General features: G+C 38.5%; 3 protein-coding genes and 3 long non-coding RNA genes across 18 annotated transcripts in view; 1 reads left to right on the top strand and 5 right to left on the bottom strand.

Annotated features, from left to right (window-relative positions):
• The window catches only part of LOC138748603 (kinesin-like protein KIF21A), a 114,418-nt gene extending 101,294 nt beyond the window's left edge, over positions 1-13,124 (bottom strand). For 3 of the 4 annotated variants that reach the window (XM_069909073.1, XM_069909075.1, XM_069909074.1), the window contains exon 1: positions 12,677-13,121. In XM_069909073.1, the coding sequence (XP_069765174.1) occupies positions 12,677-12,723 (47 nt within the window). In that variant the 5' untranslated portion in view covers positions 12,724-13,121. Of the gene's footprint in view, positions 1-12,676 lie in introns of all 4 variants that reach the window. The other variant, XM_069909076.1, reaches the window with a different exon arrangement.
• Positions 13,125-13,254: 130 nt separating this feature from the next.
• On the top strand, positions 13,255-51,569 carry LOC138748533 (uncharacterized). 5 transcript variants are annotated; one of them, XR_011348113.1, is made up of 4 exons: positions 14,879-14,957; positions 15,016-15,369; positions 35,679-35,804; positions 51,363-51,569. It is a non-coding gene; the product is annotated as an uncharacterized lncRNA (long non-coding RNA). The 5 variants fall into 5 exon arrangements; XR_011348112.1 differs by lacking the exons at positions 35,679-35,804; positions 51,363-51,569 and adding exons at positions 17,050-17,128; positions 23,346-27,211; XR_011348114.1 differs by lacking the exons at positions 14,879-14,957; positions 35,679-35,804; positions 51,363-51,569 and adding exons at positions 13,255-13,346; positions 17,050-17,329.
• LOC138748532 (ATP-binding cassette sub-family D member 2) lies at positions 17,011-59,659 on the bottom strand. Of its 6 annotated transcripts, none has more exons than XM_069908893.1 (10): positions 58,588-59,656; positions 48,822-49,002; positions 45,253-45,377; positions 43,135-43,303; positions 41,533-41,627; positions 38,166-38,311; positions 27,215-27,360; positions 24,900-24,984; positions 21,896-22,021; positions 17,011-19,845 (listed from the first exon to the last, which is right to left on the bottom strand). In XM_069908893.1, exons 1-10 carry the CDS (start codon positions 59,479-59,481, stop codon positions 19,635-19,637), a joined length of 2,178 nt encoding a protein of 725 aa, XP_069764994.1. In that variant the 5' UTR covers positions 59,482-59,656; the 3' UTR covers positions 17,011-19,634. The 6 variants fall into 6 exon arrangements, 3 of the variants coding, with proteins under 3 accessions (XP_069764994.1, XP_069764995.1, XP_069764996.1); XR_011348108.1 differs by lacking the exon at positions 17,011-19,845 and adding an exon at positions 22,660-22,816 and having other exon boundaries at positions 21,937-22,021; positions 58,588-59,658; XR_011348110.1 differs by lacking the exons at positions 17,011-19,845; positions 27,215-27,360 and adding an exon at positions 22,660-22,816 and having other exon boundaries at positions 21,937-22,021; positions 58,588-59,659.
• Positions 59,660-67,896: 8,237 nt separating this feature from the next.
• Positions 67,897-125,414, bottom strand: LOC138748013 (mucin-2-like). Its single transcript, XM_069907713.1, has 52 exons — positions 125,411-125,414; positions 124,963-125,016; positions 123,685-123,741; positions 123,237-123,284; positions 121,898-121,945; positions 121,095-121,163; positions 119,819-119,875; positions 119,374-119,418; positions 118,035-118,082; positions 117,247-117,300; positions 115,970-116,026; positions 115,522-115,569; positions 114,179-114,226; positions 113,376-113,444; positions 112,100-112,156; positions 111,655-111,699; positions 110,316-110,363; positions 109,513-109,581; positions 108,236-108,292; positions 107,788-107,835; positions 106,445-106,492; positions 105,642-105,710; positions 104,366-104,422; positions 103,921-103,965; positions 102,582-102,629; positions 101,779-101,847; positions 100,502-100,558; positions 100,054-100,101; positions 98,711-98,758; positions 97,908-97,976; positions 96,630-96,686; positions 96,182-96,229; positions 94,839-94,886; positions 94,036-94,104; positions 92,760-92,816; positions 92,312-92,359; positions 90,972-91,019; positions 90,169-90,237; positions 88,566-88,613; positions 87,285-87,646; positions 85,899-86,070; positions 85,557-85,789; positions 81,375-81,558; positions 80,716-80,926; positions 76,837-77,015; positions 75,833-75,902; positions 75,617-75,723; positions 75,445-75,476; positions 73,481-73,591; positions 71,922-71,973; positions 70,075-70,180; positions 67,897-68,478 (listed from the first exon to the last, which is right to left on the bottom strand). The coding sequence occupies exons 1-52, from the start codon at positions 125,412-125,414 to the stop codon at positions 68,319-68,321; spliced, it is 4,059 nt and encodes a 1,352-aa protein (XP_069763814.1). The 3' UTR covers positions 67,897-68,318.
• A 4,192-nt stretch (positions 125,415-129,606) lies between these two features.
• On the bottom strand, positions 129,607-131,453 carry LOC138748615 (uncharacterized). Its single transcript, XR_011348189.1, has 3 exons — positions 131,397-131,453; positions 130,949-130,996; positions 129,607-129,654 (listed from the first exon to the last, which is right to left on the bottom strand). It is a non-coding gene; the product is annotated as an uncharacterized lncRNA (long non-coding RNA).
• Positions 131,454-133,460: 2,007 nt separating this feature from the next.
• On the bottom strand, positions 133,461-135,305 carry LOC138748664 (uncharacterized). Its single transcript, XR_011348211.1, has 3 exons — positions 135,249-135,305; positions 134,801-134,848; positions 133,461-133,508 (listed from the first exon to the last, which is right to left on the bottom strand). It is a non-coding gene; the product is annotated as an uncharacterized lncRNA (long non-coding RNA).
• Between the last annotated feature and the right edge of the window lie 261 nt (positions 135,306-135,566).

Below are 135,566 nucleotides of genomic sequence, written 5' to 3'. Positions count from 1 at the left end.
TCTGTTGCTTTTAAAACAATAATCCATTACTCCACAGCATGTCCAATTAACACCTACTCGTTATGTCTCTATAAGCATTCTTCAAAGTTTTTGCAAAGGCACTCGGAGCCTGAACTGTCTGGCTTGAGTAGAACTCTGGCATTTTAAATAAGATCTGTTTTGTCAAGTGTTTGTGTCCTACACTACTCCCACAATCTATCTCTTCAAAAACATATCTATATACAATTTAAAAAAATTGATATAATACATCACAATACATAACAAAGAACAATGGATCCTTGATACACACCACTAGTCACAGGCCTCCAGTCAAATAAACACTCATCCACTAACATTCTCTGGCTTCTTCCATAAATAAAGGCCAACATCAAATCCAGTTTATTACATAACCATGAAAATAGAGTGACAACCTTCCTGACTAACCTCCCATGTGGGACCTTGTCAAAGGACTCATGAAAGTCCATGTGGACATCATCCACAACCTTTTCTTCATCAACCTTCTTGATAACCTATTTGAAAAACTCGTTAAGATTTGTTTAACACAACGCGCCATGCACAAAGCCATGTTGACTGTCCCTAATCAGTATTGACTATCCAAATACTTGAAAGGATATTAGTCCCCCTCCAGTCAGATGCAGATCATCCTACCTGTATCGGTCCCAATTTCCCTGGAAGACAGCCTAATGATCTAGAAATCTGAAACCTTCTCTCTTGCACTATCTCTTTAGCAATATGTTAAGCTGCATTATCCTCCTACTTATACCCTCACTAGCACATTGCATGGGTCTCAATCCTGAAGTCACAACCTTTAAGGTCCTGATCTTCCATTTCATACCCAAGTCCTTGAACTCTTTTTGCAAAATCTCATCACCATTCCTACCCACATCATGGATCCCTACATGGACCACAACATCTGGCTGCTCACCCTAGCTCTTGAGAATGCTGTGAACTCAATTTCCCAAATGATCTGGAGTTCATCCAACTCCAGTTCCAATTCCTTCACATTTTGTAAGGAGTTGGATGCACTTCTCACAGACGATCGTCAGATATTCTGTTGGTTTACCAAACTATCCACATTCTGCAAGAAGAACATGTCTCTGCCCAAGATACCATTCCCACTATGAAATTGAGAAAAAAAGTTTAAAAAAAAATCTGTCCTTCCCTGTGCTTCCTTACTAGATTTTTATTCCTCAACATGGTTGTCCTTACCTGAGCTCAGCTCACCAATGCCTCTCGAGCCAAAACCACAAAATCCCACTCTTGCACTGGCTAATCCCACAGAGTTCGCTCCACTTAAGATCCCTTCTTATTGGCAACAGCAAATGAGCCAATGGAGAAATTTAAACAAGCACCTAACTTTCCTGATGATTTTTCAATGGTCATTCCAAGCTCCACTCTCGCAGCTCTCAATGAGAAACAAACAAGTCCCTACCTTTACTGGTGTTTTTCAAATGATCCTCTTGTCATTCATTCCAAGTCCCACTCCCCCAGTTCCCATCGATAAACAAAAAAAAGAGGCAACCACTACTTTATTCAAAGATGATAAAAATTAATATATTTGAAATACTTGGTACTCACGTAGCAATTGTAGATACAAAAATTGAGTTAACTTTTCAGATTTGATGAAAGATCATTAACCCAGCAGGTGAATTTTGTTTTTTTCTGCTTCAAATGCTGCCAAATCTGCAGTGTTTTCAAGATCTTCCATTTTATTTCAGATTTCTAGCATCTCAAGGATCCAATAAGCTTTAAAAAGCACATCCTCAACCAATTCTGCCATTTCCAATGAACTTATGCACATCACAAGTAGAGGAACAGGTTAGCAAGTTTGTAGATGGTATGAAGATTGGAAATGTTCTCGATAGCATTGAAGGTTGCCGTAGGTTATAACAGGATATAGACAGGATGCAGAGTAAGGTGGAAAGTAGCAAATGGAGTTCAAACCAGTTAAGTGTCAGGTGATGCATATGATGAAACTTGAAGGCTGTTTACATGGTTAATGGTAGACTTAACAGTATGAAGAACAGAGTGACCTTGAGATCCAAATCCATAGATCTTTCAAAGTTGCCACCCAGGTTGATACGATAATTAAGAAGGCCTGTGGTATGATGGATTTCATTAGTCGGGGAATTGAGTTCAGGAGTCACAAGGTAATGATGCAGCTCTATAAATCTCTGATAAGACCACACTTAGAATATTGTGTTCAGTTCTTGTCACCTCATTACAGGAAGGAAGTAGAAACTGTAGAAAGAGTGCAGAGGAGATGTACTGGGATGTTGCCTGAATTGGAAAATGGGACTTATCGGGCAAGGTTAAGAGAACTAGGGCTTTTCTATTTGAAGCGAAGAAAGATGAGAGGTGATTAAATGGAGGTCTATAAGATTATGAGAGACATAGATAAGGTAAATAGCACACATTTTTCCCAGGGCAGGAGTAGCAAACACCAGAGGACGCAGTACAAAGTGATCGGAGAAAAGTTTAGAAGAGACATCAAGATTTTCTGTTTACTTGTTTGTTTATTTATACACAGGGAGTTATAGGTGCCTGGAATGCATTACCAGGGGCGGTGGTAGTGGAGGCTGAAGCAATAGGGGCATTTCAGAGACTCTTAAGGTGCTTTTACACAGAGATTCCACTAGATTGGCATGTCAATCACCAATGTTTAAAGCCAGGTCGGGTCGGAGAATTCACACAGAACAAAGAAAACCCAGTTCAGTGACTTTACATAGGGAACCAGAATCCTGGTGCAAGAGGCGGCGGGACCTGCAACATTACAGTGTTGGGTCAGCCTTTTACACTGGAGCCAATGCGAAATGAATCGACTCTGATATGGCCTACTTTGGTGGTTAAGTACTGAGATGAAATTGAACCCCCCCCCATACCGTGTTTGCCGCATTCACACAGGTAAGTGAATCAGTAAAAAAAAAGGTGGTTAATTACCATCTTTCATCTAAACATCTTTCATCTAAACATAAAGATAAAAAATGAAATATGGGAAAAGCTATGCTCCGGAACTATGAGAAATACAATAAACACGAGGTTACGCATGATACAATATAATTGGTTACACAGGCTATATATCACGCCCCAAAAGTTAAATAAATGGGACTCAACAGTATCAGACAGATGTTTTTGCTGTAAGAAGAAAAGAACAACAGTAGATGCAATTTGGGCATGTGAGAAAGTGGAAAAGTTTTGGGAAGATCTAAATCAGGTATTAAATAAAATCACAAAAAGCAATATACCAAAAAATCCAGAGATCTTTCTTCTAAATAATATAAGAAGTAAAGAACTTGGCCTCGATTTGGATGGAGCACAAAAAAGATTTATTATGATAGCCTCAGCTGTAGCAAAAAAATGTATACTGTCAACCTGGAAATCAGAAGAGAGCCTGAGAGTACAGCAATGGTACATAGAAATGAATAAATGTATTCCATTGGAAAAAATAACATATAATTTAAAAAATAAAGTCACATTATTCAAACAAATTTGGGATCTGTACATGGAACACAACAGAGAGGGCTTGCCTCGGACCTCCACCCCCTAAAATGATAGAATGAGAAGAAGACGAAATGAACTGACCCAGTGTGTAACAGTAAATGACACAATTTTCTTGTTTATTTTCATTGTGTGATGACGTTGTTTAATGGGTTTATTGTATTGTATATGTTGAACGTTTAATGGGTTTGGAGGGGGGTGGGAAGGAGGGAGGGAAGGGAGGGGGGGAAAAGGGGAGAAAATGCCACTGTGTATATTCAAGAGGGAAATGTTTGTGTGTATTTTGGTTAATATGGTTCATAGTGTGAAAAATAAAAAATAAGGCAGGTATTTAGATGAAAGAAAAATAGAGGATTATGAGATAGGAAGGGTTTAATTTTTTCTGGGTATGTGTATACAAGTTGGTGCAAAACTGGCCGACGGGCCTGTACTGTGCTGTAATGCATTATGCTCTATCTCTGCAATGGCTATTCTGGTACCATAAAAAGAATTGTCCCCTCATATTTTTCATCCTTCACCGTTCTCAGCATTCAATTACATCTCCTGCCTATTCTGCCATTAAGCTTGTATATACAAGAAAACTCTTCACAGATTACTTGTGTGAATTGCATATATAGACAACATGCCCAATATATCAAAGCTCAAATCAATGATACATAATGAGAAAAGCAGTTGGTCCAGTTCCAACTTTGAGGGAACTTTCAGTTCCAGAAATCCTGTTTCAATATGGTCCTTCACAGTTTTGTAAACGGCTTGCATGTTTTCTTGTGACCTCGCCCACTTTTTCCAGGTGCTCTAGTTTCCTCTCACATCGCAAATTCATTCAAGTAATTAGCCAATGAAAATTGCTCTTACTGTGTTGGTGGGTTATAGAATGGGGAGGGGTGTTAGAAATCTGGGGAGAATTAAACTTTGATATGAGTACATTGGCATCAAAATGATTGGTGCAGACTAAGTCGACTGAAAGATCAATTTCCATGCTCTATGGCTCAATAGTACACTTCCTTCCAGTCTGAAAGGTAATCCTTCACTTTTACCTGTTACAGTACTTAGCTCATCTTTCCAATAATGCTGTTACTGTCCTTTTTATTGAAAAGGAGATTACGTGGCAATGCATCAAAACCCCCTGCAATCTGAATACATCTAACTGACCTTGGGTTTTTTTTTCAATACTTTAAAATAAAACCACTTAGCAAACATAATACAATATTTAAAACTTAATCCAAAAACTTGTGGTATTTTATGGAAAAGGAAAAAAAAGTAAAGAAACACAAAAGAAAGAAAAAAACTATTATTCCTCCCACCCTCTACAAACTAAAAAAAAAGAGAAAACGAGGGACAAGAAAATCACAACAGGAGTAATTCACTTTTTGATACATTTAAATATATAAATATTTATGGAGACCTATAAGAGAAAGGACATGTTCAAGATTAATTTAAATTTTAATACAAGTTTGTAAATATGGGATCCATATTTTACAAAATGTATATTTATCTCTTAAATTATAAGTAATTTTCTGACGTGGAATACAACTCTGAACTTCTGTATGGCATCCATCCATTCCCAAATCAACATCTGACTTTCAAATGATCGCAATATATTTTCTAGCTATTGTCAAGACAATTTAAACAAATTTTACTTGATACACATTCAGTTTTAATTTAGGTTCTAATATCTCCCAGCAAAAATACCATTGGATCCCATGGAAATCTTACTCCAGTTATTCGTTCTTATAAATTACCCACTTCACACAATTGTGAACACTGCCAAGTTGAATGCAACAGACCGACCTTGGTTGAATCAAACTGAAACCAAGTTACTTAAATAAAAAATTCCTTCAGCAAACACGTTCGGTTCTCTAATCAATCCATTTTTGCTCAATTAGCTATGAATCAACCTAATGAATATCAAAACCAGATTTATCCTTTCTCAAGGAGACCATACTGCAGCCTCACTAATACACTCTATTTGCAGCAAAACCTCCTTTCTCCCAAATTCAATCTCTCAAGCAATGAGGCCAACCTTCTACTTGCCTTCTTGATTATCTGTTATGCAGGCAAACAACCTTCTTGCAATTCATGGACCAGCACTTCCAAACCCTTCAATGTGATAGTATACAGGAATCTTTTACCATTTATATAATCAGATCTATTTTTCAATTGTTCCATTAAAATTCAAAAATATGAAAAGCAATTCCTCTTTCCAAATGCACCTCACTCCTTAGCATTGAATCTTAGATCTAATGCTCTTCTGAAGAAGAAATCTCTAGCCCTTCAACCCAGTTCCACCATTAATTGACTAGTTTACCTCCAAATCCTAACAAGCCAGATGTCTTGTCACACATGGAACAGCTTAATAACTCTTATTCTTGCATACTGGACAGATTTTTTTTTTTGCTGTTGTTACTTTCAAAGCCTCTCTGCAACTAGCAATATTGCATTCAAATACAATATCCAAATCTTTTGGTTCAACTGCTCTGCTGCCAAATACCTTACTGTCTGCTACAATAAACTTGCTCATTGCCAAGTGGCTGATTCAGAGGCACACCAAGACTGCTGATCAATGCACAGCCCTGGAACAGGATACCTGGTGCTCAAATAAGCTATTAGCAACAGGCAGCAAGGAGGTGGTGCAATATCTTCTCTGGTCACTGTGTATGTTTTAAGAGAATGACTGGCAACATTAGCCTGGAGACCATGCTGTGATCCAAATGCTTTGTTGGTCACGTAGGAAATGAGGATGAGACAGAACAGAACAGAATTGATCTGCACACAATAATTTCTAACATCATTAGCTTTTTTTAAAATACAAGATGACCAACTTGTATTAACAATATAAATTAAAAACAATTAATTAGGCACCAAATATTTTTAAAATCATTAACAAGATGCTGATTACATCCAAATATTCAAACTGTTGAAGAAGCTCCAGAAAAGAGGAGGACTTTAAAATTTTAGCACAAATCATCATAATTGGAAAAAAAAATTCCGAGTTTGTCTGCATGGAAATTAGGACAATGATAAACTGTAGATTTTATGACTGCAGATAAAACTTTAAAAACTGCACCTGCAGAGGATTAGTTGGCCAAATGACTCAACCAAAGCCTGGTGACCCATAATAAAAATGCAAAATGCTAGAAATAATCAATAAATAAAAAGCATTTGCAAAAAGAATAATTATATTTTAGGAGAAAAAGTCCATTAGAACTGGGGAAACAAAGGAAATATCACTGATAGGGCAGGACCTTTGGTATTCTGCAGTTATGAAGACATATGGATGATGGATTAATGCAAGAAACAATGAAGACTGGAGCAAAAGCTGAAAAATGCATGTCAGAGCTATTAGCATTGTGCATCCACATCAGATAGCATCAATGAGGAAAAGATGAGTTAGGGTTACAGGTGGTTATCTCCAGATGAATTGTCCACTTATGGTAAAAGTTAAATGACAGGTGGGCAGGGAGATCATGAGGTGGCAAAAACAATGCAGGAGGCCACAGACAAAAAAGCCAAAGTTGCCTTCAATTCTGCCAATTACCATTAACTTCATTAAAGATACAAAAAAAATGCTACCTTGTTCTTGTATATAGTGCATAGGAAATAGAAAATTCCAGATTCACAATTCATCTACAGATATTTTATTGAAAGGGAGAACCAAGAATGAGGCAGCTTAGCTCAAGGTTTTCTGGGTGCTTCGAAAAGATCAGTTCTTTTATTCTTCAAAATTCCACGGTTTAGACTTGATCTTTCTCCACAAGATACACTTGTGCCTCACCCGAAAGGCCATCACTGGAAAAACTGTGCATCAATGTGCAACAAAACAAAATGGATGGACTATAATTAATTTTTCATTCTTTTGCTGCGCTTTAGTTGATTTCAGATTTTTGTGCCTCTGGTCTTTCAAATTCTGGAGTTGAAATACATAGAACATTGCAGCACGGTACTTGCCCTTCGGCCTATGATGTTATGCTGACCTATATATACCTTTAAAAAAAAACTAAACCCTCCCTACCTCGTAATCATCTATTTTTCTTCCATTCTCGTGCCTAAGAGTCTCTTAAATGCCCCTACTTTTCTCGACTCCACTACCACCCTGGATATGCATTCCAAGCCCCCACAACTCACTGTAAAAACTTACCCCTGATATCTCCCCTAAACCTTCATCCCTTCAATTTATAAACTTGTCCTCTGGTGTTTGCTTCTCCTGCCTTGGGAAAAAGGTGCTAGTTGTCTACTTTATCTATGCCTCTCATAATCCTGAAGCCCTCTATTAAGTCTCCTCTCATCCTTCTTCACTCCAAAGAGAAAAACCCTTTCTCTGCTAACCTTACCTCACAAGACATATTTTCCAATCCAGGCAACATCCTGGTAAATCTTTTCTGCACCCTCTCCATAGCTTCTAGAACATTCCAGTAAGGAGATGACCAGAATTAAACACAATATTCTAAATGTGGTCTCATCAGAGATTTATAAAGATTTACCCCACAATCCCCAAAATCAATATCTGACTAATTAAGCCCAGCATATAATTGGGCCTGCACAAAATGTTGTGTCCCTTCATTTCCTAAATATCTCAAGCACAAAGTACCTTGTGGTGAAATTTTCCATTTGAAAATTACACACAAGATATCTAACATCACAGCATAAATTTACTATTTCATCTATGATAACAGATTTGAAATGCAGTTTTCCATATTATCACAACTTTCCTTAATCCATATTTTCATGTAGTATTTTAAAATGCTGTGGAAGAATCATCAAAAAACTTTTGCCTATTGCTATATTGAAGAGCAAGGTTAAATTCAGGAATCTGAGCATTGTTTCCTGTAGGCTTTAGTCATCAATAACCCATTCAAACTAATTTTCAGCTGACATTACTGTAATTGTGTTCTGCTCAAATAAACAATATTGAAGTATCGTTTTATTTTTTATGTTGGCTTGTATACCCTTCCAGATCTTTACACAAAAAGATATCTGTTTCACTGCAGAACTAGTTAGTGATTTGCAATGATGGAGTAAATAGTGTGCATTGTATTTTATTCCAGGAAAGTTATTTCCATAAATATTTGGAGTTTTGTGGTAAATGTCAAGTGTACAGTAAATTAAAGGATACTCTTTGATTTTCCATGCAGCACATCTTCATTCAGTTGTCAACTGAAAATTTTTCATGATTTATGGTGGAAATATTTTTTTTAAATTTAAAGTTTAGACATATGGCATTGTAACCAGCCCATGAGCCCCTCAATTAATCAACAGCCTCTGTACGTTTTTAAGGATGAGAGGAAACCGGAGCACCCGGAATAAACTCAGCGGACACGTGGAGAACATACAAACTCCTTACAGATAATGCTAGATTTGAGCCTGGGTCGCTGGCCCTGGAATAGTGTGGCATTCTCTACACTGACCATGCTATAATTATGAAGTTTATCTTTGGCATCATCTATTCATAATTGTAACTGAGATTTTTAAAAATTTGTTTATTCTTAATATATCAAATGATACTGAAGTAAAAATGATGCTCTAACCTCTCAGCAAGCTTAGCCATGTGTGTTTAGAGAGCAACCATTTTTTGTTTTGCAGCCTGGTATTTGAATTTGTGTTCAACAACCATATCCAAAATATTCTGATTTTGTGTCAAATCAGTAATTCTGAAATCCTTTCAGAATTCTACTTTACCAAAGTCTGGTTTGTAATTAAAGAGAACAATGTTTGGATCTTTTATTTCACTCCAGTTCTTCCCAAACAGTGGGTTAATTTCTTACCAAAGAAACAGGAAAATAGTAAAGCCCTTAGTCCCTTATCTGCTTTTCGCTGATGTTTTGGTTGATGTTTGACTGAACTCCACATGGCTATCTTTTTTTATTCAATATCCTTGGTTAATAATTTAGCCAGCATTAACCTTGTTTCAATAGTACCACGAGCTTCTAAAATCCAAATTTTACTTTGTGGGTTTCATTTTAATTTTCACTTGTCACTATTCCAGGATTCCCTGCCTGTGGGCAAGTTTCTTGCTCTCCCATTTGTGCTTAACTTTATTAACTCTCAATCTAAAATGCTGATCAGACTCCTGACTTGATCATTTTAAATTTACACATACAACACGGTAACAGGCCATTTCAGCTCACAAATTCAAGCTGCCCAATTTACACCCCTGGTACATTTTTGAACAGTGAGAGGAAACTGGACCCCCCGGAGAAGACATGAGAGAACGTACAAATTTCTTACAGACAGCGCGGGATTTGAACCCAGATCCAGTCCCAATCGCTGGCACTGTAAAGGCATTGCGCTAACCATTGCACCAACCATGCTGCCCTTTTGTTAAATTCGCAACTTGAGGCTGGGAAGGTTTATATGGATAAACTTGGGCAGAAAGAGGTACAACCAAAAGTAAAATCTGAATATACAAGTATATTTAGACAATAGGTGCTGGAATGGATGGGCCAATTGGCCCTTCAAGCCAGCACCGCCATTTATCGGCTCATGGCTGATCTTTCCCTTTCAATAAACAATCCCTGCCTTATCCCCATAACTCTTAACTCCCCTGCCCACAAGAGTCTTATCCAACTCTCTCTTAAATCTATCCAATGAATCGACCCCCTACTACCCTCTATGGCAATCTATTCCACAGACCCACAACTCTCTGGATAAAAAATTCTCCTCATTTCTGTCTTAAATGGCCTTCCCTGTATTCTTAAATTATGCCCTCAAGTCCTAGTCTCACCCATCACTGGGAACATGTGCTCTGATTTCACCCTGGAATGCCCTTTGATAATCCCAAGTACCTCAATCATGTCTCCCCTCATCCTTCTAAACTCCATCGCATATAGTCCAAGTCTTTCTAACCTATCCACATATGACAATCCTGCCATCCCGGGAACTAACCTTGTTAGACTAATGAGGGTAGTAATATATAGGTAGGCTTAACATGGAGGGCCGCAAGACCTGTACTATGCTGTATGTTCAAGGGCAGAATTGGAGAACCACAGACGTCAGGAAGACTAACATGAGTAAGTGAACACAGAGGTGACAGACAAGTGTGCCCTCATACAAAGTAGGACAAATGCAGCAGAATTTTGGAATATGCTTTATTTAAGGAAGAGCAAGGCTGGGACATGATCATGCTGGAATTGTCACATGTAAAAGACAGCAAAAGTGTGTCAATAGTTTTCTTCAAGACAATCTGAGGCTTGAGCAAAGGTGGATTAGGCAAAGACTGCATTTATAAAGGTAGAGATATCTAATTGCAATGATATAACTAATGGGTCTCCTGAAAATTATTATTATTTTTTGTTTATGTTGAAATCAACCACAAACAATTTGCAATTCCATAGGGAATTTTTCAAATTGCATCGACATTGATGAAAAATGAACGGCAGATAAGGCAAACCCATTTAACACACAAACATAGATCTCAAAGTAAATACATTAGTTACCAGGGCATTCAGCTCATTGTGGCTGTGAAAATGAAAGGAGGTACCAAGTCTAACTCCACAATCCAAAACTCGTGCTGTGGGACTCGGCTCTTAAAGCTGTCCATCACTAAAAGCAAATTGTGCCAGAATGGTGACAATACACAACTCATAATATGGTTTCATTGCAGGTGTATTAATCCTCATCCAAACACAATCTTCAAACGAAGTTACAAGGCAGAGGTCAAGGGAGAGGTGGTATTTTCAGCTGGAGAACAGAATGTGTGTGGGATTCAAATACAATGGCTTCAGTCATACCAATATTTAGTAACAGAATTTTGTACACATCCAAGGCTGTGAAGTATTGGCACAAGCCAATGTAGATTATGCAAGATCTAGATGTCACCAGACATAGTCAATAGTGTCTTCGCATGATGTCACAAATTAGCAATATCTTATTTTCTCTGCAAAAAAAAAATGTATGGAAACCACATCCAATTTTTACTGTGGGGATGTTTGGTGCATAATTAGTCAAGGGATTTGTCAGCAGTGGAGAGGGTGTCAACATCTCTGAAGATCTATCCTGGAGCCATCATGTCGATGCAATCACATGGAAGGCTCGCCAGCTGCTACATTTTGTTCGGAGTTTGAGGAGATTTGGTACGTCAAAGACTCAGTAAATTTCTACAGGTGTACTGCGGAGAGCATTGTGACTGGTCCCGTCACTGTCTGGTATGGAAATGCCAATGCACAGGACAGGAAAAGGCTACACAGGATTGTAAGCTCAGTCAGCACCATCATGGGCATCCAGTCTTCACTCCATTAAGAGGTGATCTGCATCTCCATCAAGGACCTTCACCCTCCCCCTCTTAAAATACGACCAGAGGCGAGAAAAACTAAGAGGCATTCAAAGTGTTGTTGCCCTCCCTGAGAATGGGAGACTTCCGCCAGGCATGTCCTTTTCTCACTGCTAACTGCAGGAAGGAGGTGCAGGAGCCTGAAGACGAACATCCAACGGTACAGAAACAGTTTCCTTCCCTCCAACATCAGATTTCTGAATGGACAATGAACTGACAGACATGACCTCACTTTTTTCTCTCCTCTTTTTGCACTAATTGTTTATTTTTAAATAATGTACTTGCAGAACCTTTATTTATTGCAATTTTGAACCTGTAATGCTGCTACAAAGCAACAAATTTAGTGACAAAGGTTCATGCTAATAAACCTGATTCTGAGATAAACATTACAACCGACAACACACTTACAACATGAAGATGTAGCATATGTGAAATCATAGCTTTTGAAATGAAGGACAGTTCGTTTTAAGGCAAGAAGCATTTACATACAAGGTTATTCAGCTTACTGTGTCTACATCCAAAACAAAAACTACCGAAGGTCACCTCGGCGTCCAATGCTGGGTATTAACTGGTACACATTCAAGGACTGTTTAAACGGAGTGGGGATTTCTGCTCTTCCCATCTTTGATACAGTGAGCTCTAACACCTTGCAATCGACCTGATGCATTTCTTTTCTCATCTCCTCCCCAGCCAATCTACCAATGACTTGAAATCAAAGCATCTTCGCTTCCTTCCCCCACCCCCACCCATTTATTCCATGTCCTTCACATTTTATACCCTCGTCTATTTTAAAACCCCCCGATCCAGCAGAGGGTTTAAAATGGACACTGGCTGCACAGATGAGACGCATCTGAACGGTAAACAACAGCAAGGATCGAATTCAGTTCAGGTGACCTGTCCGCCGGGCCCTACCTTACAGCCACCCGCACGGAGCAGTCATCCTGACCAGGCGCCGCCATTGCACCGACTCGGTTCCAGAACAAGCCTCTCCTCCTGCAACCAGGGGCGAGGAGAAGTCGGCGCCACTCAAAGCCCTGTCTTCCTCCCTGCGGATGGGAAGCGCGGCCGGGAACCCATGCGATCACGACCCCGACCGGGTTCCAGCCGAGCGCAGCGCTGTGGGAGGAGACGTCCTTCCCATCCCGGGAGTCCGGTTCGCCCACCCGGCGCCGTTCACACTGGCTCCCCTACCACTCGGCGCCGTTCACAATGACTCTCTCCCCCCCGCCCAACGACCACCCCGTGACAACAGCCTGGCTTTCGATCCGCAATGCGCCGGCGAAGCTGAGGCGCGTTGTCGGGGCGGGGAAGCGGCGGACCGGCCGACTCGGTACCTCCCCCCGCCGCCGCCGATTGGCTCAGCCCCTGCCCGGTCAGGGGATGGTGACATGATCGGCTACTCCCTCCCAAGCTACGGGAGGAAAAACACAACCGCATATCAATTAAAAAAAAATATTTGAACCGTCTTTTTATCTTCGACCTGAAGAGAATGGGAGGAACTGAAAGTTCCAGCGTCATCTTAATGGACAGCGGGTTCAGCCAATCAGAAAGCGGGTCGCTCCGTGACTGGGACACCTGGCAGGTGGGGCGATCGCACGGCAGGCTGGGACCTTCGCGGGCCATGGGTCCTGGGAGGTGACCGAAGGGACAGCTCGAGGCCATGGGTCCTGGGAGGTGACCGAAGGGACAGCTCGAGGCCATGGGTCCTGGGAGGTGACCGAAGGGACAGCTCGAGGCCATGGGTCCTGGGGGGTGACCGAAGGGACAGCTCGAGGCCATGGGTCCTGGGGGGTGACCGAAGGGACAGCTCGAGGCCATGGGTCCTGGGGGGTGACCGAAGGGACAGCTCGAGGCCATGGGTCCTGGGGGGTGACCGAAGGGACAGCTCGAGGCCATGGGTCCTGGGAGGTGACCGAAGGGACAGCTCGAGGCCATGGGTCCTGGGAGGTGACCGAAGGGACAGCTCGAGGCCATGGGTCCTGGGAGGTGACCGAAGGGACAGCTCGAGGCCATGGGTCCTGGGGGGTGACCGAAGGGACAGCTCGAGGCCATGGGTCCTGGGGGGTGACCGAAGGGACAGCTCGAGGCCATGGGTCCTGGGGGGTGACCGAAGGGACAGCTCGAGGCCATGGGTCCTGGGGGGTGACCGAAGGGACAGCTCGAGGCCATGGGTCCTGGGGGGTGACCGAAGGGACAGCTCGAGGCCATGGGTCCTGGGGGGTGACCGAAGGGACAGCTCGAGGCCATGGGTCCTGGGGGGTGACCGAAGGGACAGCTCGAGGCCATGGGTCCTGGGAGGTGACCGAAGGGACAGCTCGAGGCCATGGGTCCTGGGGGGTGACCGAAGGGACAGCTCGAGGCCATGGGTCCTGGGGGGTGACCGAAGGGACAGCTCGAGGCCATGGGTCCTGGGGGGTGACCGAAGGGACAGCTCGAGGCCATGGGTCCTGGGGGGTGACCGAAGGGACAGCTCGAGGCCATGGGTCCTGGGGGGTGACCGAAGGGACAGCTCGAGGCCATGGGTCCTGGGGGGTGACCGAAGGGACAGCTCGAGGCCATGGGTCCTGGGAGGTGACCGAAGGGACAGCTCGAGGCCATGGGTCCTGGGAGGTGACCGAAGGGACAGCTCGAGGCCTTGGGTCCTGGGAGGTGACCGAAGGGACAGCTCGAGGCCATGGGTCCTGGGAGGTGACCGAAGGGACAGCTCGAGGTCATGGGTCCTGGAGGTGACCGAAGGGACAGCTCGAGGCCATGGGTCCTGGGAGGTGACCGAAGGGACAGCTCGAGGCCATGGGTCCTGGGAGGTGACCGAAGGGACAGCTCGAGGCCATGGGTCCTGGGAGGTGACCGAAGGGACAGCTCGAGGCCATGGGTCCTGGGAGGTGACCGAAGGGACAGCTCGAGGCCATGGGTCCTGGGAGGTGACCGAAGGGACAGCTCGAGGCCATGGGTCCTGGGGGGTGACCGAAGGGACAGCTCGAGGCCATGGGTCCTGGGGGGTGACCGAAGGGACAGCTCGAGGCCATGGGTCCTGGAGGTGACCGAAGGGACAGCTCGAGGCCATGGGTCCTGGGAGGTGACCGAAGGGACAGCTCGAGGCCTTGGGTCCTGGGAGGTGACCGAAGGGACAGCTCGAGGCCATGGGTCCTGGGAGGTGACCGAAGGGACAGCTCGAGGCCATGGGTCCTGGGAGGTGACCGAAGGAACAGCTCGAGGCCCTCCAACTCACGAGGCAATGTTTCTTTGCCCAGATGCAATCCCGGTCCTCCATGCAATGTAATGTTTCTATGCAACGAAGACGGGAAAACGGGATTTCGTTGGACAATCCGATGACCAACGCAGAGCACAAAGCTGAAGAAACTCAGCAGGCCCAGTCGTGCCCTTTATTTAGCAGCAAAGGTCAACATTAATTCGGAGGCGAGAGCCTTTCATCAAGTTTTTGCTTCAATCCAAGTCACAGGGACATCGAGACGCGAATGCGCTGCAAGTTGTGGATGGGGCCACGCGTTGACCTGGTTGTTAATGAGTGGATTTAATCTGAAGTGAAATAACAGAGAACAACTGAAAAAGAGGGTTGTCTTTGCAGACCTTAAGCGCTGAATGAGGTATGGAAAAAATATATGGTGGGCTCAATGCAGGTTGAGCACAGAAATGATCTTAAACGACTTGTCATAAACCGTATTTTGAGATTGGAGGGATATGGACAAGGACGTACTGCCATGGTCAGTATTTGAACCAACTTGGATCTCAGATGCAGACGTTACAAAATGTGTCAGTGATCATAAACACCACCACCAGATAAACTAGGAAAATGACCACAGAAGTGGCAAATTAGAAGTGGAGAATTTTGAGATATTGGCACAAGGTTATCATACACTATTGACTTAATACCATAATTCTAGCCCTTCTGAGGAACAGAGAGCTTGGGTTGATAGTTGTAGACTTTTTTTAAAGGTAGTTTAGTAATACATTAGCACACAAAGACGTGAAACTTCTTTCATGGTTTAAGTTAATCATATACAGCACAGAACAGGTCAGTTTCACCCAAATCCCCATCGTCCTTGTCCCACTGACCAACACCTGGTCCAATCCTTCCCCCAGTGCACGGTATAAGAATGACCAAGTCATCAGGTGGAGCATGACAACATTATACGCACGCAAGCGAATATACATAACAAAGGAAACATTAAAATACTAAAACATCTTGAGAAACAAAATTCACAGATGCTGAAATCTTGAACAAATGTAGAATTGCTGGAGGAACTCGGGTAACATCCATCAGTACAAATGGTCAGTCAACATTTCAGGTCTACCCATTATTATCAGGTTGTGCTCAATTCTTTTCAGACTCTCCAGCTCTGCTGTGGCACTGTTTAACCCTATTTTAGCAAGGAAGATTTATTGAGGGTACAGTCTAAGGACTGTGAGAATCTTATTCACTCAAAGTTGTGAACTTACTGGACAGCAGACATTCCTCAAAAGGTGCATCTCAGAACCAATGAAAAATGAAATATCCAAGATTATGAATGAAGAATTATGTAATAACTGAAATACAAACCCAATATGAATGTCCACAGCTCAAGTTCAATGCAGACTTTCATGTTGCACCACAATGCCACCTCTATCTGCTTGGTCTTTAAATATATATATATATATTGACCAACAAGTCATTACCTTAAGAGAATGGTTGTCCAAAGCACAACTGAGAGTTCACATTGAAGAGGGCAAATCAAAAAACATTTTTTAAAATCCAACATTTTACAATGTTCAACATAAAAAGTGAGGAATACATTGGACAAAGGTAGAAGCTAAACTTCCTTTGAACAGCTTTTCATCACCTAAAAACCTTTTAAGATTACTCTAAAGCTTAGTTGAATTCTCCGCTGGAGTACCTTGCAAAATTATGTTTAAAAGTACATTGTTTAAATGACATTGTTTGAAGTTCAGTGGATGGAATTCTAAATCCAGAATTAGTTGTCTTTTGTATCTTATCAAATATGGCACCATTGGCAAGGCAGGATTAAAACAAAAGCAACAATGTCATTTAAACACAGTAGCTGGTCACCAGTGCATGATGCTCTCTACAAATTAGCCATTTTCCTCTACATTATAACAACTTCAAAAATACATCATCAATGGAAATCATTTCACCATAAATAAATTCAAGTAATTTCTTTGCCTTTACTATAATCAGAATCGGTCTTTTAGTAGCAAAAACTATATAATTGAAAGTTTGACAATTCTGAGATTTTTTAATGTTTATAATCAATAAAATTGTTTTCCAGAATACAACACGATGCATTTACATAAAGATTAAGTGAACCACAACTGAAATGCAAAATAGAATTTCACATTCATTTTGAGGTAATTTTACATTCATTTCAGAAACTTCACCTTACTCCCACAATGTTAAGATTGTTCAAAAAATTTTCAAGTCAAGCACTGTTCAAATTATTTGATTCAGACGATACAAAAATCAAAGTATTTTAGATATTACACAATTTGGCCATACTTATTGCTTTGGTTTGTAAAGAGTGGGACATTAAAATGCTCTTTGACACTGTATTCGTGTATGTTTATCCAATTTCCTTCTCAGCTCTGACATTTCAAAGATATTAACAAACCCCTTCAGGAGGAGAATACACAGAACATATTTGATTAACAATGTATGTTTCATTTTATTTTCATTCAAGGCTGACTACACTGGAAAACAGATTTGCTTTGATAAAGCATTTCTAAAGATTTTTTTAAATCATCAATTGGGGAAAAAAAGTAAGATTTTGAGCCAAATACGATAAATTTGCAAATTGCTAAGAAGTTGTACTAGAAATAACAACTCAAAGAAAAGTAACATGCAAATCTGCAATTTACTGTAAATATGCCAAAGTCTTAATATAAAATTTTATTTATTTTTAATTACAAATCTTTCAAAACTCAAATGAAACAGCCGCACACATTCTCACGCTTGCTCTTTTATCTGTCGCATCCTGGTCCAGCCTTATGAATATTGTCGTTGGAGCTACAATATTGAACATTTTCACAGAAATGCATTTTAATTTAAGTCTACATGCATCATGCAAAAGACATTTTATAACATGAAGCTGAGGTTCAGTAGTTTGGACTGATTAGGAGATGCTTTTTAAAAACCAGTATTTAGTGGCATGCAAGCACATGCAGCTTAACAACTTCTCGTGAAAGACAATAGTCTCAAGAATACAAACAATCCATTAAAAAAAATACACAAAATTGTAAGGAATGATCACAGGCTCACTTCTATTTTAATATGATTAATAAAAAATTGTCTTCAAATTCAACAAGTTTGTTAAATCTGAAAAGGTAACAAGGAGAATACTCATGAGGCACAAGCAGCTATTTAGTTTGCATGTTCAAATGCTGGCTTCAGTTATCATTTGAGCTCCAATGTTCCTCATTGCAAAAATTCTATATATTCTCTCTGTTTCTGTATCAGTAAAGAGAGAAGTGCATGGATACAGGGCCTGCTCTGCATCACATTCTCAGATGACCAATTAACATTTCAAAAATCCACAGACTAAAACCTCCAGATGGGAAAGAAGCAAATAGAACATTTTTAAAAACCTACTGCTTTATAATTTAAAATGGCAAGCTATACAAAACTTGGCACCTCAGTGCAAAGTTAAAGAATGCCAAGTACATGGAGCAAAAAGTTCCTTCACGAAGAGCCAAGCCTGTGCATGAATGAGTTCTAATAAATTGATAAAAAACTTTGAAAAAGAAAGTGATCTCTGAAATAAAAATAGAAAATGCTGGAGTAAATGCAGAGAGTTAAATAGTGAATATTTCAGGTCAACAACCTTTCACTTGCTCTGATGGAAAAAAGTTGATCTGAACTATTAACTATTTCTCTTTACAAATGCTGTCCAACCTGCTGAGGATTTAAACTTATTTCTGTTTTTATCTCAAATTTCCAACAGTTTTTGCATTAAAAATTGACCTTTTTTAAAAGTCACTATTAAACTATTCAGTGGTTAAATTTTAGATGTAATTAATGTAACAGACAATCCATTAATTGAAATAAAATGTGCATATTTTGTTACTGCGCACTCTGGTGGTTATTTAAAATTAAAAAAACTATCAAGCTCAAAATGTTACATACAGGACATTGTTGATCTTCTCCAGCATTTTGTTTTTTTTACTTCATTCATGGTGTCTACAGAATTTTGCGACTTACTCTAGAAAACTATGCCAAGTTATTCTTACCTTACCAACAAATCACAAGCATAAATTTACAACATGGATCTAAAGCAAATCCAGATGTTGTCCTTGTTAAGTGTCTTCCTCAGGGAGTAACAGTTTAAAGTGTAAGCACGACTGGTATGCTAAATCTTGCAGAGATCCACTCATATTGCACAAAAACTAAATCGTACATTGATACAAGAACCCATCTCCCTTTCCTCCAAAGATCCCTGGAGCAGAATAAAATGCTGTGTGTGCTTACAGCAAAGTAACTTCCTGGACAGAGTGGTTAAGAAAGATAATGGGTGTATCAGATGACACCTGATGTTAACACAAAATAAGGCTCAAACATTAAATTGAGAAAAGCACTCAACTGCATTACAGAATGTGAACCCTTCCCTAGAACATGTACATTTTTGCTTCCTCCTAACACCTATATATTTTTTTAAAATCAGTGCTGTCAAATTTATTACCAAAGCTAATAATTTAATAATGTAAACTTCCAAAAAAGTCAACAGATTATTCAAAAGGAATGAAGAGATTATACATTCGAAAGTTGAAACTTATTTTACTCAAAGGATTGGGTTTTTTTTGTTTGCATCATGCAACTACTTTTCACCTCTTGTCAAATTGTTCATATTCATTGGCTGTGTCATCATTCTTTATTTTTCGTGCTTCTGAGCACAGAATCTTCTCCCAAAATCTTGCACAGTTCATTCAATCGTTGTTGCATTTGAGGGACTCCAGCCAGTTGAGACTCAAGTCGCTGCTTTTCTTCAGCCAATGAGAGTCGAGTGGCAGTATCCAATTGTTCAAATCGCCAACCACCTTCCCCATCAAACTGCAATAGGTGCGTGTGGTACTTCCTGCAAAAATAAATCAATTTCATCGTGCATAATTTCCTTCCATGTGTGGCAAATGCACGTCTCAAATTACATTGTTGTTGCTTTTTTATGATGTGTTAATTTCGGGAACGTTCACCTGTTTTTCACCAAGCTTCAGCAATTCTGAAACTGCGACTTGCAAAAACAAAAGCATTCTGTAAAAAATCTGATCAACTGTTATGGAAGAAATAGATATTTTTGAAAAAATGTAATAGATCATGGTCAGATGACTGCAGCAAGCAAATAAAAATGTATCAAGATCAGACAATAGAAATCTGAAACAAAAGCAGAAAACGCACAAACATTCAGCAGGCCACGTCAAGAAACAATCACAGCTTTGGGGTCAACAACTCTTCATCACAACTCAAAGTGAGAAATCCAACATTGAGATACTGGAGAACTTGATAACATCCTTTCCTACTCTAATAATGGGTTCTGACCCAAATTGTTTACTGACTTTTGACTCGAAGATGCTTCCTGATCCACTGAATTCATCCAGCATCTCACTTTTTGCTCAAAATTCCAGCATCTGCAATTTTCATTTCTATTTATTTTAAATTGTATTTGGACATGCAGACCAGTAACAGGCCATTTCAGCTCACAAGTCCATGCCACCCAATTTACACCCAATTAACCTATACCCCGCTATGTTTTGAATGGTGGGAGGAAACCAGAGCCCCCAAAGAAAACTCACATGGACTTGAGGAACATACAAACTCCTTACAGACAGCATGGGATTTGAATCCCAGTCCAGTCCTGATTGCTGGACTTCTCTCAAGAGAGATACAAGGTTGTATTCAGTATGTGAGAAAGAGCAAAATGATGAGTAAAAATTGGGAATGTCTGCAGTCAGTCAAAGTGCCTTGGTCACCAGCACATTGTTTCTTGGTCTGTGTAATGAGTTGCTAATGCTAAGATGGAGGATCCTGTCCAGCATGCTATATTTTTTATAACTAGGCTAAGAAAAAGAGTCAACATGATACAAAAATAGAAAATTGAAACATCTGGAAACCAGGCAAGACAGGCAACAGAAGTAGTAAAATAGATGATGTATGGATTGACAAATTCACAGAATAGAATCTCTTGGAATAACTACTGCAGTGGATTCAGATTTCTTTATAATCTATATAACTTCTTTGGATATGGGGACAAAAGGAGTGATATTGAGACGTTATCCAAATTACTGATTATGACGAACCTTGAGGAAAATGCAAAAAAAATTAGAATTAAAGAATGTGATCAATTCTTTTGAAAAGTCAAATTCTAGTTTCCTCTTCATAGCTACAGTATCATCCATAATCTACAAACTAAATAAACACAAAAGCTGCACATGCTGGAATCTTGAGCGGATAAAGAATTGCTAGAGGGACTCAGCATGTGGGTTAAGGTGGAAATGGTTAGTCAATTTTTCAGATCAGGATCCTTTGTCAAGCTTGAGGGAAGGGGGCAAAATTTTATATTCAAAGGGGGTGGAAAGGTGCTAGGGGAAGGGCTGTAGAGTCTGGTGCAGTCTGTTGAACAAAAAGCAAGATGTTGCAACTGTGGCAAGATTTGAACACGTGATGTATGGAGCGGAAATATTTATTTTTCAGTTAATTTAAAGATAGACACCAAAAGAAAGGTTGATTTAAAAAAACAGTACAAGGTTGATTTTTAAAAAAAATTAAACAGTATTCCCTTTTAGTTAATTCAATAGATTTCAAATGACTATTTCTAACTTTGGCTGCAAATCAATGACAGCACATAGCTGCATTTCTCTACCAGAGGTTTTTGGACACAAATATAGAACAACGTTCATAAAAATGCAAGGAACAAAGTATGACTTGCAAGATAATATTCCGCTGTAGCTCAGAATCTGATATTTATCCGGGGCTGAAAGGATGAACCAATATATCAGATGAATTTAATTCCCTTCTTGTGTGTATAATAGTTGAAAAACTGGAATTCAAAATTCAGCTGATCAATTTTGCAGCAATAGCATAATTTGCAACTTGCATGTAACTGGAGTATTTGTAAAATGGTCTTTACTCACCACAGAGATGGCCTATGAGTGATAGAAAGCAATGAAATCCCTGCATCCTTTGCAGTCTGAAATATCTTGCCCTCAACGTCAATACTCACAGCACTTGTGCATTCATCTAGCAATGCATATTTTGGTCTAAATAAAATTAAATACATTTAGTAAATTATAACATCGCTGGTATATTTGCAAAAAATATTTGTTTTCTGGTAATTTTTTAACATATCGTTTTCATAAAATGAATTTAATGAGATCAAAACCATAAACCATTGAAGTCAAAGTGAAGCAAGAAAGAGAGATGAGGTTGTAAATAATTCATTTGCCACATGTTAATTAACAAACATTTTTCATAACTATTCACTAACATTTTTTCACAATCCTTTATCTGGACATCCAAAATCCAGCAAGTGGGGTGGGAGACCGGCGGCGGGGGCAGGCAGGAGACGGCAGAGCGAGTCGGGCGTCGGGGTTGGGGGGGGGAAGAGACCGGCAGCGCGACTGGAAGGGAGTGGGGGTGGATACGGCAGCACAATTTGGGTGGTCTTAAATCTGGCTTTCTGAAATTCGGAACACACTGTCCCCCAACGGTTCCGGATAAAGGATTGTGGACCTATAATAGTACTATTTTCATTCTTATATGAAACAGATGTTTATTTAATTCTGAAATAATCAGATTATCTGTCCTACTTATCCAAGAGAAAGCTCGACTTCCACTTGATAAAACATTTCCAGTTTACCCATTAAACAAAAGGCCTAAATGGTACTTAGGCACAGACCTAAATGGTACTTAGTCGCATCCTTGTTCCCTCCCAACATCCGTCATCGAACCCAGCAAGCTCTTTTCTATCTTATTTTAGGAATTTGTCACTTTTCATCTCTTTATAATTTCATTGTTCTCTGTTCCCCATCTTTTATTTGCTCCATCTAGTTAAGCTAAAAACAAAAATATGGTCATCATCCATTCGCCATCAAGTTGTTCAACATCCACAATCTAAGCAACTTACTGAGCCTCAGAAATGTCACATTTGCATTAAAAAAGAGAAATAGCTAGACAATCTGATGTTGACTTTGTGTTCTGTATTTTGGTAGCTAGATTCTTGGATCATTCTTTCTATGTACTATAAATCAACCACATAAAAGCATAATCTTACTTGGCAGATCTGAGGAAAATGAAATGCTAGCCACCAATATGAAATATTGTAGATGTACAATGGCAAACTTGGTTTCCCACTTTTACATTACATAAAAACGTCAGTTCAATTGTTTAATCAAACTAATGTAGCTAAAATAATTATCAAATAAAATCAACACTTGGATGTGATGAAAGGCAAAGACCGTGTGTAAAGAAATCAAGCTCTTAAGGCAGATCTCCTGAAATTATTGCCCCACAATGTGGATCAGCAAGGCTTTGCATGCAATTTCATCAAAACACAGAAAATAAACTATGTGGTTTATATTTCAGATGGAGCATAAAAGAACACCACCAAATCCCAGCCAACCTATTTTAGAAATAAAGTTGACAGCCAGCAGGGCATTGGCCCTCTGGCCTTTGAAGCAAGCAAGAGAACATCAGGCATTTTCACCCATGAGGAGAGCTTGCAATGAAACAAGAAAAGGTCTTCTCACTATTTGTGCAAAACAAAATCCTTTCTCTCCTTTCATTGGCATGGATGTCCATACTGGTTGAATTACAATACAACATTTAAAATGCAAGTGCAGTTTTGAAAATGCAAACGGAATGCTTTTTAAAACAAAATCTATTCTGTCTTTTAAATGCATAGTGCGACCTCTGCTGGTGTACAATAGCCAATGTGCAAGTTGTTTACCATTAAAATTCAGATATCTTATCACAGTTCGCCCCCAAAATTCTGTTTAGAATCCGTGGCCCTGTTCCCTCATCCCTACACAGTATTTACAGTGATAAAGATATCAGATTTTAATCTTCTTACTCCAAGGGGTCTCTTGGCTGTACTTAAAGGTGGTCCTTACAATGACTTTATTTGTTTTCCAAAGTATAATTTATTGGGAATATTAAGTTGACTATTTAATACGATAAAAATTGTAATTTTTAATTTAATATGCTATTACTACCCAATCTTCTATTATGGACAGAATAATAGGGTTGATTAGACCCACCAAACACCTGTCAAGCGACCAAACAAAAATTGACCTGATAGATTGACCAGTTCTCTAAATTATAACTATTCACACCTCATCTGAAATGCCTGTATATCCCAGCCATTCTTTACCTCCTAAAGCTATTACTTGTATCAACAATGTCCTCATTGACCCAGTCACTTGCTCTTCAAGGAGGGCAATCACCTTTTATGATGGAAATACTTTCCCATCTCCACTCATTGTGAAAACTTTTATTGAGTCAGCAGGATTGAAAATTTTACAATTCACACCACCAGATAATAATTGTAGCATGGTAAAACACTTCTCATGCAGACTTTTTGTGAGAGGTATTTAGTCCATTCATTTGCACAGCTCTTTTCGAATCACCATGCACTTATTTCCCCTTCAAGAATCCTATCCAATTCTCTTTTAAAAATGACAAATGAATGCATAACTATGACCCTTCAGAGTAAATCCAGATCATGACTCCTTCCTATCTTTAAAAAGACAGTTTGCTCACATTACCTAGACTTTCACCAATCACTTTATAAATCTGTTGTCTCATTCTCAACCCATCTGCTAAAGGGAATAATTTCTATTGTTTCACTCTTTCTTGACCATTCATAATTTTTAACATCCAATCAATTATAAATCTCTCTTTAATAAAAGCATTTTCAGCTTTGCCAGTATATTCACTTAACTGAAATCTCCATTCCCAAGTACCAATCTATTATATTTTTGCTGCACTTTTCACACATTTCCTACAGTGTGGAAAGCAATACATACAATACCAGTGTTGTCCTTATCTCATGTGTAACCAGATGAAGTGACCAGAAGTAAGCAACCATGTTCTTTTGACCAATCTGCCAATAACTTCAACATCTTACAGCCCACTCACTTGTGATAAAACATTCGTGCCATCCCCATCCTTTGTTTCTCACCCCCAGATAAGACATCCTTCCAATCAGTAAAGGCATCCCATCCTGCAGCAAAAGGAAAATACAAGGTGCACTGTAATTACTTTAACGAAATAATCAAAATCCTGTCAAATTGAACAGAGTACTTCATGTTTTTAAAAATTTTAATTTCTTTTGTTAATATTGAACACTCAAATATATTGGACCAATAAAAAGAACTGCATGCCGATTTTCCTTCCCCAAGAATTAGAAATTAATTCTATTTTCTTCAGTTGAAATGTGATTACCTGTACAACCATTTCCTATGCTTCAATTAAAAATGTTACTCTGCACAAATCAAATTTGCATCCCAAATTCAATTTCCTCATCAAGGATGCAATGGATGGCATTATCTGTGCAGTGCTTCTTTTGGAATATGGTGTGGATCCTAAATCACATCATTCTGAGGGTAAACTACTGATCGGAAGCTCTCAGGATAACATCTTCCTCACATATCATCAAACTGGACATCTGTTAGATGGGGCAATGTTACATTCTTGCTCCACCAAATCTATCCAGCCCGCACCTCTCAAAAATCATCTGTTTCTCCGGTCTAACCCTCTCATTTGATTGCTGTACATCCTGTAAAGCTGGCTTTCAGAATTCCTGATGGCATGGGCACAACTGAACCTATTAACTGGTTCCAATTGACTGAAATAGTTGTTGGCACCCTATACAAAATATTCTTGTGTCTGAAATCCATGACATCTGCCCCAGCATGGATGACGATCTTTCAAGACTTCAGCTCTGGGAATTTGTTCTTCCACTTATCTCAGCACAAACTTCAGCAGATTTAACCATTCTATAATTTTCTAACATCTCTCCTTCATTGCCACCTGAGCAATAATGCCCTTACATTTCTATCTGCAAAGTCAACTGCATTGGTTTCTCTTCTTTCTCCTGTACTGTAACTTCAAGAGTCCCCAAATTTTCTACTTCTGAGCAACCCATTAAACCTTTGTCATGTTCTACACTAACGTGTTCATACTCAGCTATTTCTGAAATGCCTCTCGAGACTACACCACTCCGTTCAGCTGGCTTTGAATATTAAATATATGGATGGAAACCATTATCTTGGAATCCCAGGAAACTGAATGTAATGGTCACCTCATTTTTTTCTTTAACAGAGATGAAATTAATTGCAAGGACAAAGGTACATGACTAAAACTGCCAATTTCCCTATCAGTAACATGATCCATCTCTGCCTGTCTCAGCTCAATTACTGTAGGAACTCTTATCCACGTATTCATTACTTAAGTTTCTGTTGGCTGGCTGGCCTGTAACCTACATAAAATTGTTCACATTCAGAGCATTACCTTTCATACTTCCTCCAAACAGAGTTCATTCATTATTACATTTAAATTTTTACTGATCAACAAGAATTGTCTCTCTGACTACCACAATTTTGAATTCATCATCCTTGCTTTTAAGTCCCTTCCTATCTTTGGATAGGACATTATATTACAATTTCCCAAAATTCCTACTCCTCAATGTCCAACATACTTCAAGCCGCAGGAGCCTATTAGACCTCCTTGCTCTTCCAATTTTAATCAGTTATATTTTCCTAACTTTTAATCACTTCTTAATGGTCTTGTCTTATTTTCACCTGTGACAGTCTTAAGGGAAGGAATTCCTTCTTCTTAAAAATTTCATGCCTCTCTTTTCTCCTTGATGCTTCTTTACCCTTACTTTTTGATGGTCTTTGGTCACTATTCTGATGTGCTTTTCTGTGACTCGATATCAATTTTTTGTTTGTTAATACTCCTGTTAAGTACTTTGTGCTTAATGGGAGTATTCATTCCTCCAGAAACAAAATAAAGTCATTGTCTATGCTCTGAAAGCAAAGACTTGAAATGCACACCTTTACACAATTTTTTTTAAATATATACTTCATTTAATGCAGATTTGTGCAGTGTCGTTTTAACTGGCACAGAATTGTGTAACTTCAGAATAAAATGATGATTTTGATACATTGTCCCACAAAGTTAAAAGAAAATCACCACCTTTCAGCTTGCTTACTAATATTGGTTTGTTATATTAACAGTACAAAATAAGCGCATATGGTGATAAATCATAAATTAACATTAATGGCCAATGGATTGTGGAGGTGAATTATAAAGCGTTAATACGGCATACAAAAGATTAAATGATCAAATACAAACTTGGAAGTAAACTGCAAGGATGGATTTTAACATTCGAAATATCTTATAGAAATGCTCTCATTTAAAATAAAGCATTTTTGGAATCAAACTCATACCTCCCTCTCTTTGCACTATGTGATTCAAGTGAACAATATCTAGAATGTGCTTCAGATCCAGATCTGTATATCCTTTCTCATGCACGTCCTCCACAGAATCCGGATAGATAACCTGATCTCTTAGAGTTCCAACAGACATGTAAGGCCTGTGAACCCAGATAAAAGTAAACTGTTAACCTCCTTTTTTTAAAAAAAAGTGGATGAACGTGCAAAAAAAAAAATCGATGATGTACCATTTACACAAAAATAACATGTTTGAAAAAAAATTTGGATCGGAGCAGATTTAGAAAGGAAATATCCTAGTCACCAAGGTGCACATCTAATTTATTCCAAATCACAATCTGATTCTTTTAGTTAAAAAAAAATAATTGATAATTCCCATGTGAATGTTATTATATTGAAAGACACAACTCATATTGCCTTTATTACTTAAAAGAGCTGTCAAATATTCTGATGAATATCCACACACCAAAATAGCTGATATTTTAGTTAGCCTCATTTTGCCCATTGCCTGACCATCTTTTAAGTTTTTTTTTCTAAAAAATCTTGGAGCAGAACAATGAAGAAAGCAGTAAATCCCTACAAAAATAAAGGTCTCTGACTGTGCCCTTATTTAGCCATGAACACTTTTATAAACTGGTACATTTGCCCATCATTTGATCTCTAACTTAAGTCCCAGAATTGATTAAAATTCCACACAAACCTCATATTCTGCTCCAAAAATCTCTCAGTAATTGAGAGGTTTGGACCAAATTTTTTTTAAACCTGTTTTATGAAATGATTACATCCAGCTGCAAGCTAATAGAATGCTGTGCATCAATACTGATAACTAAATGCAATCTGAAACACCAGTTTTATCCATCCATTTCAAAATCCAATTTCGAGACCATTTAAATTTATTAAAATTAATTAAAGATCTTGTAGTTGGGGATCATCTAAGAAAGCATGATCAGAGTATGAATGAATTTCTCATGAAGATGGAGGATGCAATAGCACAATCTAACAGCAACATATAATGCCTAAACAAGGGAAACAACAAAGGGATGAGGGAGGAGTTAAATCGCGTTGACTGGGGAATATGGACAATATGGTGGGACAGTTGAGAAACATTGGAAACTTTCAGAGATTTTTTCAGTGTTCAACAAAACTATATTCAAATTAAAAACAAGGATAGTAAGGGTAGTGAGAGCCAGCATAAAAGGTGGCATCAAATTGAAAGGTCATGCATTCAAAGTTGCCAAAAGAGGTGGGAAACTAGAAGAATGAGAAAATTTAAAAAAAAAACAACAAAGGACATTTGAATAGAAATTGTTCCATCAGGTGGGCACAGTATAGATTCAGGAAGGGTAGGTCATATTTGACAATATTACTGGAGTTCCTGCATGGCATAACAAGAACAGTGGATAGATGGGAACAGGTGGTTGCCGCATATCTGGATTTCCAGAAGGAGTTTGAACAGGTAGGTCTGCACAAAATATTCATCCGTAAGATATGGATGCATGAGGAGAGTATTATTAGAGGAAAAAGTTAGGTTAAATAATAGAAACTAGAGTTGGGACAAATGGGTGTTCCTCTGGTTGATAATCAATGGTGAACAGAGTACCACAGAGATCAGTGCTCAGCCTGCAACTGTTCTAATATACATTAATAATTTGGACTAAGGGACAGGGTATGGTGTATCTAAGTTTGCCACTAAGTAGAGTGGAAAGCAAATTGTGCAGGGGATATTGAGTGGAGAGAGAGAGAGAGATTGACTGAGAAGTACAATGTTGGTAATTGTGAGATCACCCAGTTGGGCAGAAAAAAATAGATCAGATTATTATTTAAATGATAAAGATTGCAGCATGCTTTTGTGTTGAGAGTCTTGGGAGTGCTTGTGCATGAATCACAAAAAGATCATTCACACATGCACAGGTATTCAAAGCAACAAATGGAATGAGGGCAGGGAGGTTTGGCTGAAATTGTGCAGGATACTACGGAGGCAGCACCTAGGGTACTGCATGCACTTCTGGACACCTTACTTGAGAAATTATATATTGGTTCTCGAGGCAATGAAGAGAAGGTTCACCAGGTTGATTTCAGAGATGAGGGAGATAGCCCATGAGGAGACATTGAATTGCCTCGGACTATAGTTACTGGAATTCAGAAGAATGAGAAGTGATCTTACAGTGCAGTGGTTCCCAAATATTTTCAGGCTGCCACCCCCTTAGCCTCCAGGCCACATCCCAAGCGCCCTCCTCCCCCCTTTTAACAGCACTGGGTGGGGGGGGGGGTGTTGTGGCAGTGCTGAGCAGGGGGGGGAGGGTTTCATGGTGGCATCGAGCAGTGGAGGGTTCACAGTGGCGGCAGCAGTGCTGGGGGGGGGGATGGTGTGGTGGCAGCAGCACTGAGTGAGGGAGGGAAGTGACGCCCATACAACATGTCAGCTACCGAGACCAGCTCTCGCAAGAACGACTTGTCGCCGTTTATTTTGTTCACTTCTGCCACCCTGAGTCTGGCCAGAAAATTACAGCACTGGCTTCTTCATTCAACTTTGCAGCAGACTGAATAATAACAAGATTGAAGGTGCAGAATATTCCCTTTTTCCTCACCGCCCCCTTAATAACAAAGGATGGAATTCTGCTGGGAACTCTGTGTGTGACTTGTGCAGTTGGGTCGAGCTGTACTGACAAAGAGAGAATGGAACGTTCTGAACGGAGCATTCAGAATAACAGTTGGAGAGGCAGTCGAAGTGGTATGAAAGACACATGCCTCATAATGAAGGGTTAAAAACCACAATTTGAGAACCAAGGGAAGTCATCTAAGGAGTCCTTGAAAAAGGATACATAAGCTTATGGCAACTCAGCACATCATTTCTCTCTCCAATGTTCAATACAATGTCCTTTTGTTATTCAGTTGGGGTTAATGAATTTGGACATTGTGCTTTGGGGTTGAATTCTGTGGACTGTGTTTTCAAACTGACTTGACTGACCTGGGGATTTTTCCCTTTTTGAATATTGGGCAGTCTGTAATGCTCATTTTTTAAAAAATATACACTGTTTATGAAGATATATTTGTAAATTTGTTACAGTTACTTATAGTGGGGTTAATTGGGTCAAGACGTAATATTGTAATGGTCATTAATAAATTTAGAGTTAAAATTTAGCCCTTTTGAATTGCTGCTGGTTTGAGAAGTAACAATAGACCGTAAATGATGAAAGGGATAATGCGAGACACCGGGGTACAGTACTGGTGGGGATGGGTCAGCCCCTGTGTAACACCAGGGTACAGTACTGGTGGGGATAGATCAGCCCCTGTGTAACACCAGGGTACAGTACTGGTGGGGATGGGTCAGCCCCTGTGTAACACCAGGGTACAGTACTGGTGGGGATGGGTCAGCCCCTGTGTAACACCAGGGTACAGTACTGGTGGGGATGGGTCAGCCCCTGTGTAACACCAGGGTACAGTACTGGTGGGGATGGGTCAGCCCCTGTGTAACACCGGGGTACGGTACTGGTGGGGATGGGTCAGCCCCTGTGTAACACCGGGGTACAGTACTGGTGGGGATGGGTCAGACCCCGTGTAACACCGGGGTACGGTACTGGTGGGGATGGGTCAGCCCCCATGTAACACCGGGGTACGGTACTGGTGGGGATGGGTCAGCCCCTGTGTAACACCGGGGTACAGTACTGGTGGGGATGGGTCAGCCCCTGTGTAACACCAGGGTACGGTACTGGTGGGGATGGGTCAGCCCCTCTGTAACACCGGGGTACAGTACTGGTGGGGATGGGTCAGCCCCTCTGTAACACCGGGGTACAGTACTGGTGGGGATGGGTAAACCCAGCGAAATTCCACCTGCATTGAATTCGCCCATCGTTATTGAATGAAGATCTACCGGGACCAATGCCTGAAGAGGGCGCACAAAATCAGTGAACCAGTGCGGACTCGAAAGGCCAACATGGCCTGTTTCCGCTCCGTAAATGGTTATATGGTTAAGACAGTGGATTCTACTGGTAGGTGCAACGAGAAATTGAGGATGTGGCCTCAAAATTCAAGGGAATATATTAAGAACAGAGACCAAGGGGAATTACTTTTCCCAGAGAGTAACAAATCTGTGAATTTTTCTGCCCAAGGAAGCAGGAGAGGCTGTTACCTTCGTAAATACATTTAAGACACAATTAGGCAGATTTTTGCAAGCAGAATTAAGGGAGATGGGAAAAAGGCTGGTAGGTGGAACTGAATCCACAGCCAAATAATCTTACTAAACAGTGGACAAACTCAACAGACCAGATTGGCTTATTCCTGCTTCTATTTTCTATGTTCTTATAAAATAACATAAATGCATAATTGATACAAGAACAAATCAGAACACACCAGACCACTTTCCTAAGTCTAATCCACCATTCAATGTAATCATGGAAGATCTGATCTGGATTCAATTTTATTTTTAACTGCCATATCTTTCGCCATGGATATTCCAACAGACTAAAACTCTCTGACTAACTTTTCCAGGCCATGACAAGTTATGATAAAACAAGAACCTCTGCACAAGTTTGAGAGCCCTCCAAACCAGTGCCAAGATACTGTACAATATTTTTTCACTTCCTAATGTTTTCTTCCATTCCATTTCTGATGGCATTGTAGTCTCAGTACAAGACCATTAATTATTTCACACTGAACTAATCAATTAGGCACAGTGAACCAGTGCAATATTAAAGAACAATTGAAAATTATTGGATGCCTTCTGCTTGTAATGAATACTTTCAAAGTTTGGCAATGACAATTAGTATATGGAATGAAATGCCTCAAGTTCCAGTACAGCAGATTATTTAATTGATCTTCTTCAGACAAGATGCAGCTGAACTGTTTGTGTGCATGACTGACTCATGTCCCTCTTAAAAACAGAACATTTGTGTCAATTCCTTTACACATGAACACAGAGCAGATTGAAAATTACTGCTGGTATCTCAATTCCTGCCTTGAAAGGAGACAGATTCACAAGTTTAGGGCCACTCCAATTTACCTGCAACAAATAAAGCAATGCAGGCATCAATTTCAGCTACAATTTTATCAACAGTGCCAATCTCTGTGAAGAGTCTCAGTTTTATTTGGCATCACACTTGCAAAAGTTGGATGTACACACTTCCTTTGGATACTAATTCAAGGAAATTAGTTGCACAGAACTAATTCAATGGCTTATGATTCAGATGCGTTTAAATAAAATTCTGATAATTTTAGATGTTACCTATTTCAGTGTTATTTTAAAAGCAGATTTTATCTTTTTCTTTGAAGCATTTTATAATGGAGGATGTGGTTATTCATAATTAAAATCCAGATTACACTTAATTATTATAAGTATACATTTCATTTAACTGATGTTGCCAAAGCCACACTCACCATTTATTTGTGAAGAAATACAAGCTAGAAAAATACAAATCTGGAAAACACAATATTGGTGGAGTACTTGCAGGGAACTTAGAGGGATTTCCTTTCAACAATAATGAAGATTGCAAGAATGGAAGTTGAGCTTGAGCTTCTAAATATTTTACTTTAAAATTTGCATTTATATAGATCTTTTACCATAGCCCAATTTTGAAAAATTTTGCATTAATTTTAAGAGAAACATTAGAGGGTGTTTCTTCACTCAGAGAGTGGGGGCTGAATGGAATAATCTTCCGGAGGAAATAGTTGAGGCAGAGTCAACTGGATATATACAGGTATAAGAGGGAGTTAGAGGGTTATGGGTGGAGAATAGGCGGGGGGTGTTTTTGCAAGCAGAATTAAGGGAGATGGGAAAAAGGCTGGTAGGTGGAACTGAATCCACAGCCAAATAATCTTACTAAACAGTGGACAAACTCAACAGACCAGATTGGCTTATTCCTGCTTCTACTTTCTAGGGTGTTCAATGGAGTTGTCTGAGTAAACTGGCGTGGACTTGTAGGGCCAAGATGGCCTGTTTCCATGCCATAAACTGTTATATGGTTATATGTTATAATGAAGAGATATAATGAAAAATTCCCAATACAATTGGTGAAGGGGGGGGGGGGGTGTGAGATTCATGTTAACTGAGGAGGATGGGGGGGAGGAAGAAAAGAGCATATGAGACAGAGACACATTAACGAGGAGGTAAAGGTGACCTGCTGAAATAGTATTCATGCCAATACCATTGCGAGAAGCAAGGTGTCAGCGGATGAATTGGGTAGATTTGGGTAATATTAAAAAGGTCATCTAATCTTATCTGTGATTATAAGGGTCAAATAAGACTCTGAGATTGCAAACAGACTGCTTAAACCTCAAAGTTACAGGGAAGATGACGTTTAAAGGAAAGGTCTCTATGCACCATCTCTTACATCCTCCATAATGTCACAATGGACTGTATAATCAATGAATTCATATGAAGTGCAGTCAGTTTAACTTCAAGAACATGACTAGCATGTCATAACCATCATCACTGAAAACAATAGTTTTCCACTATAATAACCAAAGTATAAGAAAGCTCTCAGATCCAAGTCCAAGGGCAATACATCTAAATCTTCCTACAGAAATGTTCTCACATTCAAAGAAGATTGATATGTACGTTTGGCCAAATAGTTACAAGTCCAACTGCTTTGAGTAAATGTCATGTGTGCTACTGCTTCATTTATAAAATATAACGAACCAGATTCAGATAAGGACGATTTCACGGAAAGTTCTTACGATTGGAAGACTTTTACTGCAGCTAAATAAATAATTAGTAAAAATATAAACCAAAGCAGAAAACAATGTCATTTTCAAATATAATTTCAATGTTGAATACTTTGGAGCTTAAAGTCACAAAGCTTGTTCTCAAGAAAATCCTCAGATTAGCAGAAAAATGAAATATTAGTCAATAGAGGTGACAAAGAAAAATAATTGCTGTGGTTGTTTCAGTTTTTTTTGTAAAGTCTTTTTTGGGGGCTTTGCAAAGAGCAAGAACAACAAAGTTAAAATAACCCTCCATAGAATCCTGGTTGGGCCATGTGGTACTCTACACCTCGACCTGGATTCCACAACTTTGTCAAGATACATTAGTTCTTCAGAAGGTGTCAGAGAGATTAAACAAAATTAATTCTAGCGATGTTCGACTTTAGATACATGCATAGGCTGGGGAAATTGGGGCAAATCTCCTTGGACCAGAGGTTGGTGGGGATTCCACACACATTTGAATTTGTGAAGGGTGCAGACAGGGTGTCAAAGTTGATCAAATAGTCCCAACAGTGTAGGGGACAACAACTGTGGAACAGAAAAGGAAAGCACTGGGAGAAGAAACAAAAGAAATTAAGATTTTTTTTTGTGCTGTACATGGTTAATATCTGGAGTACACTTCCAGGAGGCAAAGACAATTGATATTTAAGAGGAGCTGGGTAAGTTTCAGAAATAAAAAATTGCAGAGTTGTGAGGAGGGTGGGTACAAGATAGTTGGACTGCTCTTAAATGATTCAATGGGCTATCATTCTTTTTTGTGCAATCATTTACTTTCCACACATTTCATTCAAATATTTCTGACCTTGAAATTTGTTGTTGAAATTCAACTGAAAGGTCTCGTCAGAAATCTGTGAAGGTTAATGTCCAAAATTATGGCTGGACTGCAGCAATGTAATAGACCAAATTAAACTACTCTCCCCACATCCTTACTAATCTTGCCAAAACATTTGGTTCCATTTGTCCAAGGTTTCCTGATCATGGATTCAGGCAGCAGAGCAAGAAATGGCCTCAGCTCTTTATAGGATTCAATTAGTGTTACACTGACATCACCTGACAAGAAAGGCAAGGGAAAGGGTATCACTACCCTTTTCACACTGGCTAACCAGTAAATTGGCTGTTTGATGAACCTGTTAAAAGAAGCCATTTTTGCTGTTCACACTGGACCACTGTTAACTGGTTCTCTGCATCCTTTCACACTCACCACTAGCTATCCCAGGGAGAGGAGTGCCTATCCTCACTAATTGGTCCCAGAATACCCCCTGTCCCTTTCACACTCACCACCAGCTATCCCGGGGAGAGGAGTGCCTATCCTCACTAATTGGTCCCAGAATACCCCCTGTCCCTTTCACACTCACCACCAGCTATCCCGGGGAGAGGTGTGCCTATCCTCACTAATTGGTCCCAGGATACCCCCTGTCCCTTTCACACTGGGTGAACTGGCATGCAGATATCAGATCACCCCAGGACTGATACACCTTACCTAGGCAATCCATCATCAGGGTGATCTGATGTCTGCATGCCAATGCACAAACGTTCACATTGGCACATTAATCAGGTATATTGGCAGTTAATAATTGAGATAAAGTGCCAGTGTGAATGTTGTCACATTTTGAGAGGTTTTTGGAGAAAGTGAGGCATTTCTGATATGTAAACATTTAAAATTATTAAATAATATTAAAAAGACTCAAAAACAGCAAAGTAAAAAACATATTTTCCTATTCATGAATTCCCCCTTCAAATGCACCAACATTTGTTATTTTAGATTTGAGCTGTCATGCAAGCTCCACTGACCTGCAAGAAGCTGATTACTGCCCGTACCCTTTCAAGCATTCAGCCACGACCAGCTCAGATTCAACCCACGTAAAGAGGTGCACCTAAATTCTTAAAGGTAGGAATACGTCCAGTTAAGTTGCGACTTGACTAAAATATTTCTGTTGATAAAAAGCCCCTGGGGCAGCACAATAAAGGTACCTGACTCGGAAGAGTTTTGAAAAAAGGAATGCAATGTAGTATATAACCAGAGATCAGCAATGACAAGATAGTTGCGGGAAATTCATAAGTAACTTCTTTATCTAAAGAATAGTGAGGATTTTAAACCTCTGCTATAGTGAGTGGTTGAGGCAGAAGGGAATGAAGGGTTATGCTGAAAGATTTAAACAACAAAACATGACAACAGACTTGAACAGAGCACAAAGTGGGTGGGTTGGATGGTCTATTTCAGTGCCATCTATCCTAATCTAATTCTAGGTAATTCAGAAAAACTGCCATAATATTTATTTAGATCAAATGAAAACCAACTAAAAAAAAATGTGAAAGATGTTTTGGGCAAGTATTAACACTTTTCAAACTATTGTGAAATTGCAAAGTGACAATCAATTCTTCCATCCTTAACTAAAGGCATCAAACCAGCACGTACCATTTATTTCAGTGCAATATCAATGACTGATTTTTCTTAAAATGGAAAGCACATTATTTTCCCAACAACTGTGCAGAAAATGCTCATTAGTGAAGCATTGTTATATAAACTGATCCCGTCCTAACATTAAGGGTCCAGCTTTTAAAGGACATTTGCTCATTAAGGCACAGCACTGCTGGTCGTTATTTTTGTAGGTTCTAAGCCAAATGGCAAGAATTTAAGATCAATTTTGAGAAAAGTAAACTGGTAGGTTCACAGATACAAAATGTGGAAAACAAGGTGTGTGGACATATCTACTTTGAAATGTGGTTGTAAAGGGAGGAGATTGAGAAGTCAGCGCTAGAAGCAAGCCCCAAAGATTGTCAAGACTTGGAAGAATGGCTGTTCCCAGTGAACTTCAATGCAGTGGACCACATTACCCTTGTACAAGCTGAGGACAATGGACCAAGGTATGAAAAGTGACCTTTCTTTTTAGAGCAAACAAAACTCTGGAGGGATTCAGCAGATTAGGCACCACTCATAGACTGAAATGGTCATTGTTTTGATTATTCTTGATAAAGGGTCCTGACACAACACTAAGTGGTGACACCACTTAGTGGTGTCATATGAATGCTACATGACCCACTGAATTTCTCCTACTTCTCTTTGTTCACTTTTCATTCCCACATCTATAGTTCTTGTTTCTTTAACTTGCCTCAGTGCACAGCATGTTCAGTTTCACCATTTTTGTGAAACAAAAGCTGCAGATGCTTAAGCAGCAAAAGGGAGAAATGTGGGTAGAAATGGTCAGTCAACATTTCGAGTTGAAATTCTTTATTGGCTCAAAAAAATTGAGTGACCATTTCTACCCTTTAACACTGTCTGACCTGCTTGGTTCGTTGCTTCAGCAATTTTTTTGTCTGGTCAACATTTAAGTGTTCATTTACTTTCATCACTACCTGCCCAGACTGATTTTCCACTACATTGATTCTAGCCTGGAAGACAAGGTGCAGGATGAGAGCAAAGTCTCTTGCAACACACACACACAAATATGCTTAAACATACTGTGACTGAGGGAACCTATGAGAGATATCATGAGGCAAGATCCTTCAACTTCTTGAAAGATCTTTAAAACAGGTCAGCATTCACTCATGGAGTCAGGAAATGCCTCTCCCATAGAGCAGTTGCAAGCATCAGACCATTCAAATTCTAGGTGCATCAGAAAGCTGTCAAATCCCATGAGAGCTCTGCAGGATTTTATGTAGAACCAGACCAATGTTATCCAGGAACAGACAACTCTCAACTTATCCACTGGCCTGGAGTTGGAGGCAGAGAATGGAGCTGGTATTAGTTACTTGATGTCAAAGATAAAGGCCAAGAAACTCTTGTTCTCTATGAGGATGGCAGCAATTGCATTCACACCACTGATTTCCCAACAATCTCTCTGTATCTGGCTCAGAGAGCTGCATCTCATGCCAAGATAACACAACCCCACCTATGTCATTCAGTTTTGGTTAATAGATGGGAGGGGAGGGAGGGTGCTGTAGAGGTGCACTCATGACAGAAAATGTGCTCCACACACTGATCACCCTGCTTAATGCATAATGCCTATGGAAGTCAAACTTGTTGTAGCATGCACTGGATGAGCAGCTTTGCTGCATTCGCCCACTGCAAACATAAAAACACCAATATACACCCGATTAGTGCTGTGTGAAACAACTTCCAACTCATTCATTTGTGAGCAGAAATACTCAGTATGAAAACTGTACAACAAATTGCTGAAATTCACAGGGGAAGAAGAGACCGGACATGTGATATAAAGGGAAAAAGTTTTCATGAAATTGAAGCACTCACCTCTGTGGAATATAGAACATGTGCTGTGGTGGAGGCTTATATAATACCCCTCCATATACTGGCCATAGACCACTCAATATCCTGAATAAAGAACTTTTTCCACATCCATTTGGTCCAGTAATAAGAAGATGCATGCCTTCATCAACCTCGAAAATAAAATTATAGCAAATTATTGATTTTACAAATCTACTTTTATATACCATATTTGATGGCATACAAGACCCACGGGCATATAAGACTCTCCCCCCCCCCCCCGCCCCCCCCACCACTATTTCAGCGGGGAATATTAAGGATTTTTTTTAGTGCATTTACAAATTAGCATTTAAAACTTGGACACAACATGGAACTAGGACAACAGGTAGTACTGCTGTAATTTACAAGAAAAATCAAAAGCAGCTTAGCTATAGCAGAAAACATTTTATAAAAACAAACTGCTGTTGATGGGCCCACTGTCCTGCTCTTTCCCGGTGGCCCAATGTCAGTTCCTGCACTGGTCCCACTGCCCCGTTCTCTCCGGGGGCAGTGGGAGCAGTGCAGGGGCTGACAGGGAGCCGCCAGGAGAGTCTCCCAACAGCCCGCCAACAATCCCCAAATATAGATGGTGGTGATGCAAATAGTGTTACTCACCATTATCACCCTAATTTCAATTTCGCATTCGAAATCCGAGGGATATTTTTGAGCCATTTTTTGGGGAAAAAAATGGATCTTATATGCCGTCAAAAGTGCTAATTGTGTATAATCCACTGAAATTAGTTTTATTTTACATCAGCATCTTTCTGCATCACAGTTGATGAATAAATTATTCAACATACACAAAGCTTTTGTTTATGATGAATATAGTTGAAAATATAACTGACAGTGAAACCAGATAATCTAGCTTCAGATTGTACAAGTTCTGTTTGTTTCTGCACAAACTGGTTCCCTTCCATCCAGAAATTAGAACATTTTATCAATGACCTAAAGTACAGGATGACTGTTTCAGATATCACCAAATTGAGTTGTCAGAGATTAAGAAAAACGTGAAGAGACAGAAAGCAAATACAATTACCCCCAGTAATGTTCCATATGCCATTAAGGTTATTAAGGCTTTAATTATATAAATGGAAAGAGAGCCAAGGAAATAAACCACAATATAGCAAAATTAGAAACTAAATTGAAATGAAATTGACAGTAGACTGGAATCAATACTTGAAAGAAAAACAGATTCATTGATGCAGCTGAGTGGATGATTGCTCTTTAACTAGAACTTTGTGGTCGATTTGCTATGAATTAGCTGAGAAATTTAGGACTAAGTTTTGTTGTCAATCCAAGAGATACACATCAACCATTCAAAATTTGTCAATATATAAACACTGTAGGTGTTCTTCACTTTTAAACACACAATGTTTATTTGTATGGCAGGCATAAAAAATATACATTTATATCTGAGTAACACAAGTTTGAATTATTAAATAGCAACAAATTAATGAAAAGACAAACTTCCTTCTGAATTTAATAACCTTGCCCCTTCACAAAAGGATTATCAGTGCAAGCCAATTGTCAAGATTCCTTACGGAACTATTCTATACATTACCTTAAGCTATGCAGCAAGGCTAGGGCACTGATTAGCGAACCACTACAGCACCAGTAACCCAGGTTCAAATCCAGGAGCTTGTATGTTTTCCCTGTATCTGCCTGAGTTTCCTCTGGGTGCTCGGTTTCCTCCCACCTTTCAAAAAAAAATTTATGGGGCTTGTAGGTTAATTAGGGTATTTGTGTGGCATGGGCTGGAATGGCCTGTTAATATGCTGTATGTTTATATTTTTTTAAAAATCAAACATGCCTTATTTCTCAAAAGACAAAATTCAAACCTGAAGCACTAAAAAAAATGAAGTGCTGCAGTATCCAGCATCTCATATTGCATCTGTGGATGCAAAGGAAGATTCATTCAACATTTTGGTCACTTTATTCTTTGCTTCAGATTCTTGTGTAATAAATTCTGTAATCTTTAAGACTTGTTAACCATCTCTTTAATTAGAGAGCAACAGTCACTCTCTACTGAAAATTTGACCATAAAAATAAACAGATATTGGAAAAAAAATGTTGGCTGGTTCACAAGACCAAGCACAATTCACTCCCTGCTGTTTCTCACAAACCTCCATAGTATTGTTGATGCAAGAAATAATAATGGATGGGTTATATCAGTTAAATGCAGACTTTGGAATAAATATTACTGGTTCTCCCAGGATAGGAAAAACATCCTGATCAAACACAGCAAGAGTAAAAGCAGAGTAAAATTCTCACTGATCTCCTGGTGGCTCTACCACCAAATCTCTTGACAATTCCATTCAACTATGACAATTGGAAACTAATCTTCATTTTACAGTTTATTTTATAATCTTTCATACAATTTTTAACAATGTATTTTCCATTAATTCTCTCATTACCTTCACAGGAACTTGGTACTTTATTTTGTTATTCTCTGCTTAATCCCATGTCAGTATTACCTCATATTATCCAAAGTGACACAAAATGTTCCATCACTTCCCCCTTCACAAATCCCACAAATTTGATGGGTTAATAAAGTATTCTTCTTTATCTCAGAGCTTACAGTTTAGTTTTAAAGAACAATCGTCAGTTCTGCTCAATTTGGGGGAATTTAAATAGTTATAAAGTATCATCAGTTTTGTTGTAGAGAATGATATGCTTTACTATACCATAGATTCACCTTAACTACTGCAAGGCGAAATGGACACATTCTTGACTAATGAGATTCTTCCCCCCATTAAAACTGAAAGAGGGAAGTATTGCAATGGCTGATCATATAAAAATCGCAATAGTCATCTGGTACCAGCCATTAAAAAAAATATGCAAGTAAAATTGATCCAGTAAGACTACTCTTTCTCTTTATTAAATTATGTTCACTATCACATTTTGTATCCTGCTAAATAACACTTAGATCAATCCTTCATTAATGATTAAGTTTAGATCCCTGTACAAAAATCAAGTGCTTGGACGACAAAGAAATAATGACACAATTAAAATGAAAAAAAAACACACACTGAATGTACTTTTTTCTCACTCTGGTGAAACATTTACAAAACCGCACTTTCATTTTCAAGATAAGACAGCTCTTGTAAATTTTAATTGTATATCCTGTCAGGAAAATCTGATAAAATGCAAAAAGATTCATATATTTTGCAATGATAGCAAAATAATAATTCCAACAGAGAATTTAAATATATGCAAAAATTAATGAATTGCTCAAAGGTCAATATTAATCAAAAGCATTATACAGAAGCACTCATGAGAAATAACTAGTATTTTAAGATGAAGTTATCAGAGTTTAACAATACATTATAAACTTATTTCAGGATTTAATGGATACCTTAAAATTTAGGCTGGAAACAACAACATCTCCATTAGGTGTAATAATAGGAACGTTTTCACATACAATTCCCACTTCAACATCAATCACATGACCTGAGAGATAAAACAATCAATTAATAAAAATGACCATCTAACAGAAATATTAGGACTACTTAAAACAACCCAAGTTTTCTGTTCAAACTTTAAAAGTCAAAATTATCAAATTCCCTTCGAAAACAGAAACCATTAAAAAACTTCATCACTGATCATTGCAATTAACGGATATACATCGTCTTTATTTACCGTATTTAGCTTTCATTACTTTTAAAAAACAAAGCCTTCATTTTTAGCCACATCCAAAATATACCATTAAATTCTACACCCAACTCCCTGGAAATAACACTAATTGTGTGACAAAAGTTCCTGCACATTTCATTATTTTTACTAGATGTAAAGAATTGAACCAGATTCTGTACACCCTCTGGAATTTTTTCAAGAACAAATTTACTCAAAAGTAATAGATTCTCCAAGGTTAAACAGTGAGCTTTGATAAAATTCTCACCAACATGGAATATTTGTTAACCCCAATCATTATGATAGTGAATCTTATTCAGCCAGACTTCAAATCCCAATTGTTTTCCAGTCAATAGATGTAGATTAGATAAGATTACAGTTGGTAATTCAATTACCAGAATTGTGAACTGATTTTGAAAGAAAATGTTTTTGTTCTTCATGGCAGAGCACAGCAGGCAATATGCAAAGTAAAATATAAGTAATAAATATAAATCCATTAAACCATTTAATATCACACACCAATTCAATCTGTGAATTACTTCTCAAAACTCTTAATTCAAATATCCAAAAATCCGTTAATTTCAAATTTAAAAGAAATCACAGAACAAAATCTCTACAACTTTATGCAGTAGGGATTTCCTAAGTCATAACCATTGAGTACAGACCTACTTACTCACTTCATTCCTTTAAGGCCTAACCTCTACTTTGTGACTGTGACCTTTAGTTCTCACCTCCTCAGTCTGGGAAAGTACATACTCTGTTAATTCCTAAAATAGGAGAGGGCAACTTTTTTTTTTTAAACTCACACTCCACCTTTAATATTCCCTCTACCACAAGTGCTCTGTGATTGTCAGGGATTGTTTAAGGTGGGGTGTGAGTGGGAAGGGAAGGTTGAGAACCACTGCTCTAGTCCCAGTTGTTACTGAAATATATTGCTTGAGAAAATTTATCAATGGCCCATTTCCTTTGGAGTTACGAAACCTTGCACATAACGACTCAATTAGATATGATTAAAACGTTTTTTTTTCTTTTTCTTTCCACTCACCACCTTAAGCAATCCCTTACTCATCACAAAGCACCTATGGGATTGTGAATATTTAAGGTGGAACGTGGATCTTAAAAAAGGTTGCCCACCCCTATTCTAAAAGAATGAAGTCGAGAATTCTTAAGAGTTTAGAAATACAGTACATAACTTAGACAGACATGACATTCCATATCTGATGAAACTTTGTTGCTCTTCCTCTGTAGCAATAGATCTTTTATCAACATTTTCAGAATTCAAATGAACAAAGTAAAACTGATGTTATAGGCGTTCACAAGTGATTACCTTTTTGTTGTAAAGAATCTTCAATATCTAAACCATGTTTAGCTATGTCACTCGAGTCTATTTCAATTTCCTGATTGATGGTGGACCTCTTATATATTCCCCTCTGAACTTCATCAAAAACTGAAAACATGTTGTGTACTCGGGCAGTGTATCCAGCCAATTCAGTGATCTGCAAGTTATAGAAAAAGAAATTCAGCAATATTGGCACTTTCTGGTTGGGATACGAAACAATAAACCTTCAGGTATAATTCATGATTTTCTGACTCATGCAAGATTTATTTCAGAATGCATAATCTCAGGAATCTGGCAAAAAAAATGACATATATATTTAAATGCAATATTCCCACTTCCCATGTTCATTCAATGGTTCAGAAAAATGTCACACTTCAAAGGAGATTTGAGCATAATTAACTATTAATTCTTTTCAATGCTTTACTACTTAGACAATAAATTGGCCCATTCTAAACTACTTTATACAGTGCTTATCAAAGTTTGTCATCAAGCCACAATAAGTCCACTATTACAGCTTGGTAAAAGAGATACATTTTTTCCAGATAACAGACAAGAAGCAGCAGTATACATAAATTATCAAAAGACCGGTAATTCAAGGGCTTATGGGACAGGCAGTTACTGATATGACTATTGATTATGAAACTGAAAAAATTCAGGATGCAAGAGAATCAGATTAGTGCAGCACAGAGATCTGATTGAATAACAAGTGCTGGAGTTCAATGGCAAGACTTAAAAGTTAAGACATTTGCTTAAACCATCCTGCTTTCTTGACTCACCTCTGCATGTGCACCTAAGATATAGGAGAGCTCAGCCTCAAATGATTGTCGAGGAGAAAAAGTATGACAATGGTTAAGAAAAGGAATTTGTACTGAGAACTCAAGATAATTGTGGTGGTACGCCACCAGCCTACTGCAGGGGGAAACCTCTGTACCTGCAGAAGTGTAAGGGGACAGGACAACACCTGGTCGGCTGTCAATCAGTCGGCCTGAATGGATCAAGCCCCACCCAGTCGGGTGTCAATCACCCACCGGGATATAAGCCTTTGCCGGCCTCCTGAGGCTTCACACGGAGTTGCTTTTTGTAGATTAAAGCCTGTTGTTCAGTCTTTATCTTGTGTGTGTCTGATTCTGTCTAACAGCGCACCTCAATTATATCCCAATCTTTGACTGGAAGAAATTTCTACCAGTCTAATACTGCTGACAAAATTGCTGAATGATCATCTCAAAAGATTCTCCACTATTCCAGAAAGTCTCACATTTGGAATATTATTGAGTCATTTTGATTACCTAAAAGTGAAAAAAAGCATAAATTCCATTTTCCTTTTGTTAAACAGGTTTGATTGTTTAATGCAAGTGTCTCATGAACACAGCTCAGGCCATCACATAAATTTACCTGCCTCCTTTCCTCCAGCTCTCCACTCCCTTCATTCTCCTTCATAGAGCCATTCCACCCACCACCCCTCCCTCCCCATATGCTGTTGTATCCTTCCTCCCTTATGTACCCATAATCTCCTTTCTGTGGCTCCTCCTGCCTCTTCTCCCCCCACACCTGCCTACATTTTGCTCATACCTTGAAGGGCTCGTCCAAATCATTGATTATGCATTTTTGCTTGTAAGTACACTGTTTGACCTTCTAGGTGTCTCCAGCATTGCAATTTTACTTCAATCACTGCATCTGCAGACTCATTTTTTATATACAAATATAACAAAACTTCCCTCGATCAACTCCATCTACACATCCCACTGCCTCTGGAAAACAGCCAAAATATTAAAAGACCTATCCCACCTTAATCAGGCTGCATCCTTCACCTCCCCCCCACCTGGCCAGACGAAATAGGAGTTTGAAAACATGTTCCACCAGATTCATAGACAGTCTCTTTCCTACAGTTAAGAGGGTCTTGAATGGATCTCATTAGCAAAATGATGATATCCTGTTCACATTGAAATATCGCAAAAACTCTCTCCTTCCTTAAAGAAACAGCTTCATCATAGAAACTGCATTTGCTTGAATTTTATTAGCATGTATGGAAATTGCAAAGTTAATCAATCAGAATAATAAAATCATCATACTCCATTAGGGAATTTTTACTTTTGTACTGCATAATACCTCTTTATATGATGACATAATTCTTTCAATGGCATCTGCTCCAGAAGCCAACAGATTGCGTGCAGTGGTAAAAGCCTCTGTTCGTTCACTAACCAAACTTATTTGCTTGTGACCATCTTCTGACTCTTGGGGAAAAAAGTGAAATTTGTACATATAAAATTATACTCCAGGCAGCGAAGTAATTTTAATCATATACTCTCAAAACGTAGACTTAATTCTAAAAATAGTAACCACAATTGAGTGTTGGATCTAATTTCTAGTTAACATGTTTTGTTACTTTCTGATAATCAACTTATTTTCAACTAGGGGACAAAACTTTCTTATATGTACAATTTCTAAGTTCATTAATCTACAATCACGGTATCAGCAGACTTGGTTTTACAATAAAACTTCCTGAATATTTTTGGACTTACCTTACACTTCATCTAACTTCTGAGTTTTCAATAGATTTACACTAAAGAAACTGTAAGGGTTAAAATGTGTTTTATGCTTGCATCTGTCTGTATGTAGTTTTCTTTAACATATTTCATGCCATCTCCTGGCAACAGCCATTCTGAAGGTCATAGAATGCTCGCGAGAAAGAGATATGCAGTCTAGTTTTTAGTCTTTGTTCAGTGAAATGGAGAATAGACACAATCCGAGAATTGCTATTGACTATTTAGCCATCATTTAACCACATCTAACAAAGTTTTAGTACCGTCTAATGGCTTGTAACAATGTATAGCAACTGATAATAACTTTAACAATGTTTAATATCATTTAATAAGCCTTGGAAAACTCAGCTCAACTTTAGTACGAATTTGTTTGAACGAGTCAAAGAACAAGTGACGGAATAGAAAATTTGCCGCTACAATAACAAAACTATTTGCTTAAAAATCAGAGGCAGATTTCTTTTCAGTTATAGAAGACCAAGTCACAATTTTTAAATGCCTTGCAATAAACAATTCACAGGTTTGAGAAAAGCAGTAAATCCTGATGAACTATTCTCTGTTCTAAGCAATACTAATAAATGTAAATGAAGACAATTAGTGAAAATTACCATATTGTTGAGTTGACTCTACTGCTAAGTATCATTAGATGTACCTTCTCCAAACATAATTCAAACGAATTTGACTTTGATTTGCTACACAGCACTTCAGGACATGGACTGAAAGTGACAACAAAAAGATGAAAAATACTCCATCAAGCTTTTATTAAAAACTTATGGGTTTTTCAGGTGTATTTATAGGCAGAATAGGGCTCTTGGGAGAGAAGGGCCTGTTACTGTGCTGTCTTTAAATTTAAAAAAATTAACATAATTTTGTCGAGTGCAGCAGTTCATTTAACAAATGCATTCGTTTAGTATTGGCTTTATTTTCACCAAATTCACTGTTGACGCAAAGCTCTGTCAATCAACAGCAATGCAAACCTAATAGTGTCAAACCTGTGTCAGGAAAATGGGGCTTCTTTTACCACCCTTTATCTCAACATGTTTAGGAAGCAAGAATTTCCCCCCTTTCTCAGCCCTCTATTTCTCATTTTAGGAGATAACTGCACACGTATATACTCAGGCAAACATCTTTCAAGTTTGAAGTTATACCTAAAGCTCAGGAACTTCCAATAATAAATACTTTATTACTAAAAATATACATTTTCATGTTTTAAGATCACCTGTATAAACAGCTGATTTTTCTTTCTTCTGAATCAAGAAACCTGTGTTTTCTTCCATTTGTATTGATAGAAAGTGCAGTAAAATGGAACTTTAAACATCATTTCCCAGTTAACTAGTGAAAATTCTGCCACTGCCCTGCCAATTCCTCACTATTTCCTCGGAGCTACAAATCACCTTTTAAAATTTCTAGAAGAACTGACTGTTTTGGATGATCTCACATTTTTCTGCTTGGGTGATATGACTTTGCTCTTGCAGAATTGGATATGGAATAAAATAGTCTGAAGAAGAAACTAGAATGCGAGATGCCACTCAAATATTTCTAGGGAAGAAAAAACTCTTCCCATTAATGAGGATGAATTTAAAAAAAGGGTGAAGGAAACAGTTAAGAAAAACATTTTTCCATGAAATAAGAGGTGCATCTCCTTCATTTTGTGTTCCTCCTAACATTCTCAATTCATTTGCTCTCGTGACCCACGACTGTCATTTAAGATGCAAGCTACTTTAAGAGTTAAAAAAAATGGCAAGAGAATGGAGTATAGGAGAAGCAGGGGAGTCATTGAGGAGGCAAGAGTAAACTTGGATTTATTTTTGATGTCTGATAAGGTGGACCTGCCAAGCGGGAGGCACCATCTTACCATAAGCAACCCACACCAAAGATCTTAAAGTCCTGAGAACATTAAGAGAGTTTGATTTGTCCCAACAGACATTCTTTATTATCTACATTCATCCCCTTCCTTCTCTTCGACTCGAAACTAATTTATTTCTTTCTCCCTCACGGATCCAAAATATCACCGACAGCTTTTTCTTTCCACATATGCTCCCTGATTTCCTGAGTTTTTATAACATTTTCAAGATCTCAGAGATTTACTAGGATGCTTCCCGGAATGCAAGGGCTAACGTACGAGGAGCATTTGGCAGCTCTTGGGTTGTATTCATTGGAGTAGAGGGGAATGAGAGGAGATCTCATAGAGGCTTTTCGTATTTTTAAAGGTTTAGATAGGGTGGATGCGGGTAAGATATTTCCCTTGGTGGGTGAATCGAGACAAGGGGTCATAGTCTGAAAATTAGAGGCTATCCATATAAAACAGAGATTAGAAAGAACTTCTTTAGCCAGAGGGTGGTGGATCTGTGGAACTCGCTGCCACATACAACAGTGGAAGCCAGATCACTGCGAGTATTTAAACAAGAAATAGACAAGTATCTCATTAGTGAATGCATCAAGGGATATGGGGAAAAGGCCGAAAATTGGAACTAGTGTAGAGTAGCTTAGTGTAGTTTTATGAAACAGACTCGATGGGTCTAGTGGCCTGCTCCTGTTCCTTTGTTTTGTGATCTTGTGATCTTTAGGTTAACATAGAAGTAAAAAATATCTCAAAGGATGCCTAAAAATGACTCCCTAGCATTTGCACAAGTCAAGTTACCTGTCACTGCAAAGTGTTAACAAAAGCATGCAAAAGCTACCTTTTGAAATAAAAGCTATTTACTGGGGACTACAATCAATAGATCTGCCTGCTTGCCTGGCTAAGTTTCAATAATGCAGGTATCAACAAGGTGTACAAAAACCCCATTTACTGGAGAGAGTGCAAATTCAACATGGATGCTGCAGATAGATGAGGATGAATTAAATTTCCAATGAGCATGCAAAAACACAACAAAATCCAATCTCTGCCCTGTATATCTGTGGCTTCTAACAATTAAGTTTTTTTTCCCCCCCATGCTTGTGATAGAGATTAACCATTATTTCTTTTGCCTCAGGACTGAGCTGAATTGTGACAATCAGAGACTAAGAAGTACTTTACAACAATCCTTCCAAGCCATTGAATTCCGGTTGAGGCTTTTCCTTAATAGTATCAAAGATCATTATTTAATAATCCCAATCCAAAATTTTAAATCCGGTTTTCAAAATCTGCCTCATTACCATTGTCTGCAAAACCTGTTGCCGTAATAATGGGTACTGCTACCATCACTAATCCACTTCCACTCCACACATACTTCATTAGAAACTGCTCCAACATTATGTACCATAATCGCTTAGATAAAATAAGATTCATCTGGGCAGCAAGCGATTTGTAACTTTCCTGCAGCTGATTCATTTCCACCTGAGGAAAGAAAATGGAAGACTGTAAGGCAATCATCAACTCCACAAATATTCCGTCCAAAAATAGTCATGTAGCATTTCAAATGTATGGACAAACTCAAAATGCTTGAAATATAAAGGAAGTTCGAATTACAAACGACGAATGACATTTGTAAATAATTGTGAAACAAAATAAACACGACTGAAACATACACCTGCAATGCAGTGCATGTGTCATAATCGTAAATATTATACTTCAAATAACATTTATAAACTTAGATTAAACAAAGAAGATTCATGGACTGGTCCTTTTAACTCCCACTGCTGAAATTTGCACTTGTTTAAATCATCAACACATATTTTCTTTCAAATTCTGAATGCTAATTTCCCTGGTTTTGAGATTTTTTTTAATATATATTGGGCATTTTAAATTTAATGTGTCATTGTTTGAAAAAAAAAGTAACGAATAATTGTTTGTTTTCCATTGGAGGTCAAAAAAGAAGTTTCTTCACTCCAGAAATGTAAACCAGTGTTATCAAAATCTATAAAGCTGCAGATCGACAATGTATGCGCCATCTGGCTTATCACACCCATAGCCAAAAACTACATTCCTCCCATTTTTCAGCTCCCAATCTACCATCTTGCTGATCAGCCCAGTTTCATCCCCCACCTTCTCCCCTCATTATTTCCAGCGAGGGTAATAATGGAAATGACACAGAAGAGTTGAGGACAGTTAAGATCAACTCTGATTATAGTGAATAGCAGGGCAGATTTGAGCAGCTGGGTGACCTACTCTTGTTCCAATTATGTATTTTTTGACAGCAAGCACAAAACCATCAAAACCTCAAACTGCAATCTCTTCAAAGCCAGTTTTCATTCCAACACCATTTTCCCATGGATCTCATTTTCTGATCAAGCTATCATTTTGGAAATTTATCAAATAGCTTGATAAAATGCAAGTTGATTTTATATAATGCCATAATCTTCATTAATCCTCCTTGGCACTTCCAGAAAGAAACAACAAGGTTTCTGTAACAAACCTACATCTCTGAATGTGGATTCATACTTTTCCTCAGAACCATTTCCCACATTTGCTCACCACTGATCTCAACAAGAGATTTGAACAGTGTCCAAAATTGAGCAAATCTGTCGTGCAAAGATGCCATTTGATCCACTTGTGCCAGATCCTTGTCCCATAGTCCCATTTTGTACCCATAACCAATCAACTCTTTACTATTTATGTCTAACTGTCATTTATGTGTAAAGGATTATTGGACAATGAAACAGATTATGTGGCAATGTAAAAGATTGTGGGGTTTTTCTGTCGAAAGTAGACTAACAGAGAATGCAAAGTATTATGGGCTGTTGCTATAGAAATGAGTTAACAATTAGCCCCTTTCACACCGTCACCCCTCCTTGGAAGCAGATAAACTTACCAGGCATGCAGTACCCGGTAAGCCATTCACACTAGACCATAATTTACCTGGTTCATCTGGACCTCTTGGATCAAAGGGGGCCACCAACTCCAGCGGTGACATCATGAGTGACGTATTACGTACTCACCGGGCAGTGAAATCGTAGTGGGAATAAACCACATATGCTCAATGTATAAAAGACCATCGGGAAACAATGCGCACAATTTCGTAAGACATACGCACTCAATGTGTAAAAGTTCATGGGAAAATCTACCAGTCGGCTTCATACTGTTCAAACTTAAGATAAATCCATAGTCCAGCTTCCCATTATTCCCTAAACAATAGAGGATAACAACTATTTACATAGTATTACATGGAATTAAGTATTACAAGTAATCTTGAGATGATTTAAAGCACAGGTATGTGCTGACAAACCTGCCGGCTTGCCCTGTGAAATATTAATGACACACGTATTCACACTGCCAGAGGGATTAATGAGTAAACTTAGCCGGAGTCTGATACCACCCCTCATCAAGAGTCAGAGCCCGATTGGGACCTTTCACACTGCCAGATTACCTGTTACGGAGCCACTAAATTGGCCAGTTCAACCCAGTTTGGCGGTATGAAAGGGACTTAGTTGAACCTGGGAATTTACTCGGAATTTAGCAGTTCACTTGCCAGTGTGAATGCTCCAAACCCAGTAGAGGGGGTACAAATTGACAAATGCCATTTCGACTCGGCTCCAAAGGGTGTGCAGACCCAGGATTTCATGGTCCAGTGTGAACAGCCTTCCCAGTATTTCAGCACAGGTTGTTCACATGCCCTATTTAACAGGTTGCCAATGTGAAAAGGCTCACAATGTCATCAGTGTCAGGATGAGAGGACTAGCTGCAGAGATGTCCTTAACTGTGACAGGATAGGAGTGAAAGATTAGAGATAAGAATAACAAAGTCTTTGTGAATTACAGGTTGACTGATGAAGGGAACTGCTACCAACTCCAATTAATGAACAAATGTGAAAGGCTGTTCTTAATTAGTGAGAAGTTGTAAAGCATCTGTCCAAATGGCTACATAATCAGCACCTGGACACTGTTCTTTGAGTTAGGACTCCGTACCTGGAAAGAGTCCTTGTGCTCCCTTACTCCCGCTAGCATTACCACTGTTGAACAAATAAACTGTTGCATGTTTAATGGTTCTGTGGCTCTCTGATGTCTGTTTTCTTGCAGCAGGAGCTGACTTTAAAACACGATTTCCATTCAAAAGTCTACTTGCTCCACCTTTTCAGATCATAAAAAATTATTTTTAAAAAATCATTCTTACATTCCCCCTCATCCCCACTTTTGCAATTACGCTAAAGCTATCTCATTTGGATATCAACCAACCAGCCAGAGGAATTATTTCTCCCTACTTGTTGCCAAGGCCCTTCATACTTGTATTTGCTTGCCTCTAAATCTGCTTCAAACAAAGTAATTCTAGCTTCACTTGGCCCATTTTCACAGTTGATCTAGATCCTGTTGTGAGCTTCGAAGTCGTTCTTCACTGTCCACTATACCACCAAATTTTAAATTTAAACATAAAGCATGGTAACAGGCCATTTTGGCCCACAAGTCCACTCCGCCCAATTTATACCCCATTAACCTACACACCAGATTCGCTTTTGAATGGTGGGAAGAAACTGGAGCCCCTGGAGAAAACCCCACACAGACACCTTGCAGGTAGTGCAGGAATCAAACCCTGGTCCGTTTCCAATCACTGGCTCTAACCGCTATGCCAACCAAGCTGCCAACTTTGGTGTCAACTGCAAATTTCCTAACCATGCTAACTAGTCATCAGCACAGATAACTAACCGTGCCCCAACACTGATCCCTATAGTAGACCACGAGTTGCAGGCTTGCAATCAGAGTAACAAATTTTCACTTTAGCCTGTCTCCTACCATGATGCTAATTGTGAATCCAATTGGCCAGCTCACCCTGAATCCATTGCAATTTGAGCTTTCACCCCAGCAAACCATGCAGGACCTCATTAAGACCCATGCAAATGTCTATGTAGTCCACATCTACTATCCTCCCCTCATCATTCTTCTTGGTCACCTCTTCAGGGCTGCTTAGTTCACTGCTGTTCACTTTGCTGACCCATGACTGTGCAGCTAAACACAGCTCGAACCACATCATCAAGTTCGCTGACGACATGACCATGGTGGGCCTGATTCGTAAGAATGATGAGACAGCGTACAGAGATGAGGTAGTCACTAACAGACTGATGCAGAGGCAACCACCTGAACATTAAAAGAAACGAGATGGTTGTTGACTTCAGGAGAGCCCGGGAGGACTGCATTCTGCTGACCATTGACGCTCCACTGTTGAGGTCATCAAGAGTATTAAGCTCCTTGGCAGAAAATCTCACCGGGTCCCTTAACATCAGCTCCTTAGCCAAGAAAGCCCAGCAGCGGCTCAACTTCCTGCAAAGGCTGAGGTAAGTTCATCTGCTACCCTCACTACATTTTACAGAGGATGTATTGAGAGCATCCTGTGCAACTACATCAGCGCCTGGTTTGGAAGCTGTACCACCTCATACCGCAAAACCCTGAAAAGGATAGCGAACCATGGACTTTTACTGCATATGTCAATATTTTAATGTTTAACTTCTATTCTAACTTGTATTTATGTAAATATGCTCAATGGTCCTGGAGAAATGCTATGTCGTCTTTACCGTGCAAGCTGGTATGAACAATAAATAAAGATGACTTGACTTGAAGAGTCAGTGAAATTTGTGAGACACAATTGACCATATATTGTTTCCAAACTCAAGATGTCTTTCCTCACATGGTGTGCCCAGAACAGTACTTTATTCTCAAGTCTGAGGAGCAGAATAAGGCCATTTATTCCATCGTCTGCTTCACCATCAAATCATCCTTTCAACCCCATTTTCTTGCCTCCTCCCATATTCTTTGACACCCTCACTAATCAAGAGCTGATCAACCTCTGTTCCTCCTCTTGCCCCTCTCTGCTTTTTTATTCAGGCACTTACCTGCATTTTGCTCATACCTTGACAGAGAGGGGCAAGAGGAGGAACAGAGGTTGATCAGCTCTTGATTAGTGAGGGTGTCAAAGAATATGGGAGGAGGCAAGAAAATGGGGTTGAAAGGATGACTTGATGGTGAAGCAGACGATGGAATAAATGGCCTTATTCTGCTCAGGCCCGAAACTCTGGTTATCCATCTTTTTGCTCACAGAACGCTGTGACCTGCTGCGTTTCTCTAGCACTTTCGTGTATTAAATATTCACACCCTTCCACTTGTACCAATAATATCCATAGAGGCTAGTTATTGATCGGCATTATCAATTAAACAACTATATCACACTTAAAATTTATTGCTCAAGCAATTTCTACTCCACAATATGAAATTCAGATCTGGAACATCGGGACACACCCCTCCAAGGACATTCTGCCATCATGACCTTTGAAATAATTTTGCCACCACCACTAACTCTGAATGAAGTACAACAGAAGGAAAAGGATTCTACTTTTATAAGTATTTCAGAAGAGAGAGAACAAGGGTTACAGGTGTATAGTTCTCCAAAAGTGGCCACTCAGATTGACAAAATGAAAACGACAGCATTTTGGACTGTTGTCTTCATCAGGCAGAGTACAAATGTTGGGGCCAGGTGAGCGCTGTACATTTGTGAGACCACACACCTGGAGTATTGTGTGCAATTCTGGACGCAACAATCGAATGGATTTCAATAATAAAGGATGTAGAGGAGATTCATAAGGACAGAACAGGAGGGCTTGAGTTATTGGGAGAGGTTGAATAGGTGAGGTCTTTATTCCCTGGAGGCTGAAGACTGACCTTTACAAAGTCATGACAAGCATGGATAAAGTGAATGCTCACAGTCTCTTTCTCCTCTACACCCCCCCACCACCAACAACCAGAGTAGATGATTATAGAACTAAAGGCTATAGATTTAAGGTGAGAAGGGAGAAATTCAAGGGAGACCTGAGGAGAAACTTTTCCATACAGAGGGTGCTCCATATCAGGAGAAAACTGATGGATGTGGATATCACATTCAAAAGGCATTTGGAAGGATTTGGATCAAATGCAGGCAGAATGCCAACTTGGTCAGCATGGGCAAATTACACTGAAGGGCATATTCTGTGCCATTTCTGTCTGACACTCACCACCTGCCCCAATTACAGATTTCAGTCACCTCAGACACTGTAGAACTGGATCCTTGATCCTATGGGACTGCCAAAGAAGACAAAAGTATCTGTCCATCACCCAGGCATCAATTAAATACACATGTCCAACATGCCATTTATCCAGTTATTTTCCAAACAAATGTGCTCCTCAATCATAGCCTTTTCAATGTTTGTATATGGAACACATTGCAACAAGTTCATGGAAATAACTACATTAGGTTAGTCATGCAATTTGCCTTTTTCAAGTCTCTGCTGACAGCCTCTTAATGACCCAATGTGCTCCAAGTGAGTTGTGTTTTTTCTTATCAACACCCATAAGCAGTTTTCAAACTGCAAGAAGACATTACAGGGTTGTGTTCCAAGAAAGCTATCTGTATCATAATTTTACATTAACACAAAGCAATGTCATTTATGCTTGCACCAAGAAATAGAGTTAAAATAATTATTTTTAGGGATTTCCCCCCCCCCCCTCAAATTTATGAGTTGCGGCCAGTGAATTGTGAATTCAAAATTCTGTACCTAGTTATTAGCATAACTGGATCAGCCTGCTAATGTTTTATCCCTTTTTTGAGGATGGCATAACATTTACAATCCTCTCTCTTTTCCGGATGTCAGGGACAGGAAATCACTTTTGCTTTAAAGATGGCTTGAAAAATTACTCCAAAACTTCTATCATTTCCACAAGAAAACAAGGTAAGAGGAGTAGTCCTTAAGCCCACTCTACTGAATTCAATATGATAGCTGATCTGTCCAAGGTTCATCATTTCTTTTGCACCCAGTCTCCAATGTTTCTCAAAAAAATATATATTGTCTTTTTAAAACACCTCTCATCTAGCCTCCAAAAATGCCCAAGGTAGAGAATTCCAGAATTCCCCTCACATAACTCAACATCTAACCTGTCATCCAGACTGCATTTTATCATTTTCAATAAGCTCATCCTTCATTCTTCTGAACTCCAATGTTTTAGACATTCATGATAAACAACCCCTTTCATCCCAAGAATTAGCTGAGAGGAATCACTTCTGGACTTCCTCCAATCTAACGATTCCTTTCTAAAATAAGAGACCAAAACTGCACATGGGACAAATTTGCTTCCCTCAACTACTAAACAGTGCATCTAAACTAAACAATTTATTGTGTATTATCTCAGTCGAGAACAGCAGGATTAGCATAAAACTATTAGTGTCAACGACCCAGGTTTCAATCTGGTGCTGTCTGAAGGGAGTCAGTACATTCTCCCTGTCTATGTGGGTTTCCTCCCACATTCCAAAGACATACAGGGCTAATAATTAGTCACTTAGCTGTACTTCAGTGGTGTGGGCTTGGAGGTCGGAAGCCGATTACCACGCTGTATCCCTAAATTAATTTTTTTCAAATAGCCATTTAATTGTACTTCCTCTTTACTTCAAAAGGTTTATTCCCAAGTTTTATGAAGCATCTTGTTGAGACATAGAGATAAAATTTAAGATTTGTTGAATTTCTCTTTTTCAGATATCAAGGTCAGGAAATCATTTCGACAGCATTCAGGCAGTCCCCAGGTTGAAGACGTCTGATTTATGAACAACCCATAATTACAAACTGGCAAGTAGAATGGCATCAACTTCCAGTCCGAGCATGGTTGAGTACAAATTCAAAAGTGGTGCCTTCTCCCGCTCGCTCCGATGCGATCCCCATCCCCTGCTCTAACATGTCCCACCCCTTCCCCACCCCCCCTTTCGCCCTGGCGCGGTCACCCTCAACCCCCTTGCTCACTGCTCCGATGCGGTCCCTCCCACCCCACTACGATGCGGCCGCCACCCCACTCTCTCCAACGCAGCCACCACAAATCCCACTGGATTGGATAACTTCTGAAACAAATGAAAAAAAATTGGTTCCAGTTTTCCATGTTGTAAATCACCCAAATAAAACTGCTAATTTTGTTAGCTAGCGCCTTTGAGAGGTAAAAACTTGTACTCCAAACTAGCATTGTTAACACTCTAAGTGATAGCATTTGTTGATGGGTCTTGAATTTTAAATGTTTTCTTCTGCTACCAGTGTGCCATTCCGAGAATACTGGCCACCATCCTGTAACTTCCAGGGTTTGATCCTTGGGTTTTTTTTAAATATAGTGAATATTAAACAGAATATGATCCATACAGACTCCCTCCACCCACCCCCTTGCTTCCAGCACTTCATATGTGGGGGCTGAATTTCCAATAAAACTGATGTGATTTATTATTTTTACTTTATGACATTGATATGGTCATCAAAGACTGCATATAGAACTCTAATCTGTTTTGCTTAGAGATCAATCTTAGATTTGCTTATTATGTACTGTATTATGTTTAAAATGTTTTGGTGTCAGGAAGTGTTTTATATGCAATGAAAGGTAAAATATATACTAAATAAGCTACATAGTAAGATAAGCATTTGCCGAACGCACATTAAATAAGGACTGTATGTACTTGTTCCAACTTAAATACAAATCTGAGTTAAAGACAGACCAAGGTAACGGAATTCGTACTGCCTATAATCATTCTCCCTTTGCTAATAAAGGATGAATATGCTTTAAAACTTCATCTTTCCTCACCAGACTACTTAAAGCAAAAGCTTGTATTTATTTGAACAAAAGTAAGCAATAAAAAAAATCAAGGATTAAAAACTGCATGCCTGAGTGACAGCATACCAATGTTAGTTGAGGTCCCAATGTTATTGATCACATTTTGGCAATTATCTGCTTGGCTGTAAATCGCATAGAAAGGATTGATCTACGTATACAAATGTAATAAAAACTCAACTCTTAATTTAAGTGAGCACTGATCTTAAGGTGTTTCTAGAATAGCTAATAAGCAATCTTAGATCATGATTTAATTATTCATTTAACTGCATTACATGAAACTCAGCCACTGTAAGATTGCAGAGTGCTCCCTTTGTCAGACAGATCTGGAGATTTACTGCAAAATTACTGTCAATTTAAGAGTACCTGACATTGAACAACTGAAAGCCTAATTTTCTAGGGTGACAAAGAAAGAATTACTGTATTGCTGCGGCAATGTTTTTTTTAAATACTTGTCCATTCCACTTAATTCTAACAGTACCACATTTTAAAGTGGGATAAGGATGAATTATATGGATAAAGCACATTGCTGTTCTATCTACAAATTAACAAAGAGCCCAAGATTCATTTTAAAGTAAAGCTTGATCCATGTGAACAATTTACATCATCACACTTAGAAATTAGTTCTCAGCCTCAACTCAAACGGTTCTTCAAACTTCAAAAGATGTTTCCATCTCCCATTCATCAAATGACAAGATCATCAATCAATACTTCAGGACCCATCTGCCAATCAGTTAGAGTGTGGCATTCCCTAGCCTCCTTCCAATTTCCAGGTTGGTACTACTGATTCCAAGCTTGCTCTGCTGAAGTCAAAGAAATTAAATGCTTTTGAAAATAAGTGCACACATAAAAACTATTTTTCCATTCTCCCCTTGGGTGCTTCGAAACAGCTGCACGCTTCGAATATTTTGTTTTTGATTCACAACATGTACAATATCTTTTTGAAAACAGCACAAGAGATTTCCTTTTGATTTCTCATAAGATTTGCATGGTCTGATGGGAATTGCGAATGATTAACATGTTTTGTTTCATATTCAGCCTTAAAGCATTAGATTGAGAATATCCAAAACTCATTAAATTTACAATTTTACTTACACACACCAGTAAGTGACGTCCACCTGCACCATCTGATAAAATCTCCAATCCAGGTCTGAAAGGTTAGGAGTGGAGAAACAGTTTGATGAAAAAGTAGTAGCCTCTCCACACACAAAAAAAGAGATCCCAGCAAGATGGAATAAACACACATTTCTGTGATGCAACCCTGAAAATATTGTGTCCATCTCAAATTACCAATAGGCACAAGCCACAAACAAAAAAAACCAAACAGAAACCGAAAAGGCTCAAAGATCTCACAACTGTACAAATAATTCAGCTTCACAGAACCAGCTCTCCTTACCCTATGTCCCCTGTAAAAAGCAATCTCTTCTGCATTGGCTATAATCCGTGAATGGATATATCTTAAATATCCCTTTCTTTGGGCTTCTTCGGCCACTAATTTGCCAAATCTTGGTGAGAAGGCTCGTAATACTCTGGCTGTGGCATAGACGACAAGGCCTGCCAGAAGAGTGGGTCCCATGGGGTTTGCTCCCCGCGAAGTTGCAGTCTGGATCAAGGTGTAGGAGGTCAGCATCACGTCAAAGATGGGCTTGGTCAGGTTGGAGTACAAGTGTGCGATGGACTGGGTAAACATCAAGATGTCTTCTGTCAGTGACTGGTCAGGGTTTTCCAGCCTCCCATCCATGTTGCTCACCTTGTAGTAAGTTTGGTCGGTGAAGTACGTGCGATATGCGTGATCGACCAGGCGAGTGCGAAATGCCAGGGCCAACTTACATTCCAGGTACCGGATCATACTGTTGACAAACGTGGCTGGGATGGCCACCAGAAGCCATTTCACCAGCTTCAGCACGAAGCTTCGGGGTTTTTTTTCAACGATCGTCTTCACGATCTTCCCGTCCAGCGCGGCCACGTAAATGGAGAGAAACGTCCGGGAAATCAAAGCCACCGAGTGCAGGCAGAGCAAGCCCAGCTCCTTGGTCAGCAGCTTGGGGAAGAGGATCTTGCCCAGAGAGAGGAGCTGCTGACAAAACTCGGCGTCAACGGCCGGAGCCGCCTTGGCCGTGCGGCGGGGCGACGATGGCCCAGGCCGCAGTTTGCCGTGGAAATGCTGCTGCAGCAGCAGAGGATACAACCGCTTGGCCCCGTAAGCGGCCAAGGCCAGGACAGCGGCTCGGCGGGCGCCGCTGGATCGCGTCCACTTCACCGCCGCCGCGACTTGCTCCAGGTGGGACATTGGCCCCTTCCCCCTCTCGAGTCCAGCCCGCGCCGGGAAGGTCACCCTGTGACCACAGGGCGGGGGCTCCGAGGGAATGAAAGGTGACCCACAGTCATGGTGCGGCCAGATCACCGAGCGCCGCGGCCATCCGGTCCGCGCTGGAATCGCTGCGGCAGCCGGGCTGCGCGCGCCTGACGTCATCCCACCGCAACGTCAGAGGCTCGGACCCCAGGAGCTTGCGCGCCTGCGCGGGTCGCCCCGCCTGCGACGGAGCTGTCGATGGGGAGTTCCTTCAAGTTTCCGGAACCGAGAGGCGATTGATCGGGGAATTGGAAACGGATAGTGTCCTTTGACCTCCCAAGGTCCCTGTTTGGAGCGAACGCTGCGTCCAGACAAATCAATAATTCTTGGGGTTGGGGTGGGGGTGGAGGGGGGGTGGGGGTGGAGGGGGGGTGGGGGTGGAGGGGGGGGTGGGGGGTGGGGGGTGGAGGGATGGTAGGGGGGGTGGGATGGGGGGTGGAGGGGGGGTGGGGGGGGGGTGGGGGGGATGGGGGTGGGGGTGATGGGGGTGGAGGGGGGGTGGGGGGTGGAGGTGGGGGCATAAGCACGTCGCTGATGACTATGTTCCCAATGCTGTACTCTATTCCTGAACTTGCAGTCTCTGTATGAGGGGTCTAGCAGCAGAGTCGGGCAGAGAGGCGAAGTGGTATTCTGATCAAACACCCCCAATCACCTCAAGCTCAATGTTAAAGATGGTGAAGGGTGCATTCACTTTAATCGACTGCAGAGGTAGGAAACCAACAAAAGCTCGTGTGCAGGTTTCGAGGAGGTTTAAAGCTCTCGACGCCATGGCACTCAACGGCCGGACCGCTCCTGATGTGCACCTCCATCCCATATTTGATTTCCAGAAGGCTGCACTTTGGGCATCTAGCAAAGGGGTCGACATGATGATCAATGGAGCAATTCTCCATCTCGAGGGAGAACCAGGTGTTGGAAGCACAAGTCATGCATTCATTGAGCAGGTGAAATGGAGAGCATGGTTTGCTTCAAGGGCAAGTGATGCCGTCATCGACGAATACCTCAGTGGTGGGTTCAGTGTCAGTATTGGCTGGAGTTGGAAATAAGGCAGCAAGCTTCCGGGAAGCTGATCATGATCTTTGAGATGCACACGAAGAAAACGTTCCTATTTGAAAGTTCTAAGACTTCCCAGCCGTGAAATCTGGCCGCAGGTGCTTTCCCAAACTTCCTCAAGGCCCTTATTTCAAAGCTTACAATCAATGGCCGGTAGACACAATAGTCCTCAGGTGAATCTGAGGTAAGGTTGGAAAACCAGGGTTTATATTGAGGTAGGTGAGAGTGGAGCCAAGGGAGGAGCCAGCCATCTGAATTCCAGTTCACTGCACACACTTGACCCTCTTTCAGCCGATTGGCTGTTAATTCCTGGGACCAAATGCAAGTGGGAAAGGGGCCAGTGACGGTCCATGGATTCATCTCTTTCACTGAGTATCCGTGCTGTTTAAATTGTGCACTATAGTGCTACCAACTTTCCGACGCTGCTTAAAAACTGTCCGCTATTGCAATTTATTTCTCTCTCTCTCCCGCTGTGACTTTCCCACAGCAAAGTTTATACCTTAATTTTAATCTTTTCTTTCTTTACGTTCCTGCACCCACACAAAGACTTGAGTCATTTCTGTCCTTGAATGCAATTGCCCATTCTACACTTAATTGATTGCAACACTGGTGTCTGCAGATGCTGGGGATTGCACTCGGGGTCAAGGCCGTCAATCCCCAGTGTGAGATGATGTCTTCTCACACTGGCATTGTGACAATTTTCATTCCACATTAGACCCTTTTTAGGCCGATTGGCCGTTAATTCCTGGGACCACTTGCAAGTGTGAAAGGGGCTTTAGAGTCTCTTAAGTGCCCCCAATGTTTCAGCTTCCACCACCATTGGCAAGCTCAGATCGTTTGGACATGCTCATCTTCCCATTCTTTGGCTCGGTCCCGACTGGTGCGAACAATCTCGCTCATCATGGAACAGCATTGTCGCATGGCTTCTAGCGCTCCTCCTCTAATTGCTCTCTCTTGTGCTGATATTCTACTTCCCTTTGAACTAATTCTGCTTCACGCTGAACGGAGTGGCACAAGGCTGTGGCCAGCAGCCAAAAACCGTCCGTCAGCGTCCCCTTTTTACCAGGAAATTTACTTTCTCGAAGGAGAGTGGCAACCCGCTCTCCCAGAGGTGCACTTGATGGGTCTAACTTCTCATCCCAACTAATGGATGGTTCCAACAGAGACAGGGTATTGGCCAACATGCCAAACCCATCGTCTTTGGAAGTCCATCCCAGAATCAAGAACTGCTCAGGGATCACCTCTTTCTTTCGGTGAAACATCTTGAGACCAACCCTGCTCGCAGCGCCAATTGTCTCGGGTAAACTTGTACCTCTCACTTTGTTCGTTTTAGATTAGTCATAGTGTTCGATCTACTGAAAGAAATTAGACACGCACACACACCGAGACCAGTTCAGTTTATACAAGTCTTTATTACTAAATCTAAAGCTGAATTCACACTACAACATGCAAGCCCTTCCCAATTATACTTATCAACAGCTGGACTGGACCCAACTGCCGAAGCGAGGCAACGACTGCATACTTGTAGTAGGTTGTCGGGGCGCCGGTAGCAGCTTCTCCACTTCCCTCGACCGGGACGTTAGCTGGACTCTTGAAATTCTTCTTGCTGAGAGATGTTGCCACCTCTTGGAGAGTCTCAAACTTCAGCAGTGGGACCATGGCTTATATTACCCAAAAGTTGTTTACTTCAGATCTTATCTCTTTGAACAAATGATTTTAATTATCTTCAAGGTCTCCTGACAGTCTGCGACCAACAAAAGAAAACTGCATCTCTGGGCCTCATGGTGGAAGTTGGATAAGGTCTACTGATTCATATGCATCCCAGGGCCCCATAGTGTAAATTAGATAATGTCTGTCTTCTGATCAACTGCATCCTGGGCCCCATGGTGAAATTTAGGTGTCTACTAATTCATATGCATCCTGGGTCTCATGGTGTAAATTAGATTATGTCTGCTGATTAATAAAAAACAAGCAGGTTCTCAGCCTTGCAGAAGCAAAGGCTGCAAAAGTAAAAAAAACAGTTTAAATCTTCCATTACAGCATTCCAGGCACCCACAACTTTCTGTATAAAAAAAAACTTGCCCCTGATGTCTCCCCGAAACTTCCCTCCCTTAACTTTGTACACATGTCCTCTAGTGTTTGCTGATCCTGCCCTGGGAAACAGATACTGGCTTGTCCATCTTATCTATGGCTCTCATAATCTTGTAGACCTCTATCAAGTCTCCTCTCATCCTTCTACACTCCAAAGTGAAAAGTCGCAGCTCTGCTAACTATGCCTTATAGGAAGGATGTGGAAGCTATGAAGAGGGTGCAAACTCAGGAAACAAGTCTTATGAGGCAAGTCTTATGTGACCAGAACTGAACACAATACTCCTTTTGGTCTTTTGTGGAATTGTTACAATCCCCCATCAATGAATCCCAGTAACCAACCATTAACCCTGTACTCAGCCTTCTGGTTATTCCTTCCAAAATGCGTCACCTTACACTTATTCAGATTGAAATGCCCAAACTGCATCCTGTCTATATCATCTAGTAACCTATGACAACCTTTAGCTCCATCCACAACTCCTCCCACCCCCCCCCCCCCCCGCCAAACTATTTTAAACCCTCCCCAACAGCTTTAGCAAACCTTCCCATCAGGATATTGGTCACCCTCTAGTTCAGGAACAGCCCATCCTTTTTGTGCAGGTCAGAACTTCCCCAGAAGAGATCGCAACGATCTATAAATCTGAACCCTTGCTCCTGGCACCAACTCTTCAACCATGCATTCATCTGCCATAGCAATCCTGAGGTCCTGCTTGTTAAACTTCCTTCCTAACTTCATATATTCCCTCATCAGGACCTCATCCCTACTCCGATCTATGTCATTGGTCCCCACATGGACAACGACATTTGGCTGCTTGCCTCCCCCCCCCCCCCCCAGAATGTTATGTACTCAATCAGAGACATCCCTCACCCTGGCACCTGGGAGGTCATCAAGTCCCCATCACTCTCCTCCTTTCCCTTTCCCTTTTGAGCTGGGGGGGGGGGAGTGGGATGGCGGTGCAGCCTCTGTTCCAGAGACATCATCACCTCGACTTGTCCCAGTAGGTTGTTCCCTTCACCCCCCCCCCCCCCCCCCAACAGTATACAGAATACTTGAGAGAAATGGCCACAGGTGTGCTCTGCTCTTTCCCTTCCCTCTCCTGACAGTCACCCAATTACATGTCTCTTGACTTTTGGGAGTGACTATCTCCCTGAACCTTCTGTTTATCACTACCTTTTCCTCCCTCAAGATCCACAGTTCATCCAGCTTCAGGTCCCTAACTCGGTTTGTAAGGAGCTGCAACTGGATGCATCTTTTGCAGGTGAAGTAATCAGGAACAAATGTGCTGTCCCTGACTTCCTGCATCCTTCAACTGAAGTACTGGACTGCTCCAACCACTGCCTCCAATTACCCACTTCTAAGTTAATTAAATTAATTAAAGAAATTACTGGCCTTACCTTATTGGAAGCAAGCTCTTCCTCAGCCTTTGGGGCTTCACACACCAAAGCCTCAAATTTCCCCTCCTTCACTGAGCCACTCACTCACTGGCCACTCCCCTCCCTTTTAATTGTCCCTGCTAATTATCTCAATTACTCACTCCCACCAATTACTTTACAGTTTAATCCTCAATTGCTTTTTATACTTCTCCAGTGTTACTGGTAATTAACATACTCATCCCTATTTAGCTCTACATCCTTGGGCCAGCCTTCAATTAATCTTGATGTTTCTAAACTTGTCCATTTATCAAACAATTTCACTGATCACTTCAGCAGTGCTTTGGCCTTGCCTCAGATACTGACTTCAAACATTACAACGTCAAACTATCCACCACGATACATGGATGTTTGCCTCATAAATGGTTCCAGTACAAGAGCAAATATATTCCATATTTGTAGGAACAGGAAAGGTAGTTGTGAAAACTAGCTCCCTCCCCCATGATGGGAAATTGGGAAACAAAATTCAATTCAAAATGTGGTTAACTCCAAAAGCTCCTAGAATATATTACCTTGCAGCAGGTGATCTATAAAATGGGGCTAGTAATTCCATACTGCTCCTCCATAGCCAAGCACCACACTTGTTTGACAGTATAGTTCATGCATCAAAACAAAAGCTAAATTTACAGCAACTTAGAATGGGTGGAATTTCAACATTAGTGGAGGTAGTTGGTCCATCTACAATCATTTGCGCTGCATACCTGCTGAAAGTGAAGGAACTGCTCTATGTGTTTCACCAAAAATGTTGCAAGATGAAGGCTTATAACATGATATACAAGTAAACCCAACATGGATTTTGTTGCAGATAGCAAGGACAGAACATTTTCTGTACTGGTGAATTCAGAAATTATCTAAGAGAATAAGCCATGAATATTGAAAGTATGTGATTCATTTATTGAGGAATGAGGAAGTTGGCTAAACTGTAGGTAGAGTTAGGGGCTAGTATAGTGTAGTCGGGCTTTGCAACATGAGAAAATAGCAGAATAAATAAATTACCAAAAAGATGACACACAAAATGTCAGACCAATGAAGGTCACAGCAGCATCGGAGAGAACTTGTTGCTATGCACCTCCACTGATTACCACCCTGAGACCTCACATATGGGAGAAACGAGCTACTAGTATTGATAAGCTGCGGTCTTATGATAGGTAAAATATTATACAGCAAGCAAACTAACTTCGAGATACTTTATATGTGCGAGGAACTAATTATTGGATATTAAAAGATGAGGTCCTTTATGATTGGTGTAACATTATTCAGTACGCTACGGATCAGGATAAAAAAAACAATGTATTGTAGCTGTACAGGGGGACTTTTGTCACTGACTCCTGAATTACATCTCAGTAGTAGCAGTGAATGAAAGTAACCCAATCTGCAGATTAAAGAACGATTCAACCAAAACTGTAGTTGAAGTCAGTCATTTTGTGCAAGCACCTGCAGACCCAGAATCCACAATCCAATAAGCTTCTATTATACTTGAGGATATTTTTTGGGCAATTCAATTCATTTTCTATCTCTAGCCAAAAATAATGCAAAATTATATTTTTTAATTTGGATATAGAAGTACTTATGGTAATTGAGGTAAACTGATCAAAGGGTGCATATTCATTTAATAAGCAAAAATTGACAACAGAAGCAGACTCTATTATTCCCAACAGGCTGGCACACAGCATCCCTAGACTTTCACTGGTTCACAGATGCATGTGATGTAATCACAATCTCATCAGAGTTCATGGGGCTGTACCTGACTCTGGAATTTGTTTATTTTAATAATTTGAAATGCTAGTAGCTTTAAATAGCTGAGAAATAGAGTTTTTTTTTCCAAGGAGCTTACCAGGAAATTTAATGAAGACTATAGAGGTTGTCTCCATGGACTTTAGTAAGGACTTTGACAAGGTCCTACATGGGAGATTAGTCAGGAATGTTCAGAAGCTCGGTATTCATGGAGAAGTAGTGAAATGGATTCAACAATGGCTGGACGGGAGAAGCCAGAGAGTAATGGTGGATAATTGCATCTCAGGCTATAGGCCTGTGACTAGTGGTGTGCCTCAGTGCTGTGCCTTGATGCTAAGACCATTGTTGCCATCTATATCAGTGATTTGAATGATAATGTGGTCAATTGGATCAGCAAGTTTGCAGATGACACTAAGATTGGAGACAGTGTGGACAGTGAAGAAGATTGGAAAAATGGTAAATGGAATTTAATGCAGACATGTGTGAGGTGTTGCATTTTGGAAGGACAAAGAAAGGTAATGGGAGAGCACTGAGGAATGCAGTAGAACAGATGGACCTGGGAATACAGATACACAATTCCCTGAATTTGGTGTCACAGGTAGATAGGGTGGTAAAAAGAGCTTTTGGCATATTAACCCTTCATAAATCGGAGTATATGAGTTGGGATGTAATGGTAAAGTTGTTTAAAGCATTTGTGAGGCCAAATATGCAGTATTGTGTGGAGTTTTAGTCACCTGATTACAGGAAAGATATCAATAAAATAGAAAGTCTGCAGAGAAGATTTACTAGTATGGTGCCAAGACTTCAGTAACAAATGCCATGCATTTGTACAGATGGCTATTAACCTGGCACACGTCAATGGGACTAGGCAAAAATAAAAGTTTGACAGAGACTAGAAGGGCCAAAGGGGCCTGTGTCTGTGCAATACTGTTCTATGGTTCTAACTGCATAAAGTATCTTTGGTGTAAGAACAATTCCAGTTTTTCTGTTTATTATACATGCAGGAATTGAAATCCTTTATTTTGGAGCCCATTTTGTATATCTGCATGGCCTCTAAGGCAAATGTTGTAATTTGCCCTGTGCTCCAGGTTAGACTGAAAAAAAAATTCTCTCAACTTTCCTAGTCTATGATTCCATTGATTAGACTGGACAATAAAGAGTTTTCTTGCTGAACATTTTTGGTTGTATTTCATGGAGTTTAGGCTGCTGATCACAAAAATCATCTTAAAATGTTCTTATCACACACTGGTTTTTTTAGATGTAATATTTATTTGTGATTTCCTATTATATTTTAAGTCTACTTCAAGCATACAAAACCATGAAGTGCGACATGACATTGAACATTCATGGTCTGCATTTGCACTTGGGCGTCTTCCCTGCTGATCCTGGTGCAGTCCGTGACGAACATGGTGAAAGGTTTCACCAGGACATTGCGACCATGGAAAAGCAGTATCAGGACAACTGGAATCCACCAATGCTGGCCGACTATTGTTGGACATTGACATGAGAGGCATCAGATGCGTAGTACACACGAAAATCAGCAGCAAAACATTTTTAGGTCAGTTGAACTAATGCAATGTGTCGGCGTCATTATGCGATTGAACATACGATATTCAGTACAAGGTCATTTAATGTTTCTCCAGCTTTTACGTAAGACAACAAATCTGAAATTATCCTTGCACTCAGTCCCAATTTATTTTTTGGGAAGCAAACCTTGAGAAAAAAAATTGTTGTCCAGTGTTATCCATACATACAGACAGATGAACATTAACAACCAGGAACCCCATAAGTAAATTAACCAACTTTTTGCAGTTTTCTAACTTAACTAGTTCATGAAATTTTTTTTTTAAATTTTGGAAGTGAGCTAAAATGATTCAATATTGGCTGCAGTGCTTAAAAATCCAATAGAAAGATGCAATTTGGAGAAATTGAGATATTTGGAATAGAAACAACATGGAATCAAGGTGCTGATACTTCCTTTAAGGACCTCTTACTTGCTATGTACTCTTATTTTCTGTATGAAAATATAAATGGAAATTGATGTTCAGTGTTTGACAAGATTGGTATTGGTAGCATATACCCAGTGAGCTGCTCCACTCAAAAGCGACATCAAGCTGGGAAAGTGGCACTGAAACTGGGAAGATGGAACAGAGGAATTAAACTGAGAAGGCAATGCCTTGTTCTGCATTCATATCAAATGTGAAACACAGTATTGTATGAAAGAGGTGATTCATTTTTGGTGTGAAAATGCTTTATTGATTGTAATGTCCTAATAAGTTACATGAAAAATTGAGAAATATTGATCTAGAGTCAACATTCACAATTTCATCACATTTTCTTAATATCACCAAGTAACATCTGCTTATTCAAACTAAATACTAATTTGCATGCTAAATTTATTTTATGATTTCATTTAAAATTTAATTCTGTTCACTAGACAGCTGACAAGGTATGCAAAACTACTTTAGTCCCTAGCCGTAACAAATATCGCACATGCATGTCTTCGCAGAAATGTATTTGTACACTTGAGTCAATCCATTCTTGCAGTTCAATATAGCTTCTTTTTCTTCTGTTTCATTTTCTTTACAGCACTCACAGTGCTGCCTCATGTAATTGATCTGAGAATCAAATCTAAAAAAACCCAGATCACAACAGGTCAGCTTTATGCAGATTTTAATCAAGATGTTGCATGGATTGCAGTCTATTAGACAGGAGATCAAGAATCCAGTTAGAGGGGAGTGCTAAGGCCAAGATATCAAAGTTAAGGGATGAGTTTGCTGGGACCATGGTATTAAAGGAAGAGCTGCAGTTAATGAATCATCATCTGGCATAGGTGTCCTTGGTGTTTAGGCTTTCCAAGGCTGAGTGTAGAACATGTTCCAGGGCTGAATGGAAGGCTATTCCCTTCCTATTATTCACCGTCTATCCCTATGCCAATGCTTTTTCATTTCTTTTTTGATTTATTTGTTCCTATCACCCTACCAACTAGATTAAAGCCATGTCTACGACCCTGAATTAGAACCCATTTCTCTCACACCAATCTTTAAGCAAAGCTTTTACTTTTCTAATCCTATTTACCCATCATCAATTTGTAAGTGGTTCAATAAGCCAAGGATTATTACCCTTGTGGTTCTGCATTTGAATTTTGCCCAAGCTGCTCAGAATCCCTCTGCAGAACCTCCTTCTTTGTTCTAACTGCATGGATCATGACAATTGGACCATTCCCCATCCACTATAAGTTCCTCTCTAGCCCAAAAGAGATATCCTTAACCCTGTCATCAGCATGGCTGCACGCCTCTAACTGCGTTACTACCTATGACTGTTACATTTCTCTTTTATCCCTCTCCCCTTACCACTTAGATGTCACTGTGTGCCATAGTGAATTTGGTCATCCCCCCAGCAGAAAAACACTCAAGAACTTGGTGCTTATTAGACAATGGTAAGATCCAAAGCTCCTCCAGACTAGCTGCAGTGTCTCATAGGTCAAGAGTTAGAAGTTCAAACTGCTTAAGGAGACCTCCTATGCATTCATTAATATATACAATGTTGTATTAATTGTATTATTGCCGGATGATTAGCTTTCTTTTCAATCACTTTAACTGATATCTGTTTGACCAGCTAGTACAGATAGTTCTTGAGTTCACCCACACATGCAACCAAATTGTTGAAATGTTTAAATTAAAACTACTGTACAAGTACATATTTTGTAATAAAAGTACTATATGCAATGGTCCCCACGGTAGCCCAATGTCCCTGTGGCAGCCCTAAGGTCCCCTCTCCCAGCAGCAGCCCGATGCCCAAGTCCAATGACTTTATTATATACTAGAATTTCATATGGAAATTGGCGAGTATCTTTATTGAAGGTACTGTATATATGTTTATATTCTTCAATAAAGATTAATTAATTAAAAATCTTTTTTAAAAATGTCTTTATGATCTTGTTTAATCGTGCGTAGTGGACGAACCCGACTTATGACCAATTCAAGTCACAAGCAATTTGTCGGTCCCAATTATGGTCATAAGCCAGGGACCACCTGTATTCATTCCACTCTGCTTCATTTCTTTTCCCTCCCCATTTCTGAATCTGAAAATATGCTTCTTATCCTTGGTCACATACAAATCCGAACCATTTATTCTCTGATCTATCAGAAATTCTCAACTTTTAAACTTGATTTGATTCATTATTTGATTGAAAACTATGCAAATACAATAAATGACATGACTTACATGGAAAATGAGTTGCAAGATCCTTCACATGAGTTCACTTCAACAAATGCTGAACAGTCATCCTTGGTTAATGCAATCTGCTTCCTTTTAACTTTGCATGGATGTACTGGAGAAAAATGAAATGTGGAAATGATCAGGAATCAATTTTTAAAATCATTTATTTGCTTTATAAATATAAACTGACCTTTAATCTAATTAAAACTGAATAAAGATGCCCATGGACCATTTGGATTTTTTTTGTCATATTGAAACTGCATCTGTAACGAATGACAGTTACATTTTGCTCCCAGGATGATTCATGTGGTTTTCAAAACCACCCCCCAGACAAACATATTTGTCTGGGATGTGGTACTGGGTAATGATGTTCAGTGGTTAACAAAAACAGAAAAGAAAAAACATGGACAGAAATGGGACAAAAGAACAAAGATGTGATCATTAGGCCAAACATTCACTCGCTGCTTTAGCCTGTTCAAATCAACTTGGGGCTTCTCTGCATCCAGGAGAAACCTCTGAACCAATGTTATATAGCTTGTTATTTTGGGAGAAAATGACATTTAATTTTCTCATCCAATTCATTTATATGTATACATCGCGAAAATCTGAGGTTACAGAACCGATCCACATTGTCTTCTGAATGACAGATGGACAAACAGGTAAAACGCAGGATTCTGTTGACACCATGGTTAAGTGAAAAAGCACGCAAATGCTGGAGAAATTCAGCAGGTCAAACAGTCCCTTTATGTAGCAAAGGTAAAGATACATCTCCAACATTTCGGGTCTGAGCCCTTAATCGACAAACAGGATTGAGATCAATTTGACACAAATCACGTTCAACCCTTGCTTTCTCTTTGTGAATGCCTATCAAGGGAGTTCTGAAGACAGGGCTGTTGATGCTAATCAACATTTAACTCCTATATGTGGAGGGCCAGCAAGGTAAGTCCTCTGATGTAAAACAGTTGAATGTGGATGGGCAGGGATCACTGGTGTGTCTCTGCAACAGGCTGAGTTCCGATATCTATCTCAAAGTTTTTAAGTACTTCATCAATAGAATTTGTTTCAGCCATAAAGCTTAGAAGCAGAGCTTGAAACTTATAACTGGTGTATAAACCTGTGAGGAACATGTCTTGATTCAGTCTCCTCTAATACAAGACATAATAGAAAACCTCATGATTCAGCACAAGCAGTTTTATGGCTGTTAAATACTTGAGAAATATACTGTTGTCTAATGGAACTAATTGGTTTCTCTGATTCTAAATGTACTCATCTTTATATAGGGCATAATGTGTATAACTCATGGTTACCATACTGCCCAGGGAAGTCTAGAGCAAGGGGGTCACTATTTCAGGATAAGGTTAAGCCATTTAGGATTGAAATGAGGAGAAACTTCTTCACTCAGTTGTGAACGTGGACCCATTCCACAGAAAATTGTTGAGGCCTGTCATTAAATATACAGGCATACCTGCTTTAGGAAGGTAGAGTCTTCCTGAAAAACTGTTCGTAAACTTAAAATTTGTAAAGCGATTTTTGTAAAAGCGAAAACCCATTATAATTTATTTGTAAAAGTGAATACTGGTTTATTCGTATAAGTGAATTTTTGTAATTCAAGTATTCAAAAAGTGGGGTTAATCTGTATTTAAAGGGGATGGTGAATTTACTTATGAGTAAAGGGGTCAAGTGATCTGGAGAAAAAGCAAGAACAAGGTATGATCAGTCATGATCAAACTGAATGATGGTACAGGCACAAAGAGCTGAATAGCTTACTCCTGCCCTATTTTCTACAGTTCCATATATACTACACATAAGAATATAAATGACAATACATTTTGCTTTAATTAAAAACTACTTACATTCCTGGGGACAGTCATAGCAACAGTGGTATTTATCCCATATCTTGGAAGTCTAAATAAAAAAATATTGAATTATCACTGTTGTATACGTTTAATTTAAATGTCAATTGTCAAGTGTTATTTCTCCAAATTACACAGAATATACAAATGAGATGTTGGCAAAAAATAAGTTCCTGTTAAATTAAATGTGACCAATCACCTTTTTGAAACATGATTAAATTGTAAGGTTGCAATTTAAAGAATTATTCCAGTTATCTGCAGCAAGGCTTGTACTGTGATACAAGTATTTATCAAGCTGGGTAAATTTAATATGGCAGTTTTGGGTAAATAGCCAATTTACATTTCCAACTTGTATTTTTTTAAAAAACACACTTTGATCTGTTTCTTTCCACTGATTTTGGATTCTGTTGTCTACCATGACAATCATGGAGAAATTATGATCATATTTTGGAATTTTGTTTCACTGTCATTCAATCATTTATCAATTGCATACTCTGTAATTTTTAAATGGATACTTTGACCAAATTTGCATATAATTGCAATGCTCTGAAATGAAATGCAAGGCTTGGAGCATCAACAGCAAGTCCTACCAGCTTGATATGGCCAAGAATCATTGTAAAATGAACTCTTCTCAACTCATTAATGTTTCTTTATCCAAAGTTTACAATTATAACAATGTTTATTGTCATAAGCCTCACAGAGTCATCCCATATGAACAGAACTGTGTTAATGAAATTGATTTGCTTGACCTGCTTTAGCTGGGAGGGAGAGGAGCCAGTGGTCAAACAAAATGTTGGATCCACTGCCAGGTTAAATTTAGCACATCTAAATGTAAATGATGGCTCCTCTTATTCTGTCCCACTGTCTGAATTGTTTCTATGGTAGTTTATCACCCTGATGTTTGCACATTTGTTGTTTTAGGGTCAATTTGTAATTTGTTGCCTACATATCAGACACTAATGAGATAACCCAATACTTAATTGACAAAAAGCTTTCAATTCAACCGTAGGTCAGAAATCATCCCAATAAATTGAGCACAATTAGGGTTAGGGTAAGGTAAACTAAGGTAAATCTTGGTTACAAAGATGAATTGGTAGAATTTTGGCTTCTGCACAATATGAATCGCAAAAGGATTGTGTTAATTCTCTGCACTACTGTAACTACCAGTAATCCTTTGAATATTAAGATTTTTAAAAATCACTGGTAGAATTTTCCTACAGCTATCCTTTTATGTTTTCCATCCATTGGTCAAATCAGAATTTTTGAAAAATCACAAGGGACAAAAAAACATAAAAGGGTGGAAATGCTCAGGAGGTCGGGCAGCATCTCTGGAAAGAGATAACCTTTCATGTTGAAGACACTATTTCAGAACCCTTTTTCTGACGAATGGCCTTTAACCTGAAATATTAACTCTATTTCTCTTTCCAGAGATGCTGCCCGACTGCTGAGTGTTTCAATCACGCTCAAATTTCATTAAGATTTCCAGAAACTGCAGATTTTAGAATTTTTCAGAACCATCAGTGCGATGAAAGTTGAGTTAAAAGGAATAGAGTACAAACCTCTTTACAACTTGGGCGAGAGAAACATACTGTTTTAATCTCTACCACCACACCTTGTAAGCATGTGAAGTGAATACATGTATCATTGGGATGAGACCAACGTTCACCTTCCTAAAGGAGAAAAATATACAAATTGTCACAAATACATTTTAATACAAGACAGATCTAGCTGCTTATGGCAGTAAATATTTAATTTTAATTTTTAGAGATACAGCATTATTTGGGCAGTGCAGGCTCCTGGGCCAGAAGGGCCCAATGAGCCTACTAACCCGTATATCTTTGATTCGTGGGAGAAAACCAGAGCACCCAGAGGAAACCCACGTGGACATGGAGAGATTGTACAAATTTCTCACAGACAGGTCACTGGTGCGGCAGTAGCATTGTGGGCTGACTGCTGTGCTAACCATGTGATTCAGAAAGATAGATTTTTAGATAGTTAACATCAGATGATGAAACATTGAACTTGTATCACCATTTCTTCTCAGTAAGTACGTAGAAATTAGATGAGGTTCGATACATCCCCTTTACAACAATTCAGAGTCAAGCTCATAAATGCAGCTGATGATAACTGGTTATGGGAGGAGAACATTTTCTCATCACAGACAATGAAGATTTACATGAAAAACCTTTACAGGATTACAAATGTATTGATAAATCTTTGTGAAACACTAAATAGTGTGTGTTTTACTGCTCCTAATGAAAGCATAATCTGAAAATAATTCCCTTTTTTCTCATTAAGGTAAAGGAATTTCTTCTTGAAACTCTTCCTGATCAATATATCTCACATAAGCCAATAATCAAGGCAACTGGAATGCATCAAAGCTGGCCGACTATTGTTGGACACTGACACGAGAGGCATCAGATGTAGAGTACAAAACAAAAATCAGTGGCAATCAGTGAACTGGTGCGGACTCGAAAGGCCAACTTGGCCTGTTTACGCTCCGTTAATGGTTATATGGTTATTGTGATGAGATTAGGTTGGTTTTGAAATATATGAACAGTTCTGACAAAGGATCTTCAACTCAGAAAATTAATTCTGCCTCTTTGCCACAAGTTCTGCTGCTGAACTTCCGGGCATTTCAACATTTTCTAGTTTTATTTAAAATTTTCATTGACTCGTTTATTTTGATTTTTAAACATAATGAAGATCCCACTTATCTGAATGACCAAAGACACCAGTTCCATCCTGGGAAATTTAGTCCAAGAGTGTCAGAAACAATTCATAAAACATTTCCATAGTCATGTCTGCATAAATTCTCCATGTACTTATTCCTAATGTGTGGGCTTCCCAGAAGAAATTAAGCTGAATTATATATTGGAAAAGCCAATGCTTGATTGATTTATTTTTCCCTTGTTTGGACAAATTTGAGCTAAATCAGGAAATTAACAATCTTTTTTCTTTTTGACATTGATCTTTGAGAGAGTAAGTCAGGCAAATAAAACCTGATAGCACTGGAAGAAAGAGCAATAATCAGAGGGAAAACATTTAAGATAATAAACATTAGAAGAAAGAGGGAAATGAAGAGAAAGGATTTTCTGCCAATGAATTGTTTGAATCCACAATATATTCCTTCAAAATACAATGGATGCAGATATAATGGTAATTTTCAAAGAGAATGAGGTATATATTTTTCATATTGTAGAATCTGGGGAAGGACCATGAATTGGATAGTCACAGACATGAAGTTACTTCCTTCCATATTATAAATTCAATGAATCATATTTGAGCAATTTTACCATGTTACATCAAAGTTTCATTGTTGAGGTTTTCATAATTTGACTCGAATAATAAAACCTGAATCATGATCAATTAGAATAATGCTAATGAACTGAAACTATAAAATAGGACAGATCTTTCTCTTGGCAAATTGTGTTTTGATATTCACTTAACATCGTAATTACAAGATGTAATTCAATAAAAAGATAGATCAAAATAAAGCATTACATTTTTTTCAAGTACTCACGTTTCTGAATTTTCCTGAACTATCTCTGCATCCTATAGAAAAATGAGGTAATATGCAATTAAATATGTGCCAACTTTCTCAATCATAGGAAATGTCCAGAGGTTTTTATAAAAATGATTTTAATTGGGATTTATAAATATTAGTGACTTTTCATGGAAATACAACAACTTACCGATGCATGAAGGAACACATTGGGTCTCATCTTCAGATAGCATCATTCCTTCTGGACAAAAGCAACCCTCAGTAGGGTCATCAAATTTCTCTCCAAATATCATCATACTGGAAAAATTATAGTTATTTATTAAATTATAATTTCAAACAACATAGACTTGCCATGAGAAGTGTGGAACTGATTTTTAAAATATATAGTCTCTGACATAATACTTACTTGTTCTGACAATAATTGTGATTATAACTGGAACAGGCTTTATAGACAAAACCATCTGGACAAACATAGTCTGAAAACAGAATGAAAATAAAATAATATTAGATACAGAGCATTTAGAGAATACAACATTGAAATTTGTTCTATCTACATTTTAAAAAAAATTAAACATTGTAACAGGCCATTTCAGCCCATGAGTCCATGCTGCCCAATTTACACCTCATTAGCCTACATCCCTTGTATATTTTGAACTGTGGGAGGAAACCGGAGCCCCTGGAGAAAACCCTGCAGACATGGGGAGAACGTACAAATTCCTTAGAGACAGCGCGGGATTTGAACCGTGGACCAGTCCTGATCGCTGGCTCTTTAAAGGCCTTCTGCTAAGCGCTACGCCAACTGCATTTGCATTTAGAGGCTTATTTTTCTTCTTTACCACTGGAAAATATTCCATAAGCAATAGAGTTAAGGATGCAGAGGATTAGAAATAATATAGCAATGATTTTAAAGTACACGCACTTCCTGCCTAGTTATCCTACATCCTTGAAGTTCCATACTTGATTAGTTGGTGTTACCTATACAAGTGTACCTTTAAGAACTCAATATAGAAATGATAGGTGACTTTTGAAACAATATTATACAAGAGGCTGTCACTGGTTGTGATTTCATTGAGGTCTGTAAGAGTGTCTTGTGTTTTTATCTTCATTATCTGAGTAATTTACAACATGAAAGGGCTGCAGTTGTAAGCGCAGCAATAGTTAGAGATTGTGGCTGTTGTTCAGCAATAGCCACACAAAGGTTCCATATCTGATTTCATGAACTGAAATTATTTCTCTGAATCCAATCAGTATTCCTGCAGGATTAATGTTGGTAAATTTAGTACCAGGTTCAGTTGTCCGATTTCTAAAATAATTCTGATTCATGCCACACAAGCCAAACAGTAAGACACACAACTTCATAAAGTTTCAAAGCTAAATTTTAATCCTTAAGAATAATACCATGACACTCACCACATAGTCCTTTTGCAGACTTTCTCCAGTCAACACATGTCCCAACACTGCTACATTGTTGGGCAGCTGCTTCCAGGCTGGAACAATCAGTTTCACTGGATTCCGTTTTGCAGTTGTCAAACTGACATGATTGGATGAAGGAGTCAAAATATTTCATGTTTCGACAATTGCTGAATAAACTGTAGAAATGGAATATAAAGTACAACTTCATATATGCAAAAATGATTCCACATCCAAGAAAATATAACAAAACTGCAATAACAATAACATTATATTGCATTTTACAAACATTAGAAATTCCTTTCTCTACTGTTTTACACCATTCTTATGTATGTAATCAGTGTTAAAAATCAGTATTAAAATATATCATGGGAAATTCTGAGCAACTGCAATATATATTTGAGCCAGGTCTCTAGAAATGCTGGTTATATGCAATTTTTCATATGCCTGAATAATGCAGACATTCCCTTACTCATCTCTGACCTTACTGAACTCGCAATGGAGTTTGACAATCAGCTTGAGGCATTTTTGCAGGAAAGTGCTGACCTCATTGGCATTGGCTGAAGACAATTTGGCTGGTCCCGATATGCTTTGATGCCATCATGTCTCTATCGCAACTGTAATCACCTGGTCTTGGAAAGGGAATGTCCTGGAAACAATATGCTCTAGCCCCAAAGTCTCACCTAAGAATGAGGTATGTTGTCAAATTTCTCAGTACTAAAAACAGAATTCAGAAATAAAAACAAATAATGTTGTTAGGACTGGATAACTTGCTAGTCCAATTATGCTGTCTACTCATTGTCCAGTCTGAATTTTGTGCTAAAGCCTTGGGTAATAGTAGCATGAATGTCCCTTTAACATCAATTTCTGTGTTAAAATAATTTGCCAAGAGGATTAATGTAAAAAAAATGTTTGATGTTTATGTTACTGTCATCCATTTATGCGCATAAAGGTTATCAATAAAATCTTCAGCAGTCCCCTTGCAGGGACCATGCAGTCCCTTGCAGGGACCATGCAGTCCCCTTGCAGGGACCATGCAGTCCCCTTGCAGGGACCATGCAGTCCCCTTGCAGGGACCATGCAGTCCCCTTGCAGGGACCATGCAGTCCCCTTGCAGGGACCATGCAGTCCCCTTGCAGGGACCATGCAGTCCCCTTGCAGGGACCATGCAGTCCCCTTGCAGGGACCATGCAGTCCCCTTGCAGGGACCATGCAGTCCCCTTGCAGTCCCCTTGCAGGGACCATGCAGTCCCCTTGCAGGGACCATGCAGGACCATGCCGATGTACTATCAGATGATACTTTTTATTGTCATGTAATAAAACAGAAATGTGATACTACACAAGATTGCCTTTAGCCTGCTATAAAGTAGACAAATATTCACCATTAGCATTGCCTGGCACCCCTTACAGTCAGAGAAACAGAAGCAAAAACGATTCTGCTCACAGTCACTGAGTGTCTGTGGATTTGTCTCCAGTGCTTCCACAGCCTCAGCTGCCTCACAAGACTCCAGTTCAGTTCAAAGCATCAGCAACCTGTCCAGATCCAAACCTTTGAGATGATGAGTAAGTCTGCAGTGAGCCTTTCTTGCCCTCAGCACCCACTTAAATCATTGTTCCAATACCTGGTTCTCATGAGCCAGCCTCCAGCAGCCCTTAGCCTGGTACTAGTCCTTTGACCTCAAGTTGCCAACAGCTTGCTGCCTGTGTGTGTCCTTCAGCCACTGAGCCGCTCACTGATCCACCACTGTGATCATCGTCCTTAGGGACATCTCCTCTACTTCTTTTTCTCAACATGTGGTGGGGGGTGGGGGGTGGGAGGTGCAGGTGGTTTCTCCCGGTTACTGGTGCACTGCTCCTTTGGAGTCCACAACCCCTCATGACCGCTGCTGAACAAAGGCATTCCATCTTGGGGCCAGACCCCTGTGGTCATAAGGTTTTAAATAAAACTCCATCAGATCTTTTAACAGGCCATTTAAAGTCTATACGGAGCCACTGGCAGTAGGACTGGGCGATCAGATGCTTTGGAGGAGTGTTGTGTCTTTGCTCTCCACCTACCTCAGGTCCACATAGCAACAGTGCTGCCATTGCAGCAGCTCCAGCAGCGTTGATCTTTTTTTCCCCACATCATGTTGGGAATGGATGTAAGTGGGGGGCAGGGGTGGAGGTGCAAGGGTAGCAGAGCAGTTGAGAACTATTAACTATTAAATTAACCAACTTGGATTGCCTGACCACATTTATTTCTCATTTCCTGAGACTGTGATTTAACTTAATTTAGACATACAGCACAGTAACAGGCCATTTCGGCCCACAAGTCCATGCTGCCCAATTTACACCCAATTAAGCCACACCCCTGGTTCATTTCAAATAGTGGGAGGAAACCGGAGCCCCTGGGGAAAATGCACACAGACACAGGGAGAACGTACTAACTTCTTTCAGACAGCGCGGGATTTCAAACCTGGGCCCGATTACTGGTGCTAACCGCTATGCCAATCGTGCTGCCTAGATACTTCATCAAATACACATCAGATGCACAGTTCCCTGTCAAGATATTTAATCATGAATTTCGGTTAATTACAAATCAGAAGCCAAACCATGTCAGAGCAGAAGAGTATATATGGGACAATTTAGTGAAAGAAATTTCCACTCCACAGTGTGCAGCACTAAGAACATTGCCTGCATTTCAGATATCACCTGCTTCCCCATTGGTCTAAATCAGGTTGCGACATGACAGCAATATTGACTGTATTGGGAGGGATATGCTTTGCTGGAAGAGAAAATAAATCTAAACATTAAGGAGAGTGTAGTATTCTATCAAAAGCACTGAGGGAACAATAAATATACCATGAGATTTATCAGCAGAATCAAGCTATTCAACCCATCAAATCTGCTCAAGCATTTTAATGATGATTGATGTATTTTTCCTCTCAACCCCATTCTCCTGCCTTCTCTCCATAACCAAAACTATTAACCTCAGCTTTAAATCAACCAAATTACTTGGCCTCCAACAAATTTCACAGATTCACCACCTTCTGTTTGAAGAAATTTTTCTGCATCTCTGTTCGAATGTTTCTCAGATGAATCAGAATTCGAGATGCTCAATTCCAAATTCAGAGGCTGAAGCACGAAAATCAAAGTTGCCACTCCAATGCAAAATAAATAAGATTTTAAATCATTTCCATTTGCTCTCTGAATACGGTTCCATTACATATTTTTAAATTAATTAAACACAGGACTTATCTTTGATGTCCAAGTTGTGGTGTCTTCATTTAAGAAACATTACAAAGAAACAAAAATGCTAAAAACAATAAAAAAAAGATGACACTGAGCTTCCAGCTGCTTGTAACTTTAATTTTCTATCACACTCCTTGATTGACCTCTTGACCACCCTCTTATCAATTGCAATGAAGCTCAACACAAGCAGAAGGAACCAAATCTTTCAATGTGTGTGCGACCTTTTCTGTCAGAACTGGCCAGTTTTGAAGTAAAAACAGGGAATGTCATGGTTACTTAGAATATGGGATAGATTTTCTGGGTAGGGTACTATTGGCATTTCAGGGTTGTGAACTTTCACAATAGGGATGTTGTCAATCTGGGCTTTTTATGTCTGGGCTATCAGGTCTGTTCCCTTCATGCGATCTTGCCTGCTAAATTTTACCAGCCTTTTCTGACCTTTTTATTCAGATTTAAAACATGCTATTTTTGGTTTTCAATCACTCGCCCTCTCTGCTATAGCCATTTTTACTCTTTTCACATATGCTTATTGATCTCCTGGACTTTTATAGTATTCTTTTCTCAGAATTTTAAGCAAGAGTAAAGTTCAATGAAGTCATCAATGAATTATAACTACATTTCAAAGAAATTTCATGGAACAGTACATACTTTCCATTTAGAATATCACACACAGTTGTACGGTTACATTTTGGAGGAGAGATAGGTGGACTGCAAGGCACATTTGTAGGACCTGCTCTACATTCTGGTTTGTTAAGTTCATCGACCTTCCAGTCAAATCCAGTTTTGTGACAGCAGGTAGGAGGCTCTATTTTTCCATTCCTTCTTTTACATTCATCACTCACATTTCTGGATACACTACCTGTGAAACAGGAATACTTTCTATAAGCAAATAAAATCCATTTCTAAACAATACAATATATATATTTTTACAAGTGTAAACATTATATTCACACGCTGTAAAAAAAAGCAAAGAAAAAATGCTTGAAAAAAGTTACAAAGTGGATAAGTAGTTTAAAGAAGTTTGACTTATGTGTATCAAATATATTATTGCAGAAGAAATGTTCAGATTTTAATCAATAAATTTAATGAGCTGTTATGCCATTATACCTGTGCAGTGAACTGGAATTCATGGTCTATGTATTGCTCAGATGGTTGGCTCCACCATCACCTACCCCAATATAATCAGTCGCACTACAACCTGCTCTCAGTGAGAGTAAATTAAGAGGAAGAAACCAGCACAATTACAATTCCATTGTTTGATCTTTTTTGTGTCTCGGAGCATCATGTATGAACAAAATATCTCATACCGCATTGTCCTTGTGTATTGTCAATGAAATACTCTTCTGGCACTTGAATCTTGATGTGATGTTTGTTACCAATAATAGTGGCTCGAATTTCAGGAATATTAATGTGTACATTGACACCCTTTGTCGAGATATTAATTCCGGCTACATCATATGGTAAGCTCACAGCGATTCCATTGAATGTCACCTAATGATGATTTTTTGAAGACTTTATTTAACATTTTATAACATGAATACAATAGAGAATTACATTTAAAGAAAAATAGAAAAAAAATTAAGGTATGATTACAATATTACATCAGAAAACTACACAAAATAACCCCCCCCTCGTTAATTGTAACACAATATATAGTCTAACTTAAAATTAGTCCAACCCTCCCCCCCAAAATAAAGAGTGAAGAGTTAATAAAATTGACATTATATATGGAAAAAAAATACCCACTTACAAAAAAAGATAAAACTTAACCTAAAAAAAATTCTAACAACAACAAAAAACAAAAAAAATGTCAATACTAAAATATCACGCTTAAACATATATTTAAATCAAACTTAAATGCATATAATTAGCAAACAGAGTCCACTTTAACTTATAAAAAGACATCTTATCCAGAATTGAAAAAGATATCCTTTCCATAGTCAAACAAAATTTCTTTTCCAAATACCACTTATCTAAAGTTAGTATATTTCTATCTTTCCAAGTAAGTGCTATACATTTCTTAGCCACAACTAAAGCTAAATAGATAAATGAAATCTGATAATCCTCTAAACCTAAATCAATTAATGATTGCATGTTCCCGAATAAAAATATATCGGGATCTAATACAAGATGGATATTATATAAACTGTTAAAAACAGATTGAATACCTTTCCAAATCTGTTGCAATCGATCACAAAGCCAAACAGTGTGCAAAAAAGTATTGGCCGTCTGATCACATCTAAAACAAGAATCCAACTTACTAAGACCAAATTTTTTTAATTTCTCCGGCATTAAATATAGCTGATGAATAAAATTATAATTAATCATCGCTAGTCTAGCATTAATTAATTTCCGAATACTATTCTGACAAATTTCCATCCAAGCACCTAATGATGATTGATGAAAAATTGCAGAAATAATAACAATTTAAACAATAATCAGATTTCAATAGGATTTTTACAACTTCTGTACAGTAGGATTTTCTTTTGTTTCTTGTTGCTGAAGCAAAAGTTTAAAAAAATTGAGCTAGGGCAGCTGATTTAAAAGTGGTTGTCAGATTTTTTTTTACCCTAACATACACATTAAAAGGGTATAGCCAAGAGTGGGCAGGTAAGCTAGCTGCTTACAGAGTAGACAGGCAAAGACTCCAATTAGCCAGAGCTCATAATGGCTTCATGGCAGACAGATGACTTTCAGATGATCAATAAAAACCATCATCAGGTAGGTCTCATGAATGCATGTTTCAATTATGGTTTGTGCAGTAAGGGTATATCAGAAGCTTGTGCCAATTTGCAAATCTCAGCATATCCCAAGAAAGAGATCAATTAGTCCCAAAGAGTTGAATTGTGCTCGTCTCAAGCCAGACACCAGAAAATGCTTTTAATGCCTATTTGCTTCAGATAGTGTCATTGGCCCTTGACCTTCTCAAAATCAGGCAATGATATCTGAAATGTGAATAGGTGACTGCAATGTAGTCCAACAGTCTCAGACTAGAATGATTCACATAAATTACAGTATGAAAGAAAATAGCCCTGGGGATGGAGAATCTGTGTCAAAACTGTCACAGATAATGAAGTTTTAAATGTCTCTGGCATTGAGATATTCATGTCATTAACTAATTAACTAAGTAAGTAATTAACTAATTAAAAAATCATGAAATAGAATAAATCAAGTTTTAAAAGACATAAATGAACACTTAAAATTAAAGATGACATTTACTTAACCATCCCTTCATCTCCAGATCACCATTAACCATTAACATCAATGGGATCTGTGATCTTACACAAAGCCAAACACAGCATAGAATACAAAATCCAATTCCAAAGCATAATACTTAATCACAGCAAGACATGACTCATTGTTCGGTAATGCTGAAGACTTACAGAACTTAAAATGTCTAAATGCTTTCAGAATTCTCAACCAGAGCCAATAGGTTTCAGCTGAATGACAGCAGAGCAGAATTAGTCTCCCAAATTAAAAATAACTCAAGAATATCCTTGGAGAAATTGAAATAGGCCCTTTGGCGCAAGTTACATATGTGAACTTGAAACACTTTAAAATCGCTGGACAGGTCAAGTTTTCAATGAACTCTATATAAGTAAAATCAGAAAACAATCGAGTTTTCATATTAGTTGATCTTTCTTCAGAATAAGGAATAATGAAAAGTAAAAGATGTCTCAAGGTATAAAGAAATGGGTGAGGGAAAGTGAGTGAAAAAGAATGTCTTAGGATGAGTTACAGGACAGAAAAGATTGAATGACAAAAGAATGATAAATTGAATGGAGGTGGGAATAGAGAATGAGAAGTTATCTGGTGAAAGTGTAAATACCAAATATGACAAACGTTATTCATGGAATGTGGATTAAATGTTGCATGTCTGGAATACAAGTGTTTGAATGTGAATTATTCTGAAAATGCTGGATGATGGTAAAACTAAATTGATAAGTTTAATTTTCCTATTGTAACAGTTCATGTTCAGCTTATGGAAATAAAACATGAAGAGGAAAAAAATCAAGATTCCTCCTCTCCCCACAAAAAAGAACAGTTTGAAAATCTATCACAAAAACCAGAAATATTCAAACTGCTGAGCAAGAAGATGAAGTGCCATTCCACAAGCTTGGATCGAAGTTCAGTGTGACAGTTCCAGAGCCCAAAGACTGATAGGTCAGTGTGGGATTGGGATGCAAATTAAAGAGACAGGAAGCTCAGGGACACGTGTGGAATTAATTCTGGTGCTCAGCAAAACAATCTTGAGTTGAGTTTTTCAAATATAAAGGAGGCCACATTGTGAAGACCAAATGCAGAATACCAAATCGGAAGTGCAAATGAATATCCCTGAATGGTGGGAAGGGAGGAGGTGAAAAGGAAAGTGCTGCATTGGCTTTGATTACAAGGGAAAGGACTGGAAGAAGGGTGGGTGGTTAGTGGGAATGGAAGATTAGATCAAAGAGTTATGAGTGAACTGCTGAAAAGGGAGGAGAGGAGAGGTCCAGGAAAAATCTCTCCTTGTATGTACCTGGAGGAGAAGAGGTGCAAGCACATGCACAGGAAATGGATGAGATGTAGGCTTAGGTTTCATTAACAAGGTTAGAGAGGAAACTATGGATGTGAGTGGAAAGGAAGGGAAAGAACATAAGAAATAGGAGCAGGAGAAGGCTATCCAGCCCATCAAGTCTGCTCTGCAATTCAATATCATGGCTGATTTGATGATAGAATTATCTCCACCTATCTGCCTTTACCCCCCACATTCATTAATTCTCTTACTATGTAAAAAATCTATCCAACTTTGTCTTAAATCTATTTACTGAGGTAGCCTCCACTGCTTCAATGGGCACTACACTCTGGTCCCTTTTCCAGATCGTTTATTTTCGTCGTGAACAATCACAGGCCCAGCACCAATCCCTGCGACACAACGCTCACCTCTATCCCAACTCTCTGCCTTCTATGGGTTAACAATCCTCTATCCATGCTAATACATCACCTCCAACTCTTTCATCGTCCATCTGCTCCCCTTTATCTACTGTGCTCGTTTGATCCTCAAAGAACTCCAGTAAATTTGACAAACAGGACTCTGAATTGCAATATCAACTCTATTTCTTTTCACAGATAAAACCTGACCTGCTGAGCATTTCAAGCATTTCAGATTGCCAGAATCTGACTTTTAAATTTTTTTTTTATTGACTTGTTGACAATAAATTTCATGTTAGGATTCGGTGGAGCTAACTGGAATGGCCTTCCTATTTTAAAAATAATATTTCCCTCCTGGGAGTGTGGCAAAGAGCAACTCACATTTTAGTTGTAAACAAAACTAAAGGAGCAATTTACATCGATTTCTAACATGTTTGGAAATAAATGAAGCCAGATGTTAACAAATACAAAATACCAAAGAAAAATGGATATAAAAATGACATAATGGCTACAAGTGTGGAAATAGGTTTGTGAAATGACAAATATTTATGCATGAATAGATAGCAAAATTTAGTACTTACACTGAGTTGTTGTTGAATTGTTACTTTTATGACAATTGATTGATAATAAATAATTAACATTTGTTGACAGGATTTGAGCTTTGGTGATGTATACTCAGAATTATCAAGTAGCACAGAAAAATTGTATTTTGGTACAATTTCTTGCACAAGAATATGCACGCAATTTTCTAAGAAGTTGTAGAATACCCCGTCAAAGGTACGATAATATCGACCTCCCCAAATTTGACAATCATCTAAATTAAGAATAAAAAGTTAGATTCAGATATTAAGAAAAGGAAAGATGACTTGGCCATTTGGTATGCAATGTGATATTTTGTTGATGAATCAACAAAAAGGACTTACAATCACAATCCCATGTTGAACAGCAACCATTTTGAGTTTCCACTCTAACAGGTTTTAAACCACTGTAGCATTTTGGCTTCACAGGTACTTCACAAGCAATGTGTTCAATTTTGAACATTTCATCTTTAACACAAGTAAGGGTTGAACAGTTCTCTTCCCAGGTTTCATTGCACTATGGAAGAATTAAAATAAAATGGAGACATTGTCAACTTACAAATTTATGGAAATGTATTGACAAAATGTTCTTGTTGCTATATTTTTTTGTTGGCTTGGTTGATTTTTTTTTCAAGCTTAATTTAAATATGCTGGATTATCCCATGGGTCAAATGAGCCATAAATTATGATTATCTTGGCAATTTCAAAAATGTTTTGTTTTATTAATCATTTCATGTTGATTTCTCTCATTTTGCATAACTGCTTCTGAAAATATGAAAACATCTTTGGTAGTCCTATGACCAGTACACCCAATTGATTGCTCAGGAGTAGAAGATTATGCAGGGATAGGCAGAACCAAGACAGTAGAAAGACAAGGTGTAAGGGCTGGACTATTAGCAAAGCAATCTTGTGGCAAAGATCAATGATCCATTGAATTGTGTACAACTTCAGAAAGAACAAACATCAAAGCACACTTCTCTTTCCATTGGAATTGACTAATGTGAGTAAACCATAGCAAAAATAACTGAAATTCATCAAGCTTCTTTATGTTCCAAATATTGACACATGACATATGAAAAATTGAACACTAAATCACAAGAAAGGATATTCAAAGGGAAAATTATTTTTTTGTTCACATGGTGAGGATCTGAAGAGAGGTAAGTGAGCATGAGAGCAGTTAACTTCAGAATTCTAAACCCAGATGACTGAAAGCTACCAGTCATGAGAAAACATAGTTCTTGAATCATGATGGTGTTGATTATTAAGAGAAAAGACACAAAGGATGAGAATTTTCAATATGAGACGTTGATGGGCAGAAACCCAGTGGAGGTCAACCTTCATAAAAGGTGTTGGATGAACTCAAAGTGAAGCAGGTTAGAAATCAGAAACTTGACAGGAGCTAAAATAGATAAAAAGAGTAATCATTATGAACCAAGTGGATCAGCAATGGAATAATTAACTCTGGAAATAGCAAAAGAGCAAACAAAACGAAAAAAGCAGAGACAGGGATGCATGATGAGAGAATTGTAAGAAGTTAATGCTTTGGTGACATGAAGATGTGGTCAGAAAGAGTTAAATGGAAGGGTGGGAGAGCAAGGAGTGTCCCTGAGACAATGCTAAGATATAGACAATAAATTGCAATTATTTTTGATAACTGCAATGAAAAATTAGGAGACTTACAGTATTAATTTACTACCATGTCAAATTTGCATAATTAGACTGAACAATTACCTTTCTTGGTGGAAATGAATCACAGAAACAGTCTTCAGGAGAAGTAGTGGTAGGGACAGTTGTAGGTTCTTCGGTTGGCTCACAGCAAACACTAATTTTGTAGTCATTACACATATGCCCCACTGAATTGTCAGCGATGGTGCAGAGCAAACCAATGACTGTATTGCATGTCACAATGTCTGACGATAAACTTAGTGGCCAGTCAGGCTTATTGGCAAATTGGCACCGAATATTAGTAATGATATTAGAGGATGGACACATTTTATTGCCCATTGAGCTGAGCATTTCAAAATCATTTGGATTGACTGCAGATGGTGTATGATTATTAAACCAAGGAGACCAACTCCCTGAACAATATGGCTCTGTAATAAAAAAGAGGAAAAGGTAATGTAAAAAAGAGTGAAAATCATAAACATATCAAAGACAAGATTTAGGAAACATGTTTGAGCTTCAAAAGGAATCTTTCAAATTACAGGAGAAAAGAAAAGTGGGATATTATAAAATATTGGGGGAAATATTGATTGGTCTGAATTTAAATTAAATTTTCATTGTTAGAAAGGAAAACATTCATGCCACTCAGGGGGAAAAGTGGAAAGAGACATTTAACAATAAAAAAAATCAGCTCTTTGGTTGCTCGCACAATAGAATATCAAACACGCAGATCTTTCAGGCAGTCAAATGCAGCTGTGTTTCCAACAGCCACTTTGACAGCTTGGCCTTAACGTGCCAATAGATCAGCTCTTGCAGTTCAACATCTCACCTTGATACATCTGTATAATGAAATTTAAATGGTGACATATAACAATGCAAGTTGTTGCCAATTTCTCCTGAGGAAATACTGAAAATATGGGATTTAGAAAAGGCAGAAATAGTGCACTTTACATATGCTCACGACAAATGATCCCACTGAAGCATCAAAACTACAACTCTTTTCTGTTACCTGCTCTCAAGAAAATAAGTGCAATACTGAGAATGGATGAGTAATGTGTTGTTCAGTAAGTTGCTACAAATAACAGAATGAGTTATAATTCCATGATCAAATTATATCAGGTAATGTTTCCCATGCTCAGAGGGAGTGATAGATTTGAATATCTTTCAATTAAAGAAAATACTTTCAGAAGTGGCAAAATTCTGGACTGAAAATGAAGCCCAATAACGATCTGTGAAAATAAATAAAAAGCTAGAATAGAAGACAAATGGACTTTCCTAATGACAAGCTGAAGTTGAAACCAAACAAATATACTAATGGTCTGGCAGATAATGAAAGAGACGAAAAATTACCTGTAGTGGATGAAATGCTGGTTGGTGTCACAGTTGGAGATGTCTGTTCTGTAAAATATTAATCAAGCTCAAATCAGAAAGCAGCTTTCAAACATGAGATTACTTTATTTTCATGTAATAGTACAGAACATGTAATATGACATGAATATACCTTCTGCCAGCAGGAAGGCAGACAAAGAATTGCCATTAGTGTCGCAAAAGCACAGAAGAAAGAAAGAGAAGCAAAGGAAAGTGACTGCAGTGTATCTTCGGGGTATATTGTTTCCAAGAAATTCTAATATCAGTGAAAGAGTTGCCCTTCCCGATCACCAAACAAGAATTGATCCACAAGACTCTGGTCTAGGATGCATTTTATTCTGAGCTGAAATTCCAAATATTCAAGAAAGCCATAAAATTCAATGACTAACGGCAAGCTTGCAGTCTCAAAACCACCATTGTGTTACAACATTGTGTTACAAGATGATAGAGATCTTATTATCATCCAAATGCAAGTGTGCACGAGTCATGGGAAGTTTCGAACAGCCACTTTGATATCTTGTCCTCAAATGCACCAATAAGGAACTTCATTATCAGATCATCTCTGCATTCAACATCATCTTTCTACATTTCTACAATTCAAAGTAAACGTTGACATTTAACACTGCAAGTTATTGCTAATTGCCCCTGAGGACATACTGAAAATATGGAGATTCAGAAAAGGCAGAAGTGGCACACTTCACAACGTTGATTTTAGGGACGATGATTGTGAAGCATCAAAACTGCTCTGTTCTCTTATTTTTACAATCGTAGGACTGATGACCAAAGCCTCGTTCAGCAAGTTACTGCAAATAACATCATAAGTTATAAGTGCGTGATCAGATTATTTTGGAAAAGGTTACCCGTGGACAGAGGGAATGACTAATTTTAATAACTTTCAATGAAAAGAAAGCTTCACTGTCCATCAAATCGGGACTGAACATGAAGGCCAATAATGTTCTATGAAATTGAATATAAAGCTAGAGTAGAAGACAAGTAGATGTTCACAATGACAATCTGAGGGTGAAAGTAAACAAAAAAATACCAAAGTTCTGGCAGATAATGAAAGGAGGCAACACTTTGATATTGTGGAGGAAAAGAGCGTTGATGTGACAGTTGGAGAAGTTTCTGGAAATTAATAATCAAACTCAAATGACAAAGTGAAGTGATTCTTAAACTACTCAGAGTTCAAACATAAGATTTGTTTATGGTCATGTCATGGTACAAAACATGTCATGTGAAATGAAACTGCCATCTGCCAGGCAGACATTGATTTCCCATTGGTGTTGCATGTCACCCCTGAAAGTAATAGAGAAAGAGAAGCAAAAGGGAGTCCCTTCTGCATCTGTATTATTTGCACAGAATCCTAAGGTTAATGAAAGAGATACCCTTGCTCTGTCCAGCATCAAATCGACAAACAAGAATGAATGCACAAGACTCGGGACTGGCATATCTTTCACCTGAGCTGAAATTGCAAATATTCAAGAAAGCCAATAAAGTTCTATGACTAATTGCAAGCTTGCAGTGCCTAACACCATCATTGTGTAAAACGATCTCTTCATCAATATTGAGAGAAGGAATCACTCACTGGTTGTTGAACTGCTGGTTGATGAACTGCTGGTTGACTCAGTTGAAGTTGCCTCAGTAGTTGTTTTTGCTGAAAATAAAAAAAATGTTCATAATCACAACATTAATCTTGAAGAAGGACAGAACTGAGAAGATGTAAATGAGTCAGGACATATTGCACAGATGAAAAGACACAGTGCAAAACCATTTCAGCAGGTGATTCCTAATTTCCAATCATATTTGATGCGGCAATAATATTTTTTGAATGTTTTATATGTCCCACGAGTAAATCTTGAATCTAATGAGCATCCACAGTGACCAAGAGTGAAAGCCTCATACAACTCACTGTTGAAACGTTTCTGGTAAAAACAGAGTAATTGTTAAGAATGTGATAAGAATGGAGACATGAAAATATAATTCCTTTCACCACAGAACATCCACAAATGAAGATTCAAAAGCGAAAAAATTGTGGAGTCTCACAGTACTCATTCTTCGCCTTCAATCCTTCACCACTCCTCTGAGTCAGAATGAGGCATCTAGATCCTGATCAATAACCAAAAGATTGGCACTGTCTTGAAAGTTTGAAATTGAACTGCATGAGTTCATTACCAAGAGATGACTTGTTATTAATGGGTGATTTAAGCAGACATATTTCAAAGAAGAAAATTCCAATCAATGTATCGATGAAGAAATGATGAAAGATCCAATAATTATGCCATTAACCAATGGCATCTACTTAAACTGATGGTGAAACAACAAAAAATCTTAGAAAGATGGAATTAAACAAATACATCAAGTTACATATTGAAACAGGTGGACACTCACCCATGTAATAGGGAGTGGTGCTTGTTGACACGGTGGTAGTTACTTCTTCTGAAAAATAATTATGGTATTCATAATATCAGAACCAAACATGAACCTTAACTATTCAAGCAGTGCTGATCCATAAGCAGAAGTAAGATTTGTGGACAATATTGAAATATATTGCAAATACAAATGTGCCTGAGATAAAAGATCGCAATACACGAAGAGGAAAGCAATGGAGCAAAAGGCAGGAATTGCACATGAGGAAAGGCTGAGGGTGTTGTCCGCTTGGACTTGAGTCAGGCAAATGACAAGTTCCCGCCTGGGAGGTTAGTCAGGAAGGTTCAGATGCTCAGTTTTCATGGTGAAGTATTGCCCTGGATTTGACAATGGCTAGATGGGAGAAGCCAGAGAGTGGTGGTTGATTGCTTCTGAGATGGGTGTGCCTTAGTTGTGTGCCTCAATGCTGGGGTCATTATAGATTGTCATCTAGATCAATGTTTGGGATGATAACGTGGTAAATTGGATCAGAAACTTTGCATTCATCACTAAGACTGCAGGCAGGGTGGACAGCAAAGGAGACTTTCAAAGCTTGTTGAGGGATCCAAAGCAGCTTGAAAAATGGACTGAAAAATGGCAAATAGAATTTAATGCAGACAAATGTGAGGTTTGCTTTTGAAAAGACAACCCAAGAAAGGAACTGGTAGGCTCCTGTGGCGAGCAGTAGAACAGAGGGACCAGGGAATACTTAAAAACAATTCCCAGAAAGTGGCGTCAAATCTGGATAGGATTGTTAAGAGAATATTTGGTGCATCAGCTTTCAGGAGCTGGGGTGTTATGATAAAGTTGGATAAGATATTGGAGAGGACAAATTTGGAGTATGCTGTCTAGTTTCGGTCACTTAACAGCAGGAAAGATATTAATAATGAAAGAAGGAGTGTGGAGAAGACATACTAGGAAGCTGCCTGGACTTCGGGTAATATTGCAGCAAAAGGTTAAGCAGAATAGGACTTTATTCCGTGGAGGATAGAAAAATGGAAGGAGATTTGAGAGAGAAGTTTACAATTAATAAGGGTAAATTTAGAAAGGCTTTTTCAACTGAGGGTAGATTGGATACAAATCAGTGGACATGGGTTAAGAGTGATAGGGGAAAATTTGAGGTAGTCAAGAACTTCCTCTCACTTGTATCAGAGTGTTCCCAGGAATGAGCAGACCAAAATGTGAAGATTGATTTCATAAAATGAAACATTGAACTGAAGCAAAGAGGATGAAGACCAAATACAGAATATAGGTTTCTTATACAAGTTTGTGATATGAGAAAGGAATCTTGTTTGAAGTAATTGAGAAAGGGTAACACTAACCTGGTGTGGTGCTGGTGATCGCCTCTGTTGTTGGTTTTGTTGTTTTTTCTGTGAATGAATGAAGACATCAACATGACATTTCACATAGATAACACAAATCAAGAAGAAGAAAATAAATCAGAAGTACTATGGACTATAAAAAATATTTTGCATATTACTATCAGAAAAATCACTCTAAACAGAAATATCATTTACTGGGTAATTCAATGCATCACAGGTCATCTCTGCATGAAATCTGGATCATTTGATGAACATGGAATACAACTAAACTAGAATCCAGTTTGCAATGACTAATGATTGAAAATTCAAAAACAATATTGACAGAAGATTGCACAAAGGCCATTCTGACCTTTCCTCTGTGCTGGTAACTTTCTCTTTTAATTTAAGCCCATGCAAACATAGTTGGGTAAAAATATCTACCAATTAATTTTGAGAAAGCTTCACTCACCAGATGTGTAACTGGTGGTAGACTCAGTTGTGGTTTTCTCTGGAGATGTTGTTTGCTCTGCAAATTAAAATGTTGGCATCCATTATATTTAAGGATGAATTAGCATTGAAACAGGGCTAAAATATTCGAGAACCAGGAGATATCTTTCTATCATCCAAATGCAAGTGTGCACTAGTCATGGGATGTTTCTAACAGCCACTTTGATGACTTGTCTTCAAATGCACCAATAAAGAACTTAATTATCAGATCATCTCTGCATTCAACATGTCATCTTTCTACATTTGTACAATTCAAAGTAAACGTTGACATTTAACACTGCAAGTTATTGCAAATTGCCCCTGAGGACATACTGAAAACATGGGGATTAGAAAAGGCAGAAGTGGCACACTTCACAATATTGATTTTAGGAACGATGATTGTGAAGCATCAAAACTGCTCTGTTCTCTTATTTTTACAATCGTAGGACTTATGACCAAAGCCTCGTTCAGCAAGTTACTGCAAATAACATCATAAGTTATAAGTGCGTGATCAGATTATTTTGGGAAAGGTTACCCGTGGACAGCGGGAGTGACTAATTTTAATAACTTTCAATGAAAAAAAGCTTCACTGTCCATCAAATCGGGACTGAACATGAAGGCCAACAATGTTCTATGGAATTGAATATATAGCTAGAGTAGAATACAAGTAGAAGTTCACAATGTCAATCTGAGGGTGAGAGTAAACAAAAAAATACCAAATTTCTGGCAGATAATGTAAAGAGGCAACACTTTGCTATTGTGGAGGAAAAGAGCGTTGATGTGACAGTTGGAGAAGTTTCTGGAAATTAATAATCAAACTCAAATGACAAAGTGAAGTGATTCTTAAACTACTCAGAGGTCAAACATAAGATTTGCTTATGGTCATGTCATGGTACAAAACATGTCATATGAAATGAAACTGCCATCTGCCAGGCAGACATTGATTTCCCATTGGTGTTGCATGTCATCCCTGAAAGTAATAGAGAAAGAGAATGAAAAGGGAGTCCCTTCTGCATCTGTATTATTTGCACAGAATCCTAAGGTTAATGAAAGAGATACCCTTGCTCTGTCCAGCATCAAATCGACAAACAAGAATGAATGCACAAGACTCGGGACTGGCATATCTTTCACCTGAGCTGAAATTGCAAATATTCAAGAAAGCCAATAAAGTTCTATGACTAATTGCAAGCTTGCAGTGCCTAACACCATCATTGTGTAAAACGATCTCTTCATCAATATTGAGAGAAGGAATCACTCACTGGTTGTTGAACTGCTGGTTGATGAACTGCTGGTTGACTCAGTTGAAGTTGCCTCAGTAGTTGTTTTTGCTGAAAATAAAAAAAATGTTCATAATCACAACATTAATCTTGAAGAAGGACAGAACTGAGAAGATGTAAATGAGTCAGGACATATTGCACAGATGAAAAGACACAGTGCAAAACCATTTCAGCAGGTGATTCCTAATTTCCAATCATATTTGATGCGGCAATAATATTTTTTGAATGTTTTATATGTCCCACGAGTAAATCTTGAATCTAATGAGCATCCACAGTGACCAAGAGTGAAAGCCTCATACAACTCACTGTTGAAACGTTTCTGGTAAAAACAGAGTAATTGTTAAGAATGTGATAAGAATGGAGACATGAAAATATAATTCCTTTCACCACAGAACATCCACAAATGAAGATTCAAAAGCGAAAAAATTGTGGAGTCTCACAGTACTCATTCTTCGCCTTCAATCCTTCACCACTCCTCTGAGTCAGAATGAGGCATCTAGATCCTGATCAATAACCAAAAGATTGGCACTGTCTTGAAAGTTTGAAATTGAACTGCATGAGTTCATTACCAAGAGATGACTTGTTATTAATGGGTGATTTAAGCAGACATATTTCAAAGAAGAAAATTCCAATCAATGTATCGATGAAGAAATGATGAAAGATCCAATAATTATGCCATTAACCAATGGCATCTACTTAAACTGATGGTGAAACAACAAAAAATCTTAGAAAGATGGAATTAAACAAATACATCAAGTTACATATTGAAACAGGTGGACACTCACCCATGTAATAGGGAGTGGTGCTTGTTGACACGGTGGTAGTTACTTCTTCTGAAAAATAATTATGGTATTCATAATATCAGAACCAAACATGAACCTTAACTATTCAAGCAGTGCTGATCCATAAGCAGAAGTAAGATTTGTGGACAATATTGAAATATATTGCAAATACAAATGTGCCTGAGATAAAAGATCGCAATACACGAAGAGGAAAGCAATGGAGCAAAAGGCAGGAATTGCACATGAGGAAAGGCTGAGGGTGTTGTCCGCTTGGACTTGAGTCAGGCAAATGACAAGTTCCCGCCTGGGAGGTTAGTCAGGAAGGTTCAGATGCTCAGTTTTCATGGTGAAGTATTGCCCTGGATTTGACAATGGCTAGATGGGAGAAGCCAGAGAGTAGTGGTGGTTGATTGCTTCTGAGAAGGGTTTGCCTTAGTTATGTGCCTCAATGCTGGGGTCATTATTGATTGTCATCTAGATCAATGTTTGGGATGATAACGTGGTAAATTGGATCACAAACTTTGCATTCATCACTAAGACTGCAGGCAGGGTGGACAGCAAAGAAGACTTTCAAAGCTTGTAGAGGGATCTGAAGCAGCTTGAAAAATGGCAAATAGAATTTAATGCAGACAAATGTGAGATTTGCCTTTTGGAAGGACAACCCAAGAATGGAACAGGTAGGATCCTGTGGAGAGCAGTAGAACAGAGCGACCAGGGAATACTTAAAACCAATTCCCTGAAAGTGCCATCAAAGCTGGATAGGATTGTATAGAGCGTGTTTGGTGCATCAGCTTTCAGGAGCTGGGATGATATGGTAAACTTGTACAAGATATTGGAGAGGACAAATTTGGAGTATGCTGTCTAGTTTCGGTCACTTAACAGCAGGAAAGATATTAATAATGAAAGAAGGAGTGTGGAGAAGACATACTAGGAAGCTGCCTGGACTTCAGGTAATATTGCAGTAAAAGGTTAAGCAGAATAGGACTTTATTCCGTGGAGCACAGAAAAATGGAAGGAGATTTGATAGAGAATTTTACAATTAATAAGGGGATAGACGGAGTAAATTTAGAAAGGCTTTTTCAACTGAGGGTAGATTGGATACAAATCAGTGGACATGGGTTAAGAGTGATAGGGGAAAATTCGAGGTAGTGAAGAACTTCCTCTCACTTGTATCAGAGTGTTCCCAGGAATGAGCAGACCAAATTGTGAAGAATGATTTCGTAAAATGAAACATTGAACTGAAGCAAAGAGGATGAAGACCAAATACAGAATATAGGTTTCTTATACAAGTTTGTGATATGAGAAAGGAATCTTGTTTGAAGTCATTGAGAAAGGGTAACACTAACCAGGTGTGGTGCTGGTGATCGCCTCTGTTGTTGGTTTTGTTGTTTTTTCTGTGAATGAATGAAGACATCAACATGACATTTCACATAGATTACACAAATCAAGAAGAAGAAAATAAATCGGAAGTACTATGGACTATAAAAAATATTTTGCATATTACTATCAGAAAAATCACTCTAAACAGAAATATCATTTACTGGGTAATTCAATGCATCACAGGTCATCTCTGCATGAAATCTGGATCATTTGATGAACATGGAATACAACTAAACTAGAATCCAGTTTGCAATGACTAATGATTGAAAATTCAAAAACAATATTGACAGAAGATTGCACAAAGGCCATTCTGACCTTTCCTCTGTGCTGGTAACTTTCTCTTTTAATTTAAGCCCATGCAAGCATAGTTGGGTAAAAATATCTACCAATTAATACTGAGAAAGCTTCACTCACCAGATATGTAACTGGTGGTAGACTCAGTTGTGGTTTTCTCTGGAGATGTTGTTTGCTCTGCAAATTAAAATGTTGGCATCCATTATATTTAAGGATGAATTAGCATGGAAACAGGGCTAAAATATTCGAGAACCAGGAGAGATCTTTCTATCATCCAAATGCAAGTGTGCACTAGTCATGGGATGTTTCTAACAGCCACTTTGATGACTTGTCTTCAAATGCACCAATAAAGAACTTAATTATCAGATCATCTCTGCATTCAACATGTCATCTTTCTACATTTGTACAATTCAAAGTAAACGTTGACATTTAACACTGCAAGTTATTGCAAATTGCCCCTGAGGACATACTGAAAACATGGGGATTCAGAAAAGGCAGAAGTGGCACACTTCACAATGTTGATTTTAGGGACGATGATTGTGAAGCATCAAAACTGCTCTGTTCTCTTATTTTTACAATCGTAGGACTTATGACCAAAGCCTCGTTCAGCAAGTTACTGCAAATAACATCATAAGTTATAAGTGCGTGATCAGATTATTTTGGGAAAGGTTACCCGTGGACAGAGGGAGTGACTAATTTTAATAACTTTCAATGAAAAAAAAGCTTCACTGTCCATCAAATCGGGACTGAACATGAAGGCCAATAATGTTCTATGAAATTGAATATAAAGCTAGAGTAGAAGACAAGTAGAAGTTCACAATGACAATCTGAGGGTGAAAGTAAACAAAAAAATACCAAAGTTCTGGCAGATAATGAAAAGAGGCAACACTTTGCTATTGTGGAGGAAAAGAGTGTTGATGTGACAGTTGGAGAAGTTTCTGGAAATTAATAATCAAACTCAAATGACAAAGTGAAGTGATTCTTAAACTACTCAGAGTTCAAACATAAGATTTGTTTATGGTCATGTCATGGTACAAAACATGTCATATGAAATGAAACTGCCATCTGCCAGGCAGACATTGATTTCCCATTGGTGTTGCATGTCATCCCTGAAAGTAATAGAGAAAGAGAATGAAAAGGGAGTCCCTTCTGCATCTGTATTATTTGCACAGAATCCTAAGGTTAATGAAAGAGATACCCTTGCTCTGTCCAGCATCAAATCGACAAACAAGAATGAATGCACAAGACTCGGGACTGGCATATCTTTCACCCGAGCTGAAATTGCAAATATTCAAGAAAGCCAATAAAGTTCTATGACTAATTGCAAGCTTGCAGTGCCTCACACCATCATTGTGTAAAACGATCTCTTCATCAATATTGAGAGAAGGAATCACTCACTGGTTGTTGAACTGCTGGTTGATGAACTGCTGGTTGACTCAGTTGAAGTTGCCTCAGTAGTTGTTTTTGCTGAAAATAAAAAAAATGTTCATAATCACAACATTAATCTTGAAGAAGGACAGAACTGAGAAGATGTAAATGAGTCAGGACATATTGCACAGATGAAAAGACACAGTGCAAAACCATTTCAGCAGGTGATTCCTAATTTCCAATCATATTTGATGCGGCAATAATATTTTTTGAATGTTTTATATGTCCCACGAGTAAATCTTGAATCTAATGAGCATCCACAGTGACCAAGAGTGAAAGCCTCATACAACTCACTGTTGAAACTTTTCTGCTAGAAACAGAGTAATTGTTAAGAATGTGATAAGAATGGAGACATGAAAATATAATCCCTTTCACCACAGAACATCCACAAATGAAGATTCAAAAGCGACAAAATTGTGGAGTCTCACAGTACTCATTCTTCGCCTTCAATCCTTCACCACTCCTCTGAGTCAGAATGAGGCATCTAGATCCTGATCAATAACCAAAAGATTGGCACTCTCTTGAAAGTTTGAAAATGAACTGCATGAGTTCATTACCAAAAGATGACTTGTTATTAATGGGTGATTTAAGCAGACATATTTCAAAGAAGAAAATTCCAATCAATGTATCGATGAAGAAATGATGAAAGATCCAATAATTATGCCATTAACCAATGGCATCTACTTAAACTGATGGTGAAACAACAAAAAATCTTAGAAAGATGGAATTAAACAAATACATCAAGTTACATATTGAAACAGGTGGACACTCACCCATGTAATAGGGAGTGGTGCTTGTTGACACGGTGGTAGTTACTTCTTCTGAAAAATAATTATGGTATTCATAATATCAGAACCAAACATGAACCTTAACTATTCAAGCAGTGCTGATCCATAAGCAGAAGTAAGATTTGTGGACAATATTGAAATATATTGCAAATACAAATGTGCTCGAGATAAAAGATTTCAATAAATGAAGAGGAATGCAATGGAGCTAAAGGCAGGAATTGCACATGAGGAAAGGCTGAGGGTGTTGTCCGCTTTGACTTGAGTCAGGCAAATGACAAGTTCCCGCCTGGGAGGTTAGTCAGGAAGGTTCAGATGCTCAGTTTTCATGGTGAAGTATTGCCCTGGATTTGACAATGGCTAGGTGGGAGAAGCCAGAGAGTAGTGGTGGTTGATTGCTTCTGAGATGGGTTTGCCTTAGTTATGTGCCTCAATGCTGGGGTCATTATTGATTGTCATCTAGATCAATGTTTGGAATAATAAAGTGATAAATTGGATCAGAAACTTTGCATTCATCACTAAGACTGCAGGCAGGGTGGACAGCAAAGGAGACTTTCAAAGCTTGTTGAGGGATCCGAAGCAGCTTGAAAAATGGACTGAAAAATGGCAAATAGAATTTAATGCAGACAAATGTGAGGTTTGCTTTTGAAAAGACAACCCAAGAAAGGAACTGGTAGGCTCCTGTGGCGAGCAGTAGAACAGAGGGACCAGGGAATACTTAAAAACAATTCCCAGAAAGTGGCGTCAAAGCTGGATAGGATTGTTAAGAGAATATTTGGTGCATCAGCTTTCAAGAGCTGGGGTGTTATGATAAAGTTGGATAAGATATTGGAGAGGACAAATTTGGAGTATGCTGTCTAGTTTCGGTCACTTAACAGCAGGAAAGATATTAATAATGAAAGAAGGAGTGTGGAGAAGACATACTAGGAAGCTGCCTGGACTTCGGGTAATATTGCAGCAAAAGGTTAAGCAGAATAGGACTTTATTCCGTGGAGGATAGAAAAATGGAAGGAGATTTGAGAGAGAAGTTTACAATTAATAAGGGTAAATTTAGAAAGGCTTTTTCAACTGAGGGTAGATTGGATACAAATCAGTGGACATGGGTTAAGAGTGATAGGGGAAAATTTGAGGTAGTCAAGAACTTCCTCTCACTTGTATCAGAGTGTTCCCAGGAATGAGCAGACCAAAATGTGAAGATTGATTTCATAAAATGAAACATTGAACTGAAGCAAAGAGGATGAAGACCAAATACAGAATATAGGTTTCTTATACAAGTTTGTGATATGAGAAAGGAATCTTGTTTGAAGTAATTGAGAAAGGGTAACACTAACCTGGTGTGGTGCTGGTGATCGCCTCTGTTGTTGGTTTTGTTGTTTTTCCTGTGAATGAATGAAGACATCAACATGACATTTCACATAGATAACACAAATCAAGAAGAAGAAAATAAATCGGAAGTACTATGGACTATAAAAAATATTTTGCATATTACTATCAGAAAAATCACTCTAAACAGAAATATCATTTACTGGGTAATTCAATGCATCACAGGTCATCTCTGCATGAAATCTGGATCATTTGATGAACATGGAATACAACTAAACTAGAATCCAGTTTGCAATGACTAATGATTGAAAATTCAAAAACAATATTGACAGAAGATTGCACAAAGGCCATTCTGACCTTTCCTCTGTGCTGGTAACTTTCTCTTTTAATTTAAGCCCATGCAAGCATAGTTGGGTAAAAATATCTGCCAATTAATATTGAGAAAGCTTCACTCACCAGATGTGTAACTGGTGGTAGACTCAGTTGTGGTTTTCTCTGGAGATGTTGTTTGCTCTGCAAATTAAAATGTTGGCATCCATTATATTTAAGGATGAATTAGCATGGAAACAGGGCTAAAATATTCGAGAACCAGGAGAGATCTTTCTATCATCCAAATGCAAGTGTGCACTAGTCATGGGATGTTTCTAACAGCCACTTTGATGACTTGTCTTCAAATGCACCAATAAAGAACTTAATTATCAGATAATCTCTGCATTCAACATGTCATCTTTCTACATTTGTACAATTCAAAGTAAACGTTGACATTTAACACTGCAAGTTATTGCTAATTGCCCCTGAGGACATACTGAAAATATGGAGATTCAGAAAAGGCAGAAGTGGCACACTTCACAATGTTGATTTTAGGGACGATGATTGTGAAGCATCAAAACTGCTCTGTTCTCTTATTTTTACAATCGTAGGACTTATGACCAAAGCCTCGTTCAGCAAGTTACTGCAAATAACAACGTAAGTTATAAGTGCGTGATCAGTTTATTTTGGGAGGGGTTACCCGTGGACAGAGGGAGTGACTAATTTTAATATCTTTCAATGAAAAAAAAGCTTCACTGTCCATCAAATCGGGACTAATATGAAGGCCAATAATGTTCTATGAAATTGTATATAAAGCTCGAGTAGAAGACAAGTAGAGGTTCACAATGACAATATGAGGGTGAAAGTAAACAAATAAATACCAAAGTTCTGGCAGATAATAAAAGGGGCCAACACTTTGCTATTGTGGAGGAAAAGAGTGTTGATGTGACAGTTGGAGAAGTTTCTGGAAATTAATAATCAAACTCAAATGACAAAGTGAAGTGATTCTTAAACTACTCAGAGTTCAAACATAAGATTTGTTTATGGTCATGTCATGGTACAAAACATGTCATATGAAATGAAACTGCCATCTGCCAGGCAGACATTGATTTCCCATTGGTGTTGCATGTCATCCCTGAAAGTAATAGAGAAAGAGAATGAAAAGGGAGTCCCTTCTGCATCTGTATTATTTGCACAGAATCCTAAGGTTAATGAAAGAGATACCCTTGCTCTGTCCAGCATCAAATCGACAAACAAGAATGAATGCACAAGACTCGGGACTGGCATATCTTTCACCCGAGCTGAAATTGCAAATATTCAAGAAAGCCAATAAAGTTCTATGACTAATTGCAAGCTTGCAGTGCCTCACACCATCATTGTGTAAAACGATCTCTTCATCAATATTGAGAGAAGGAATCACTCACTGGTTGTTGAACTGCTGGTTGATGAACTGCTGGTTGACTCAGTTGAAGTTGCCTCAGTAGTTGTTTTTGCTGAAAATAAAAAAAATGTTCATAATCACAACATTAATCTTGAAGAAGGACAGAACTGAGAAGATGTAAATGAGTCAGGACATATTGCACAGATGAAAAGACACAGTGCAAAACCATTTCAGCAGGTGATTCCTAATTTCCAATCATATTTGATGCGGCAATAATATTTTTTGAATGTTTTATATGTCCCACGAGTAAATCTTGAATCTAATGAGCATCCACAGTGACCAAGAGTGAAAGCCTCATACAACTCACTGTTGAAACTTTTCTGCTAGAAACAGAGTAATTGTTAAGAATGTGATAAGAATGGAGACATGAAAATATAATCCCTTTCACCACAGAACATCCACAAATGAAGATTCAAAAGCGACAAAATTGTGGAGTCTCACAGTACTCATTCTTCGCCTTCAATCCTTCACCACTCCTCTGAGTCAGAATGAGGCATCTAGATCCTGATCAATAACCAAAAGATTGGCACTCTCTTGAAAGTTTGAAAATGAACTGCATGAGTTCATTACCAAAAGATGACTTGTTATTAATGGGTGATTTAAGCAGACATATTTCAAAGAAGAAAATTCCAATCAATGTATCGATGAAGAAATGATGAAAGATCCAATAATTATGCCATTAACCAATGGCATCTACTTAAACTGATGGTGAAACAACAAAAAATCTTAGAAAGATGGAATTAAACAAATACATCAAGTTACATATTGAAACAGGTGGACACTCACCCATGTAATAGGGAGTGGTGCTTGTTGACACGGTGGTAGTTACTTCTTCTGAAAAATAATTATGGTATTCATAATATCAGAACCAAACATGAACCTTAACTATTCAAGCAGTGCTGATCCATAAGCAGAAGTAAGATTTGTGGACAATATTGAAATATATTGCAAATACAAATGTGCCTGAGATAAAAGATCGCAATACACGAAGAGGAAAGCAATGGAGCAAAAGGCAGGATTTGCACATGAGGAAAGGCTGTGGATGTTGTCCGCTTGGAAATTGGTCAGGCAAACGACAAGTTCCCGCCTGGGTGGTTAGTCAGGAAGGTTCAGATGCTCAGATACCAGTGAAGTCGTGCCCTGTATTTGACAATGGCTAGAAGGGAGTAGCAACAGAGAAGAGGTGGTTGATTGCTTCTGAGATGGGTGTGCCTTAGTTGTGTGCCTCAATGCTGGGGTCATTATTGATTGTCATCCAGATCAATGTTTGGGATGATAATGTGGTAAATTGGATCAGAAACTTTGCATTCATCATTAAGACTGCAGGCAGGGTGGACAGCAAAGGAGACTTTCAAAGCTTGTAGAGGGATCCGAAGCAGCTTGAAAAATGGACTGAAAAATGGCAAATAGAATTTAATGCAGACAAATGTGACGTTTGCCATTTGGAAGGACAACCTAAGAAAGAAACTGGTAGGCCCATGTGGAGAGCAGTAGAACAGAGGGACCAGGGAATACTTAAAAACAATTCCCTGAAAGTGGCGTCAAAGGATAGGATTGTAAAGAGCGTATGTGGTGCATCACCTTTCAGGAGCTGGGGTGTTATGGTAAATTTGTATAAGATATTGGAGAGGACAAATTTGGAGTATGCAGTCTTGTTTCGGTCACTTAACAGCAGGAAAGATATTAATAATGAAAGAGGAGTGCGGTGAAGTCTTACTAGGATGGTGCCTAGAATTCAGGTAATATTGTAGCAAAACGGTTAAGCAGAATAGGACTTTATTCCGTGGAGTATAGAAAAATGGAAGGAGATTTGAGAGAGAATTTTACAATTAATAAGGGTAAATTTAGAAAGGCTTTTTCAACTGAGGGTAGATTGGATACAAATCAGTGGACATGGGTTAAGAGTGATAGGGGAAAATTCGAGGTAGTGAAGAACTTCCTCTCACTTGTATCAGAGTGTTCCCAGGAATGAGCAGACCAAATTGTGAAGATTGATTTCATAAAATGAAACATTGAACTGAAGCAAAGAGGATGAAGACCAAATACAGAATATAGGTTTCTTATACAAGTTTGTGATATGAGAAAGGAAACTTGTTAGAAGTCATTGAGAAAAGGTAACACTAACCAGGTGTGGTACTGGTGATCGCCTTTGTTGTTGGTTTTGTTTTTTCTGTGAATGAATGAAGACATCAACATGACATTTCACATAGATAACACAAATCAAGAAGAAGAAAATAAATCAGAAGTATGATGGACTATAAAAAATATTTTGCATATTACTATCAGAAAAATCACTCTAAACAGAAATATCATTTACTGGGTAATTCAATGCATCACAGGTCATCTCTGCATGAAATCTGGATCATTTGATGAACATGGAATACAACTAAACTAGAATCCAGTTTGCAATGACTAATGATTGAAAATTCAAAAACAATATTGACAGAAGATTGCACAAAGGCCATTCTGACCTTTACTCTGTGCTGGTAACTTTCTCTTTTAATTTAAGCCCATGCAAACATAGTTGGGTAAAAATATCTACCAATTAATTTTGAGAAAGCTTCACTCACCAGATGTGTAACTGGTGGTAGACTCAGTTGTGGTTTTCTCTGGAGATGTTGTTTGCTCTGCAAATTAAAATGTTGGCATCCATTATATTTAAGGATGAATTAGCATTGAAACAGGGCTAAAATATTCGAGAACCAGGAGATATCGTTCTATCATCCAAATGCAAGTGTGCACTAGTCATGGGATGTTTCTAACAGCCACTTTGATGACTTGTCTTCAAATGCACCAATAAAGAACTTAATTATCAGATCATCTCTGCATTCAACATGTCATCTTTCTACATTTGTACAATTCAAAGTAAACGTTGACATTTAACACTGCAAGTTATTGCAAATTGCCCCTGAGGACATACTGAAAACATGGGGATTAGAAAAGGCAGAAGTGGCACACTTCACAATATTGATTTTAGGAACGATGATTGTGAAGCATCAAAACTGCTCTGTTCTCTTATTTTTACAATCGTAGGACTTATGACCAAAGCCTCGTTCAGCAAGTTACTGCAAATAACATCATAAGTTATAAGTGCGTGATCAGATTATTTTGGGAAAGGTTACCCGTGGACAGCGGGAGTGACTAATTTTAATAACTTTCAATGAAAAAAAGCTTCACTGTCCATCAAATCGGGACTGAACATGAAGGCCAACAATGTTCTATGGAATTGAATATATAGCTAGAGTAGAATACAAGTAGAAGTTCACAATGTCAATCTGAGGGTGAGAGTAAACAAAAAAATACCAAATTTCTGGCAGATAATGTAAAGAGGCAACACTTTGCTATTGTGGAGGAAAAGAGCGTTGATGTGACAGTTGGAGAAGTTTCTGGAAATTAATAATCAAACTCAAATGACAAAGTGAAGTGATTCTTAAACTACTCAGAGGTCAAACATAAGATTTGCTTATGGTCATGTCATGGTACAAAACATGTCATATGAAATGAAACTGCCATCTGCCAGGCAGACATTGATTTCCCATTGGTGTTGCATGTCATCCCTGAAAGTAATAGAGAAAGAGAATGAAAAGGGAGTCCCTTCTGCATCTGTATTATTTGCACAGAATCCTAAGGTTAATGAAAGAGATACCCTTGCTCTGTCCAGCATCAAATCGACAAACAAGAATGAATGCACAAGACTCGGGACTGGCATATCTTTCACCTGAGCTGAAATTGCAAATATTCAAGAAAGCCAATAAAGTTCTATGACTAATTGCAAGCTTGCAGTGCCTAACACCATCATTGTGTAAAACGATCTCTTCATCAATATTGAGAGAAGGAATCACTCACTGGTTGTTGAACTGCTGGTTGATGAACTGCTGGTTGACTCAGTTGAAGTTGCCTCAGTAGTTGTTTTTGCTGAAAATAAAAAAAATGTTCATAATCACAACATTAATCTTGAAGAAGGACAGAACTGAGAAGATGTAAATGAGTCAGGACATATTGCACAGATGAAAAGACACAGTGCAAAACCATTTCAGCAGGTGATTCCTAATTTCCAATCATATTTGATGCGGCAATAATATTTTTTGAATGTTTTATATGTCCCACGAGTAAATCTTGAATCTAATGAGCATCCACAGTGACCAAGAGTGAAAGCCTCATACAACTCACTGTTGAAACTTTTCTGCTAGAAACAGAGTAATTGTTAAGAATGTGATAAGAATGGAGACATGAAAATATAATCCCTTTCACCACAGAACATCCACAAATGAAGATTCAAAAGCGACAAAATTGTGGAGTCTCACAGTACTCATTCTTCGCCTTCAATCCTTCACCACTCCTCTGAGTCAGAATGAGGCATCTAGATCCTGATCAATAACCAAAAGATTGGCACTCTCTTGAAAGTTTGAAAATGAACTGCATGAGTTCATTACCAAGAGATGACTTGTTATTAATGGGTGATTTAAGCAGACATATTTCAAAGAAGAAAATTCCAATCAATGTATCGATGAAGAAATGATGAAAGATCCAATAATTATGCCATTAACCAATGGCATCTACTTAAACTGATGGTGAAACAACAAAAAATCTTAGAAAGATGGAATTAAACAAATACATCAAGTTACATATTGAAACAGGTGGACACTCACCCATGTAATAGGGAGTGGTGCTTGTTGACACGGTGGTAGTTACTTCTTCTGAAAAATAATTATGGTATTCATAATATCAGAACCAAACATGAACCTTAACTATTCAAGCAGTGCTGATCCATAAGCAGAAGTAAGATTTGTGGACAATATTGAAATATATTGCAAATACAAATGTGCTCGAGATAAAAGATTTCAATAAATGAAGAGGAATGCAATGGAGCTAAAGGCAGGAATTGCACATGAGGAAAGGCTGAGGGTGTTGTCCGCTTTGACTTGAGTCAGGCAAATGACAAGTTCCCGCCTGGGAGGTTAGTCAGGAAGGTTCAGATGCTCAGTTTTCATGGTGAAGTATTGCCCTGGATTTGACAATGGCTAGGTGGGAGAAGCCAGAGAGTAGTGGTGGTTGATTGCTTCTGAGATGGGTTTGCCTTAGTTATGTGCCTCAATGCTGGGGTCATTATTGATTGTCATCTAGATCAATGTTTGGAATAATAAAGTGATAAATTGGATCAGAAACTTTGCATTCATCACTAAGACTGCAGGCAGGGTGGACAGCAAAGGAGACTTTCAAAGCTTGTTGAGGGATCCGAAGCAGCTTGAAAAATGGACTGAAAAATGGCAAATAGAATTTAATGCAGACAAATGTGAGGTTTGCTTTTGAAAAGACAACCCAAGAAAGGAACTGGTAGGCTCCTGTGGCGAGCAGTAGAACAGAGGGACCAGGGAATACTTAAAAACAATTCCCAGAAAGTGGCGTCAAAGCTGGATAGGATTGTTAAGAGAATATTTGGTGCATCAGCTTTCAAGAGCTGGGGTGTTATGATAAAGTTGGATAAGATATTGGAGAGGACAAATTTGGAGTATGCTGTCTAGTTTCGGTCACTTAACAGCAGGAAAGATATTAATAATGAAAGAAGGAGTGTGGAGAAGACATACTAGGAAGCTGCCTGGACTTCGGGTAATATTGCAGCAAAAGGTTAAGCAGAATAGGACTTTATTCCGTGGAGGATAGAAAAATGGAAGGAGATTTGAGAGAGAAGTTTACAATTAATAAGGGTAAATTTAGAAAGGCTTTTTCAACTGAGGGTAGATTGGATACAAATCAGTGGACATGGGTTAAGAGTGATAGGGGAAAATTTGAGGTAGTCAAGAACTTCCTCTCACTTGTATCAGAGTGTTCCCAGGAATGAGCAGACCAAAATGTGAAGATTGATTTCATAAAATGAAACATTGAACTGAAGCAAAGAGGATGAAGACCAAATACAGAATATAGGTTTCTTATACAAGTTTGTGATATGAGAAAGGAATCTTGTTTGAAGTAATTGAGAAAGGGTAACACTAACCTGGTGTGGTGCTGGTGATCGCCTCTGTTGTTGGTTTTGTTGTTTTTCCTGTGAATGAATGAAGACATCAACATGACATTTCACATAGATAACACAAATCAAGAAGAAGAAAATAAATCGGAAGTACTATGGACTATAAAAAATATTTTGCATATTACTATCAGAAAAATCACTCTAAACAGAAATATCATTTACTGGGTAATTCAATGCATCACAGGTCATCTCTGCATGAAATCTGGATCATTTGATGAACATGGAATACAACTAAACTAGAATCCAGTTTGCAATGACTAATGATTGAAAATTCAAAAACAATATTGACAGAAGATTGCACAAAGGCCATTCTGACCTTTCCTCTGTGCTGGTAACTTTCTCTTTTAATTTAAGCCCATGCAAGCATAGTTGGGTAAAAATATCTGCCAATTAATATTGAGAAAGCTTCACTCACCAGATGTGTAACTGGTGGTAGACTCAGTTGTGGTTTTCTCTGGAGATGTTGTTTGCTCTGCAAATTAAAATGTTGGCATCCATTATATTTAAGGATGAATTAGCATGGAAACAGGGCTAAAATATTCGAGAACCAGGAGAGATCTTTCTATCATCCAAATGCAAGTGTGCACTAGTCATGGGATGTTTCTAACAGCCACTTTGATGACTTGTCTTCAAATGCACCAATAAAGAACTTAATTATCAGATAATCTCTGCATTCAACATGTCATCTTTCTACATTTGTACAATTCAAAGTAAACGTTGACATTTAACACTGCAAGTTATTGCTAATTGCCCCTGAGGACATACTGAAAATATGGAGATTCAGAAAAGGCAGAAGTGGCACACTTCACAATGTTGATTTTAGGGACGATGATTGTGAAGCATCAAAACTGCTCTGTTCTCTTATTTTTACAATCGTAGGACTTATGACCAAAGCCTCGTTCAGCAAGTTACTGCAAATAACAACGTAAGTTATAAGTGCGTGATCAGTTTATTTTGGGAGGGGTTACCCGTGGACAGAGGGAGTGACTAATTTTAATATCTTTCAATGAAAAAAAAGCTTCACTGTCCATCAAATCGGGACTAATATGAAGGCCAATAATGTTCTATGAAATTGTATATAAAGCTCGAGTAGAAGACAAGTAGAGGTTCACAATGACAATATGAGGGTGAAAGTAAACAAATAAATACCAAAGTTCTGGCAGATAATAAAAGGGGCCAACACTTTGCTATTGTGGAGGAAAAGAGTGTTGATGTGACAGTTGGAGAAGTTTCTGGAAATTAATAATCAAACTCAAATGACAAAGTGAAGTGATTCTTAAACTACTCAGAGTTCAAACATAAGATTTGTTTATGGTCATGTCATGGTACAAAACATGTCATATGAAATGAAACTGCCATCTGCCAGGCAGACATTGATTTCCCATTGGTGTTGCATGTCATCCCTGAAAGTAATAGAGAAAGAGAATGAAAAGGGAGTCCCTTCTGCATCTGTATTATTTGCACAGAATCCTAAGGTTAATGAAAGAGATACCCTTGCTCTGTCCAGCATCAAATCGACAAACAAGAATGAATGCACAAGACTCGGGACTGGCATATCTTTCACCCGAGCTGAAATTGCAAATATTCAAGAAAGCCAATAAAGTTCTATGACTAATTGCAAGCTTGCAGTGCCTCACACCATCATTGTGTAAAACGATCTCTTCATCAATATTGAGAGAAGGAATCACTCACTGGTTGTTGAACTGCTGGTTGATGAACTGCTGGTTGACTCAGTTGAAGTTGCCTCAGTAGTTGTTTTTGCTGAAAATAAAAAAAATGTTCATAATCACAACATTAATCTTGAAGAAGGACAGAACTGAGAAGATGTAAATGAGTCAGGACATATTGCACAGATGAAAAGACACAGTGCAAAACCATTTCAGCAGGTGATTCCTAATTTCCAATCATATTTGATGCGGCAATAATATTTTTTGAATGTTTTATATGTCCCACGAGTAAATCTTGAATCTAATGAGCATCCACAGTGACCAAGAGTGAAAGCCTCATACAACTCACTGTTGAAACTTTTCTGCTAGAAACAGAGTAATTGTTAAGAATGTGATAAGAATGGAGACATGAAAATATAATCCCTTTCACCACAGAACATCCACAAATGAAGATTCAAAAGCGACAAAATTGTGGAGTCTCACAGTACTCATTCTTCGCCTTCAATCCTTCACCACTCCTCTGAGTCAGAATGAGGCATCTAGATCCTGATCAATAACCAAAAGATTGGCACTCTCTTGAAAGTTTGAAAATGAACTGCATGAGTTCATTACCAAAAGATGACTTGTTATTAATGGGTGATTTAAGCAGACATATTTCAAAGAAGAAAATTCCAATCAATGTATCGATGAAGAAATGATGAAAGATCCAATAATTATGCCATTAACCAATGGCATCTACTTAAACTGATGGTGAAACAACAAAAAATCTTAGAAAGATGGAATTAAACAAATACATCAAGTTACATATTGAAACAGGTGGACACTCACCCATGTAATAGGGAGTGGTGCTTGTTGACACGGTGGTAGTTACTTCTTCTGAAAAATAATTATGGTATTCATAATATCAGAACCAAACATGAACCTTAACTATTCAAGCAGTGCTGATCCATAAGCAGAAGTAAGATTTGTGGACAATATTGAAATATATTGCAAATACAAATGTGCCTGAGATAAAAGATCGCAATACACGAAGAGGAAAGCAATGGAGCAAAAGGCAGGATTTGCACATGAGGAAAGGCTGTGGATGTTGTCCGCTTGGAAATTGGTCAGGCAAACGACAAGTTCCCGCCTGGGTGGTTAGTCAGGAAGGTTCAGATGCTCAGATACCAGTGAAGTCGTGCCCTGTATTTGACAATGGCTAGAAGGGAGTAGCAACAGAGAAGAGGTGGTTGATTGCTTCTGAGATGGGTGTGCCTTAGTTGTGTGCCTCAATGCTGGGGTCATTATTGATTGTCATCCAGATCAATGTTTGGGATGATAATGTGGTAAATTGGATCAGAAACTTTGCATTCATCATTAAGACTGCAGGCAGGGTGGACAGCAAAGGAGACTTTCAAAGCTTGTAGAGGGATCCGAAGCAGCTTGAAAAATGGACTGAAAAATGGCAAATAGAATTTAATGCAGACAAATGTGACGTTTGCCATTTGGAAGGACAACCTAAGAAAGAAACTGGTAGGCCCATGTGGAGAGCAGTAGAACAGAGGGACCAGGGAATACTTAAAAACAATTCCCTGAAAGTGGCGTCAAAGGATAGGATTGTAAAGAGCGTATGTGGTGCATCACCTTTCAGGAGCTGGGGTGTTATGGTAAATTTGTATAAGATATTGGAGAGGACAAATTTGGAGTATGCAGTCTTGTTTCGGTCACTTAACAGCAGGAAAGATATTAATAATGAAAGAGGAGTGCGGTGAAGTCTTACTAGGATGGTGCCTAGAATTCAGGTAATATTGTAGCAAAACGGTTAAGCAGAATAGGACTTTATTCCGTGGAGTATAGAAAAATGGAAGGAGATTTGAGAGAGAATTTTACAATTAATAAGGGTAAATTTAGAAAGGCTTTTTCAACTGAGGGTAGATTGGATACAAATCAGTGGACATGGGTTAAGAGTGATAGGGGAAAATTCGAGGTAGTGAAGAACTTCCTCTCACTTGTATCAGAGTGTTCCCAGGAATGAGCAGACCAAATTGTGAAGATTGATTTCATAAAATGAAACATTGAACTGAAGCAAAGAGGATGAAGACCAAATACAGAATATAGGTTTCTTATACAAGTTTGTGATATGAGAAAGGAAACTTGTTAGAAGTCATTGAGAAAAGGTAACACTAACCAGGTGTGGTACTGGTGATCGCCTTTGTTGTTGGTTTTGTTTTTACTGTGAATGAATGAAGACATCAACATGACATTTCACATAGATAACACAAATCAAGAAGAAGAAAATAAATCAGAAGTATGATGGACTATAAAAAATATTTTGCATATTACTATCAGAAAAATCACTCTAAACAGAAATATCATTTACTGGGTAATTCAATGCATCACAGGTCATCTCTGCATGAAATCTGGATCATTTGATGAACATGGAATACAACTAAACTAGAATCCAGTTTGCAATGACTAATGATTGAAAATTCAAAAACAATATTGACAGAAGATTGCACAAAGGCCATTCTGACCTTTACTCTGTGCTGGTAACTTTCTCTTTTAATTTAAGCCCATGCAAACATAGTTGGGTAAAAATATCTACCAATTAATTTTGAGAAAGCTTCACTCACCAGATGTGTAACTGGTGGTAGACTCAGTTGTGGTTTTCTCTGGAGATGTTGTTTGCTCTGCAAATTAAAATGTTGGCATCCATTATATTTAAGGATGAATTAGCATTGAAACAGGGCTAAAATATTCGAGAACCAGGAGATATCGTTCTATCATCCAAATGCAAGTGTGCACTAGTCATGGGATGTTTCTAACAGCCACTTTGATGACTTGTCTTCAAATGCACCAATAAAGAACTTAATTATCAGATCATCTCTGCATTCAACATGTCATCTTTCTACATTTGTACAATTCAAAGTAAACGTTGACATTTAACACTGCAAGTTATTGCAAATTGCCCCTGAGGACATACTGAAAACATGGGGATTAGAAAAGGCAGAAGTGGCACACTTCACAATATTGATTTTAGGAACGATGATTGTGAAGCATCAAAACTGCTCTGTTCTCTTATTTTTACAATCGTAGGACTTATGACCAAAGCCTCGTTCAGCAAGTTACTGCAAATAACATCATAAGTTATAAGTGCGTGATCAGATTATTTTGGGAAAGGTTACCCGTGGACAGCGGGAGTGACTAATTTTAATAACTTTCAATGAAAAAAAGCTTCACTGTCCATCAAATCGGGACTGAACATGAAGGCCAACAATGTTCTATGGAATTGAATATATAGCTAGAGTAGAATACAAGTAGAAGTTCACAATGTCAATCTGAGGGTGAGAGTAAACAAAAAAATACCAAATTTCTGGCAGATAATGTAAAGAGGCAACACTTTGCTATTGTGGAGGAAAAGAGCGTTGATGTGACAGTTGGAGAAGTTTCTGGAAATTAATAATCAAACTCAAATGACAAAGTGAAGTGATTCTTAAACTACTCAGAGGTCAAACATAAGATTTGCTTATGGTCATGTCATGGTACAAAACATGTCATATGAAATGAAACTGCCATCTGCCAGGCAGACATTGATTTCCCATTGGTGTTGCATGTCATCCCTGAAAGTAATAGAGAAAGAGAATGAAAAGGGAGTCCCTTCTGCATCTGTATTATTTGCACAGAATCCTAAGGTTAATGAAAGAGATACCCTTGCTCTGTCCAGCATCAAATCGACAAACAAGAATGAATGCACAAGACTCGGGACTGGCATATCTTTCACCTGAGCTGAAATTGCAAATATTCAAGAAAGCCAATAAAGTTCTATGACTAATTGCAAGCTTGCAGTGCCTAACACCATCATTGTGTAAAACGATCTCTTCATCAATATTGAGAGAAGGAATCACTCACTGGTTGTTGAACTGCTGGTTGATGAACTGCTGGTTGACTCAGTTGAAGTTGCCTCAGTAGTTGTTTTTGCTGAAAATAAAAAAAATGTTCATAATCACAACATTAATCTTGAAGAAGGACAGAACTGAGAAGATGTAAATGAGTCAGGACATATTGCACAGATGAAAAGACACAGTGCAAAACCATTTCAGCAGGTGATTCCTAATTTCCAATCATATTTGATGCGGCAATAATATTTTTTGAATGTTTTATATGTCCCACGAGTAAATCTTGAATCTAATGAGCATCCACAGTGACCAAGAGTGAAAGCCTCATACAACTCACTGTTGAAACTTTTCTGCTAGAAACAGAGTAATTGTTAAGAATGTGATAAGAATGGAGACATGAAAATATAATCCCTTTCACCACAGAACATCCACAAATGAAGATTCAAAAGCGACAAAATTGTGGAGTCTCACAGTACTCATTCTTCGCCTTCAATCCTTCACCACTCCTCTGAGTCAGAATGAGGCATCTAGATCCTGATCAATAACCAAAAGATTGGCACTCTCTTGAAAGTTTGAAAATGAACTGCATGAGTTCATTACCAAGAGATGACTTGTTATTAATGGGTGATTTAAGCAGACATATTTCAAAGAAGAAAATTCCAATCAATGTATCGATGAAGAAATGATGAAAGATCCAATAATTATGCCATTAACCAATGGCATCTACTTAAACTGATGGTGAAACAACAAAAAATCTTAGAAAGATGGAATTAAACAAATACATCAAGTTACATATTGAAACAGGTGGACACTCACCCATGTAATAGGGAGTGGTGCTTGTTGACACGGTGGTAGTTACTTCTTCTGAAAAATAATTATGGTATTCATAATATCAGAACCAAACATGAACCTTAACTATTCAAGCAGTGCTGATCCATAAGCAGAAGTAAGATTTGTGGACAATATTGAAATATATTGCAAATACAAATGTGCTCGAGATAAAAGATTTCAATTAATGAAGAGGAATGCAATGGAGCTAAAGGCAGGAATTGCACATGAGGAAAGGCTGAGGGTGTTGTCCGCTTTGACTTGAGTCAGGCAAATGACAAGTTCCCGCCTGGGAGGTTAGTCAGGAAGGTTCAGATGCTCAGTTTTCATGGTGAAGTATTGCCCTGGATTTGACAATGGCTAGGTGGGAGAAGCCAGAGAGTAGTGGTGGTTGATTGCTTCTGAGATGGGTTTGCCTTAGTTATGTGCCTCAATGCTGGGGTCATTATTGATTGTCATCTAGATCAATGTTTGGAATAATAAAGTGATAAATTGGATCAGAAACTTTGCATTCATCACTAAGACTGCAGGCAGGGTGGACAGCAAAGGAGACTTTCAAAGCTTGTTGAGGGATCCGAAGCAGCTTGAAAAATGGACTGAAAAATGGCAAATAGAATTTAATGCAGACAAATGTGAGGTTTGCTTTTGAAAAGACAACCCAAGAAAGGAACTGGTAGGCTCCTGTGGCGAGCAGTAGAACAGAGGGACCAGGGAATACTTAAAAACAATTCCCAGAAAGTGGCGTCAAAGCTGGATAGGATTGTTAAGAGAATATTTGGTGCATCAGCTTTCAAGAGCTGGGGTGTTATGATAAAGTTGGATAAGATATTGGAGAGGACAAATTTGGAGTATGCTGTCTAGTTTCGGTCACTTAACAGCAGGAAAGATATTAATAATGAAAGAAGGAGTGTGGAGAAGACATACTAGGAAGCTGCCTGGACTTCGGGTAATATTGCAGCAAAAGGTTAAGCAGAATAGGACTTTATTCCGTGGAGGATAGAAAAATGGAAGGAGATTTGAGAGAGAAGTTTACAATTAATAAGGGTAAATTTAGAAAGGCTTTTTCAACTGAGGGTAGATTGGATACAAATCAGTGGACATGGGTTAAGAGTGATAGGGGAAAATTTGAGGTAGTCAAGAACTTCCTCTCACTTGTATCAGAGTGTTCCCAGGAATGAGCAGACCAAAATGTGAAGATTGATTTCATAAAATGAAACATTGAACTGAAGCAAAGAGGATGAAGACCAAATACAGAATATAGGTTTCTTATACAAGTTTGTGATATGAGAAAGGAATCTTGTTTGAAGTAATTGAGAAAGGGTAACACTAACCTGGTGTGGTGCTGGTGATCGCCTCTGTTGTTGGTTTTGTTGTTTTTCCTGTGAATGAATGAAGACATCAACATGACATTTCACATAGATAACACAAATCAAGAAGAAGAAAATAAATCGGAAGTACTATGGACTATAAAAAATATTTTGCATATTACTATCAGAAAAATCACTCTAAACAGAAATATCATTTACTGGGTAATTCAATGCATCACAGGTCATCTCTGCATGAAATCTGGATCATTTGATGAACATGGAATACAACTAAACTAGAATCCAGTTTGCAATGACTAATGATTGAAAATTCAAAAACAATATTGACAGAAGATTGCACAAAGGCCATTCTGACCTTTCCTCTGTGCTGGTAACTTTCTCTTTTAATTTAAGCCCATGCAAGCATAGTTGGGTAAAAATATCTGCCAATTAATATTGAGAAAGCTTCACTCACCAGATGTGTAACTGGTGGTAGACTCAGTTGTGGTTTTCTCTGGAGATGTTGTTTGCTCTGCAAATTAAAATGTTGGCATCCATTATATTTAAGGATGAATTAGCATGGAAACAGGGCTAAAATATTCGAGAACCAGGAGAGATCTTTCTATCATCCAAATGCAAGTGTGCACTAGTCATGGGATGTTTCTAACAGCCACTTTGATGACTTGTCTTCAAATGCACCAATAAAGAACTTAATTATCAGATCATCTCTGCATTCAACATGTCATCTTTCTACATTTGTACAATTCAAAGTAAACGTTGACATTTAACACTGCAAGTTATTGCTAATTGCCCCTGAGGACATACTGAAAACATGGGGATTCAGAAAAGGCAGAAGTGGCACACTTCACAATGTTGATTTTAGGGACGATGATTGTGAAGCATCAAAACTGCTCTGTTCTCTTATTTTTACAATCGTAGGACTTATGACCAAAGCCTCGTTCAGCAAGTTACTGCAAATAACAACGTAAGTTATAAGTGCGTGATCAGTTTATTTTGGGAGGGGTTACCCGTGGACAGAGGGAGTGACTAATTTTAATATCTTTCAATGAAAAAAAAGCTTCACTGTCCATCAAATCGGGACTAATATGAAGGCCAATAATGTTCTATGAAATTGTATATAAAGCTCGAGTAGAAGACAAGTAGAGGTTCACAATGACAATATGAGGGTGAAAGTAAACAAATAAATACCAAAGTTCTGGCAGATAATAAAAGGGGCCAACACTTTGCTATTGTGGAGGAAAAGAGTGTTGATGTGACAGTTGGAGAAGTTTCTGGAAATTAATAATCAAACTCAAATGACAAAGTGAAGTGATTCTTAAACTACTCAGAGTTCAAACATAAGATTTGTTTATGGTCATGTCATGGTACAAAACATGTCATATGAAATGAAACTGCCATCTGCCAGGCAGACATTGATTTCCCATTGGTGTTGCATGTCATCCCTGAAAGTAATAGAGAAAGAGAATGAAAAGGGAGTCCCTTCTGCATCTGTATTATTTGCACAGAATCCTAAGGTTAATGAAAGAGATACCCTTGCTCTGTCCAGCATCAAATCGACAAACAAGAATGAATGCACAAGACTCGGGACTGGCATATCTTTCACCCGAGCTGAAATTGCAAATATTCAAGAAAGCCAATAAAGTTCTATGACTAATTGCAAGCTTGTAGTGCCTAACACCATCATTGTGTAAAACGATCTCTTCATCAATATTGAGAGAAGGAATCACTCACTGGCTGTTGAACTGCTGGTTGACTCAGTTGAAGTTGCCTCAGTAGTTGTTTTTGCTGAAAATAAAAAAAATGTTCATAATCACAACATTAATCTTGAAGAAGGACAGAACTGAGAAGATGTAAATGAGTCAGGACATATTGCACAGATGAAAAGACACAGTGCAAAACCATTTCAGCAGGTGATTCCTAATTTCCAATCATATTTGATGCGGCAATAATATGTTTTGAATGTTTTATATGTCCCACGAGTAAATCTTGAATCTAATGAGCATCCACAGTGACCAAGAGTGAAAGCCTCATACAACTCAATGTTGAAACTTTTCTGCTAGAAACAGAGTAATTGTTAAGAATGTGATAAGAATGGAGACATGAAAATATAATCCCTTTCACCACAGAACATCCACAAATGAAGATTCAAAAGCGACAAAATTGTGGAGTCTCACAGTACTCATTCTTCGCCTTCAATCCTTCACCACTCCTCTGAGTCAGAATGAGGCATCTAGATCCTGATCAATAACCAAAAGATTGGCACTGTCTTGAAAGTTTGAAATTGAACTGCATGAGTTCATTACCAAGAGATGACTTGTTATTAATGGGTGATTTAAGCAGACATATTTCAAAGAAGAAAATTCCAATCAATGTATCGATGAAGAAATGATGAAAGATCCAATAATTATGCCATTAACCAATGGCATCTACTTAAACTGATGGTGAAACAACAAAAAATCTTAGAAAGATGGAATTAAACAAATACATCAAGTTACATATTGAAACAGGTGGACACTCACCCATGTAATAGGGAGTGGTGCTTGTTGACACGGTGGTAGTTACTTCTTCTGAAAAATAATTATGGTATTCATAATATCAGAACCAAACATGAACCTTAACTATTCAAGCAGTGCTGATCCATAAGCAGAAGTAAGATTTGTGGACAATATTGAAATATATTGCAAATACAAATGTGCCTGAGATAAAAGATCGCAATACACGAAGAGGAAAGCAATGGAGCAAAAGGCAGGATTTGCACATGAGGAAAGGCTGTGGATGTTGTCCGCTTGGAAATTGGTCAGGCAAACGACAAGTTCCCGCCTGGGTGGTTAGTCAGGAAGGTTCAGATGCTCAGATACCAGTGAAGTCGTGCCCTGTATTTGACAATGGCTAGAAGGGAGTAGCAACAGAGAAGAGGTGGTTGATTGCTTCTGAGATGGGTGTGCCTTAGTTGTGTGCCTCAATGCTGGGGTCATTATTGATTGTCATCCAGATCAATGTTTGGGATGATAATGTGGTAAATTGGATCAGAAACTTTGCATTCATCATTAAGACTGCAGGCAGGGTGGACAGCAAAGGAGACTTTCAAAGCTTGTAGAGGGATCCGAAGCAGCTTGAAAAATGGACTGAAAAATGGCAAATAGAATTTAATGCAGACAAATGTGACGTTTGCCATTTGGAAGGACAACCTAAGAAAGAAACTGGTAGGCCCATGTGGAGAGCAGTAGAACAGAGGGACCAGGGAATACTTAAAAACAATTCCCTGAAAGTGGCGTCAAAGGATAGGATTGTAAAGAGCGTATGTGGTGCATCACCTTTCAGGAGCTGGGGTGTTATGGTAAATTTGTATAAGATATTGGAGAGGACAAATTTGGAGTATGCAGTCTTGTTTCGGTCACTTAACAGCAGGAAAGATATTAATAATGAAAGAGGAGTGCGGTGAAGTCTTACTAGGATGGTGCCTAGAATTCAGGTAATATTGTAGCAAAACGGTTAAGCAGAATAGGACTTTATTCCGTGGAGTATAGAAAAATGGAAGGAGATTTGAGAGAGAATTTTACAATTAATAAGGGTAAATTTAGAAAGGCTTTTTCAACTGAGGGTAGATTGGATACAAATCAGTGGACATGGGTTAAGAGTGATAGGGGAAAATTCGAGGTAGTGAAGAACTTCCTCTCACTTGTATCAGAGTGTTCCCAGGAATGAGCAGACCAAATTGTGAAGATTGATTTCATAAAATGAAACATTGAACTGAAGCAAAGAGGATGAAGACCAAATACAGAATATAGGTTTCTTATACAAGTTTGTGATATGAGAAAGGAAACTTGTTAGAAGTCATTGAGAAAAGGTAACACTAACCAGGTGTGGTACTGGTGATCGCCTTTGTTGTTGGTTTTGTTTTTTCTGTGAATGAATGAAGACATCAACATGACATTTCACATAGATAACACAAATCAAGAAGAAGAAAATAAATCAGAAGTATGATGGACTATAAAAAATATTTTGCATATTACTATCAGAAAAATCACTCTAAACAGAAATATCATTTACTGGGTAATTCAATGCATCACAGGTCATCTCTGCATGAAATCTGGATCATTTGATGAACATGGAATACAACTAAACTAGAATCCAGTTTGCAATGACTAATGATTGAAAATTCAAAAACAATATTGACAGAAGATTGCACAAAGGCCATTCTGACCTTTACTCTGTGCTGGTAACTTTCTCTTTTAATTTAAGCCCATGCAAACATAGTTGGGTAAAAATATCTACCAATTAATTTTGAGAAAGCTTCACTCACCAGATGTGTAACTGGTGGTAGACTCAGTTGTGGTTTTCTCTGGAGATGTTGTTTGCTCTGCAAATTAAAATGTTGGCATCCATTATATTTAAGGATGAATTAGCATTGAAACAGGGCTAAAATATTCGAGAACCAGGAGATATCTTTCTATCATCCAAATGCAAGTGTGCACTAGTCATGGGATGTTTCTAACAGCCACTTTGATGACTTGTCTTCAAATGCACCAATAAAGAACTTAATTATCAGATCATCTCTGCATTCAACATGTCATCTTTCTACATTTGTACAATTCAAAGTAAACGTTGACATTTAACACTGCAAGTTATTGCAAATTGCCCCTGAGGACATACTGAAAACATGGGGATTAGAAAAGGCAGAAGTGGCACACTTCACAATATTGATTTTAGGAACGATGATTGTGAAGCATCAAAACTGCTCTGTTCTCTTATTTTTACAATCGTAGGACTTATGACCAAAGCCTCGTTCAGCAAGTTACTGCAAATAACATCATAAGTTATAAGTGCGTGATCAGATTATTTTGGGAAAGGTTACCCGTGGACAGCGGGAGTGACTAATTTTAATAACTTTCAATGAAAAAAAGCTTCACTGTCCATCAAATCGGGACTGAACATGAAGGCCAACAATGTTCTATGGAATTGAATATATAGCTAGAGTAGAATACAAGTAGAAGTTCACAATGTCAATCTGAGGGTGAGAGTAAACAAAAAAATACCAAATTTCTGGCAGATAATGTAAAGAGGCAACACTTTGCTATTGTGGAGGAAAAGAGCGTTGATGTGACAGTTGGAGAAGTTTCTGGAAATTAATAATCAAACTCAAATGACAAAGTGAAGTGATTCTTAAACTACTCAGAGGTCAAACATAAGATTTGCTTATGGTCATGTCATGGTACAAAACATGTCATATGAAATGAAACTGCCATCTGCCAGGCAGACATTGATTTCCCATTGGTGTTGCATGTCATCCCTGAAAGTAATAGAGAAAGAGAATGAAAAGGGAGTCCCTTCTGCATCTGTATTATTTGCACAGAATCCTAAGGTTAATGAAAGAGATACCCTTGCTCTGTCCAGCATCAAATCGACAAACAAGAATGAATGCACAAGACTCGGGACTGGCATATCTTTCACCTGAGCTGAAATTGCAAATATTCAAGAAAGCCAATAAAGTTCTAAGACTAATTGCAAGCTTGCAGTGCCTAACACCATCATTGTGTAAAACGATCTCTTCATCAATATTGAGAGAAGGAATCACTCACTGGTTGTTGAACTGCTGGTTGATGAACTGCTGGTTGACTCAGTTGAAGTTGCCTCAGTAGTTGTTTTTGCTGAAAATAAAAAAAATGTTCATAATCACAACATTAATCTTGAAGAAGGACAGAACTGAGAAGATGTAAATGAGTCAGGACATATTGCACAGATGAAAAGACACAGTGCAAAACCATTTCAGCAAGTGATTCCTAATTTCCAATCATATTTGATGCGGCAATAATATTTTTTGAATGTTTTATATGTCCCACGAGTAAATCTTGAATCTAATGAGCATCCACAGTGACCAAGAGTGAAAGCCTCATACAACTCACTGTTGAAACGTTTCTGGTAAAAACAGAGTAATTGTTAAGAATGTGATAAGAATGGAGACATGAAAATATAATTCCTTTCACCACAGAACATCCACAAATGAAGATTCAAAAGCGACAAAATTGTGGAGTCTCACAGTACTCATTCTTCGCCTTCAATCCTTCACCACTCCTCTGAGTCAGAATGAGGCATCTAGATCCTGATCAATAACCAAAAGATTGGCACTGTCTTGAAAGTTTGAAATTGAACTGCATGAGTTCATTACCAAGAGATGACGTGTTATTAATGGGTGATTTAAGCAGACATATTTCAAAGAAGAAAATTCCAATCAATGTATCGATGAAGAAATGATGAAAGATCCAATAATTATGCCATTAACCAATGGCATCTACTTAAACTGATGGTGAAACAACAAAAAATCTTAGAAAGATGGAATTAAACAAATACATCAAGTTACATATTGAAACAGGTGGACACTCACCCATGTAATAGGGAGTGGTGCTTGTTGACACGGTGGTAGTTACTTCTTCTGAAAAATAATTATGGTATTCATAATATCAGAACCAAACATGAACCTTAACTATTCAAGCAGTGCTGATCCATAAGCAGAAGTAAGATTTGTGGACAATATTGAAATATATTGCAAATACAAATGTGCTCGAGATAAAAGATTTCAATTAATGAAGAGGAATGCAATGGAGCTAAAGGCAGGAATTGCACATGAGGAAAGGCTGAGGGTGTTGTCCGCTTGGACTTGAGTCAGGCAAATGACAAGTTCCCGCCTGGGAGGTTAGTCAGGAAGGTTCAGATGCTCAGTTTTCATGGTGAAGTATTGCCCTGGATTTGACAATGGCTAGATGGGAGAAGCCAGAGAGTGGTGGTTGATTGCTTCTGAGATGGGTGTGCCTTAGTTGTGTGCCTCAATGCTGGGGTCATTATAGATTGTCATCTAGATCAATGTTTGGGATGATAACGTGGTAAATTGGATCAGAAACTTTGCATTCATCACTAAGACTGCAGGCAGGGTGGACAGCAAAGGAGACTTTCAAAGCTTGTTGAGGGATCCGAAGCAGCTTGAAAAATGGACTGAAAAATGGCAAATAGAATTTAATGCAGACAAATGTGAGGTTTGCTTTTGAAAAGACAACCCAAAAAGGAACTGGTAGGCTCCTGTGGCGAGCAGTAGAACAGAGGGACCAGGGAATACTTAAAAACAATTCCCAGAAAGTGGCGTCAAAGCTGGATAGGATTGTTAAGAGAATATTTGGTGCATCAGCTTTCAAGAGCTGGGGTGTTATGATAAAGTTGGATAAGATATTGGAGAGGACAAATTTGGAGTATGCTGTCTAGTTTCGGTCACTTAACAGCAGGAAAGATATTAATAATGAAAGAAGGAGTGTGGAGAAGACATACTAGGAAGCTGCCTGGACTTCGGGTAATATTGCAGCAAAAGGTTAAGCAGAATAGGACTTTATTCCGTGGAGGATAGAAAAATGGAAGGAGATTTGAGAGAGAAGTTTACAATTAATAAGGGTAAATTTAGAAAGGCTTTTTCAACTGAGGGTAGATTGGATACAAATCAGTGGACATGGGTTAAGAGTGATAGGGGAAAATTTGAGGTAGTCAAGAACTTCCTCTCACTTGTATCAGAGTGTTCCCAGGAATGAGCAGACCAAAATGTGAAGATTGATTTCATAAAATGAAACATTGAACTGAAGCAAAGAGGATGAAGACCAAATACAGAATATAGGTTTCTTATACAAGTTTGTGATATGAGAAAGGAATCTTGTTTGAAGTAATTGAGAAAGGGTAACACTAACCTGGTGTGGTGCTGGTGATCGCCTCTGTTGTTGGTTTTGTTGTTTTTCCTGTGAATGAATGAAGACATCAACATGACATTTCACATAGATAACACAAATCAAGAAGAAGAAAATAAATCGGAAGTACTATGGACTATAAAAAATATTTTGCATATTACTATCAGAAAAATCACTCTAAACAGAAATATCATTTACTGGGTAATTCAATGCATCACAGGTCATCTCTGCATGAAATCTGGATCATTTGATGAACATGGAATACAACTAAACTAGAATCCAGTTTGCAATGACTAATGATTGAAAATTCAAAAACAATATTGACAGAAGATTGCACAAAGGCCATTCTGACCTTTCCTCTGTGCTGGTAACTTTCTCTTTTAATTTAAGCCCATGCAAGCATAGTTGGGTAAAAATATCTGCCAATTAATATTGAGAAAGCTTCACTCACCAGATGTGTAACTGGTGGTAGACTCAGTTGTGGTTTTCTCTGGAGATGTTGTTTGCTCTGCAAATTAAAATGTTGGCATCCATTATATTTAAGGATGAATTAGCATGGAAACAGGGCTAAAATATTCGAGAACCAGGAGAGATCTTTCTATCATCCAAATGCAAGTGTGCACTAGTCATGGGATGTTTCTAACAGCCACTTTGATGACTTGTCTTCAAATGCACCAATAAAGAACTTAATTATCAGATCATCTCTGCATTCAACATGTCATCTTTCTACATTTGTACAATTCAAAGTAAACGTTGACATTTAACACTGCAAGTTATTGCTAATTGCCCCTGAGGACATACTGAAAACATGGGGATTCAGAAAAGGCAGAAGTGGCACACTTCACAATGTTGATTTTAGGGACGATGATTGTGAAGCATCAAAACTGCTCTGTTCTCTTATTTTTACAATCGTAGGACTTATGACCAAAGCCTCGTTCAGCAAGTTACTGCAAATAACAACGTAAGTTATAAGTGCGTGATCAGTTTATTTTGGGAGGGGTTACCCGTGGACAGAGGGAGTGACTAATTTTAATATCTTTCAATGAAAAAAAAGCTTCACTGTCCATCAAATCGGGACTAATATGAAGGCCAATAATGTTCTATGAAATTGTATATAAAGCTCGAGTAGAAGACAAGTAGAGGTTCACAATGACAATATGAGGGTGAAAGTAAACAAATAAATACCAAAGTTCTGGCAGATAATAAAAGGGGCCAACACTTTGCTATAGTGGAGGAAAAGTGTGTTGACGTGACAGTTGGAGAAGTTTCTGGAAATTAATAATCAAACTCAAATGACAAAGTCATGTGATTCTAAAAACCACTCAGAGTTCAAACATAAGATTTGTTTATGGTCATGTCATGGTACAGAACATGTCATATGAAATGAAACTGCCATCTGCCAGGCAGACTTTGATTTGCCATTCATGTTGCATGTCACCCCTGAAAGTAATAGAGAAAGAGAAGCAAAAGGAAGTCCCTTCTGCATCTGTATTATTTCCACAGAAACCTAAGGTTAATGAAAGAGATACCCTTGCTCTGTCCAGCATCAAATCGACAAACAAGAATGAATGCACAAGACTCGGGACTGGCATATCTTTCACCTGAGCTGAAATTGCAAATATTCAAGAAAGCCAATAAAGTTCTATGACTAATTGCAAGCTTGCAGTGCCTAACACCATCATTGTGTAAAACGATCTCTTCATCAATATTGAGAGAAGGAATCACTCACTGGTTGTTGAACTGCTGGTTGACTCAGTTGAAGTTGCCTCAGTAGTTGTTTTTGCTGAAAATAAAAAAAATGTTCATAATCACAACATTAATCTTGAAGAAGGACAGAACTGAGAAGATGTAAATGAGTCAGGACATATTGCACAGATGAAAAGACACAGTGCAAAACCATTTCAGCAGGTGATTCCTAATTTCCAATCATATTTGATGCGGCAATAATATTTTTTGAATGTTTTATATGTCCCACGAGTAAATCTTGAATCTAATGAGCATCCACAGTGACCAAGAGTGAAAGCCTCATACAACTCACTGTTGAAACTTTTCTGCTAGAAACAGAGTAATTGTTAAGAATGTGATAAGAATGGAGACATGAAAATATAATCCCTTTCACCACAGAACATCCACAAATGAAGATTCAAAAGCGACAAAATTGTGGAGTCTCACAGTACCCATTCTTCGCCTTCAATCCTTCACCACTCCTCTGAGTCAGAATGAGGCATCTAGATCCTGATCAATAACCAAAAGATTGGCACTGTCTTGAAAGTTTGAAAATGAACTGCATGAGTTCATTACCAAGAGATGACTTGTTATTAATGGGTGATTTAAGCAGACATATTTCAAAGAAGAAAATTCCAATCAATGTATCGATGAAGAAATGATGAAAGATCCAATAATTATGCCATTAACCAATGGCATCTACTTAAACTGATGGTGAAACAACAAAAAATCTTACAAAGATGGAATTAAACAAATACATCAAGTTACATATTGAAACAGGTGGACACTCACCCATGTAATAGGGAGTGGTGCTTGTTGACACGGTGGTAGTTACTTCTTCTGAAAAATAATTATGGTATTCATAATATCAGAACCAAACATGAACCTTAAATATTCAAGCAGTGCTGATCCATAAGCAGAAGTAAGATTTGTGGACAATATTGAAATATATTGCAAATACAAATGTGCTCGAGATAAAAGATTTCAATAAATGAAGAGGAATGCAATGGAGCTAAAGGCAGGAATTGCACATGAGGAAAGGCTGAGGGTGTTGTCCGCTTGGACTTGAGTCAGGCAAATGACAAGTTCCCGCCTGGGAGGTTAGTCAGGAAGGTTCAGATGCTCAGTTTTCATGGTGAAGTATTGCCCTGGATTTGACAATGGCTAGATGGGAGAAGCCAGAGAGTAGTGTGGTTGATTGCTTCTGAGATGGGTTTGCCTTAGTTGTGCGCCTCAATGCTGGGGTCATTATTGATTGTCATCTAGATCAATGTTTGGGATGATAATGTGGTAAATTGGATCAGAAACTTTGCATTCATCACTAAGACTGAAGGCAGGGTGGACAGCAAAGGAGACTTTCAAAGCTTGTTGAGGGATCCGAAGCAGCTTGAAAAATAGTCTGAAAAATAGCAAATAGAATTGAATGCAGACAAATGTGAGGTTTGCTTTTGGAAAGACAACCCAAGAAAGGAACTGGTAGGCTCCTGTGGCGAGCAGTAGAACAGAGGGACCAGGGAATACTTAAAAACAATTCCCTGAAAGTGGTGTCAAAGCTGGATAGAATTGTAAAGAGCATATTTGGTGCATCAGCTTTCAGGAGCTGGGGTGTTATGATAAATTTGGATAAGATATTGGAGAGGACAAATTTGGAGTATGCTGTCTAGTTTCGGTCACTTAACAGCAGGAAAGATATTAATAATGAAAGAAGGAGTGTGGAGAAGACATACTAGGAAGCTGCCTGGACTTCAGGTAATATTGCAGCAAAAGGTTAAGCAGAATAGGACTTTATTGCGTGGAGGATAGAAAAATGGAAGGAGATTTGAGAGAGAATTTTACAATTAATAAGGGTAAATTTAGAAAGGCTTTTTCAACTGAGGGTAGATTGGATACAAATCAGTGGACATGGGTTAAGAGTGATAGGGGAAAATTTGAGGTAGTCAAGAACTTCCTCTCACTTGTATCAGAGTGTTCCCAGGAATGAGCAGACCAAAATGTGAAGATTGATTTCATAAAATGAAACATTGAACTGAAGCAAAGAGGATGAAGACCAAATACAGAATATAGGTTTCTTATACAAGTTTGTGATATGAGAAAGGAATCTTGTTTGAAGTAATTGAGAAAGGGTAACACTAACCTGGTGTGGTGCTGGTGATCGCCTCTGTTGTTGGTTTTGTTGTTTTTCCTGTGAATGAATGAAGACATCAACATGACATTTCACATAGATAACACAAATCAAGAAGAAGAAAATAAATCGGAAGTACTATGGACTATAAAAAATATTTTGCATATTACTATCAGAAAAATCACTCTAAACAGAAATATCATTTACTGGGTAATTCAATGCATCACAGGTCATCTCTGCATGAAATCTGGATCATTTGATGAACATGGAATACAACTAAACTAGAATCCAGTTTGCAATGACTAATGATTGAAAATTCAAAAACAATATTGACAGAAGATTGCACAAAGGCCATTCTGACCTTTCCTCTGTGCTGGTAACTTTCTCTTTTAATTTAAGCCCATGCAAGCATAGTTGGGTAAAAATATCTGCCAATTAATATTGAGAAAGCTTCACTCACCAGATGTGTAACTGGTGGTAGACTCAGTTGTGGTTTTCTCTGGAGATGTTGTTTGCTCTGCAAATTAAAATGTTGGCATCCATTATATTTAAGGATGAATTAGCATGGAAACAGGGCTAAAATATTCGAGAACCAGGAGAGATCTTTCTATCATCCAAATGCAAGTGTGCACTAGTCATGGGATGTTTCTAACAGCCACTTTGATGACTTGTCTTCAAATGCACCAATAAAGAACTTAATTATCAGATCATCTCTGCATTCAACATGTCATCTTTCTACATTTGTACAATTCAAAGTAAACGTTGACATTTAACACTGCAAGTTATTGCTAATTGCCCCTGAGGACATACTGAAAACATGGGGATTCAGAAAAGGCAGAAGTGGCACACTTCACAATGTTGATTTTAGGGACGATGATTGTGAAGCATCAAAACTGCTCTGTTCTCTTATTTTTACAATCGTAGGACTTATGACCAAAGCCTCGTTCAGCAAGTTACTGCAAATAACAACGTAAGTTATAAGTGCGTGATCAGTTTATTTTGGGAGGGGTTACCCGTGGACAGAGGGAGTGACTAATTTTAATATCTTTCAATGAAAAAAAAGCTTCACTGTCCATCAAATCGGGACTAATATGAAGGCCAATAATGTTCTATGAAATTGTATATAAAGCTCGAGTAGAAGACAAGTAGAGGTTCACAATGACAATATGAGGGTGAAAGTAAACAAATAAATACCAAAGTTCTGGCAGATAATAAAAGGGGCCAACACTTTGCTATAGTGGAGGAAAAGTGTGTTGACGTGACAGTTGGAGAAGTTTCTGGAAATTAATAATCAAACTCAAATGACAAAGTCATGTGATTCTAAAAACCACTCAGAGTTCAAACATAAGATTTGTTTATGGTCATGTCATGGTACAGAACATGTCATATGAAATGAAACTGCCATCTGCCAGGCAGACTTTGATTTGCCATTCATGTTGCATGTCACCCCTGAAAGTAATAGAGAAAGAGAAGCAAAAGGAAGTCCCTTCTGCATCTGTATTATTTCCACAGAAACCTAAGGTTAATGAAAGAGATACCCTTGCTCTGTCCAGCATCAAATCGACAAACAAGAATGAATGCACAAGACTCGGGACTGGCATATCTTTCACCTGAGCTGAAATTGCAAATATTCAAGAAAGCCAATAAAGTTCTATGACTAATTGCAAGCTTGCAGTGCCTAACACCATCATTGTGTAAAACGATCTCTTCATCAATATTGAGAGAAGGAATCACTCACTGGTTGTTGAACTGCTGGTTGACTCAGTTGAAGTTGCCTCAGTAGTTGTTTTTGCTGAAAATAAAAAAAATGTTCATAATCACAACATTAATCTTGAAGAAGGACAGAACTGAGAAGATGTAAATGAGTCAGGACATATTGCACAGATGAAAAGACACAGTGCAAAACCATTTCAGCAGGTGATTCCTAATTTCCAATCATATTTGATGCGGCAATAATATTTTTTGAATGTTTTATATGTCCCACGAGTAAATCTTGAATCTAATGAGCATCCACAGTGACCAAGAGTGAAAGCCTCATACAACTCACTGTTGAAACTTTTCTGCTAGAAACAGAGTAATTGTTAAGAATGTGATAAGAATGGAGACATGAAAATATAATCCCTTTCACCACAGAACATCCACAAATGAAGATTCAAAAGCGACAAAATTGTGGAGTCTCACAGTACTCATTCTTCGCCTTCAATCCTTCACCACTCCTCTGAGTCAGAATGAGGCATCTAGATCCTGATCAATAACCAAAAGATTGGCACTCTCTTGAAAGTTTGAAAATGAACTGCATGAGTTCATTACCAAGAGATGACTTGTTATTAATGGGTGATTTAAGCAGACATATTTCAAAGAAGAAAATTCCAATCAATGTATCGATGAAGAAATGATGAAAGATCCAATAATTATGCCATTAACCAATGGCATCTACTTAAACTGATGGTGAAACAACAAAAAATCTTACAAAGATGGAATTAAACAAATACATCAAGTTACATATTGAAACAGGTGGACACTCACCCATGTAATAGGGAGTGGTGCTTGTTGACACGGTGGTAGTTACTTCTTCTGAAAAATAATTATGGTATTCATAATATCAGAACCAAACATGAACCTTAAATATTCAAGCAGTGCTGATCCATAAGCAGAAGTAAGATTTGTGGACAATATTGAAATATATTGCAAATACAAATGTGCTCGAGATAAAAGATTTCAATAAATGAAGAGGAATGCAATGGAGCTAAAGGCAGGAATTGCACATGAGGAAAGGCTGAGGGTGTTGTCCGCTTGGACTTGAGTCAGGCAAATGACAAGTTCCCGCCTGGGAGGTTAGTCAGGAAGGTTCAGATGCTCAGTTTTCATGGTGAAGTATTGCCCTGGATTTGACAATGGCTAGATGGGAGAAGCCAGAGAGTAGTGTGGTTGATTGCTTCTGAGATGGGTTTGCCTTAGTTGTGCGCCTCAATGCTGGGGTCATTATTGATTGTCATCTAGATCAATGTTTGGGATGATAATGTGGTAAATTGGATCAGAAACTTTGCATTCATCACTAAGACTGAAGGCAGGGTGGACAGCAAAGGAGACTTTCAAAGCTTGTTGAGGGATCCAAAGCAGCTTGAAAAATAGTCTGAAAAATAGCAAATAGAATTTAATGCAGACAAATGTGAGGTTTGCTTTTGGAAAGACAACCCAAGAAAGGAACTGGTAGGCTCCTGTGGCGAGCAGTAGAACAGAGGGACCAGGGAATACTTAAAAACAATTCCCTGAAAGTGGCGTCAAAGCTGGATAGAATTGTAAAGAGCATATTTGGTGCATCAGCTTTCAGGAGCTGGGGTTTTATGATAAAGTTGGATAAGATATTGGAGAGGACAAATTTGGAGTATGCTGTCTAGTTTCGGTCACTTAACAGCAGGAAAGATATTAATAATGAAAGAAGGAGTGTGGAGAAGACATACTAGGAAGCTGCCTGGACTTCAGGTAATATTGCAGCAAAAGGTTAAGCAGAATAGGACTTTATTCCGTGGAGGATAGAAAAATGGAAGGAGATTTGAGAGAGAATTTTACAATTAATAAGGGTAAATTTAGAAAGGCTTTTTCAACTGAGGGTAGATTGGATACAAATCAGTGGACATGGGTTAAGAGTGATAGGGAAAAATTTGAGGTAGTCAAGAACTTCCTCTCACTTGTATCAGAGTGTTCCCAGGAATGAGCAGACCAAAATGTGAAGATTGATTTCATAAAATGAAACATTGAACTGAAGCAAAGAGGATGAAGACCAAATACAGAATATAGGTTTCTTATACAAGTTTGTGATATGAGAAAGGAATCTTGTTTGAAGTAATTGAGAAAGGGTAACACTAACCTGGTGTGGTGCTGGTGATCGCCTCTGTTGTTGGTTTTGTTGTTTTTTCTGTGAATGAATGAAGACATCAACATGACATTTCACATAGATAACACAAATCAAGAAGAAGAAATTAAATCGGAAGTACTATGGACTATAAAAAATATTTTGCATATTACTATCAGAAAAATCACTCTAAACAGAAATATCATTTACTGGGTAATTCAATGCATCACAGGTCATCTCTGCATGAAATCTGGATCATTTGATGAACATGGAATACAACTAAACTAGAATCCAGTTTGCAATGACTAATGATTGAAAATTCAAAAACAATATTGACAGAAGATTGCACAAAGGCCATTCTGACCTTTCCTCTGTGCTGGTAACTTTCTCTTTTAATTTAAGCCCATGCAAACATAGTTGGGTAAAAATATCTACCAATTAATATTGAGAAAGCTTCACTCACCAGATGTGTAACTGGTGGTAGACTCAGTTGTGGTTTTCTCTGGAGATGTTGTTTGCTCTGCAAATTAAAATGTTGGCATCCATTATATTTAAGGATGAATTAGCATTGAAACAGGGCTAAAATATTCGAGAACCAGGAGAGATCTTTCTATCATCCAAATGCAAGTGTGCACTAGTCATGGGATGTTTCTAACAGCCACTTTGATGTCTTGTCCTCAAATGCACCAATAAAGAACTTAATTATCAGATCATCTCTGCATTCAACATGTCATCTTTCTACATTTGTACAATTCAAAGTAAACGTTGACATTTAACACTGCAAGTTATTGCGAATTGTCCCTGAGGACATACTGAAAATATGGGGATTCAGAAAAGGCAGAAGTGGCACACTTCACAATGTTGATTTTAGGGACGATGATTGTGAAGAATCAAAACTGCTCTGTTCTCTTATTTTTACAATCGTAGGACTTATGACCAAAGCCTCGTTCAGCAAGTTACTGCAAATAACATCATAAGTTATAAGTGCGTGATCAGATTATTTTGGGAAAGGTTACCCGTGGACAGAGGGAGTGACTAATTTTAATAACTTTCAATGAAAAAAAGCTTCACTGTCCATCAAATCGGGACTGAACATGAAGGCCAATAATGTTCTATGAAATTGAATATAAAGCTAGAGTAGAAGACAAGTAGAAGTTCACAATGACAATCTGAGGGTGAAAGTAAACAAAAAAATTCCAAATTCTGGCAGATGATGAAAGGAGGCAACACTTTGCTATTGTGGAGGAAAAGAGTGTTGATGTGACAGTTGGAGAAGTTTCTGGAAATTAATAATCAAACTCAAATGACAAAGTGAAGTGATTCTTAAACTACTCTGAGTTCAAACATAAGATTTGCTTATGGTCATGTCATGGTACAAAACATGTCATATGAAATGAAACTGCCATCTGCCAGGCAGACATTGATTTCCCATTGGTGTTGCATGTCATCCCTGAAAGTAATAGAGAAAGAGAATGAAAAGGGAGTCCCTTCTGCATCTGTATTATTTGCACAGAATCCTAAGGTTAATGAAAGAGATACCCTTGCTCTGTCCAGCATCAAATCGACAAACAAGAATGAATGCACAAGACTCGGGACTGGCATATCTTTCACCCGAGCTGAAATTGCAAATATTCAAGAAAGCCAATAAAGTTCTATGACTAATTGCAAGCTTGCAGTGCCTAACACCATCATTGTGTAAAACGATCTCTTCATCAATATTGAGAGAAGGAATCACTCACTGGCTGTTGAACTGCTGGTTGACTCAGTTGAAGTTGCCTCAGTAGTTGTTTTTGCTGAAAATAAAAAAAATGTTCATAATCACAACATTAATCTTGAAGAAGGACAGAACTGAGAAGATGTAAATGAGTCAGGACATATTGCACAGATGAAAAGACACAGTGCAAAACCATTTCAGCAGGTGATTCCTAATTTCCAATCATATTTGATGCGGCAATAATATGTTTTGAATGTTTTATATGTCCCACGAGTAAATCTTGAATCTAATGAGCATCCACAGTGACCAAGAGTGAAAGCCTCATACAACTCAATGTTGAAACTTTTCTGCTAGAAACAGAGTAATTGTTAAGAATGTGATAAGAATGGAGACATGAAAATATAATCCCTTTCACCACAGAACATCCACAAATGAAGATTCAAAAGCGACAAAATTGTGGAGTCTCACAGTACTCATTCTTCGCCTTCAATCCTTCACCACTCCTCTGAGTCAGAATGAGGCATCTAGATCCTGATCAATAACCAAAAGATTGGCACTGTCTTGAAAGTTTGAAATTGAACTGCATGAGTTCATTACCAAGAGATGACTTGTTATTAATGGGTGATTTAAGCAGACATATTTCAAAGAAGAAAATTCCAATCAATGTATCGATGAAGAAATGATGAAAGATCCAATAATTATGCCATTAACCAATGGCATCTACTTAAACTGATGGTGAAACAACAAAAAATCTTAGAAAGATGGAATTAAACAAATACATCAAGTTACATATTGAAACAGGTGGACACTCACCCATGTAATAGGGAGTGGTGCTTGTTGACACGGTGGTAGTTACTTCTTCTGAAAAATAATTATGGTATTCATAATATCAGAACCAAACATGAACCTTAACTATTCAAGCAGTGCTGATCCATAAGCAGAAGTAAGATTTGTGGACAATATTGAAATATATTGCAAATACAAATGTGCTCGAGATAAAAGATTTCAATTAATGAAGAGGAATGCAATGGAGCTAAAGGCAGGAATTGCACATGAGGAAAGGCTGAGGGTGTTGTCCGCTTGGACTTGAGTCAGGCAAATGACAAGTTCCCGCCTGGGAGGTTAGTCAGGAAGGTTCAGATGCTCAGTTTTCATGGTGAAGTATTGCCCTGGATTTGACAATGGCTAGATGGGAGAAGCCAGAGAGTGGTGGTTGATTGCTTCTGAGATGGGTGTGCCTTAGTTGTGTGCCTCAATGCTGGGGTCATTATAGATTGTCATCTAGATCAATGTTTGGGATGATAACGTGGTAAATTGGATCAGAAACTTTGCATTCATCACTAAGACTGCAGGCAGGGTGGACAGCAAAGGAGACTTTCAAAGCTTGTTGAGGGATCCGAAGCAGCTTGAAAAATGGACTGAAAAATGGCAAATAGAATTTAATGCAGACAAATGCGAGGTTTGCTTTTGAAAAGACAACCCAAGAAAGGAACTGGTAGGCTCCTGTGGCGAGCAGTAGAACAGAGGGACCAGGGAATACTTAAAAACAATTCCCTGAAAGTGGTGTCAAAGCTGGATAGAATTGTAAAGAGCATATTTGGTGCATCAGCTTTCAGGAGCTGGGGTGTTATGATAAAGTTGGATAAGATATTGGAGAGGACAAATTTGGAGTATGCTGTCTAGTTTCGGTCACTTAACAGCAGGAAAGATATTAATAATGAAAGAAGGAGTGTGGAGAAGACATACTAGGAAGCTGCCTGGACTTCGGGTAATATTGCAGCAAAAGGTTAAGCAGAATAGGACTTTATTGCGTGGAGGATAGAAAAATGGAAGGAGATTTGAGAGAGAAGTTTACAATTAATAAGGGTAAATTTAGAAAGGCTTTTTCAACTGAGGGTAGATTGGATACAAATCAGTGGACATGGGTTAAGAGTGATAGGGGAAAATTTGAGGTAGTCAAGAACTTCCTCTCACTTGTATCAGAGTGTTCCCAGGAATGAGCAGACCAAAATGTGAAGATTGATTTCATAAAATGAAACATTGAACTGAAGCAAAGAGGATGAAGACCAAATACAGAATATAGGTTTCTTATACAAGTTTGTGATATGAGAAAGGAATCTTGTTTGAAGTAATTGAGAAAGGGTAACACTAACCTGGTGTGGTGCTGGTGATCGCCTCTGTTGTTGGTTTTGTTGTTTTTCCTGTGAATGAATGAAGACATCAACATGACATTTCACATAGATAACACAAATCAAGAAGAAGAAAATAAATCGGAAGTACTATGGACTATAAAAAATATTTTGCATATTACTATCAGAAAAATCACTCTAAACAGAAATATCATTTACTGGGTAATTCAATGCATCACAGGTCATCTCTGCATGAAATCTGGATCATTTGATGAACATGGAATACAACTAAACTAGAATCCAGTTTGCAATGACTAATGATTGAAAATTCAAAAACAATATTGACAGAAGATTGCACAAAGGCCATTCTGACCTTTCCTCTGTGCTGGTAACTTTCTCTTTTAATTTAAGCCCATGCAAGCATAGTTGGGTAAAAATATCTGCCAATTAATATTGAGAAAGCTTCACTCACCAGATGTGTAACTGGTGGTAGACTCAGTTGTGGTTTTCTCTGGAGATGTTGTTTGCTCTGCAAATTAAAATGTTGGCATCCATTATATTTAAGGATGAATTAGCATGGAAACAGGGCTAAAATATTCGAGAACCAGGAGAGATCTTTCTATCATCCAAATGCAAGTGTGCACTAGTCATGGGATGTTTCTAACAGCCACTTTGATGACTTGTCTTCAAATGCACCAATAAAGAACTTAATTATCAGATCATCTCTGCATTCAACATGTCATCTTTCTACATTTGTACAATTCAAAGTAAACGTTGACATTTAACACTG

The sequence above is a fragment of the Narcine bancroftii genome, chromosome 13 (genome assembly GCF_036971445.1).
Source record: "Narcine bancroftii isolate sNarBan1 chromosome 13, sNarBan1.hap1, whole genome shotgun sequence".
In the NCBI taxonomy this organism is placed as follows: domain Eukaryota; kingdom Metazoa; phylum Chordata; class Chondrichthyes; order Torpediniformes; family Narcinidae; genus Narcine; species Narcine bancroftii.
Note: the sequence above shows the minus strand (reverse complement) of the source record. Positions and strands in the feature narration are given on the sequence as shown.

Coding starts and splice junctions, on each gene's coding strand:
- LOC138748013 (XM_069907713.1), bottom strand. Junction 117,301..118,034: donor CACCACTCCCTATTACATGG/GTGAGTGTCCAC, acceptor TTTTATTTTCAG/CAAAAACAACTACTGAGGCA. Junction 116,027..117,246: donor AACCAGCAGTTCAACAGCCA/GTGAGTGATTCC, acceptor TTTAATTTGCAG/AGCAAACAACATCTCCAGAG.
- LOC138748532 (XM_069908893.1), bottom strand. CDS start 59,481: ATGTCCCACCTGGAGCAAGTCGCGGCGGCGGTGAAGTGGACGCGATCC. Junction 49,003..58,587: donor CTTTTTACAGGGGACATAGG/GTAAGGAGAGCT, acceptor TTCTTTCCTCAG/GTGGAAATGAATCAGCTGCA. Junction 24,985..27,214: donor CATAGTGCAAAGAGAGGGAG/GTATGAGTTTGA, acceptor CTTTTGCTGCAG/GATGGGATGCCTTTACTGAT.